The sequence below is a fragment of the Lithobates pipiens genome, unplaced genomic scaffold (genome assembly GCF_037356315.1).
Source record: "Lithobates pipiens isolate NorthernLeopardFrog02 unplaced genomic scaffold, aLitPip1_a1.2 Scaffold_18, whole genome shotgun sequence".
Taxonomy (NCBI): Eukaryota; Metazoa; Chordata; class Amphibia; order Anura; family Ranidae; genus Lithobates; species Lithobates pipiens.
Genome location: NW_027507758.1, coordinates 373,837,759 through 373,981,937, shown reverse-complemented (window position 1 = coordinate 373,981,937; position 144,179 = coordinate 373,837,759). Strand labels below are relative to the sequence as shown.

The following is a 144,179-nucleotide window of genomic DNA, read 5'->3' as shown; positions in this document are numbered from 1 at the left end:
TCCTTAAGGGGTTAAGGATGGTCAGTGCTCAATTTTGAGTGTCATGGCAAAGGCTATGTAAATGGGATTTTTATTTATTAAAGAAAATTTGCAAAGATTTCAAAACAAACTTATTTTGCATTTTCATTACCGGGTATTGTTTGTAGAATTTTGAGGAAAATAAATTTAATCCATTTGGAATAAGGCTATAACAGCAAAATGTGGAAAAAAGTGAAACGCTGTCAAAACATTCTGAACGCACTGTAAATCCATGACTAAAAAATAAAAACACACTTCAGTTTACATAAAAGGGAGACTCAGACAGTATTACCAACTTCTACAGTTGTTAGTATGACCAGATCGTGTGATTTTTTTTTTAGTCAGTACAGTTGTCATCCGAAAATACAATACAAATACATAAAAAATTACATCACTTCCTTTTTTTTCTTTTTTTTTCTGTCATATGAGAATTTGTGAGTTTAATTACCTAGTCAATTTCTACTTGCAAATATTAAGCAAAAAAAGTTGTACGATATTCAGATCGTGTGTAAGGGCCACGAGTCTAGCTGCAATCATTCTAACTGGGCAGCTAAAGCTACTGGACAGAGAGACAGAGAGACAGAGAGACAGAGAGACAGAGAGACAGAGAGACAGAGAGACAGAGAGACAGAGAGACAGAGAGACAGAGAGACAGAGAGACAGAGAGACAGAGAGACAGAGAGACAGAGAGACAAAAAAAAAAACACCACACACACACACAGAAGATTTAATAGATGGAAAGATGAAAAAAAAAAAAAAAATAAATAAATACACACTTTTAAAAATGATCATCATCCATAAACAATGTTAGAAGTGGATCAGGTTAGCACTGAACAACCTGGCAACATATTAGAGGGATTTATCTTTGCGACAGCAACAGTTGTCAGAAATGTAGTTAACAGGGCAAAACAGTTCTAAAATGTAGCGCACAGTCAAGCTTAAAGTGGTGTTGCCACCAAAAAATGAAAAAAGTGCTTAAAATTCGTAAAAAAAAATTAAAAAAAAATAATTAGCAAAAAAAAAAAATTTTTACTCACCTCTAAATACCGGTTGCTAAGGGGTCCCTCGTAATCTGCCTTCCTCATTGCCCAGGCTGGTGACATCACTTCCCCTCGCGCCACACATTCACCTGGGACCTGTCATGTGTCCCAGGTGACTGTACGGCGTATCACGGCGCCCTGCGCCGCTCGCGCATGCGCAGTGGGTGCCCGGCTGTGAAGCCACAGCCGGGTGCCCACAGTATGCATGACGGCGCCGCGAGCGGAGCGGGGAGCGAGGGGGGGGCTTCGTTCCCCCGCATCGCTGGACCCTGGGGCAGGTAAGTGTCCGATTATTAAAAGCCAGCAGCTGCAGTATTTGTAGCTGCTGACTTTAAATTTTTTTTTTTTTTTTAGGGGGTACCCCACTTTAAGTGGCTGCATAGCAATTTCTAAACTTCACCACTTATCGTAATCATTTAATACCCTTCTATACAAGCAGGGCAGACGTAACGCACTAAGAAAGTGTACTAGAACTATTTTAACCACTTCAATACAGGGCACTTTCACTCCCTTCCTGCCCAGTCCAATTTTCAGCACTGTCACATTTTGAATGACAATTGCACAGTCATGCAACACTGTACCCAAACAACCTTTTTTTTTTATTCCCCCTCCCATAAATAGCTTTATTTGGTGGCATTTGATCACTGCTGGGGTTTTTAATTTTTGCAGACCAAATAAATAATAAAAATAAATAAATAAAAAAACACACAGGAAGGCTTTTCTTCGTTTCTGTTACAAAACTTAGTAAATTTGCTCCTTCACTGCTGAGCACTGATGAGGCTGCACGGATGGGTGGCACTGATAGGCATCACTGATTGGCATAGAGTGCCATCCCCTGTGATCTCCAGTGGGTCTGCACCAATAATCAATGCACTGATTATCAGCACAGACCCGTCAGGAGAGCAGCTGATTGGCTAATCGGCCGATAAATGGGTTTTACTGGTTACCATGTGATCAGCTGTGATTGAACACAGCTGATCACATAGTAAAGAACCTACGTCATAGGCTCTTTACCAGGATTGGAGATGCGATGTGTAAGATTAACACCACCGATCGCTGCACTGTGTAACCCAGAGGACACGCGCTAGAGGCTCAACCTGCTGGACGTCATATGACGTCCAGTCAGGATAATTAAACCACTTTCTGGTTGTCATTCTGCTATATGGCAGGTGGGAAGTGGTTAAAAACAGTAAACGAATGCAAACATTTATTAGAAAAAATAAAGTAAATATTAGGTGTACATCTTTATTTTATTTTTATTTATTTTTTTTTTTACACTTACATCATGCCTGAAATTTAGAGACAAACCATGCACTTTTTCTGCCCACCCCTCAATTACTACCAGTTCTATGTCAGCATGTCCACCAAAGCTCAAATTAACGGCTTCAGCTCTAGAAGATTTTACCCCCTTCATGACCAGGCCATTTTATTGTAATTTGACACTGCGTTACTTTAACTGTCGATTGTACAGTCATGCAACACTGTGAAAACAATTACAGTTTTTCACACAAACAGCTGTGGTGGTATTTGATCACCACTGAGTTTACTTATTTTTTTAAATAAAAGATTTTTTACTTTCCACAAAAAAAAAAAAAAAAAAAAAAAAAAGTCATCATCAATTTTGGCCAAAAGTTATTCTTTGACATGTTTTTGATAAAAAAAAAAAAAAAAAAAAAAAAAGTTACCAATAAGCATATATTGATTGACTGGCGTGAAAATGTATTTTATACATACCAATCATTTTTTTTTTTTTTTTTACTATACCACTAATGGCGGCAATCACTTCTAATGGGACAGCAATAGCGCGGCAGACAATCTGACACTTGGGGAGGGGGGGGGGGGGACTAACTGACTGCCAGTGACATTAATAGTTACCAGTGCTAATACTATATACACTGTCACTGTACTAGTGACACTGGCTGTAAAGGGGTTAAATATGTGCCTGTGTACAGTGCTGCTTTTACCAACTGATCGATCCTCCTTTTGTACAGGGCTTGGTGTTTACCAACACAAGAGCTCTAAGCTGTGACTGCACACAGCCGATCAGCAGGTCCCAGCCATGAATTATTGGTCAGGACTTGCTGACAAGCTCCTGCTATATACAACAAACTCAGAATTAGGCAGGGATATACATCACTTTGCCTACAGTAGCTGCTTGCCCACAGTCCACAAGTTGTCAAAGAAAAATTATAAAAATGGCCTCTAAGAAAGCCATACAGGTAAAATTTCTATAAAAAAAAAAAAAAAAAAGAAGAAGATTGATAAAGGATAACAAAGAAATGTTATAATGCAAACAATATTTGACTCTAAAAATTAAAGTGCATATCAAGTAATTGGATCGCTTCACGCCTAAAACATGTATTTAGAACTACCTGCAGCTCTGGACATGCTCCAAGAACTCATTTCTCTGAGGAATTATACACTGAAGGACAAACTCCTGCTTTTGAACTTCACTACAAATCCAAATCAGTGAAGGCATGTTGCAAGAAATCTAATCTTGTACCTGGCAAAAAATTTGTAATGGGGAGGAGGGAGTCGACATATGAAGATCATACTTAAAGCAAACTTATGCTGGAATGTAGGAAATCTGATCCAAATAGCAGTTAATTGTAACATAAAACTTATACTATAGCTCTGAGTTTCAAACCTGCTCCGATTTGCTTAGTAGTTATAAGAAAAAAAAAAATCCAAGTAATTGTTAGCAATGAAGGTTAGAATTTGCTTTAATATTCTACTGAACATATTTTGCCCCTGTATTTCAGAGCCTCCATAAAGAATCAGCTGAACATAAAAAGAATAAAAATAATTTGAGAAAGAATTTCCTTTTAGGCAGTATGCCTCTAATAATGAGCAGCTGTGCAGACAGCATAGGTTGCTGCAGCAGCGTTTACCACTGTTTACATTTGGCAGGAAAACTTGAGTTACTCTTTTTTCCAAACTCTTCCTGGGTGTCTTTCACATCAATGCTGCCTTCCATAGTTTTGCTCGCTCTCCGTCAGACAAAGGGCCTGGGCAGAGCTTCAAGGAGCGCTTCATGATGAGAGCGTTGCCATTGTATTCAACCCCATCAAGCAACCGATGCAGGGTTCACACCACTCTCCATCTCTAACAAATGACATCACTGAAGTTACAGAACGACTGCACAAAACCTATAGCATTTTGTTCAGTTGAGTAATCTGAAAGGTGTCTACAGTTTTAGAATAGTAGCAGGGTTATCTAATCCCAGAGAACAATGAACTCATGTCCCTTAGGAAAAATGTACTATTTCCCCTTGAGTCATTTGTCAGCACATTGCTACAGCAATGTTACAATTTGTACATAAAACAGTGGGCATTACCCATTTTACAGCTCCTGCACATGGCTACATAAACTTTTTTTTTTTTAAGGAAATGGAAATTGATATACCTAAATGCAAGCACTGCACAGACCAAGTTACTTTTTTTTTATGCAGAATCCTGACTAGAGAATCAGTAGTTTCATTACAACTATGTGCATGTATCCTTAGTCTAGGCTTAATCTATAGCTTAATCTAGGCTTACTTGTAGGTCAAAATTGGTTGTTAGGGTTTACAACCACTTTAAGTCTACAGTCTAGAAAATAAAATTACGACATATAAAAATAATAAAATCGGTGGATTTACATAGACATCCACTACAAACACAAATCATGCGCGAATGTTCAAAAAAGAAAAACAACCTGAAGAACCTTCACATTGTTAGATCTAACAAGCGAGGCCCTCCTTTAATGAATTCTAATATAACTAATACAGTATCAACTTTTTTGTAATCTGTTGCCATTATATAAATCCTGTATAGAAATAACTTACCTACACTGAAGTTAGAAAAGCCAGGGGGAGCACTTAAGAAATCCTTGACAAACCTCCTGATGTTGACTGACATTCCAAATAGAAGCAGATAATGTCATGGATACAGGATGAACACTGTGGGATTTATTAAGACCGGCACAAGTTCTGGTGCAGCTCTGTATAGAAGCCAATCAGCTTCCAAGTTTTAGCCCCAGGTCAAATTGGAGCGATTTGACATATCAAATCGCGGCCTATTACCGGCAACGGCACTGTCCCAATCTGTGCGACTCCGCACTGATTTCCAAAAACATTCCTGCAATACTATTGGCAGCTTTGGTGCCATTTCAATAGAAATCTGTGCATGAACCAGCATCAATTTTTAATTTTTTTTCAAAATTGGACCCAAACTAGCAATGAAATGCAAGTTTGAAATCACGAGAGTTCAGCTGAACTCGCACGATTTCAAACCCACATTTAGTGTGAACGAGGGATTATTGTCAAAGCTTAACTGAACAAGCTAAAGTTAGAAGTGAATTGGCTACCAATGTACAAGATGTGGCACTCTACAGTTTGAGTAAATCAAACCCTGTGGAGTTCATATGCCCATAACATGTGTATAGTGAATGATCAAAGATTGAAAAAAACAAAATGCCTTGGGCCTTGCACATCAGCACTATGCAGGATACAGCACCAATACAAGATGACAAAGGCTACATAGGAACAAAAGGATGCAATATTTACAATTACTGCCAATAGCCAGGCAATGTTTAGTAATGAAGAGAGGACATATCAGTGTGTGTGTGTGTGTGTGTGTGTGCACACATCACTCACTTACCCGAAGTCATCGTCCATAGACTTGAAGAAGAACTTGTAGTTAGGTTTGTTGAGTACCCCTTTGAAGTCTGCCAGGGTCACCCTCTCGGAGGGCACAGGCAGCTTGACCAGATAGGGCGTCTCCTGCTCATCCAGGTGGTAGATAACCTTGGTCTCCCCCATGGTGATCCAGCTGGGGTGAGGGGAGCACGCAGGGGCCTCAGTCTGCTTTATCCAGGTGTGGGAAGGGGCCCAGCCCCAGTGGCTGTCATTCACGGCAGGCCATGGAAAGAAAAGGGAGACAGGCTGTGGCCGGGTGACACACTCAGTCTATAATAGAAGAGGAGGAGGAGGATGGGAATGGTGCGGAGGGCAGTGAGCCGGCCAGATAACACAGTGTGTGTATGTGAGGAGAAGGGTGTGGGGGCTGGTGGGGGATACAGTCTGTGTGGAGGGGTGAGAGGAGGGCACTAATAAACACTTTACTGTGTGTGGCCTGTCAGCCCTTGCCCCGCACCGAACCTTCCACACAGTCTGACCAGCCACTAACAAGCGTCCGTAACTCCGGGACTCCGCACAGCTACACACAAGCCTGCCTATAACCGTTCAACTCGTCTTCCCGGCCGGTTACTCGGTGCGTTTCTGTCAGTCGGTTCCCGTCGCTTCAGAGCAGCGCATGCGCACGACTGGTAAATCCCAGCTGCTGTCTGCGCATGATTAGATGAACCGAGCCGCAAACAATCTTCACGCCTCTTCTTATCACGTGGTTCTCTGCATACCCGGATATCCGCCCCTGTGTGAGCCGCTGCCACTTCTCAGAGACTAGTATGGCGGTATCCTCAGGATGAAAAGTTATCTATAATATGTCTGAATCAGACTGCTACCAAGTTTGAGGCAATAAGTTCGTGTTTAGACGGGTTTAGGATGTAAAAGAGTCATTATGAAAACTGGAACAGCTATGTATTCCAATCAGATTCTATTTTCAATTTGTTCGGTTAAAGTGGAGTTTAAAGTGGTTGTAAACCCTTAAAAACCACTTTGACCTACAGGTAAGCCTAGATTAAGGATTACCTGTAGGTCCAAGAAATATCTCCTAAACCTATACGGTTTAGGAGATATTTACCTGAAGACAGCGGCGCACTGGGTAAGCCGCAGATCGCGGCGATATGCTGTGAGTGTTGGCTCCCGTGCGCATGCGCGGTAGTGACATCATCAGTGGCACACAGGGTTGCCACCTCATTCCTTTAAATCCGAACACATATTAATTACACAGGTTCTGTGGCTATTTAAGGTGGTAATTAAACTCACTTAGTGCCTTACCTAGCTTCAATTAGCCACAGAACCTGTGTAATTAATGTGTGTTCGGGTTTAAAGGGGTGAGGTGACAACTCTAGTGGTGAAGGCCTGGCAGATGCTGCAGGATCTTGCTACAAAGACTCACGTAATCGCAGCTCTGGCCACTCACAGTGCCAGAGCCACAAACCCGGAAGAAACACAGAGGGAACATGTCAGCCTCGGCGTGGATCGGGATCAGATGGCGAGGCCTCCTTCTAAGGTGAGTATTTCACAATGTGCTGCATACTAGCTCATTATGTTTTTGCCTTACAGGGTTTTTTTTTTTTTTTTTTTAAATAAATGAAAGATTTCTGTGCTGGTATACAACTGCTTTAAAGCAGAGGTCAACTTATTTACCTCCTCCCCCCTTTTGTTGTCACATTTGGCACCTGGTTTTGGGGGTGGGTACCTAGTTTTGACAGGTGCCCGCTTCCAGCTAACCTCACCACGTTGACCTCACCCAGAAGTTCAGCCCCCCTCCAGGCTATTTGCGCAGTAGGGAACCGGCAATAGCACCTGAGACCCGATTGAAAAATCACCTCGGGTAAAGACACAGCTTTATTCATAGACAGGTAAGTGTACTAATATTAAAAGTCAGCGGCTACAGTATTTGTAGTTGTTGACTTTCATTTTTTTTTCTGAAGGAGCGTGGGGCTCCTCTTTAAAGGCTAAGTTCACCTTTTCCAAAAAATAGTCAATGCAGTCAAGGGGCCCCAGACCACTTGCCACAAAATCACTCACCAGTCACTTTATTAGTCACACCATGCTAGCACCAGGTTGGACCACCTTTTGCCTTCAGAACTGCCTCAATTCTTTGTGGCATAGAATTAACAAGGTGTTGCAAACATTCCTCAGAGATTTTGGTCCATATTGATATGATGGTATTGCTTCAGATTTGTCGGCTGCACATCCATGATGCAAATCTCCCATTCCACCACATCCTAAAGGTGCTCTATTGGATAGAGATCATGGAATAGGCCATGGAATTTAACCACTTGCTTACTGGGCACTTATACCCCCCCCCCCCCCCCCCTCCTGTCCAGACCAATTTTCAGCGCCATCGCATTTTGAATGACAATGGCACGGTCATGCAACACTGTACCCAAATGAAATTTTTATCATTTTTTTTTCCCACAGATAGAGCTTTCTTTTGGTGGTATTTGATCACCTCTGCGATTTTTATTTTTTGTTCAAAACATTGATAGAGCCTGAATAAAAAAAAAAAATTGTTTATTTTTTGTTATAAAATTTTGCAAACAGGTAATATTTCTTCTTCATTGATGGACACTGAATGCTTACACTGATAGGCAGCACTACTAGGTGGCACTGATTGGCACCACTGGTGGACATTGATAGGTGGCACTAATGGGCATTGATAGGTGGCACTGTGGGCACTGGCAGGGGGTACTGAATGGCACAGAGGAGATCCTATGACGGCCTCCTGGAAATTGAGATCCGCTCTGTAGCCTTCATTCGGCTATGGCCCAGACCTCAAGTGTTTAAACAATGCTCAATTGGTATTAAGGGGCCCTAAGTGTGCCAAGAAAATATACATGACACCACCAGCCTGAACCTTGATACAAAGCAGGATGGATCCATGCTTTCATGCAATTTACACCAAATCCTGACGCTACCATCTGAATGTCGCAGCTGCAATCAAGACTCATCAGACCAGGCAACTTTTTCCAATCTTCTATTGTCCAATTTTGGTAAGCCTGTGATTGTAGCCTCAATTTCCTGTTCTTAGCTGACAGAAGTGGAACCCAGGGTGGTCTTCTGCTGCTGTAGCCCATCTGCTTCAAGATTCAATGTGTTGTGTTTTCAGAGACAGTATTCTGCATATACAAACAAGGCTAAGAAAAAAAAAAACAAGCTTAACTTACCGACCAGGTCGCAGACAACCAAATAACCTATCTAACAGTATGTGTTAAAAGCAGGGGTTTAGTCTGCACACATTTGCAAATGTATTACTAAAGGCACAGAGCCTCGTCAAGGCACCCTGGTATCTGTGGTACCTAACACTAACTTATAAGTGTCCCCACAGTGGAGGCACATGCCTTCTGATGGATAGGTGAGAGCAGGTGGATCGAAGGGGAGCCACCCCTTCTTAAAGGTACAGGAGCACACTGAACACCTAGTATATAGCACAATGGCTGCAAAGGCTGAATTGGAAGACTAACAACAGGTACAAACAAGGCCAAGGATAAATCCAAGGGAAAAACCAAGCTTAACTTACCAACCAGCCTGCAGACAGCCAAATAACCTAACAGTATGCGTTACAAGTATAGGTTTATTCTGCACACATTTGCAAATGCATGTGTAAGCCACAGAGCCTCGTCAAGGCAGCCTGGTATCTGTGGTACCTAACACTAACTTATAAGTGTTCCCACAGTGGAGGCATTCTGATGGATTCATACCATATTCTGCATACCATGGTTGTAACAAGTGTTTTTTTGTTACTCTTGCCTTTCTATCATCTTGAACCAATCTGCCCATTCTGACCTCTGACATCTCGTATAACAGTGTAAATATGATGTCCCCTCAAAATAACTCAACACACAGCCATTAATGTCTAAACTGCTGGCAACAAAAGTAAGTACACACCTTAGTGAAAATGTCCAAATTGGGCCCAATTAGCCATTTTTGCTCCCCATGTGTGAATGGTCAGCAGATGTGTTAAATTTTGCATTATTGCAACTCATGGCAAAGAATTCCGAAAATCTAAAAAAAAGAATTGTTGCTCTACATAAAGATGGCCTAGGCCAATGATGGTGAAGAACCTCGGCACCCCAGATGTTTTGGAACTACATTTCCCATGATGCTCAACTACACTGTAGAGTGCATGAGCATCATGGGAAATGTAGTTCCAAAACTACTGGGGTGCCAAGGTTCACCATCACTGGCCTAGGCTATAGGAAGATTGCCAAGACCCTGAAACTGAGCAGAAGCGCAGTGGCCAAGACCATACAGAGTTTTAATAGGACAGGTTCCACTCAGGACAGGCCTCGCCATGGTTGAACAATGAAGTTGAGTGCACGTGCTCAGCGTCATAGCCAGAGGTTGTCTTTGGGAGATAAACATATGATTGCTGCAGAGGTTGAAGGGGGGGGGGGGGGTCAGCCTATCAGTGCTCAGACCATACGCTGCACGCTGCATCAAATTGGTCTGCAGGGTTGTCATCCCAGAAGGAAGTATACCATAGTCGTACCTTGGTATTTTGACATAACTGCCATAATGTCAGTATCCTCTTCAACAACAGATGGTCCTCTTTCAGATAATAGTGGTCTCTGCGGCAGATTCGCCGTAAGATCTCTTTTATCAGGGGTGGGCTTTAGTCGTCTCCGCTGCTTACCAGAGCTGTCATTAGCAACAGAGATGATTGTGTCCTTTCCCCTGTGAGGCTGGATGCCGAGTGAGGGAAAAATGACCCCCGCTCGCCTCCATAAAATTGGATAACGAGAGCGACGTCAAACGTCACTTCCGCCCAAAGGTCTTAAAGGGTTATTTATTTATTGCATTTAAGTGTAAATGTGAGATCTGAGTTTTTTTGACCCCCAGATCTCACATTTAAGAGATCCTCTGTCTTTGTTATAGAAATAAAAGTGACACAATTTTTTTTTTTTTTTAAAGGACAGAGTCAAAAAAAAGAAATTAAAAAGTAAAATATATATTGCAACCGGGCGACATTTTTACTTGTAATCAAATCTCCCACTTACTTTCGACACTTCCCGACCCATCCACCGTTTTACCGTGCAGGGTCTTTCTTTACTTCAACAACCCTACCACATCTATTAAGGGAATCTCGTTAATGTATAGCCTTCTACAGCAGAAAACAACATTTATTAAAACCCCTTCCATGCGGTCTTGGGAGTTGGACTTGTCCAAGTCTTACACCGACGATCAATGGCATATTGCCATATCTTCTACCTACAAGACCACCAGAAGCGCCAACTTGTGGGAACTTTACCAGAAGTTGCTGTTGGGGTGGTACCTCACACCCTCGAGGATAGCCTGCTATACCCCACAAGCCTCGCCATTGTGCTGGAGGAACTGCGGCTATAGAGGCACACTCATTCATATCTTTTGGGAATGGCCAGTGATAAAACCTCTATGGACTGACGTATTTAACACAATATCCATACTTTCAAGCATCCCTGTGCACCCATGCCCAGGTCTAGCTATTCTATCTCTAGGCATAGAAAAATTACCTCCTCGTTTAAGGAAAATTATAACCCATATTTTCCTGAGTGTACGACTGCAGTTAGCCAGAGGGTGGAGGGCGGTGGTGGCACCTTCGCTCTCGGTAATTCTACAGACAACGCACTTACATATTTCTTATGAACTGATGTTTGCCTCTTCTCTAGGCAAATATAGGCAGGCTTGCAAAGAATGGGAACCGTGGCTGAACTGGTATAAGGGAAAGAAAGTATAACTGCATATTCCTATTATGTAGCTAAATAGTCATTGTGCACCGCTAGTTACCCGAGAGTGGAGAAATCCATGGCCCGTAGCATGGGGAGGTGCGGTCCACTGACTCGGATGCAGTTAGATCCCAGAAGGGGCGCCCGGGTCAGAGAGTCGCAAGCTCCCTATCTAACTGTTTCACCTCTACTCTCTGAAGACTACCCAGTGGTTATTCTATACACACATCTCTAGATCGGTGATGCTCCCCTCTTGATCTATTATTTTATACCACCCAGTGTATAGCACATGTATTTGCTTTGGCAGGTCTCGGGTCTCCATTAGCGTTATATTGGCTTTGGCAGGTCTCTGGTCTCCATTAGAGTAATGTTGAACCTTAAGTACTTATTGTTTCATGTGCTGAATTTATATTGCTTATGACTATACTCTGTATTACAGTTTGAACATATGTATGCTGTTAAATATCCTTTGCTGCTATTCTTGTGGAAATTTTCAATAAAAATCTATTGATATAAAAAAAAAGTAAAATATATAAAGAGAAAAAATAAATAATTTAAAGCGCCTCGTCCCACCGAGCTTGCACGCATGAGCGAACGCATACGCAATTCGCGCCCCCACATGAAAACAGTGTTCAAACCAGTCATGTGAGGTATTGCTGCAATCATTAGAGCGAGAGAAATAATTCTAGCACTAGACCCCCTCTGTTATTCAAACCTGGTAAATGGCAGAATTTTTTAAACATTGCCTATGGAGATATTTATGGGTAAAAGTTTGTCACTATTCCACGAGCGGGCGCAATTTTGATGCGTGACATGTTGGCTATCATTTTACTCGGCTTAACATTCTTTCACAATATAAAAATAAATAAATTGGGATAACTTTAACTGTGTACTTTTTCCCAAAATATAGTGCTGGTAAGACATTACACCTGCTCCCTAGATCAGTGATTCTCAACTTTAGCTGGACGGAAAATTATTTGAAAACCTTCCATGCCCTAATGTGGCTGAAACTATACGAAGATCTCAAACAGCCTGTTGCTGGCCTCATCATAAACCTTCTCTACTCTACCTTTAAGAAAAAAAAAAAAAATGGGCTATAACTACACTTTAAATTCATAATTTATTCTCCTAGGAAACTACAGGGTTCATACATTAAAACTAAACAAATTAAAAATAGCTTTATAGATTTAACAAAATATTGATGATTTAGCCATTGCAGTCAAATACTAATTCTAATATTTTTTTCCTGACGCCTTCATGGCAGCACACACTGGGTTGTGACTCTGCCCCCACAACCTGACAGGATTGGATTAACTATAAATTTGAAGGGGAAACCCCCTGCTGCATTCTCTTTTTTATTCTCACCTGACAGTTTGGAAGGACGGGGTTTTTCCTGTTACAGATGAATAAGCCTCTACCGCATTCACCCCAGCAGGTTCAAGCCTCTCCTGTTTGGAAGTCCCTCCTGTACAGTCTCTAAAGGAGCTTCTATGGAGGTAACCCCCATTCTGGTGGTCTCAGGGGGCTACTGGATTTCTGGCATTACCAAAGCTTTAAAGAAGCTTTTTTACCTTTGCAGTGGACTCCCCTTCTTCTTTTGCCTATTAATTCCTCTTATTTAAATATTAATATCCATCTTTTATTTCTAGAGAAAGTGGTGGTTTATATTCCCTTTTTTTTTCTCTACCTGGGATTTCTGTCTCTTGTAGTCCCCCGTCATGGCCGCCGTTTGTTTCTCCTTCAGTGGTGTTTTCTCTATGCTGTAATTCCAGCCTAGATGGCGCCGTTCGGCCGCTCTGAGCGAGTGCAGTGCCAGTTTTTTTTTCCTCTATGTTTTTAATGTGTGTTCCCTTATCCAAAATGGCGCCGTAACACTCGGGACGCTTCTGCGAATGCGCAGAGCGTCAATTAGCCGCCGGAATGGCGCTATTTTCAAATACAGAGCTGCATTTCTCTGTGATTCTGCTGTGCACTCTGCAAGACTTAAGGAAGATTGCTGCCTCTGCATGTAGATCACTCTGCAGTCTCAAGGTAAGTCCCTGTGGGACTCCTATATTATTATTATTATATTGTTTCTGGCAGATAAACTTTGTTATGAATAATAAAAAATTTAATAAATAATATATAAATAAATAATATATGTGTATGTATATATATATGTACACATTATTTCTCTCTATTTCTCAGACTGTCCTTCCCCCCCTTTTTTTCTATGGAGTCCACTGTCCACGCAGACCACCATCAGCAAGTTAGGTAAGAATACTTACCTTGCCCGGTAAAGCCTTAAGGGGAGAAAAAAAAGTGCCAGACGTTTAATGCTGCATTTTTTTGGCAGCCCGTCTAGATCAAGAGCCACAAGTTCCAGGCATGGGAGAAGATCTAGCCATACGTCAAGCAGGAGGTCCCGCAGGAGCCGCTTAAGATCTCCTTCACGGCACCGGAGACACAGCCACTCACGACATAGCTACTCACGCCACAATCGATCAAGTCGCAGGAGATCTCCTTCCTCACACTGTCAAAGCTGCCACACCTGACCTGCAGCAAACGCTTGCTGGGTATGCGGCGCTCCGGTACTGCCAGATAAACTTGCCTATCGCTCTTGCTTCAATGAAGCTACTAAGAGAAAGAGGCAGACGCAAGAATTGCTACAGACCTCAAAAGAGAATCAGTGCGGGAGTCCATACTGGAAACAACAACACCAGCAGTACGTCTTCAGCAGACCCCATCTCACTCAGGCATCAAAATCTTCCTCTGAAGATGAGGGTCAGGAGATGTCAGTGGGCTTTGATTTTTCTCTGGTGGAACCCTTTGCAAAGGCCATTAATAAAGCAATCGGCTGGCAAGATGATGCGGCGGAACCTCAGAAAATATGGAAATATTTTCCAAACCTAAAAAGAGATCCGCTATCCTTCCCATTTATAGAGGAGCTGGAGGATCTCATTAAAGACGAGTGGGGGAGGTCTGACAAAAGATCTAGTCTTACAAACAGATTAGCCAAGATGTACCATTTAAAAGAGTCAAAAGTGAAGCCTTTGATTAATGCTCCCATAGTCGATTCCTCATTAATGCGTCTCGCCCGCCAGGTCACACTACCAATTGAGGATGCGGTTTCCTTTCGGGATGTGCTCGACTGAAGATGGACCTAGAATTGAAGAAGGCATATTCCATGGCTGGGGGAGCATGTAGACGAGCAATTACCACAGCAGCAGTGGCCAGAGCCATCTCAGGATGGGCATCTAAAATAGAAAAAGACCTACAGGACGGAATTGAAATGGGAAAGATCATTTCCTCTCTGCAAGAAGTCAAGCTAGCAGGGGACTTTGTAGCAGAGGCATCAGTAGATCTTCAGCCAAGGCTATGCTGGCCTCCGTAACAGCGAGAACAGCCTTATGGCTCAAACCGTGGATGGCCGATACAGCATCCAAAATAAATTGGTGCAGAATTCAATATGATGGTGCAAATCTGTTCGGTGCCAAGTTAGACTCTGCCATATCCAAGGTAACAGGAGGGAAGTCAGGCCTGATCCCCTCCGATAGGAGACCCAAGACGCAGAAGGGACCGGTTTACAGACGTAATCTTCCAGACAAATATAGAGAGTCCAGGTCCTACTGTCCTGGTAGGGAATTTAGAAGGGACTGGAAAAATACAAAACCTTCTTTTCTAAGGATACAGAAATCTAAGGCCACCCCGGCAGGGGAACAGAAGGAACTTCACCAAGATCTGGTCAGATAATATAAAGGATTTATGGACATTGTCCACAATCCGATGTTTATAGAACTTATTTTGTTTCTTCTCTCTCTTTTTATTTCATACAAGGTTTTCTTAACAAAAATAGCACACAATTGCAGTTGTATCACACAGTAGCCAATCAATTTGTTTAAAAATAGTATTGAACGCATCTCCATTTTTCTAGATTTATTATTTCAAAAGGTCCTATTGACATGACATTTTCAGCATGTCAATAACAACCCATACAATCCATACATACAAAGGAACCAAAACGAATAAGTAAAAAAATTAAGTTATGTGTGATAAAATGGAATGACACAGGCAAAAAGTACTGAACACATAAAGAAAGGTAGGTACAAAAAGGCATGGAAAGCCAAGATACCAGCTGAAATCTGTCAGTTATTAGAAAGCAATCTTGCCCCTTGTCTGTGCAAATTAATATTAGCTGGTTTAGTCTTAACTGATGGCCTATGAAAAGGTGTCAAACAAGAAACAGCTCATGAGCTATCTGAAGACCTTCACAATCATATTGTTGCAAAACATACTGATGGCATTGGTCACAGAAGGATTTCCAAACTTCTGAATGTTCCAGTGAGCACTGTTGGGGCCATAATCCGGAAGTGGAAAGAATACCATTTCACTATAAACCGGCCACCAGCTGTTGCTCCTTGCAAGATTTCCAAAAGAGGAGTGAAAATTATTATCAGAAGAGTTCTCCAAGAGCCAAGGACCACTTGTGGAGAGCTTGACATGGAATTAGCAGGTACAATTGGTTTAAAGAAAATAATAAGTAATGTACTCAACCACCATGGCCTGTATGCATGCTCACCACGCAAGACTCCATTGCTGATGGAAAAGCATGTTGAAGCTTGTTAAAAGTTTGCTGCACAACATTTAAACAATCCTGTGAAATACTGGGAGACTTTTGGATAAAAAAAAAAAGTTCTGGGAGAATATAGTCTGGTCAGATGAGGCCAACATTTTAACTCTTTGGATGCCATAATACACACCATGTATGGAGGTCAAATGGCACTTCAAATCACTCCAAAAACACCGTACAAACAGTGAAGTTTGGAGCTGGGAACATCATGGTGTGGGGCTGTATTTCAGCATACGGTACTGGCAAACTTCATATCATGGAAGGATGAATGGAAAGATGTACCCTCTTGATAACAATCTGCTGCCATCTACTAGGATGATGAAGATGATACAAGGGTGGACATTTCAGCAAGACCAGGATCACAAAGTCAAGGAAACACTCAATTTTAAAGAATGGCCCAGCCAATCGCCTGACTTGAATCCAATAGAAAATCTATGGAAAGAACTAAAGATCAGAGTTGACAGAAGTTGCCCACAGAACCTTCAAGATTTGAAGACTATGTGGAACAATGGGCCAAAATTACACCTGAGCAATGCTTGTGACTAGTTTCTCTATACAGGTGTCTTGAAGCTAACATTACCAACAAAGGATTTTGTAATAAGTATAGTAATAACTTGGTTTGCGAGTAACATGGTATACAAGCGTTTTACAAGACGAGAACTTTTTTTATATATTTTTTTCCATTTTGACTTGAAATATGAGCAGTAGTTTTAATGTAAAAAAAGAAAAAGAATAACACTCACAATGTTAAGGAGTCTGGTGTTAATCCACGTAAAGCCGCTGGTGTACAGTACTGTATGTGGCAAGAGATCAGAGGGCGCTAGTGGCTCCCAGCGCCTTAACACTGTGAGAGTAATTCTTTTTTCTCTTATATTCACCGACCGACACAGCTCCTCTCTGTAACTAAATGGGTTGTATAGCCTGCCATTAGGAGAAACTAGGCAAAATTGTTACACAATACACAGAACTTTAATCCAGACCCCGTGATATCAACCCTCCTCCTGCTCCCAGCAGCTTCAGTTTTTATTTTGCCTAGCAAGGAGAATGACCTACCAAATCCTGTGGGCCTCTCAGTCCATATTTTTGATACAGGTTTGCTGCTTTTTGCACAAGATCCTGAGATCTTCTATCAACTGCCGGCTGGGTGACAGGCTGGTTAATGATATCCTTGTAGTCTCCCCAGTCCAGCCATCGAGCGTGAGCAGGCCGCAGCTAAGGCTCGGCAGGTCACGACATGCCTCAGCTCCAGAGGTGGTCGGTGAGCTTCAATGCTCCGGAGTATACATATGACCGGGCTACTAATGTCTGGATCACAGTATACCGAGGCCAACAGCTACCCTGTAACTGCGCAGGAGTAGGTCTGTGATGGAATGTCTCCCAGCTCTTCAGGACTGGTAAGTACGGCTCTCCCTGCTTAAGTCGGGTGAGCAGCTGGGGGTCGATTCGGGGGCCACCTCACCTCCTTATCTTCTCTCCCAAGTCCCTATCACCCCTCCGAGGGGGGTGTCTGCATGCGCTGCGGGTCGGTGTGTGTGTGGGTCGCTGTTTCTCAACTGTGGGGGTGTCACAATCAGGGGTCAGGCTCGAAGACCAATTGCTATAGCAGTTGCAGGACTACCACTAACCAGCAGGATAGGAACACAGGCAGTCACCCTGGCAGATGACACAGGCTCACCTGAGGTGCGGAGTCTAAGTACTAACCGGTTTTCACCAGAGCTCCAGATGGTAGAGATGGATTTAGCTGCGTGTTAGTACCAGGTCGCGGTCCTCAGGATCGCTCCACCAGGAGGTGAGCAAGCCGGGGGTTCAGTAGCGGATGAGCAGGTAAGGATCAAACAGAAGCGTGGTCAGTAAGCAAGCCAAAAGGTCGGTAATGAGTTGTTGCAGATTGGGATCAGGCAGAAGCGTAGTCGTGGAACAAGCCAAGGGTCAATAACGAGCAGTAGCAAATATAAGCGGCAGCAGAGAAGACGGGAGTGAGATACAGGCTGGAGATAGCACAATATTCTGGCAAGGAGGAAGTGCAGAGACATGGCTTATATCAGGAAGTTAATGGGAGGAGCAAAGAGTTCAAGGTTCAGCTGAAATCAAGGTACAAGGCAGGGTTGTCAAAAGGATCTGACAAGGAACTGTCCAGCATCTCAGATAGCTCAGAGAGAAGATTTATTGCCAGACACAGCTGAGGTCCCAGGTTCAAGTCCAGGTCCTGACAGGGGGCTCTGTGCAGCTGGCGTTGGTCCTGGTCCAGGTCTGGGGGTCCGAAAAACAAAGTTTATGGAGGTTGTTCTGACTGTTAACAGGCAGCACGTTTTTTTTTTTTTGCTCTGTCACCGCATGGCATGGCACCGTTCAAGCGGCCATCTTGGATTTGGGAAAGCTATAAATTCCCCTGGTGAGCTTCAGCAGCCATTTTCCTTAGGATTCCTATTGATTACATTGGCGCCCATTTTCTTAAAGCCTGAGCGCTTTTTTCACCGCTGTCCTCTTGTGGCAGCATTACATGTGCTTTCACTTGCTGCTTCCTGTGTTCACTGTGTGTGCATGACACCGGATGGCTCTTTGCTGAACACTGAAGCTCCTGTGCGGAACGTTGCACCGCTGGGTGGAGCTGCAACTGCTGACACAGTTTTTCTCCTCTCTGCTACTGGGAACCTCCTAGGGACTAGAGGCACTGCTGTGGCTATCACAGAATGCCCCAGGGTGGTGAGTCTAGCGCTAAGTAACCCCCCACGCAGCGGCAGCAAGAGGGTTGGACCTTCACTGTCCTAAGTCCTCTTGCAGGTGGCAGAAAGGCTAGGGTCAGCATAGCTTCAGAAACTGGTGTTTTTTCCCCCGAAATTCAGGCTATAGCAACCGGGTCACCTGCAGTTAGCGCGGTGCGCATGGACACTGACGGCGGTCCTTGACTCCTATGTTGCTAAGATAGAGGCGGCACATGGCAGGAAAGGTGCACGTAAGAGGCCCCTGCCCCCCATCCTCTGGGGAGAGCTCTGATGCAGATTTGGGCCCTGCTGCGGCTGGAGACCCCTGATCAGACTGTCATGGTTATGCAGTAATCTTCCTCTGTTTGCTTACCTCTCCTCATGTGTTCAGACTAAGAGGCCAGCCACTTCTACCTGGTGGTTTTTATAACCTCTACTCTAAGCATGGCTCCACCCCAGGCCCTATCAGGGAACCCTATATTAACCTGTGTACTGCAAGCCAGCGGTGCTGATCAACCATTGTGTATCCATTTTGTGTTTGGCTTCCTGTTTCCTGTTTGCTGTGTGCTCTATGTTTGTCTCTGTTACCGATCTTGGCGTGTTCTCAACGATTCCTGTACAATCCGCAGCAGTCAGTCCTAAGGTCCACTACCTAGCGGTGCCCTTCCGACTCCTACGGAGTGCATCTGTCACTTGGTCACAGACGGGGCTGACCAGGACCATTCGGACAGTGAGGATGATTCCCCGTCCGGGTTCGGGCGCGACAAGGCACTTGTTGGAGCACTTATCACAGCTGTGCGTGATACCCTGAAGATTCAGGAGCCAGCGGATTCCTCTGCTGATGTTCCAGTCCCTTTTGGGTCCCGAAAGCCAGCATGTTCACCTAAGGTGTTCCCGTATTTGACTTATTTTGACAAATTCATATACAGGGAATGGGGTGGCCCGCAACGGACCTTTGCGGTCCCCAAAAATTTGGCGGTGCATTACCCCTTTGGGGAAAGCCTTCTCAAAAAGTGGTCAGCTCCTCCGGTAGTGGACCCCCCAGTATCTAGGTTAACCCTTTCATGACTAAGCCTATTTTTGGAATTTGGTGTTTACAAGTTAAAATCCATATTTTTTGCTAGAAAATTACTTGGAACCCCCAAACATTATATATATTTTTTTAGCAGAGGCTCTAGAGAATAAAACGGCGATTGTTGCAATATTTTATGTCACACGGTATTTGCGCAGTGGTGTTTTAAACGCAACTTTTTGGGAAAAGGGACACTTTCATGAATAAAAAAAAAACAAAACAGTAAAATTAGCCCAATTTTTTTGCGAAATGTGAAAGATAATGTTACGCCGAGTAAATAGATACCAAACATGTCACACTTTATAATTGCGCGCACTTGTAGATTGACGACAAAGTACGGTACCTAAAAATCTCAATAGGCGACGCTTTAAAAATTTTTTACGGTTACCAGGTTAGCGTTACAGAGGAGGTCTACTGCTAGAATTATTGCTCTCGCTCTGACGATCGCGGCGATACCTCACATGTGTGATTTGAACACCGTTTACATACGCGGGCGCGACTTCCGTATGCGTTTTCTTTGCTTCGCGAGCTCGCGGGGACGGCGGGCGCTTTGAAATTTTTTTTTTTATTTTTTTTTTTTTTTTATTTATTTTTAAATGACTAAATTGTTTAAAAAATAAAATAAAAAATTTGATCACTTTTATTGCTGTCACAAGGAATGTAAACATCCCTTGTGACAGTAATAGGTGGTGACAGGTACTCTTTATGGAGGGATCGGGGGTCTAAAAGACCCCCCACCCCTCCTTTACACTTCAATGTATTCAGATCGCCGAAAACGGCGATTCTGAATACCGGATATTTTTTTAAAACCGGCGCCATTGGCAGCCGAGTAAACGGGAAGTGACGTCATGACGTCGCTTCCGTGTTTACGATGAGGAGACTGGAACGAAGCCGATTACGGCTTCGTTCCAGTTCCTCCCCAGCAGCCAGAGCCGACGGATCGCAAATCGGTGCTCCCGATCGAGCGGGAGCACCGGTAACAGCGGCGAGAGGCGGCGGGAGGGGGGGACGTCCCCTCCCGCTCCTCCGGCATAACAGCCGAGCGGCTTTTAGCCGCATCGGTTGTTATGCCTGGATAGCCAATCGCCTGCTGTAAAAAACGGTACCGGGATGATGCCTGCAGGTGCGGGCATCATCCCGGTATAACCCTCGGAAGCCGAGTACGCAGATGTGCGTACGCTCGGCGGGAAAGGGTTAAATAAAGTAACCACGATCCTGCATTCAAGGATCCCACAGTCAGGAAGGCCGAGGCAGTGACTCGTTCCTTGTTTACGGTTGTGGGGTTGGCCGTGTGACCTGTACTGGCATCCGCACTGGTGTCGCAGACACTGACTGAGAGGGCAAAACTTTTGCACCGCGAATTGGGAGAGCAGAATGCCTCCCCGGTCTGCGTAGAGCTAGCAGACCAACTAGTGCATGGCCTTAAGTACATTTGTGACGCGGCCCTGGATACTCTCGCCCTGTTATCCAGGGCTTCAGTCTCAGCCATGGTGCCGTGGTGCTGAGGTGCCTCATTTGGCTGAAATGCTGGTCTGCTGACCAGGCATCCAAGAAAGCCCTGACGGATCTTCCCTTCCTTGGCGACTGGCTCTTTGGAGCCTCATTGGATGACATTATTAAGAATACCATGGGTGGTAAGAGTACTCTACTCCCACAGGCCAGGAAGACTAAAGAGCCACGCCGTAGGCAAGGGCCCTCTTTTTCCGCTCACAATCGGCTTTTTCGTCTGCCCGGTGCTTCGGCAAAATGCCCCCAGCCCGACGGGACGCCCACGGACGGTCAGAAGCGTCCCTGGACCTGCAAGCCTAACAAGCCTGCAAACAAAATTGCTACCGCATGAAGGTTTGCCCCCACCCATGTCCTGGGTGGGGGGTCGTCTTCGGGAGTTTGCATCCTGGTGGACCTCCCAGTTATCTGACCAATGGGTCTGCGATCTGATTTCCACGGGCTACAAGATAGAGTTTCTCTCTTGGCCCACCAAACAGATTCTTCCCCTTCAGCATACCTATGTCCCCGGTTAGCCGGGAGGCCCTGTTAGGGGCAGTGAGGGACTTGCTGAATCAGGGGGTGATTGTACCAGTTCCTGAATCGTAACGCTTCCAGGGGTTCTACTCAAATCTGTTTGTAGTTCCCAGGAAGGAAGGGGTACGTCCAATCTTGGACTTGAAGGCCCTCAATCACTTTGTGTAAGTGCAGAGGTTCAGAATGGAATCAGTTCGCTCAGTAGTCACTGCACTCAATCAAGGGGACTTCCTGGTGTCCTTGGGTTATCTAGACGATCTCCTCCTGAGAGCTTCTTCCGCCTCAGAATTAGTGGAGGATGTGGAGATCACCTTGCAGACCCTGCAAGAATTTGGGTGGCTGTTGAACCTAAAGAAGTCGGTGGTGGTGCCGACTCAGCGTCTGGAGTACCTGAGGTTGCTGTTGGACTCCAGGGAAGCAAGGCTTTTTCTCCCCTCAAATTGAGGACTCTCAGGTCGGCGGCCAATCTACTGATGAGCCACAAGTGGTCATCGCTCCGCTTTTGCATGCGAGTGCTGGGGCTCATGGTTGCCTCCTTCGAGGCGGTACCTTATGCCCAGTTCCACACAAGGGTCCTGCAGAAGGAGATTCTGACGGAGTGGGACAGATCTCCATTGTCCCTGGATCGACAGGTCCAGGTGAGTCAACCAGTCAGGGACTCCCTGATCTGTTGGTCGAGGTCCCCGGCGGTTCAGTCCGGGAAGTCGTTCCTTCCTCTGACATGGACGGTGATCACTACGGACACCAGTCTGTCCAGCTGGGGTGGAGTGATGGGGATTCAGTTGGCTCAGGGCCTCTGGTTGATGGGGGAATCCAAGTTGCCAATCAAGCTGTGCCTCCACGTGGTCGATGACCCTCTAAGGGCGTCCGATCAGAATACAGTCAAACAACGCCACGGCTGTGGCGTACATAAGTCACCAAGGAGGAACAAGATGCTCAGCCGCTGCTCAGGAGGTCGCTCACATACTTCGGTGGGCAGAGCGACATGTGCTGGCCCTGTCGGCCATTTACATCCCAGGGGTGGAAAAATGGCAGGCGGACTATCTGAGTCGACAGATGCTGGACCCAGGAAAATGGGCTTTGCATCTGGAGGTGTTCAGTCTGCTGTGCCTGGGGTGGGGCACACCAGAGGTGGATCTACTGGGCTCCCGTCTCAATCAGAAGGTACAGAGATTCGTGTCCAGGACCAGAGATCCGTGGGCAGATGCGCTGGTGGCTCCATGGGATCAGTACCAGCTGATCTACGCCTTTCCTCTGCTGAAACTGTTGCCATGTCTGCTTCGCAGAGTGGAAGCCGAGGGGATTCCAGTAATCCTGATTGCCCCAGATTGGCCTCAGCGGGCCTGGTACGCAGACCTGGTGCGCCTGGTGGCAGACGCTCCCTGGCGACTGCCGTTGCGAGAGGACCTCCTATCTCAAGGTCCAATCTTTCACCCTATTTTACCATCGCTGGCTTTAATGGCCTGGCTGTTGAAAGCCAAGTATTGAGGAACCGGGGTCTGTCGGACTCAGTGATTCCAACTATGCTGAGGGCGCGGAAATCTTCTTCCAGGAAGATATACCATCGTACTTGGAAGGCCTATATCTCCATGTGTGAGGAGAAGGGGTGGCATCCGTGCTCCTTCTCTATATCCAGGATCCTGCTGTTTCTTCAGCAAGGTGTAGACCTGAGGTTGGCGTTGAGCACCATCAAGGGGCAAATTTCAGCTCTGGCTGTCTTTTTCCAGTGACCCCTGGCATTTCACTCATTAGTGAGTACCTTTTTTTAGGGGGTGCGACATGTAGTCCCTCCGTTACCTCCGTGGGATTTGAACCTGGTGTTGTCGGCGCTTCAGAAGCCGCCGTTTGAGAATATCAGGGAGATTCCTCTGTTGACCCTTTCACAGAAGGTGGTCTTTCTAGTGGCCATCACATCGGCCAGGAGGGTTTCGGAACTGACCGCCTTGTCCTACAAGTCGCCTTATCTGGTCATCCACAGGGATAAGGTGGTGTTGCGTCCGCAACCGTCCTTTCTACCGAAGGTGGTCTCAGCCTTTCATATCAATGAGAACATTGTTTTGCCATCATTGTGTCCTAAGCCGAAGCACCCCAAAGAGGTGGTCCTTCACGCTCTCGATGTGGTTAGGGCTCTGAAGGTGTACTTGTCTGCCACAGCTTCCTTTCAGAAGTCAGGCTCACTGTTTGTTTCGGTGGCTGGTCCTAAGAAGGGCATGGCGGTCTCGTCGGCCACCATTTCCAGTTGGATCAGACAGATTGTAGTCCAAGCCTATGCCTTGAAGGGGCAGGTGCCTCCCTTTCCAGTCACGGCCCACTCTACAAGAGCAATCGGAATGTCTTGGGCCTTCCGGCACCAAGCGTCTGTCGCCCAGGTGTGTAAGGCTCGACCTGCTCGTCTGTCCATACGTTTACCAAGTTCTACAAGGTAGATGTCAGTGCATCGGCTGATGCCGTTTTCGGCCGCAAAGTTTTGCAAGCGGCCGTGTAGTTGCAGTTGAGTTTTTTCCTGGTTTTTCGATAAAAACGCAGTACTGTTTTGTTAAGGCTCTGTTGCATTACCTCCACACTGTTGCGGTCTTGGGGTTCGCTCCAGTTGAGTATACCCGGTTGTATGGTGGAGTTTTTCCACATACTGCTGTTTTTGTGTGGGTTTAGTTTCACTAGTTCCCATTTGCCATGGTGGTTGAAGTTTTTATGCAGTTTTTTTCCCACCCCTCGTTTGGCACTGCTTGGGGACGTCTCATTTAGTTACAGAGAGGAGCTGTGTCGGTCGGTGAATATAAGAGAAAATGGGATTTTTTGTACTCACCGTAAAATCATTTTCTCTGTAATTCACCGACCGACACAGCACCCACCCCTCCTTTTTTCTACGTTATACTGCTTGTTGGCGTACTGAAGCTGCTGGGAGCAGGAGGAGGGTTGATAGTACAGGGTCTGCCCCCCTGGGGCGGGATTAAAGTTCTGTGTATTGTGTAACAATTTTGCCTAGTTTCTCCTAATGGCAGGCTATACAACCCATTTAGTTACAGAGAGGAGCTGTGTCGGTCGTTGAATTACAGAGAAAAGGATTTTACAGTGCGTACAAAAAAGTCCTATTTTTTTTTACATTAAAACTCTGTACAGTATTCCGACCATTGGTATGAGCTACAGTACTGTATTTTTAAGTGCAGGTTAATTTTGATATTTTTAGAATACACTTTATATTGTATTTTGTTTTGCCATAATAATTTTTTTTATGAATAAATGGTTGTGGAATGAATCATCTGAATTTACATTATTTCTTATGGGGAAATTTGTTTTGAGATACGAGTGCTGGGCATTACAAGCACGCGTCTAGAATGAATTATGCTCGTAAACCAAGGTATTGTATTAGATAAATTTCAGTTAGCGTTCACTTTTTCAAAGTGCCATTCCATTTTATTACACATAACCTCATTTCTGAGCATGTTTGTTTTGGTTTCTTTGTATGTATGGATTACATGGGTTGTTGTTACTGACATGTGCTGAAAATTGAATGCCAATAGCACTGTTAGAAGTATTTTTACCTAGAAAAATGGTGATGTGTTCAATACGCATTGAACCTGCTGTGTATGTGTGTGTGTATATATATATTATATAATTTTTTGTTTTATATTTTAGGCAGAGACCCAATAGAAAAATGATGGTACTGGCAATTTTCTAAGCCAAATTGCAATTTTTTGTAAAACTCACACTTTAATGAATTTTCTTGCACACAAAACACTATAATACCCAGTATTTTGGTAAAATGTAAAAGAGTTTGTTACACCGAATAAATAGATTTCACACTCTAAAATTTCGTAAGCCCATGGAATGGCCCCAAACTCTGGTACTTAAAATTCTCCATATGTGACGCTTTAACATTTTTTACAGGTTAATAATTTAGTGTTACAGTGGAAGTCTGGCACTATAATTACTGCTGTTGCTCTGACGTTTCTGATTATACCTCACATGTGTAGTGCAATCACCATTTACATTTGCGTGTGGGACTTAACTATGCGTGCATAAAGCATGGCGGCACTTTTATATATATTTTTTTTATTTATTTGATCTAAAACAATTTTTCACACCGGAAGTAACTAAATCCAGGTTGCTCAAGGTTTCCGAGGTCGCAGAGAGGGAGGAACTGTTTAGTTCCTTTCTCTGTTATGTGCAGCTGTTGGCGCCGGGTACCCCCTTCCGCAGCCCACAGAAGTGATCCAGTGGCTGTTTACACACAAATTATATCTGCCTAAAACAAAAATCGCTGAAAATTCTGATACCAGGGAAGATGATGTCTGTAGCTGTAGGCATCATTTCGGTATACCCACTACAAGCCGAGGACGTCATTTGATTTCCTACAGTCGGCAAGTGGCTCTTTCTCATTTTAAATGTCAGGTTATATCCCTGGATCGAACATTTGTGCACAGTTACTCGCCACATGAATGCACACAGCGATCAAAATGGATATACAAACTCACAAGAAGCAAGCTAGGCAGACAGCAGAGAAAGGTGTTCAGAATGAGGGTAGAGTTCAGCTCCAGCAATAGATAAGCCCAAGAGGAGAATGAGAAAGTGACTGCATATCCCAATCTGGCCACCACCCAGAGCCACACACACACACATATGCACACACTATCCAAGCAGCAGATTGCGTGCTTCCCTGCCAAGCTACCATGTGTGCTGCAGTTCAACTGAACCTGGTGGCCACAAGAGGTTTCTTTATAGTTTTGGCACAAAGTTCTGTGCTAATCAGCAAGCTCCTCAGCTCATTCCTCCTGCCTGCAAACGGAGCTCTACTTCAGTCTCACAGTCTCAGGCTTGTACAGACAGGCATCAGACAGGCATCAGCAGCATATACTCTGAGATCCCCCATAAAACTGAGATCCATGCTGTCCTGCATGCCCACTGGCCTCCGGGAATGAGGACAAAGTTACAAGGCTCCCTTCTGTCAGCTCTGGCTACTGCTCTGTACTAGCAGGGAAGTTGGAGCCCAGTGTGAAATATTTTACTGGGACTGCCAGGACACCATTTCAGGAGTCGGTGGGAGTGCAGAACATAGCACTCTTCACAAGACACTTGCCCCAACTGCTTCTAAAGCTAAATTCTAGCTGTTAGAACAAACAGGCCCTTCAGACCCCGTGGTTGAGAACCACTGCTCTAGACAGTGTAATTAAACCCAGACTATGAAAAACTCTCATGACCAGTTATATAACAAAATGTGCATCCTCACTAAAGCAATTGTTTTGTGTAGATTGATAACTACCTGGTTGGTCCTGCCTTCAGCTGTGTCTCCCATCTTCTCTGTTTCACCATTGCAGGCTGAGATTGTGTAGACAAGCTTATGTTCGCTGTTGACCATGCTCATATTTTAATTTTCTCCTAAGCTCTTTATTTCTTCCTTATTCTAATTGAAAGAGGAACTGCAGTCTGCTCACATAATTTGTAATAAAAACATCTTTGCCATTCTGAAGCTTCCCTCCAACCACTTTGCATATTAATTTATATATACTGCAATTCTGTACTTGCCTGTACTATGCTGCAGAAATCCCCTTCCACTGAGTCTGGCTGCATCTATTTTAACAGTGGTCAGCTTCAGCTGCTGTCTGTTCACTTCCTGGACTTACACAGACACACCTCTAGCTCTGCCGCTTTCATTGGCCCTCTTATGACTCACCCCCCCCCCCCTTTCTTCCTGACAAACTCTCACGAGATGAGAGAGCGCTGTGCATTATGTCATAAGCCTAGGCTTTTTACCAGACAAGAAACAGGAAGTGGGCCGTATAAGATATTTACTGGCAGAATAAAAATGTTTTACTATCCAATGTTAAAACAGCTAGGGCAGAAGATTTAATAGATGGAAAGTTGAAAAAATTACTGAAGTTCTGCTTTAAGTAGCCCAAATGAGTAGAGAGTCACAAATCTGGGCATATACAAAGTGGTAATTGACACTCCTCTCCCTCCTCCTCCCTGTGGTCCTATTGCTAAACAGTACAGGGGCGATATATAGTATGGTGATTTATTACATTCACTAAGAGACTCACAAAAGTTTGGTATTAATTTAAATTATTAAATATATCAAATGTATGGAGGCTATATGGAAGCCCAGGTTACTTTGATAGTGGCTTCCAGCTTTGCATTGTTGGGTCTGGTGTATCATCTTCCTCTTGAAAATACCCCACAGATTCCCTAAAGCAGGGGTCTCAAACTGGCGGCCCTCCAGCTGTTGCAAAACTACAAGTCCCATCATGCCTCTGCCTGTGGGAGTCATGCTTGTAACTGTCAGCCTTGCAATGCCTCATGGGACTTGTAGTTTTGCAACAGCTGGAGGGCCGCCTGTTTGAGACCCCTGCCCTAAAGGGTTCAGGTCAGGCGAGTTTGCTGGCCAATCAAGCATGATACCATGATCATTAAAACCAGGTATTGTTACTTTTGGCAGTGTAGGCAGGTGCCAATTCCCGCTGCAAAATTAAATCAGCATCTCCATAAAGCTGGTCAGCAGAGGGAAGCATGACATGCTCTAGAATTTCCTGCTAGCGGGCTATGCTGACTTTGTACTTGATAAAAAATCAGTGGATCAACACCAGCAGATTACATGGCTCCCCAACTCATTACGGACTGTGCTTCCTGCTATTTGCAGACTCACAGGTGTTGTGGCTGGTAGCAGCCAAACACTCCTTATTTGCATAAAGTGCCAGAAGCATAGGAAGCCCACTGGCACAAGTACTCGTGCAAATGCTTAATATGGAGATCAGCGCAATGCTACTTTAAACTTATTTAAAGTGGAAGAAGCACTAAGAGTGAAGGAGAGATGGTCAACTGATATAGGCAGTTCCATCCAAAAACAAAATTTATGCACAACAGCAGACATCCTCTTGTGAACTATTCTTCCCACTAATATTTTCATAGCTGGCCACTATTGTGTTCTCTGTAAATAATACAGCAAAATAAATGTGATTCTGCTACCATCAGAGTACCATCAGTGGGTTGGGATTAAAATCAAAGTCTGCTGCGCTTAAGCTGGTCATACTGTACATGGATAGAGGATCTGTCGAACAACTGTGCATTAACACCATCATTGTATCAAATTGTTTTCCCCATATTGATCGTTAACGACATAAAAAGGTAAATTTATTGTTGATTAATGCACATGGGCTGTACATTTTTTTGAACTACAGCCCTGGCAAAAACTTTTGAGAATTACACAAATATACATTTTCACAAAGTCTGCTATTTGAGTGTTTTTAGCTCTTTTTGACAGATATTACTATGATATACTTTAGTATAATTACAAGCATTTCATTAGTGTCAAAGGCTTTTATTGACAATTACATAAACCACTTGCCAGTGTTTTGAAAATCCTGACTGGACATCATATGACGTCCTTCAGGATGCACCGCTATTAGGCGCCCCTGGGGGCATGCACCACGGGGATCAGAGATGATGCTTGTCCCTCGGACACAGCACTTCCCCAATCAGGGTAAACAGCCATTGAAGTTGCTCAAGTGGAGGAGCTAAAAGAGATACAAGTTATTAATGTCCCTCCCAACCTGGCCTGTGTATCGGTGATTGCTTAAAAAAAAAAAAAAAAAAAAAAGGATTTTTAAAACAGCTTACCTGTAAAATCCCTTTCTTTGATGTACATCAGGGGACACAGTGCCATAGTAGTTACTATGTGGGTTTATATGGGCCACTGATAGGTGATGGACACTGGCACGCCCCTAAGGCAAGATGTGTACTCCCCTATATAACCCCTACCACTACTGGGAGTTCTCAGTTTTGCGGCCAAGCAATACAAGTGTATACCAAGAAGGGAGGAACCTCTGTGTTCCCTGATGTACATCAAAGAAAAGGATTTTACAGGTAAGCTGTTTTAAAAATCCTATTTTCTTTTCTTACTTCAGGGGACACAGAGCCATAGTAGTTGCTATGTAGGCTATCCCATAGCAACGGCAACTGAAGGGAGGTAGACACAACAAAAAAACAAGGCCAGAAGACCAGTCTGCATTACACTGCACCTGAATGCAATATCCTCATGACCTTTAACATCAATTTGATAAAATCTGGTAAACATAGACCAAGTTATGGCCTTACAGATCTGAGCCAGAGAGGCCTGATGATGCACCGGCCAAGAGGCACTAATTGAACTGGTTGAGTGTGCTTTAACCACTTAAAGACAACCGCATGGCAATGTACGTCGGCGCAATGGCACCGACAGGCACAAGCACGTACATGTACGTGCTCGCCTTCCAGCGGGTGGGGGGTCCGATCGGACCCCCTCCCGCTGGATGTGGTGGTCCGTTTCGCTGCAGGAGCGATCCGGGATGAGGGGATGGCCGTTGGTTTCTGGCCATCCCCTCTCGATCGCTCCTGGCGAATGCGAATGAGAAACTTCCCCCGCTGTGTATACTAAACACAGGCAGGGAGGAAGTGATGTCATTCTCCTTGGGGCGGTCTTTTTGACCGGACTGCGAGGAGAACAGAGAAAGAAAGTGTGCACCAACACTACACTGACATGTAGGTACACATAGGCACACAAACCCCCCCCCCCCCCCAGTCACAGTGTCACTGATTGCAGTGATCATTTATTTACTGATCACTGCATTTAGTGTCAGTTGTGACAGTAAAAATTGTCAGGGCAGTTAGTGTTAGGTCCAGGGTAGCCCCCTACCCCCAATAAAGGTTTAACCCCCTGATTGCCCCTAGAGTTAACCCTTTCACCCCCTTTTGCCAGTGTCACTAAGCGATCGTTTTTCTGATCGCTGCATTAGTGTCACTGGTGCCGCTAAGTAGCTAGTTATTTTTTTAGGTTCACCGCCAGGTTTTTATAGCGCTAGGTACCCCGATATACTACCCAATAATGGTTTTAACCCCCTGATTGCCCTTAGTTATCCCTTTCACCCACTTTTGCCAGTGTCACTAAGCGATCATTTTTCTGATCGCTGCATTAGTGTCACTGGTGCCGCTAGGTAGCTAGTTATTTTTTTAGGTTCACCGCCAGGTTTTTATAGCGCTAGGTACCCCCATATACTACCCAATAACGGTTTTAACCCCCTGATTGCCCCTAGTTAACCCTTTCACCCCCTTTTGCCAGTGTCACTAAGCGATCGTTTTTCTGATCGCTGCATTAGTGTCACTAGTGCCGCTAGGTAGCTAGTTATTTTTTTAGGTTCACCGCCAGGTTTTTATAGCGGTAGGTACCCCCATATATTACCCAATAATGGTTTAAACCCCCCGATTGCCCCTAGTTAACCCTTTCACCAGCGATCACCATATAAGTGCCACTGGTGACGCTGGTTAGCCAGTTAGTTATTTAGGTTCCCGTCAGGTTTTTATATAGTGCCAGGGAGCCCCATATACTACCTAATAAAGATTTTAACCCCCTGATTTCACCAGTGATCACCGTATAAGTGTTACGGGTGACTCTGGTTAGTTAGTTTGCTTTTTATAGCATCAGGGCACCCACCATTTATTACCCAATAAAGGTTTAACCCCCTGATCACCCGGCGGGTGATATCAATTAGGTTTTAGGGTCAGGGTCTGCGTCGCCGCAGGCAGCGCTAGGTTTGTGCCAGTACCGCTAACACCCACGCGCAAAGCATAAACCTCCCGTAGTGGTATAGAATCTGAACAGATCAATATCTGATCTGATCAGATCCTTACTAGTGTCCCCAGCAGTTTAGGGTTCCAAAAAAACGCATTGTTAGTGGGATCAGCCCAGATACCTGCTGGCACCTGCATTTTGCCCCTCCGCCCAGCCCACCCAAGTGCAGTAACGATCGATGACTGTCACTTACAAAACACTAAACACATAACTGCAGCGTTCGCAGAGTCAGGCCTGATCCCTGGGATCGCTAACAGTGTTTTTTGGTAGCGTTTAGATTTAAATCCGGAAGGCAGTACTTGGTTTTCGGGGTCCCGTACGTGGCTAGGCTCCCAAAAAGTCCCCCACATGTGGTATCCCCGTACTCGGGAGAAGCAGCAGAATTTATTTTGGGGTGTAATTTCACTTATGCCCATAGCATGTGTGAGCAATATATCATTTAGTGACAACTTTGTGCAAAAAAAAATTTTTTTTTTTAATATTCCTGCAACTTGTGGCAAAATATAAAATATTTCATGGACTCAACATGCCTCTCAGTAAATAGCTTGGGGTGTCTACTTTCCAAAATGGGGTCATTTGGGAGGGGGGGGTTTGTATTATTTTGGCATTTTATGGCCTTCAAAACTGTGATAGGTAGTGGGGAGTGAAATTTGCACCCTTAGAAATCCTGAAGGCAGTGATTGGTTTTCGGGGTGCCGTGCGCGGCTAGACTCCCAAAACATCCCACATATGTGGTATCCCCGTACTCAGGAGAAGCAGCAGAATATATTTTGGGGTGCAATTCCACATATAACTATGGCATGTGTGAGAAATATATCATTTAGTGGCAACTTTTTGTAAACATTTTTTTTTTTGTGTCATTATTCGATCACTTGGGACAAAAAAAAAAATATTCAATGGGCTCAACATGCCCCTCAGCAATTTCCTTGGGGTGTCTACTTTCCAAAATGGGGTCATTTGGGGGGGGGGGGGGTTTGTACTGCCCTGCCATTTTAGCACCTCAAGAAATGAGATAGGCAGTCATAAATTAAAAGCTGTGTAAATTCCAGAAAATGTACTCTAGTTTGTAGACGCTATAACTTTTGCGCAAACCAATAAATATACGCTTATTGACATTTTTTTTACTAAAGACATGTGGCTGAATACATTTTGTCCTAAATGTATGACTAAAATTGAGTTTATTCGATTTTTCTTATAACAAAAAGTAGAAAATATATTTTTTTCTCAAAATTTTCGGTCTTTTTCCATTTATATCGCAAAACATAAAAATCGCAGAGGCAATCAGATACCATCAAAAGAAAGCTCTATTTGTGGGAAGAAAGGGATGCAAATTTCGTTTGGGTACAACATTGCATGACCGCGCAATTACCAGTTAAAGCAGTCCTTAGGCTGACAATTGGTCTGGGGCTGAAGAGGTTAACATGAAAAGGAGGAATTTTCTTCTTTAACCCATAAGCCTGAATAATGACTTGACAAATCCACTTGGAAATAGAGGATTTTGACGCTGCCTGTCCTCTTTTTGGACCTGGCAGTACGAATAAAACATCTGTTTTACGAACCTGACCGCTCTCACTACATCAAGGTAATGTAGTGCGTTCTCTTCCCTAGATTGAGGCTCTGGGAAGAAAGAAGAATAATATCTTGGTTTAACCACTTAAGGACCGCCTCCTGCACATATACGTCGGCAGAATGGCACGGCTAGGCACAAGCACGTACCTGTACGTTGCTTTTTAAGTGCCCAGCTGTGGGTCGGGAGCGCACCCCTGATCTCCGTGACAGTGGCTGCGGGACCAGCGGACCCGATCACCGCTGGTGCCGCACGATCGGGTCACAGAGCTGAAGAACGAGGAGAGCTCTGTGTAAACAAACCTCTCCCCATGCTTCCTACTATGGCTGTCACCGATCATCTGTTCCCTTTTATAGGGAAAGCCGATCAGTGATGTCACATGCCAGGCCACGTCCCCTACAATAATAAAAACACATAACGTCATACATAACACCTACACTACTGGTTAACTCCTTCACTGCCAGTGTCATTTACACAGGAATCAGTGCATTTAAATAGCACTGATTGCTGTATAAAGGACAACGGTCCCAAAAATGTCTGATGTGTCCGCCATAATGTCACAGTCACAATAAAAATCGCTGATAGCCGCCATTACTAGTAAAAAAAATATTAATAAAAATGCTATAAAACTATCCCATTTTGTAAACGCTATAACTTTTGCGCAAACCAAATAATCGCTAATTGTGATTTTTTTTCACCAAAAATATGTAGAAGAATACGTATTGGCCTAAACTGAAGGAAAATTTTTTTTTTATATATTTGTTGGGGATATTTATTATAGCAAAAATTCAAAAATATTGCATTTTTTTCTAAATTATCGCTCTATTTTTGTTTATAGCGCAAAAAATAAAAAATGCAAAGGTGATCAAATACCACCAAAAGAAAGCTCTATTTGTGGGGAAAAAAAGGACACCAATTTTGTTTGGGAGCCACGTCACACGACCGCGCATTTGTCAGTTAAAGCGAAGCAGTGCCGAATTGCAAAAAGGGGCTTGGTCCTTTGGCTGCAAATTGGTACGGGGCTTAAGTGTATAAGTGAAAACTTGTCACCACCTTTGGTAGGAATTCAGGATGAGGATGTAACACCACATTATCCTCATGCATGATCAAATATGGCTCCTTACAAGACAGAGCCGCTAGTTCTGATACTCTTCTAGCAGAAGAAATGGCAACCAGAAAGACTATTTTTCTAGTCAAAAGAACCAAGGGAATTTCACGTGAAGGTTGAAAAGGCTGTTTCTGCAAAGCCGATAAGACCAAGTTTAAATACCAAGGATTTAGAGGTGCCTTGATAGGGGGATTGATCCGTGTTAGCCCCTGCACAAATCTACGCACTAAAGAGTGAGAAGCCAGAGGCCGTTGAAAAAATATTGACAAGGCCGAGATCTGGCACTTGATAGTACTCAAGGCCAGCTTCATTTCCATTTGCAGGAAATAAAGGATCCTACCTATGATATATTTTCTTAAACCCCTGGATCCACACCAGGAAACATATGCCTTCCTGACTCTATAGTAGATGATTCTGGAAGCCGGATTCCTGGCATTAATCAAGGTAGACACTACCGAAGGAGACAACCCACGATCCTAGAATGTGGGTCTCAATAGCCAAACCGTTAAATTTAGCCTATGTAAGGTAGGATGGAATACCGGACCTTGTGCGAGGTCTGGACATAATGGAAGAGTCCAAGGGATCTTACTGCCTACTGACCCCTACTGCCATCTTTATGATCTCAGCATACCAAGATCTTCTGGGGCCACTAGAATCACCTCCTTTTGTTCCTGCTTGATCCTGCGAAGATGCGGAAGTAGCAGAACTGGAGGAAATGCATAGATCAGAGAAAACTGATCCCATGGGAAGACTAATGCATCTGTTCCGCAAGCTAGCGGATCCCTTGTTCGCGACACAAAGTTGTCGACCTTGTTGTTGAATCTGGACGCGAACAGGTCCAAGTCCGGAGTACCCCACCTCTGAAATATTGCTAGGAAGTTGGCGACTCAAGTAGTCCACCTGCCAATTTTCTATTCCCGGAATGAATATTGCCAATATTGCCGATAGGCAAGGGACGTTGTGTTCTACCCAAGTCAGAACATGCTTCACTTCTTTTTGGGCTACAGGACTCCTCGTGCCCCCCTGGTGATTGAAGTAAGTCACAGCCATGGCATTGTCGGACTGAATCCTGACAGCATAGTCCCTCAGTCTGACCGTCCAGGACTTTAGAGTCAGACAAACTGCCCGAATCTCCAAAATGTTGATAGGCAAGGTCCTTTCCAAGTTAGACCATCTCCCCTGGACAGAATCCTCTTCCAGGACTGCTCCCCAGCCTAGAAGGCTGGCATCCTTTGTCACCACTTTCCAGGAGACTGGTAGAAATGATTTCCCCTTTTGGAGGTTGCTGGATACAACCACCAATTTAGGCTCTGACGTACGTTGGGAGCCAGGCGTATTGGAAAATCTAAGGCCTGAACCTTTTTGTTCCAGGCCGACAGAATTGTGTTTTGTAGCAATCTTGAATGAAACTGCGCTTAAGGGGCGGCCTCGAAGGAGGCCACCATTTTTCCCCAACAATCTCATGCACAACCAAATGGAAGGCTTTTTCTTTGATGAGTTGAATTAGCTCTAAAATTAAACGGATTCTTGTCTGGGGTAGGAATACCTTTTTCTGTATGGTATCTATATGACCAGACCCAAGTGCTGTAATCTCCTTGATGGTTTTAAGGAGGATTTTTCTAGGTTGAGAATCCAGCCTAGAGATTCCAGGTAGTTTACAGTTGTGACCAGACTGTGGTTTAGACCTGAAACTGAATGATCTATTAAAAGAAGATCGTCAATGTAAGCTAGGACCATTATGCCTTGAGCCCTTAATCTGGCTAGAGGAGGTGCCAGAATTTTTGATGACACCCGTGGTGCAGTGGCTAGACCAAATGGCAGGGCCACAAACTGAAAATGATGATTTTCTATTTTGAAGCGCAGAAATTTCTGGTGAGCGGAAATATTGGCAGGTGGAGATATGCACCTTTGATATGGATAGAAGCAAAAACTCCCCTCCTTGGAGGATGGAAACAACCGACCGCATTGACTCTATGCGAAAAGGATCGGATGTTCAAGTGCCGATTCAGATCTTTGAGATCTAGAATAGGTCTTATGTCTCCGTTTCGTTTTGGAACCGTAAAAAGGTTTGAATAAAAAAACTGTGCCCTGTTCCTCTAAGGCAGGCATGTCCAAAGTCCGGCCCGCGGTCTGGTTTTGAACGGCCCGCCTGGTTATTTAAACATATACATCTTTTGTGGCCCCCGGCGATCTCCCAGCGCCGGGGTCACAAAAGATATATAGTCCAGCTGCCTTGGAGGGAGGAGGCAGGACGAGTGCCGTGCACACAGGCTGAGAATTTCCTGTGTACATGGCAGCTGTAATAGGAAGTCCCATCTCTGCCATTGGACGACTGTTCTGTCCATCAGAGGAGGCGGGACTTTCTCTTAAAGGGGCCGTTGTGTAAACAGGAAATTCTCCTGTAGGATGTCTTTGGCGCTCGTCCTGCCCTCCATGGCTGCACTGATGGTAATGGTGGCTGCATTCCTGGCAATTGCAATTGTGGGGCTGCATTCCTGGCAATGGTGAGTGAATTCCTGGCAATGGTGGCTGCATTCCTGGCAATGGTGGGTGAATTCCTGGCAATGGTGGCTGCATTCCTAGCAATTGGGGGTGAATTCCTGGCAATGGTGGCTGCATTCCTGGCAATGGTGAGTGAATTCATAGCAATGGTGGCTGCATTCCTGGCAATGGTGGCTGCAATGGTGGCTGCATTCCTGGCAATGGTGGGGCTGCTTTCCCGGCAATAGTGGGTGCATTCCCGGCAATGGTGGGGCTGCATTCCTGGCAATAGTGGGTGCATTCCCGGCAATGGTGGGGCTGCATTCCTGGCAATGGTGGGGCTGCATTCCCGGAAATGGTGGGTGCATTCCCGGCAATGGTGGGGCTGCATTCCCGGCAATGGTGGGTGCATTTCCGGCAATGGTGGGGCTGCATTCCTGGCAATAGTGGGTGCATTCCCGGCAATGGTGGGGCTGCATTCCCGGCAATGGTGGGGCTGCATTCCCGGCAATGGTGGGGCTGCATTCCGTGCAATGGTGGGGCTGCATTCCATGCAATGGTGGGGCTGCATTCCTGGCAATGGGGGGGCTGCATTCCTGGCAATGGTGAGTGAATTTCTAGCAGTGGTGGGTGCATTCCTGGCAATGGTGAGTGAATTTCTAGCAATGGTGGGGCTGCATTCCTGGCAATGGTGGGTACATTCCTGGCAATGGTGGGCACTGCATTCCTAGCAATGGTGGGCGCTGCATTCCTAGCAATGGTGGGCGCTGCATTCCTAGCAATGGTGGGCGCTGCATTCCTAGCAATGGTGGGGCTGCATTCCTGGCAATGGTGAGTGAATTTCTAGCAATGGTGGGGCTGCATTCGTGGCAATGGTGGGTACATTCCTGGCAATGGTGGGCACTGCAATTCTAGCAATGGTGGGCGCTGCATTTCTAGCAATGGTGGGCGCTGCATTCCTGGCAATGGTGGGCGCTGCGTTCCTGGCAATGGTGGGCGCTTCGTTCCTGGCAATTGTGGGTCTGCAGATGGGCACTGACCCTTATTTTGCTTCAGTTCTTTATTTAAAATTACATTTTTTTTTTCCTGAAGCTTCCCTCTTAAAGTGAAGGTGCGTGTTATACCCCAAAAAATACGGTGTGTCCAAATAATACACTTGAGTTCATCTCTTCACCACACACAGCCACAAAGGCATGAGAATTCTTGTTGGGTAGTGTATTAGTGCTCGGCCGAACACACTTAGACCGAATTTTAATGGTTCAAAGAATGTCAGGCAAAATGGTCAGCCCTCGAGCATGTTCATCAAATCTGGCCCTCTTTGAAAAAAGTTTGGACACCCCTGCTCTAAGGGAACCTCTGATATCACCAACTGGGATAATAGATGATCCAGCGCTAGGAGAGCCTTCTTTTTCTCTGGGTCCTTGGTAACATTTGACCTTAGAAACCGAGGAGATGCCCCTGGCACAGGAGAGCAAGCACGCTTAAAAGGAGAAAGGTTTGAATTTCTTCTTTACTGGTAAAAGAGAGCTTTTGCCATTAGAGATCTTTTGTAGGTATTTATCCAAATCATCCCCAAATAGCCGTTCACCATGAAAAGGGAAACTGGCTAAGAGCTTTTTATACGGTGCTTCGGCTGACCAACTTTTCAGCCATAGAACTCTATGAGAATGCATTAGTCCAAGCATAAGCCGTGAGATTTGAATGATAGAATCTCTCATAGCATCTACTGTGAAACACAGTGCGTCTGATAAACCAGCGCATTATTGGGCCTGTTCATCATGCAGAACTTTAAGCATCTCCTCAAACTGTTGCCAATTGCGTTAAGAATCGGCTGCACTACTGAACTTGCTAAAGCCATAAGGCTTTTAGAAAGAAGCTCCAACTTTTTATCTGTTGAATCCTTTAACGTTAGCGCATTATCCACCGGAGATTCTTATTCACTGAGGCAATCGCAGAATCAATCGCTGGAACCCCCCCATTTTTTATAGAAGTCCTCTTCCATAGGATAAAGTGTGGAGAATCTCTAAGACGGTCAGAGATTTCCACAACCAAATCCGTCGGATTTTGCCCGTCGGATTTTGTCCGAAACTGTTGCATACACACGGTCGGACAAAGTTGGCGAAAAAATCCGATCTTTCAGAACGTGATGACGTAATTTCGTTACGATGGGACTACATTCAGGCTAGTAGCCAATAGCTTTGATGTAGGAATTTGATCTGAGCATGCGTGGCACTTGGTCTGATCAAAATTCTCTACACATGATCGGAGTATGTCCGATCAGCCCAGTTGGTCGGGAAATATTTCCAACATGTTGGAAAATTGGGTCCGACGGATATTCCGACGGAATCAGTCCGATGCATACCACACAAAGTCGGATTATCCGACGACACAGGCTTAGGGCTTAGGATAATATTGTTTATCTGGATGTTCCCATTCAGCATACATAAGCTTCCTTAGCCATGCATGAATAGGAAAGGCATACCCAGATGGAGGAGGTTTTAATGATCCCACCTTAGAGGTGGGATCATCAAGAGCCTGCGCTAAAGGCAGCAAAAAAGTTGAACGAACCAACTTAGTAATAGAGTGCACAAGCAGCCTGTCTTGTGATGTTACTCCTATATTAGGATCCTCAGAAGAGGATAAAACAGTATCTTCTAAATCTTTGGGAAGATCTACCTGATCCCCAGCCTCCTGAACCTCCAAAAGAGGGTCTTGAGCACTAGATGGGGATCTACTACGTTTGACCCCACTATGGAGGATTAAAATAACATCAATTTTCTTTTCCAAACCAGCAATGGTAGAAGACAAAACCTCTCGTGTGACATACTCAGGGGCTGAAATGTCTTCTGTGACTGCAACTACAGATTCCCCTGATGGCTCAAAATGACCAGCCGCATCACTCTCAGAGGAGGATGACATTCTTTTGGAAATGGTTTTAGTTTGTTGTGTAACCACTGACCCTTTAGAACCCTTAGAGGAGTTCCTGGTCCCTTTGCCACTCATAGCTTTAAGCACAAAGCAGAGGCACTACCAGCAAAAGAATGTACACTGCTAGGCTTTACTACAGCACAATAGCTGCTATTAATTATAGCCTGTAACAGTACAGTGTATCAAAGGGAAATGCCTGTGTCACCAAACCTGATCCAGCAAACCTCTTGCTCTGTCCCTCCACAGCCAGGCAGCAGCTACACACAGTGCTTAAATCACTTCCTGCACGTGTGGCCGTAAGCCACGCTCCAGTGCAAAATACAGCCCCCTTTTCCTTTTCAAAGGAAAGTGCTTTCCCGCACGAGCGGCGCCTACAGACATGGCGGGGGGGATAAATCCTCCACTGAGCGTCCGCGGTCTGTCCCTTTTTAAAAAAAAAAGGAAACTGCTTTGGCATCCTATCCCCCAAAGGGGAAAAAAAACAATATTGGGGGCACAGGAGGAGACCAGACCCCACCTTCTTACCAGAGGATCTGTTGTGGCTGGAGGAGAGGAGAATGAAGGCTTCTGTGCTGTTTCCAGCGTCAGGTCGGTAAGTGCTCAATACAGCCCCCCGTGGTGACACATAGGCATGACAACATAATACATAGAAGGAGAAATTTCAGAGTAAATCTCCCTTACCCTTTCCTAGCAGCAGGGTTTATCAGAGATAAAAGACCCAATCTTCACCCTTCACAGTGGGCTCCGAGACCTTTTAGGAAACCTTCAGGAACCAGGGAACCTCAGGACCTGCGACAGCACCCTGCCAGTAAAAAAATTACTGGATCCCAGGGCCCAGCTCTCTAAAGAGAAGCATTCGCAAGCAAAACCTTGTTTCTTCGGACACGAGGCCCAGGTACCATTCATTTAGCCCATAAAAAGACATCAGAACGGATCCGATCAGCATGGTTGGACCCAGCAAGGATTGCTTCAAGTGGAGCTCAGCACAGCACATCTTTACTCATGACCAACACCTTGGACACTGGCAAAAAAACTGAGAACTCCCAGTAGTGGGAGGGGTTATATAGGGGAGTACACGTCTTGCCTTACGGGCGTGCCAGTGTCCCATATAAACCCACATAGTAACTACTATGGCTCTGTGTCCCCTGATGTAAGAAAAGAAAATATCCATCAGATATTAGTTCCCCTTATTAGTAACAGACTGCCATTTCCCCATTTCAATTGCCTGTGTGCATCATTTGCCTGCCACCATGTTTCTACATTCCATATTAACTGACCCTGGCCTGTTTAACGACAATATCCTTGCCTGCAGTTTTAACCATGTTTCTGACTTCCACGTGCACCGACCTTGGCCTGTTAAATCGACCATGTTTTTGCCTGCCACTTGGATTGATCTTTTTGCTTTCTACTTCAGTACACAGGGATCTCACATATGTGAAGGGCTTCAGAATAGCGTTCTGAGTAGAGAAAATCCTTTTTTTTCCCCCAGAACAGGGTCTGGTTGCCCGGAGGATTCAGAGATGTGGGTTGGAGAAGCCTTACCCCTTGCCCTAAGCTTGATGGCCTTTCCTGCTGCCTGGACCAATAATTTGGCTGTGCTGACCATATTGCTGCCTGTAATGACTCAGGACTTTATGGACTGTTTCTTTCTGCTGCCTGGACCAATACTTTGGCTGTGTTGACCATATCTCGGCCTGCTGCCTCTACGGACTATAGACAGTATTTCTGCCTAGACATCTCTGCCTGCTACCTGGACCAATGCTTTGGCTGTGCTGACAGTATCTCTGCCTGAACCAACTATGGACAGTATTACTGCCTGCTCGATTGCTTTTGCTGACCACATCCCTGCCTGCTGCCTGGACCGATGCTCTCCTCTGTGGACCACTACACTAGTAAAACCACAGGTAATCTTATGTTATTTGGTATGCACGTGTTATGTGTTAGAAATATGAAGGTCCTTCAAAAATGTGATCATAGTCAGGAAATTATATGTGTAATTTTGCTCCTAGAATGCCTGGAGGTTCTACTTAGATGTTAGGCCTCTGTATGTGGCCAGGCTGTGTAAAAGTCTCACACATGTGGCATCGCCATACTCAAGAGAAGTAGCACAATGTATGTTGGTGTGTCATTTTTGCTATGTACATGCTATGTGTTGGAAATATCTTATAAATGCACAACTTTGTGTAAAAAAAAAAAAAAAAAAAAAAGCGGTTTCATTTTTTTCCCAAGTTTTCCCAAAAACGTCTGGAAAAAAAATGAACCATTCAAAAGACTAATTATACGTTGGGGTGTTTGCTTTCCAAAATGGGGTTATTGTATGAGTAATTCCACTGTCCTGGTGCTCCAGGGCCTTCCAAAGTGAGATAGGTCATCATTAAATTATATGTGTAATTTTGCTCCTAGAATGCCTGGAGGTGCTCCCTACATGTTGGGCCTCTGTATGTGGCCAGGCTGTGTACAAATCTCCCACGTGTGGCATCGCCATACTTAGGAGTAGCAGAATGTATTTTTGGGTGTTGTTACAAGTATGTGCATGCTGTGTTCAAGAAATAACCTGTCAATACAATAAGTTTGTGTAAAAAAAAAAAAAAAGTTAAAAATGTCTTAATTTTCCCAAGAATTGTGGGAAAAAATTACAACTTCAAAAAACTCACCATGCCTCTTACTAAATAACTTGGACTGTCTACTTTCCAAAAAGGGGTTATTTGGGGGGTATTTGTACTTTCCTTGATTGTTAGACCCCTTTCACACTGGGGCTTTTTTTCAGGCGATTTAGCGTTAAAAAAAAGCACCTGTAAAGCGCTTGAAAGAAGCCTCATCCGCAGTCCCAATGTGAAAGCCTAAGCGCTTTAAGAGCCTTTTCACAATGTCAGCACCCGAAAAACACTTGTAAAGTGCCGCTTAAACTAGCAGCGCTTTACCAGCGTTTTTCGAGCATTATTGGGTCGCTTTTAACCCCTGCTAGTGGCCAAATAAATGGTTAAAAGCGCCCACAGGCGTTTTACAGGCGCTTCCCATTGATTTCAATGGGAAGGGGCGCTTTAGGAGCGTTGTATTCACCGCTCCAAAAGCGCTGCAAAGAAGCTGCTTGCAGGACTTTTTTTGACGCCCTGCCAGCGCAGCGCCCCGGTGTGAAAGCACTCAGGCTTTTACATTGGGATTGCAGTTGTGGCTTCTTTCAGGCGCTTTTTTTAACCACTTGCTTACTGGGCACTTAAACCCCCCTCAGTCCCAGACCAATTTTCAGCTTTCAGCGCTGATGCACTTTGAGTGACAATTACGCGGTCATACAACACTGTACCCAAATGAAATTTTTATCATTTTTTTCCCACAAATAGAGCTTTCTTTTGGTGGTATTTAGTTACAGCTCGGAGTTTTATTTTTTGCTAAACAAACAAAAAAAGATGCAAAAAAAAAAAAAAAAATCATGTTTTAATAGTTTGTTATAAAATTTTGCAAACGGGTCATTTTTCTCCTTCATTGAAGTGCGCTGATTAGGCGGCACTGATAGGCTGCATTGGTGGGCACTGATGGGCTGCATTGGTGGGCACTGATGGGCTGCATTGGTGGGCACTGATAGGCTGCACTGGTGGGCACTGATAGGCATAGTTAAGGCGGCACTAATAGGCACAGATAAGGCGGCACCGATGGGCACAGATAAGGCGGCACTGATGGGCAAAGATGGGCACAGATAAGATGGCACGGATGGGTGGCACGGATAAGTGGCACAGATGGGTGGCACGGATGGGCACTGATAGGTACCACAGATAGATGGGACTGATGGGCACTGATAGGTGGCACTGATAGGTGGCTCTGATAGGTGGCACTGCTGGGCACTGATGGGCGGCACTGCTGGGCGGCACTGGGGTGCAGCACCTTTGAGGCAGATTTTGGGTGGCACTGTGGGCACTGCTGGGTGGCACTGTGGGCACTGCTGGGTGGCACTGTGGGCACTATGGGCACTGACAGGGGGGCACTTACTTTATTTCAGGATGGCACTGCGGGTGGCAGGTGGGCACTGGCAGGGGGCAGGTGTCCGCTTAAATTGCTGGCCGTGATCGGGACTGATGTCCCTTACACGGCCGCCGGCGATCGGCTTTTTTTTTTTCTCCTTGCGCTGTCAGCGCGAGGAGGAATACTAGCCGATTACCGGCTCCGTTTTATCACATGATCAGCTGTCATTGGCTGACAGCTGATCACGTGATAAGGGGTCGGGATCGACCCCTTACACGGATCGGTGATCAGGCGAGTCTCACGGACTCGCCGATCACAGAGCGCGCCGCGCGCGCCCCTCAGGGGGCGCGCAGGCCGCTCGTATCCGGGACGACGTCAATAGACGTAGTCCCGGAAATGTGGGTCCGCGCTGTTGCCGTCATTTTGCAATAGCGCGGTACCCAAGTGGTTAAAGCTAAAGCACCTGAAAAACGCCCCAGTGTGAAAGGGGTCTCGGTGTTTCAAGAAATTAGATAGGCCTTCAGTACATCAGGTGTTATCAGATGTGATCAATTTTCAGTGATTTGCACCCCAATTTGTAGACTAAATAATATCCACCAATTTGGGTTATTTGTACCAAAGATATGTAGCAGTATACATTTTGGCCTAAATTTATGAAGAAAAATTATTAGCAAAATTTTACAATAGAAGCTAAAAGTATTTTTCAAATTTTTCGCAAAAAATAAAAAAAAAAACAGCGGTGATTAAATACCACCAAAAGAAAGCTCTAAAAACGTTTGTTTGGATACAGTGTAGCATAACAGAATAATTGTCAAAGTATGAGAGTACTGAAAGCTGAAAATTGCTTACGTTTATGCAAAAGAGGCAATATTTGCAGCACTGACCTTTCTTTTTCAAAACCTATGCGATTTGACCGGGCATGCTGTCAATCAACTTCTGGGCCACATCCTAAGGGCAGCCCATTCTTGCATAATCAATGCTTGGAGCTTGTCAGAATTTGTATTTTTTTTTTTTGTTCACCCGCCTCTTGAGGATTGACCACAAGTTTTCAATGGGATTAAGGCCTGGGGAGTTTACTGGCCATGGACCCAAAATTTCAATGTTTTATTCAAAGCCATTTAATTATCACTTTTGTCTTATGGCAAGGTGCTCCACCTTGCTGGAAAAGTCATTGTTGGTCACCAAACTGTTATTGGATGGTTGGGAGAAGTTGCTCTTGGAGTATGTTTTTTTTGTACCATTCTTTATTCATGGCTGTGTTCTAGGCCAAAATTGTGAGTGAGCCCACTCTTGGCTGAGAAGCAACCCCAAACATGAATGGTCTAAGGATGCTTTTTTTTTTTTTTTTTTGGAAACAAACTATTTGCATAAAAAAAAAATCATGCAAAAGACATACAGGCTTAGAGCATAGATAGATCTAATAATAAAAAAAGTATCAATTTACAAACGTGTATAATTTTCTCCTTTAGATTTTCCTTTTTTACTTATTTAATGTGGTCTAAGGATGCATGACCCAGGACTGATGTTAGCGCTCATCCTTTCTTCTCTGGACAAGGTTTTTTTCTAGATGACCCGAACAATCAAAAAGGGGATTCATCAGAAAAAAAATGTACTTTACCCCAGCCCTCAGCAGTACAATCCTGTACCTTTTGCAGAATATCAGTCTGTCTCTGATGTTTTTCCTGCAGAGAAGTGGCTTATTTACTGCCCTTCTTGACACCAGGCCATCCTCCAGGTGTCTTAGTGCATCTGCACACACAGTGAGACTAACACCTGCCTGCTGCCCCTTCTGAGCAATCTGTGCAATGGTGGTGCCCCAATCCCACAGCTGAATGAATTGTAGGAGATGGTCCTGGGGCTTGCTGGACTTTCTTGGGCTCCCTGAAGCCTTCTTCAAAACAATTAAACCACTCTCCTTGAAGTTCTTGATGATCTGATAAATGGCTGATTTTGGTGCAATCTTAGTAGCAGCAATATCTTTGCCTGCGAATTCCTTTTTGTGCAAAGCGATGATGACTGCAATGTTTCCTTGCAGGTAACCATGGCTAACAAAGGAAGAACAATGATTTTAAGCACCCTCCTGAAATGGATAAGAACTACAAACTAGTTCGAGGTTATCTGCTGCAATTTCCAATTAAAAAGTATAAATGTGCATGCACATTAGAAGTAAACACTCTCTGAGATACGTTCAGCTCAGGCTACTTCTAACTTCTGATTTATTCGTGGGCGGAGTTAATATTTTATACAGAAAGATACGTCATTGTTATGTCAGTCTAATAGGTACATCTTATTGGTTATAATACAAGAGAAATGAAGAAACTTGATGCTTGAAGTTTGGTTGAAGCTGGTTTTCTTATCTCAAATGCATTCTTCTAACGCGTGGGATTTAGGGTATAGACGCCATCTTAACTCCGAACGGAGAGTCAATCTGTATACTACATAATAAGTAAGGAGCATAGGAACATGTATACACATAAGCAAATAGACATTTTCTGATTATCATTATGTACATTAGATTCCTTAACAGCCCCCCCTAAAATGGCTATTTTCTTCTGTCCCTCATCTAAAGGTCCTACTCACCTGTCCCATTCTCCTCAGCAACTCTTTTTAAGCTGTATATAGAGTTAGGCAGCAACTAGTTCACTACCCCCCTCGATACAGCTGGAGAAGGGCAATCAGGTGCTATCTATCCCTATAACCCTAGAGGATTGTGAGATTTTGGACAGGGAGTGACTGTAGAGGAGTAAAGGGTTTGTCATCCTCCATCAAAAGAGGATCCTCTTCTTGGTGGAGAAATGTAGGTGTGCTGTTGTCTACAGCCTTGTTCATTAACTTCTTTACGAAAGGTAGAATACAGCATACAATCGGGGCTAAAAGAACCAGAATTATTAGTACCGTTACCCATATCTGGGCGAGCACCTGCTGCCATCCACTCATCCAGCTAAAATATTGATCCCATGGGTCTGTAATACCGGAGTTCTTCTTCTACTCCAATGACAAAATCTTCTAATTTCTTTATAGCTAAAGTTACTTTACCATTTGGGCCGGTATTATCAGGAATGTAGGTGCAACAGGTTCCCGTTTTTTCTATCATTTTACAGACACCTCCTTTCTCAGCTAACACCATGTCTAAGGCCATCCGGTTCTGGAATGTCATGTAAGAAGTGGGGCTAACTGGTCAGCAATTCCCTGGAGGGCATCTTTAGTGTAATTCACAAATCTTTGTTGGTTGTAGTTTATGTAATTGATCCAATCGACATTCTTGTTTACAGTTATGGGAATCAAAGACTCAAAACCAACTTTTACCTGATCCCTGGATTTGAGTTCATCAGGGACCCCCCCTTGGAGCTCCTATAGCATCTATGTACACATGAGGGTCAAAGCTTCCGGAGAGAACTGTTCGCTTCCTCCTCTGACTGTGTGCTGGGTAGGGATGAGCCGAACACCCCCCAGTTCGGTTCGCACCAGAACTTTCGAACGGACCCCGCGTTCGTTACGAACGTTAGAACCCCATTTAAGTCTATGGGACTCGCACGTTCGAAATGGAAAGTGCTAATTTTAACGGCTAATATGCAAGGTATTGTCCTAAAAAGGGTTTGGGGACCTGACTCCTGCCTCAGGGGACATGGGTCAATGCAAAAAAAAAAAGTTTTAAAAATGGCCGTTTTGGCAGGAACACTGATTTTAATGACGATTAAAGTGAAAAAAAAAAAGTGAAATATTCCTTTAAATATGGTGCCTGGGGGGGGGGTGTCTGTAGTATGCCTGTGAAGTGCCACGTGTTTCCCGTGTTTAGAACAGTCCCTGCACAAAATGACATTAAACGGAAATAACACCATTTAAAACTGCTTGCGGTTTTAATGTTATATCTGGTTCCTGCAATATGGTTGAAAATCATTCAGAAAAATGGCATGGGTAGCCCTCCCTGCCCATTACCAGCCTATTTGGGTCTTGTACGCATATTAAGGGGAACCCCGTACCCATATTAAAAAAAGGAAATGCGTGTGGCCCCCAGGCCCTATATACTCAGAACAGCAGTATACAGGCGGTGCAAACAAGACAGGGACTGTGTAGGTTTGTTGTGTTAAGTTGAATCTGTTTGTAATTTTCAACTGGTACATTTTTAAAGTGTAGTTCCAGTCAAAAAAACTATTTTAAAGCTTTTTGGAAAACATAGGGAAGGGTTATCACCCCTGTATAATTTATTTTGTCGTCCATCTTTTTTCATCTCACTTGCTGTTGTCTCCTTCCATTTGCAAGTAGGAGATGTTTGTAAATTGGATGTTTGAAAGTAGGGGCCTGCCCTATATGCTCTGCAGAAATGGCGGAACAAGGTGTTGGTTTTGCCACAACATTGTAAGCCCTCAAAGTGACTCTTGGTGGGCGCTGGAGCGCCCTGCTGTGAACGATTATATCAAGAATTGTAATTACATGCCATTGTTGAACAGTGGTAGAAAAATTGACCTTTGGTGGTTGTGGTGCTGGTGCCACAACACTATAAGTCCTTACCGTTAGTCTGGGTGGGCACAGGAAGGGGCCCTCCTGTGAAATATTATATCAAGAATTGTAATTACATGTCTCTGTTAAACAGGGGCAGAAAAATTGGGCCTTAGGCACTGGTGCTGGTGCCACCACACTCCAACCTCTGCCATATACTCTAGTTTTATTGCAGGAATTAGCCCTGCTGCAAAGCATTGCATCAAAAATTGTACTTAAATGCCCCTGTTAAACAGGGGCAGAAAAATTGGGCTGCTGGCATCACCCAGAACCAAAAATGTTCTTCCAACATATCAGCGGAGGAGGAAGAGGATAGACAATCAACATAACAGGACAGTCACTCAGCATCAGCATAGGCAGTCTTGAAGGGATGTGGTATTTCAAAAAAAATTATTCGGTTACATCAGCTTCAGGTGCTTGGTAGCTGTGGGTGATCCAAGACTGATTCATCTTGATGAAGGTCAGTCGATCAACTGATTCGGTGGACAGGCGCACCCTGTGATCGGTAACAAAGCCACCAGCAGCACTGAAGGTGCGTTCCGAAAGAACGCTGGATGCAGGACAGGCCAGTAGCTCAATTGCATACTGTGCAAGCTCTGGCCAGTGATCCATCCTCAAGACCCAGTAAGCCAGAGGATTTTCGGTGGGAAAGGTGTCCATGTCTGACCTTGCCCCTAGGTATTCCTGCACCATGTAAATTAGACGCTGGCGATGGGTGCTGGAACCAATCATACCTTGAGGCTGCGGACTAAAAAATTGTCTGAAAGCATCAGTCAGACGGCCACCTTCTCCACCGCTCCTTCTGACCGATGCCTCAGCAACACGTTGTCCAGGACCAGGAGTTTGTAACCTCCCAGTCTCTGGGAACGCGTTGCACAGAGCTTTCTGCAAGGCCTCCCGGAGATGTCTCATCCTCTGCTCCCTCTGCGATGGCAAGATAAGGTCGGCAACCTTACCCTTGTACCGTGGATCAAGGAGAGTGGCCAGCCAATAATGGTCCCTCTCCTTGATCCGAAGAATACGAGGATCCTTCCGCAGGCTTTGCAGGATCAGGGAGGCCATGCAGCGTAGGTTAGCTGAGGCATTCGGTCCGGAGTCCTCTGGGTCACTAAGGACAACATGATCCGCAGCTACCTCCTCCCAGCCACGTACAAGTCCACGTGTTTCTTGGGACTGTAAATCATCCCTATAAGACTGCTGCTGCTGATGCTGAGTGCCAGCCTCCACCTCCATGCTGACACAATCATCCTCCTCTTCCTCCTCCTCACCCTCTTCCTGTGTGATGGGTGGCACAGCAGGAACACTGTCTGGATAAAGGGGGCCTTGAGAGGCAAGGAAGTCCTCCTCTTCCTGCCTCTGTTCTGCCTCAAGTGCCCTGTCCATTATTCCACGCAGCGTATGCTCCAAGAGGTACAGTGTCACTGATGCATGCACTGTCACTGCTCACCATCCTTGTGGCCTCCTCAAACGGTGACAGGACAGTGCATGCATCCCTGATCATGCCCCACTGGCATGGTGAGAAAAAACCAAGCTCCCCTGACCCTGTCCTGGTGCCGTAGTCGCACAGGTACTCATTGATGGCCCTCTGCTGCGTGTGCAGCCGCTGCAGCATGGCCAATGTTGAGTTCCATCTAGTGGGCATGTCACATATAAGGCAGTTCTTGGGCAGGTTCAACTCCTTTTGGAGCTCAGCCAGCCGAGCACAGGCATTAAATGATCGGCGGAAATGCACACAGACTTTCCTGGCCTGCTTCAGGACATCCTGTAAACCGGGGTACCTGCCCAAGAACCGCTGCACCACCAGGTTAAGGACGTGAGCTACACAGAGCACATGGGTCAGTTGTCCCTGTCGGAGGGCGGAGAGGAGGTTGGTGCCATTGTCGCAAACCACCATTCCTGGCTTAAGCTGGCGTGGCGTCAACCACCTCTCGGCCTGCCCCTGCAGAGCTGACAAAACATCCGCCCCAGTGTGGCTCCTGTCCCCCAAACAAACCAGCGCAAGCACGGCATGGCATGGCATCGTTTTGCCTGCGTACTTGCGTAGCCCCTGCAATGCCTACGGAGCACCGCTGGTTCTGAGGACAGAGCACTGGAAGAGGCCATGGAGGAAGAAGAAGAGGAGGGGGTGGAGGAGAGAGGTGTGTCACAACCAATAGTAGCATTTTGGAGGCGTGGTGGCGGAACAACCTCCAACACTACTGCACCTTGTCCTGCATCCTTCCCAGCAGCCAGAAGAGTGACCCAATGGGCCGTGAAAGACAGGTAACGTCCCTGTCCATGCCTGCTGGACCATGAGTCAGCGGTAATATGCACCTTACCGCTGACCGCCCTGTCCAGCGAGGCAAGGACATTGCCTTCCACATGCCGGTAGAGAGCCGGAATCGCCTTCCGTGAGAAAAAGTGGCGTTTGGGGACCTGCCACTGAGGAACCGCACATTGTACAAACTCACGGAAGGGGGCCGAGTCTACCAACTGAAAAGGCAGCAGTTGAAGTGCTAGCAATTTAGCCAAGCTAGCATTCAACCGCTGGGCATGTGGATGGCTGGGAGTAAACTTCTTCCGCCGGTCCAGCAGCTGGGGCAGGGACATTTGCCTGCTATAATCGGACGTGGATGTACCACTAGCAGAGTTCCCGGAAGCACTTGGCTGTGACACACCTAATTCTACACCTTCATTCCTCTCAGAGCAGGTTTCAGAGAGGACTGAAGGTCTAGTGGGGTTGGAGATGCCAGCTGATGAGGAGCAAGGAGAGGTCCGCTTTGTTCTTTGGTGTGGGTCTCTGAGGAACGCTTGCCAACGAGCTGCATGGCAGGTCAACATATGTCTGGTCAAGCATGTGGTGCCCAAGCGGCTGATGTTTTGGCCACGTGAGACATATGTTGCAAATAGCAGCGGTGCGATCTGATGCACTCGTCTCAAAAAAGGCCCACACCAAAGAACTTTTAGAATAACGCGCAGAGGAAGCGCTCTGCGCAGGCGGAGCTCTGCGGTGTGCTGCCCCTAAGCTGGCCCCCGGAGGGCATCCTGCCTCATTGGACATGTGCCTCCTCCTCCTCCCTCCTTCCAGGCACCCACGTGGAGTCAGTGCCCTCATCATCCCCTCCCTCTTCATCGCTGTAGCAAACCTGGCAGTATGCTGCAGCTTGTGGAACATGACTGCCAGATTGCTGTCCTTCTTGAGCATCCCCTCTCTCTGCGCTCACGCTACTGCCTTCCTCTAGCTGAGTGTCATCATCAGAGCACACCAAACACTCGGCATCCTCCTGGAGCATGTACCCAACACTGTGCTCAAAGAGTTCAGGAGACTCCTCAGGAGGACGTGGTGGGTCTAGGGAAGGAGTCACTGATGATGACATTGAGAGGAGGGAAGACGATGCGTTGGCAGCTGCTTTGCTACTACCCTGAGACTGGGTGAGAGAGGATGAGGAGGATGAAGAGGGCTTGGTCATCCACTCTACCAAGTCGTTGGCATGTTGCGGTTCAACATGTCCAGCTGCAGAAAAGAAGGACAAGCATGTCCCATGGCCACGTGCTGATGACAATGCACCGCGTCCACGACCAGCACTGTTGTCTCTAGACACAGAGCCTGCTTGCCCTCTTTTATCGGCTCGCGCCTGTCTGCCTCTCCTTGCTGGCCTTCCAGACATGGTAATGGCCTGAAGGGAGTTGGGTAAAACAGTAGTTGGGTAGTTTATATTGAGCTGGAGGCACACAACACCCACTAACTCCTGCAGATGCCTTTTTTATAGAACAGCAGAGTTAAAGGGGTATATACAGATGTATACTGTGCTGTGCTGGAAGCACACACAACTTCCAATAACTCCTGCAGATGACAATTGGGCCCAAATAGAGAACAGCTATGTAGGTGGATTATAGCGGTATGTACTGGGTACAGAGCACGCACTATCTCCTGACACTACTGACTGCAAGCTCTATTGTTAAAGATGGACCACTAGTTATATAGGTGAGGTGAATATCACGGTGTATACTGCGGTCAGGGCACGCAGACAATAACCAGAAAACAGCAGAGTTAAAGGGGTATATACAGATGTATACTGTGCTGTGCTGAAAGCACACACAACTTCCAATAACTCCTGCAGATGACAATTGGGCCCAAATAGAGAACAGCTATGTAGGTGGATTATAGCGGTATGTACTGGGTACAGAGCACGCAGACAGCACGCACTATCTCCTGACACTACTGACTGCAAGCTCTATTGTTAAAGATGGACCACTAGTTATATAGGTGAGGTGAATATCACGGTGTATACTGCGGTCAGGGCACGCAGACAATAACCAGAAAACAGCAGAGTTAAAGGGGTATATACAGATGTATACTGTGCTGTGCTGGAAGCACACACAACTTCCAATAACTCCTGCAGATGACAATTGGGCTCAAATAGAGAACAGCTATGTAGGTGGATTATAGCGGTATGTCCTGGGTACAGAGCACGCAGACAGCACGCACTATCTCCTAACACTACTGACTGCAAGCTCTATTGTTAAAGCTAGATCACTAGCTATATAGGTGAGGTGAATATAGTGGTGTATACTGCGGTCAGGGCACAGACAATAACCACTACACAAGAGCAAGATAGGAAATCAGCCAAAAACGATTGGTGTGTAACTGTGTTGAAGGTACACAGAACAACCACTGCTTCAGATGCCAACACACTACACGAGGCCGCCTAAAAGGCGGCCTTATATAGTGTGGGGCGTGCACTACACAGCCTGAGCTATGATTGGCCACAGGCATCCTGCCTGTGGCCAATCATGGCTCTCCTCGCTGCTGGCGCTGCGATTGGCCAAGCATGCGGGGTCACAGTGCATGCTTGGCCAATCATGAGTCAGCAATGCACTGCGCCACCGCAGTGCATTGTGGTCCGCGCGCGCCACACGAATTTTGACGCGAACGGACCAAGAGTTTGGATTTCGCCGAACGGACAAACAGCCAATGTTCGAGTCGAACATGCGTTCGACTCGAACACGAAGCTCATCCCTAGTGCTGGGTCAGTGTATGTATCAGGAGTATCTTCTGCTAGGATATGGAGGGGCATAATGACCTTTTCAAGGGCACATTCACCGGTCCTGATTCCCTCTAATCTGGTCCTATGTTCCAACCCACTGTCCCTCCCAGGAACCACAATTCTGTCCCCAGTAATTGTCTGTAAAACACACATATATATCCTTACCATCAGTGATGTCTCTGTACCAATGGCATTGCCATGAAAGAGTCAAACGGACAAGGTACTATGTCACAGTAATCAAAAGGTAAAGGTGGTCACATGTGTACCTGAAGAGTTATACCAAAATGTAATTATGTTATTTTTTGTGATGGCCACCTCCTGGGCCTCCCCCTAGACCAAACAGAAAAAGGATATGCAGCATGGTCGTCAAGAAGTGGGCGGGTTCTTGTCCTCAGGGGTTGGAGCTTTCTTGCAGTGGGAGGCGTGTATTCAGGTATTCTTCCCGGCCAATTCGACTGAGGTGGCTGTGGTCAGCAAGACTTGGAATGGACCATCATATCTCTGGTTTCAAGAGAATGTTTTCTCACAAATGTATTTACCAGCCCCCAATCTCCAGGCAGTAGTTGGTGTGTTCCTGTATCTAATTCAGGATCTGGAATGGAAGAAAACACCTGGACATGCATTTGGGTTAATTCTCGTGATAATGTGGTTACATAATTAGTCAACACATCAGATTGCAACTGTAACTGTTGGGGGAAAGTGACAGCCAAGACTGGGGGCTGAACCAAACAAAATTTTATAAGGGGATAGGGCATGTTTGCCCCCGGGGTGTGTGTCTGACACTGAACAGGGCAATGGGCAAACTGTCTGGCCGACTCACGTTAGTCTTTTTGGCCGTATTTAACATCCTGTTTTTCTAGTGTCCCTTTCATTCTCTTTCTACCTTCCCGCTACTTTGAGGGTGGTAAGGGGTGTGTAGAGCCAAAAGAACCCCCAGTGCTACCCTAATGTTTTTTTAAGGGTTACTGTGAAGGCTGGGCCTGATCGCTCTCTATAACCTCTGGGACCTCAAATCTACATACTATCTCACTCAGTAGTTGCTTAGCTGTGGTCCCGGCCGTCATGTCCACCTCCACTAGGGCGTACTCGAATCTGTCACTCCTTTGGCATTTGGGAGTGATCAATTTGTATCCCCTGGAAGGGGGTATAGGGCTTTTGCCAGGTACTTCTTCTGTATGTTCTGGATTACATTTGCCGCAGATAGTGCATGATCTGCAGAAGTTGTTGGTCAATGGAGTAACTCATAAGTTCATTAGAATCTTTATCAAGTGGGCAGCTCCATTTGCCCATTGCACCATGGCTGGGTACATACTCCTGGTTAGACAAGGCTTCTTGTTGCACTCGAATAATCCATCTCTGAGATTTCCTCCTCTCTGTTTCCAGCTTTCCTTCTCATCCGGACTTGCTGCTTCCTGTAATTCTTTCAAATAAACTCTGTCCACTGGGAGAGTCCGTAGGGTAAGCACGGAGTGGTCTTCTTCCTACCACCCTGCTGTCCACTTCCCGTGGACCACTGGCTGTCTGTTTGGCAGCTGAATCGGATAGATTGCCTCGAGCTTCCTTCGAGTTGAGTTTGTTGTGTGCTTTACTTTTAGAATAGTCACTTGGGTTGAGAGAAGCAGGGCGTCCATCAAGTCCTTGATGGCTGAGCTATGTTTCACAGGTGTTCCTGCAGCCGTCAGGAACCCTCTGTCCATCCAGGTAACACCAAAATCATGGGCAACGCTGAAAGCATATCTTGAGTCCGTATGAATATGGGCTCTTTTTCCCTCTGCCAATTTACATGCTGTAGTAAGTGCTTGCAGCTCTGCCACCTGTGCAGACATCACCGGTGGTAAGGATTCAGTTTGCAGAACCGAGTTTTCAGTGGTGACCTGGATCCTGCAGGGGTATTTCACTCACGGTGGGGAGATGCGTGGTTTCCAGCCACATTAGTTTGATGCAGTCATGGGGTGACAAGACTCGACTCCTCCTCCTTTCCCCCCTCGAGAAGTGGAAGAAGGGTGGTAGGTTTCAGTGTTTGACAACGTAATAGAGTAATGCTGTCTAGAAGGTAGGAACACAGGAGTCTCAAGTGTCTGGCAGTGGATGGATGTTTCGGCTGGATCTTGGTTGAGTATGGGAGCAATGTCATGGGGAGCAAGCAGAACGAGGCAGAGTCCGAGGACCAAGCCCGAAGTTTTGTCAAACAAGGCTTGTGCAGCAAAGACAGCCGCAGACACGATGGGCCTCCTCTGGCTATCGCATCCAGCCGACAGGATTAATGTCCTATAGGGCGTAGGCAGATGCCGTGTGATTGGATGAGTACACCTGCAGCATGTCCCAGATGTTCGGATACAAAGGGCTTGAACGTTTTGCCGTAGTCTGGGAGCCCTAGCGCCAGAGATGGTGTGCTTGAAGGCCTCAAAGTTGGATATTGCTTCAGGAGACATCTGGAAGGGGTCTGCTTTTCTGGGCATCATACAAAGCTTCCATCAGTAAGGAGCCTTCTGGAATCCATGCTCTGCAATAGGAAATTAGTCCAAGGAAGGAATGAAGGGGCTTCTGGCCTTGTGGCAGTGGGATGTCGGAGATTGTTTTCACCCTGTCTTCAGTGAGGTGTCTTGTCCCATGGGACAAGACAGTGTCCAAGAAAAAATTACAGATGTTGAGCACCACTGCAATTTGGGCTTTGAGGCTTTGCAACCCTGTTTGGCAAGATGGCACAACTGGCTTTCTGAGGTGACTTCAACAGTGGGTAAGTCAGCTGCACAGCGGAGAAGGTCATCAACATATTGGAGGAGAATCACTTCCAGGTGATCCTCTTGTCATGTGTCAAGGATGATAGCCATAGCATTTGCAAACTAGCTTGGAGAGTTATGTGCCCCTTTTGGCATAACTGTCTAGATATTGTGGTTTCCGGGGCAATGATGCGCCCTCTTTGAACTTGACTGAAACTGGTGGCACCTGTAAGTGACAGTTGTCTTCCGGTCCTGTGGATCATAGGCACGCAGGGATTCTGTCAAGTACTTCCTGCGGTATTGAACTTGGAGTTATTGCTTCATGTAGTGTCATCAGGCAAAGAATACAAAGCAGATGAGTCTTCCAAGGATAGGGGAGTATGTAACTTCACCCCCCCCCCCCAGGTGTGAAAATGATTGACGCCTGTAGTCTGGACAGCACATCAGCTCCTTGTAGATTCAAGGGACATGTAGAGGACACCACAAATCTGGCAAGCAAATCAGGAAATGTCCCCACTTGGAAAGGCTGGAGCGGGGTACCCCATCCACTCCCACGCAGGAAACATCAATAGTGGAAAGAAAAGAATTATCAGGCAGGTCCTCAGCTCTCAGCACACTCCTGGCTGCACCCGTGTCAATGAGAAAAGTGGTAGGTTTTCCTTGTATAGGTAACATGACCTTTGCTAGGGGTTCCCCAGTCTCATTTGAGGACACTGCCATAAGGGGTGACACGGGTTTGCCCATTTCCTAGCGTGAGTTGGGGCATGGTGGTGGAGGTTCATGTCCACGTTGCCCTTCGCGGGGATCCCTGTCTTGTCTTGGGGCTCTGCATACTCTTCTGACGTGACCCCGCTTCCCACAGTTGTAACAGATGATCTTTTCCCAGGTATTGGGCAGCGGTGGTGGACGTGTAGGAGGGATCTTCGTCTTGTGTTACCATGAGGGGCGTTGTTTTTTTTCCCCTTTTGGTTTTCTATCCCTCTGGCCACCAACAGTAAATCGGACATTTTCATTGAGCGATATTTAGGGCGGGCCACCATCAGGCTTTTTCTGATATCCTCTCTGAGTCCTGACACAAAAGCAGATAACATGTGTGTGTGTGTGTGTTTTTTCATAGAGGGAGAAGCCCAGATCATCAAAGGCCTGTATGAATCTAGCATGATACTTCTCCACAGACTCCCCTTTATCTTGGGCAATATCTTGGATTGCGGTGGTCTGATCTGCCAATTTCTCCTTTGCCCAGTCGCGGAGTTGTGCACAGAACTCCAAACCTGAGGTGTAAGAAATGGCACTTGCCAGGCAGGCATCATTGAAGGCTGTCTGCATGACCGGCCAAAAGACATGACCTGCTTTAATTTGGCATAGGCTGATCAAGTCTCTCCAGGCAGCTGAGTAAGTTTCTTGTATCTGCACTATCCTGCGGTAGAAGGGCATTGGCTATTTCTCTGGGACAGGCAGACTTGTCACTAAGGTTGCTGCTTGTGATGGGGTAAAAGCGACATACATCACCGGTGCCCCTTCTGGTAAGCGAGACTGGTGTTGGGGCAGGGAAGGGGCACTGTTCCTTACGGTTGTCAGCATACGTTTGAGATCCTCCCGGAACTGTGAGTCTGGAGCCGGATTAGGGGTTAAATCAGCAGGTGGCCTTGCTGCCTGTTGGTCTTCCCACTCGGATGCTTCTTCATCATTAACATATCCAGGCTGTGAAGGTAGTGATTCCATATTAGGGAAGACAGGTGTGTGGTAGGAACCATCCTCGTTTAAAAACGGGAAGAACTGGGTATAGGCCATGGCTGGGCCTATTGGGTGTACCAAGATGGCCGCCGGCAGAAAGTGCACTGGGCTGTGCCTGAAGTGAGGGCTTGGGTGTAACCAGATGGCCGCCACTGGGAGTGGTCACAGTGGGTTGTGTTGGTGAGAAGGGAGTGGAAGTTAGGCGGATGGCAGGGTTGTCCCTCTCCTCCTTTGTTCCAGTTTTTTGTATATGGGGGCGGTACAGCCACATTATCAACTCTGTGATACACATACATAGTACAATTCGCATCTTTCTTGATTTCCTCTTCTATCCAACCCTCTTTGTGCAATGCCCTTGCCGTCCTGTACCATGCTTCTTCCACATCCAATAAGCCGTTATCACACAGAGCGCCCCTTTGTTCTCTTATCAGCACACGCCATTCCTCTGCTTGTAGTCTAGCAGCAGTTTTTCAAATCACAAACCTTCGCTATCTTGGACAACCTTTTAACTGCTTCACTGCCCTCTCTCCTCTTCACAATATCACAAGCTAGCATTCCTTTCTCCGGCTTAGTGTTCTTGTGCCCCATCTCCCCCTCCTCTCTTTGGGCCTCTCAACACGTAACCACTGTTTTTTACTCTGTTCTGCTCTTCTACAGCAGGCTCGGCCGACGATTTGAGGGGGGAGTGAGGACAACTGATAGCTTGATAACCCTCCTGCGTGGCTCTCTGTTCTATCTCTTTGAGGGTCTGCCCAAACCCCCCTTTCACCGGGTAATGTACGTTTAATCTCAAAACTAGCACGTCAGAGGTGGTGGGGAGCAGTGTCTTATGGCCCAACTGATCCTTCAGGTAGCCACCTTCTCGCACCTTCACCAATCCCCAACCCTCCTCGTGTATGGCAAACAGTAATCCACAAATACACTCAGGACAGGACATTACACCTGACACTCTTTGAACTGCAAAGATAGCTCTCGGGAGAAGCTCACCGGAGTTACAAGACTGCCAAATTCAAGCTAGCCTTCGTTCAGTCTGCCCAATCTGCAGCTGAGATTAACCCTCAGGAAAAGCTCACCCGAGAAGAACGTTTATAGACGTTTGCAAGACTGCCACTTCCGCAAGCCTTCTTTCAAACTGTCCTAACTCGTAGCTTGAGATTAACCCTAAGATGTCCTCTAACCTCGAGTAACCTGTCTATAAACGCCTGCAGAATTCCACCCCACCACTAGAGGTAGAATCTAGGGGTGAGGATGGACACACGCCTGCAGCTGCACTTTCAGTCTGCTAAATCCGCAGTCCTTCAGAATGACAGACACTGAACAGATAATAGTCAGCAGAAAACCATTAGCAGGTTTGTTAAAACAGCTCCAGGTGAGAAATAAGTTACCTGCCTCTTTGAACAATCGAAAGGAGCCAACAAGACAAAATCAACCGGCCCAATCAGAGAAGTCGTACAATGGTAAGGATAAATATGCTTACCGTACTGTTAGGGCTGCGCGCTTAATCCCCTTCTCTGATCTGGCCAGCTGTTCAGTCCTGGAATGCGGTCTCCCTTCGATTGAAGCCTGAAAGCCCCACGTTGGGCGCCAAATGAAATGGATAAGAACTACAAACTAGTTTGAGGTTATCTGCTGCTATTTCCAATTAAAAAGTATAAAATGTGCATGCACATTAGAAGTAAACACTCTCTGAGATACGTTCAGCTCAGGCTACTTCTAACTTCTGATTTATTCGTGGGCGGGGTTAATAATTTATACAGAAAGATACGTCATTGTTATGTCAGTCTAATAGGTACATCTTATTGGTTACAATACAAGAGAAATGAAGATGCTTGAAGTTTGGTTGAAGCTGGTTTTCTTATCTCAAATGCATTCTTCTAACGCGTGGGATGTAGGGTATAGACGCCATCTTAACTCCGAACGGAGAGTCAATCTGTATACTACATAATAAGTAAGGAGCATAGGAACATGTATACACATAAGCAAATAGACATTTTCTGATTATCATTATGTACATTAGATTTAACACTCCTTTTAAAGCTTCCAGTCTGTTATTCTAACTCAATCATCATTAGAGAGCGATTTCCAGCTTTGTCCTCTTCAACACTGACACCTGTGTTAACAAGAAAATCACGGACATGTCGTCAGCTGGTCCTTTTGTGACAGGGCTGAAATGCAGTGGAAATGTTTTTTTATGGGATTATATTAATTTTCATGGCAAAGAGGGACTTTGCAATTAATTGTAATTCATCTGATCACTCTTCATTACATTCTGAAGTATATGCAAATTGCCATCATAAAAACTGAGGCAGCAGACTTTGTGAAAATTAATATTTGTGTCATTCTTAAAACTTTTGTCCAGGGCTGTATTTAGGATCAATTTACCTACTAATGTTTAGAAAACTGTTAAATTACGCAGCAAAATTCCAACATGGCAGAAAACTTTGCATTTCGAGAATCAAAATGCACCCACTAACGCTTCTAAAGTCGGAACGATTGGGCTTATCTAACACTTTTTCAAACAACTTTCTATCCATGAATAGCCAGCTGTACACATAAGCACACGTGAACCTTAGGCTCGGTTCACACAGGGGCGACTTGTCCAGGCGACTTAGCCGCCTGACAAGTCGCGCTCCGTTCTGTACAATGGAACCGTTCTAATAGGAGCGACTCAAGTCGCTCCGACTTAGAAAAAAGGTTCCTGTACTACTTCAGGCGACTTGCATTGACTTCTATACATAAGTCATTTTGAAAGTCGCCGCTGATCGTGTACAGGTCGCGGCGCTGCAAGTAATGCCGCCCGTGTGAACCGAGCCTTATGGTGCACTGGGAAGAGACCACAATATGGGATAACAATGAAACAAGGAAAGCGGCTCCAGGTGAGTGAGTGAGTCTCTGATTAATTCCCACACACTAGTCAGGTGTAGCTCAGCTGGCATGCTGTCTAACAAATATAAGGAAATCATTCCGAATGGCTGCACTTCCAAAAATGCTTTTATTGAAGCTGTATATGACAAGCGGTTAATAGATGGAGCAGAGGACAAAGATAGGACGCGCTTTGCGCAAATGTTAGCGCTTAGTCATTACCTATTGGAACTAGTAATCACAATCACCTATATACTGCTCTAATGTGTTATCATTAGGTTACAGGTGAACTAAACAACTCAAATTAGTACTCAGCTGGTGTTACAAAGAAAACCTGGCTAGAATACACAGTACTTACACTCAAATCTGATGTAAAGAGTTCAATCTAAATGCACTGCCAGAAAAAAAAAATCTGATACACCAATTGAACGTGGCGCAAACTCTATACATCAGTCAAAATCATTGTATAGTTACAACATACACAAAACGTATATATGCATACATATACAATGAAGTTGATTTTGAGAACAAGAGAGAGAGAGAGAGAAAGAGAGAAAGAGAGAAAGAAAGAGAAAGAGAGAAAGAGAGAGAGAGAGAGAAAGAGAAAGAGAAAGAGAAAGAATAGGTGCTAATCATAAAATTATACTATACAAGATGCCAAATAGCCCAAAAGTATGAGTGCAGTCCAATACACCAGTGAAATAGGGTTAGAGTCATGTAGAAATTCTTAAAACCACACTTCAAAAGATCTCCTCCTCCTGATGCAGACAACTTAACCTTGTGTGCACACCACCACCATCCAGTATTCCATCAAACTCACAATGCCTGTCATATTATTGATAGGCAATAGCACATTTGGAATGTAAAAAAAACTCCACAGTCACACTTACAATGCTCTAGGTATCCGATCTTCTTGTCTTTAAAGCGGAGGGCTGTTTAAAAAAAAAAAAAAAGTCAGCAGCTGCAAACACTGCAGCTGCTGACTTAATCAGCCCACTTACCTTACCTGGCTCAACCGACCCATTTGTCCGTCACTTACAGTTGCCATGCGGTCCAACCCTTAACGCATTTCCTCTACAGACTTCATCAAAGGGGAAGGCAGAAGTCAGAGGAATGAGTCGGATGAGACACTGAACACTTACTGGTGAGGTTACATCTGGCTATACCTGACTGATTGCATTTTAACCCCATATCACTGGTGGAGTGAACTGCACATATACTTTTGGATTGTTTGATTGGCACCTTTTTTTGTATGAATATTATTTTTGTCATTCACACAGCTGCTTCAGTTTATGATACTTTTTGTGTCCGATATGATTGTTTGAAACTTTTAAGTCAATAAGTCAACGCGCAGACAAAATCCAGATAGACTTTATTTGTTCCCTGAAATAAATATTTGCACTCAAACATGCAAGCTTTTCATTCTTTTATGTGGGTAACAGCATATATGGTCATATAGCAAACTGTGGGCAGGTTGCCATGGATCCTTGGTCATTTATTAATTGTTAAAGGCAACTGACCACCTTTATTAAACATTCTGCTACATAAGTGGGAAATATATGGTATGTAATAAATGTTGTCTGTAAAAAAATGTTTTAAAACCAACAATGCCCGTTGCATCAGTACAAATAAAAGTACAATATTTTACATACCACTTCATATATTTCCCATCCATGAAGATTTACACACAAGAAATTTGGTGGCTTGCATTTGCCAAATAACCACAAGATGATGTACACATCTGGTGAGGGCAAAGTGTAAATATTTTATGGCACCAAAAATAAGTAATTCTTTCAATGCTATTTCGACTCTGAACATAAAGTCAATAAAGCCACCCTGGGAACATATGCTTGTGTGCTGGAACTGAAGCAGAAGATCCACAGGTATCATCTGGCATAGGATTCTGTAGTCAGGCAATAAAACTGTCCTGATCACTCATCTGACGATTCCTCCTCAGCTTCTTCCAACCACTGTATAAACTTCTGCAGCTATATGAATACATAGGAATAGTTTATGGCTAAAAAAACCAACACACGCAAAAACAGGTAAGAAAGCAAGAGAGAAATGCATAACACTTACCGCTTGCTTTTTACGCAGTTGTCGTCCCTTATCTGTTATGTCTGTTTGTGAAAACCATCGGAGAATCATCTCTTCTGCTAGTACATCCTGCTGGTAAAATCCCATTAGAACCTACAGTGGAAAAATAAATACATATGATTAAAATGCAAAGAGTTCAATACTAGAGAGAATCCAGTATTAGCACCAAAAATATACACAGGTGGAAAGAAAACATTCTTATACTGCAGGGAGACAAAAACTGATTTAACAGTTAAGACAAACACTTCATGGGACAGTGATACTACTAGCATATCAAATAACTGTTATTTTCAATCTGAGTATTTTCAGTCTGCCAGGTCTCTTGGATGGGGAGAATCAGCTTCATCAATCCAGCAAAATACAGAGTTGTTTCACAGTTCAGAGCTGGAACACATTTTCTGAGATCGAGGCTGTCTGTGTCAATGGAGGCAGCAGCGGTACTCTGGAGTGAGCATGTACGGGTGCCACTTTCCCTGGGGCCACCCTATGAAGAGGAGGGACGCAAAAAGAAAAAGGATCGGGCTGCTCCGTGCAAAACAATTGTACAGAGCAGGCAAGTATGGGCAGATTTGTTATTTTTACGTAAAAAACAAAACAAAAAAACTGTATAACCACTTTAACCCCTTCCCTCCCATGATATATCCAAATAATGACTGCAGCACAGGCTTACTTGGCTGGGAGGGCATCTATTGACATCCTCCCATGATCACGCTTCCCGCACGACCACTGAGGCGCACTCTATGATCACCAAGTCCATCGGACTGACAGAGGCTGTGTCCAATGACAGCTGATCATGGATGTCAACACAAGCCATATATCAGTTTTCTTTACTCACGCTGAGAGCGTGAGGAGAGAAGTAGAGAGCCGATAACTGGCTTTTAAGGGCCATCAACACTGATATTCAGGGCACTTATTTTAGTCCAGTCCCAACAGTGCCCGCCATTGCTTCCAATCATTGCCCATCAGTAGCTCATTAGTGTTACCCAGCAGTGCTGCCTCATCAATGCCCACCAATAAAAGAGAAAAATTACCTGTTTGCAAATTTTATAATAAAACTATGTTTCTGTCTTTTTTTCGTTTGTTGAGCAAAAAATAAAAAACCCAGTGGTGATTAAATACCACCAAAAGAAAGCTCCAAAAAAGAAAATATAAAGAAAAATTTAATTTGGGTACAGGGTTGCATGACAGTGCAATTGTTATTCAAAATGTGACAGCGGTGAATGATAAAAATTGGCTTGGGCAAGAAGGGGGTTATTATATCCTCTGTGTTGTGAGAGACACAACACTGGAACAACGGATGTTTATTTCAGTACTCACTGTACACTGCAACATGCATCTCAGGACAGTACATTTTATTATGCTCATTACATGTGCTCTAAGATGGCTACTATGCCCCTTGACCCTTGTCATCACTCCTGGGTGGAGCCAGCCTTAAAGTGACAGTACATGTGGAACCCTTCAGGTATAACAGAGGTAAAAGTGCCTGATAGGCAAGTGGTTAAAGCTGTCAGCTGATCAGCCTCTAGTTGTTCTGATTTTAGGCACAGTGCCAATAAAAGAGCAACTGAAATGTGCAGAACAGGGTAAGACAGAGCATTATTATCCTATCCTTTTCAGCCAAGGAAGTTGTCATCTTAGCCTCTGTTTGATCTGCAACTGCAATGGTGTTGCACATGTGATCAGTTATGACACCAGCAATTTGATGATTGTTTGACAGTTTGTTTGAAAGCACAAGCGATTGTGACAATTGGCATTCCCAGCACTGTGTTTTAAACCACTAATATCGATGGCTTTAGATCTGCTTTAAGCAGTATAGACACTTATTTTCACACCCTGTTCACATCCAGCGATCAGGGATTACAAATCACACGGCAATTTTGGCAAAACGCAGCATGATTGTTCAGGTGCCATTCATTTTCAGAGACAACTAAATGCAGCACAAATTTGGCATGATAAATCGTGCTTGAATTGTGGAAAACTGCACTGCGTGAAGCTTAAAGCCCAAAAAGGATAAAGAGCTTCTTTTGGGTGGCAAGTTTCATGCAATACAATTGCATTGAAAATAAATGGCACCTGAACAAGCATGCTGCTTTTTGCCAGCATTGCAGTGCTATTTGAAATCCTGGCGATTCTGTCAGCGATCCCAAATTGCTAGATGTGAACGGGCCCTTAATTTTATACATAGCTATATCTGCAAAAGAGGCAAGCCTGAAAATTGATCTATCAGGACTAAATCTTCTGAATAAACTTATTTTTTTTAAATGGAATTAATCCCATTGATGGTTTTCTAAAACAGTTACATTCAAGGCATGCCATGAATGAGAACTGTCACAGTTACTTATGGTGTTGACCAAACTGTCAAACCATCAAATGGATGGTGGCACATCCAATTACGCACACAGCACTATGGCAACTGCAAATCAAACAGAGGCTAAAATGGCAGCTTGTACTAACAAAGTAGCTTGTACTATACCAGTTTTGATCAAATTGTCATTTGACTATTATCATATATACATTATATGGATTAAATCCCCAAATTAAAAAATTTGATGCAGGTCGTACAAAAATCTATCAATTTCTTTCCTGTATTGCACTACCCAGCACAGCCAGAGCTCCCCCCTTTTCACCAACTGGGTATAGGGTTCATTGAGCCAAGCAGCAGTTCTGCAGAGAGCATAACCACGTGGCCGTTTTGTTGAATACAATGTAAAGCATCTAAGAATAAAAATGTCCAATTAAAGTGGTAGTATACCTACAAGCCTATACAAAGACTTACCTGTAGGTACAGTAAATATCTCCTAAACTGTCACAGTTTAGGAGATATCTACTTTAAACAGTGCCTGGCGATTGCATCAGCGCATGTGCTCTCTCTCAATGGACAGCGTGCCACCCATAGAGAGCAGTGCAGCAGACATGAAACAGCAGTTAAACAGCGGCTGCCCGCAAATCCAGAAAGAAGACTGGGTGGTGAGGGGAGCCTTGTCTGCGGTGACAGCGCACCACTGTAGGGCTTAGTTTTCAAGCAAGTGTTTCATAATGCGCTATAATGCGACGCATACTACCCATATTATGAATTATTTTTAGATTTACAACTTTATTTGAATAGGATTTCAATATGAATAGGCTCATCGAGCTGAATATTTTACCAGCAGACCTAGATAAGGCTTACATGTTTAACCACTTAAAGGACCACCCCACGTACATATACTTCAGCTGGGGGGACCCCTTAAGTGCAAAATCATGCATCTGTACGTGTTTTTTTTCTTCGGCTCCGGAGCCCACTCCTGCTGTGATTGGACACAGCGTAAGCCAATCAGAGGGTCCGGCGAACGCAATGCACGCCGGCCACCCGCAATCATTCTGAGAGGCAGAGAGACCGATCGCCGTTCTGCCAGGGGGAAAATGGAGATCTTGTTCTCAGATTTTCTTTAGTGAAAAGCCCATCCCCCAATGGTAGAAAGCACTCATAGGGAACACACTCGATTGCCTCTGATGTAAACCTATTCCCTGCCAGTGTCATTAATACAGTAACCGTGCATAATTTTTTTAAGCCCTGGTCACTGTAATAATGCCACTGGTCCCCAAAAAGTGTCCGCTACAATGTCGCAGTTGTGCTAAAAATTGCTGATCGCCACCATTAATGGTAAACAAAAATAAAAAATATTCCACAAAAATATCCCATAGTTTATAGACGCAATAACTTTTGCGCAAACCAATCAATAGACGTTTATTAGGATTTTTTTTTCCAAAAATATTGCATTTTCTTTAAATTGTTGGTCTTGTTTATTGCGCAAAAAATAAAAGCCAGAGGTAATCAAATACCATCAAAAGAAAGCTCTATTTGTGGGGGGGGGGGGGGGGGGGGGGGAAGAAATCTATTTTATTGGGTACAGTATCAAACGACCACGCAATTGTCAGTTGAAGCAATGCAGTGTCGTATCGCAAAAATGGCCTGGTCAGGAAGGGGGTAAAACCTTCTGGAGCTGAAGTGGTTAAATCTATCACTCTTGGGGTCATCCTGTTACTTCACCTTTGCAATTGCTGCCCAAAGGGACTCGTGGTCCAGGAAGAATTCTTCCATAGCTACAAGACAACACAAGTGATCTGAAGCACGCTTTAGATAGTTCTTGAAAAGTGGAGTCCATCTCTTCAGGAGCTAGTAAACCAGAAAAGAGGAGATCATTTTATATATTTTAAACCATAAACACTAGAAACAAATGTAAAAAGAAAGCATTCTGGTTTCTTTACTACTGCCTAGATCAAAGAGCATTCAACATTTTACAACCCATTTTCTTCTGTTATATGCTTTTACCGTTATATTAAATAGCAACCTTCTACAGTCAGAATTTTTTTTTTTTTTTCCACTGAATGACTGACTGGATTTCACAGAGAACAGAAATTTAAAAACGCTTCCCTTTTGTAAATCCTTTAAATAACAAAGTCAAGAGCATAACCTATGTACAATCTCTACGTGTTCAGAAAGGTTAACCCTGACCTCTTTATCTTCACCAACCTCACAGACCAGAGAAGCTAAAAAGTATTATTTCAGGCAAAATCAGATTGGATAGTTTCTATAATCTGAAAACAAATTGGCTTCAGAATAAGACAAGAACACTTACAGGTAGCAGAGTGCTGCAGTAAGGGTTGACATCAAGCACTCCATTCAACTGCTGCAAAGGGAACTCTAATACCACCTTACATAAAACTTGCATGACTTCCACAAGAGAGATATTGTAGGCATGTCTGTGTGGATAAAAAAAAAGAAAAGTTGAATCTGCATTCCTGAAGTATCTACATTTAGGGCTGAAACAACTAATCGATTATTCAAAAACTGATTGATTATGAAAATTAGTTGTCAACTATTTTCATAATCGATCAATAAGCCTGCCGATTAGTTGGCCTGCATACAGAATGCATTATTTGTTTAGATATCAGGAAATACAGTGCAGCACACTTGAAGCTCAGTACACCGTTCATACATGTCAATAAGTGCCTGAGAGCTTGTGAATGTGTGAGGAGCAATGCCTCATGGGGCATGTAGTCCTCAGCAGGAAGTGAGTGGTTCTAAAGGCAGAAGGTTTTTTTTTTTTTTTAACTTGCTATAGGGGCGCTCTATACAGCAGCTTGCTATTGGGGCACTCTGAAGGCAGGAGACAGAAGCATCGGTGGAGGGACCCCAGAAGAGGAGAATCAGGGCTGCTCTGTGCAAAACCATTACACGGAGCAAGGGCCAGTACTAGTATAATATTTTTTTAAAATAAATAAACCCTTAAAAGATTGTGTGCAGAGAAGATCCGCATCTGAACCTAGAAATGGTGGAGGCCGATATACTGGAGGTAATATAGTGAATTACAATTACTAGTATTGTTCATTATATTTAAAATTATATTGATGGAAAAAAAAAAAAAAAAGTCTCAGCTTTTTAACTACTTTAATATCCACTTCTCACCCAAGGCACGTCATATGACGTCCTTGACTTAATCGGGTATATATATGAATGAAGCCTGCAGCTACAGACTTAATTCAGATCGGCTTTTTTAGCCGGCGATTCCCTGCACCATAAGAATGATTATAGCGGCTGTTCCGCCGATTGAGGGGACACCCCCCCACGTGCTTCTACCGACTCAACGCTTCCATCGGTGAGTCGGACACAGGATCTGCCAGCCCCGGATGGTGACAATAGAGATTTTTGGCAGACCAGATGGTCGCCGGAGTCTCTATGATCGTTCGGAGGTCAGGCGCAATGTTATGACGTCACACCCAGTCTCTATATTCAAATGAATGGTGCCACCTCAGCTGGGAAGCCTAGATCCCTTTTTTTATTTTTTTTATTTCAGGCTTCCCAGCCTAGAGGCAAGATGTGGAGTCTTATTGACCCCATATCTCACTGTTAAGAGGACCGATCGTGCCATATTCCTATTACAGGGGATGTTTACATTACTTGTAATAGGAATAAAAGTGATCATTATTTTAATTTTTTTTAAAGAAAAATTACCAATAAAAAAAAAAAACATTTTTAAAGTGCCCCTGTCACCGTGCGTTCTCACACAGAAGCTAACGCATTCGCAAGTGAGGTATCGCCATGAACGTTAGAGCGAGAGCAATAATTCTAGCCCTAGACCGAAGTTTGGTGCCATTCCAACGGTGTGTGCAATTTTGAAGAGTGACATGTTAGGTATCTATTTACTCGGCAAAACTTTATCTTTCACATTATACAAAAAAACTGGGCCTTTAATTTTATTTTTTTTCTTTAAGTGTGAGATTTAAACACTTCTAGACGCAAATGCGGCTAAACGCTGCATGTAAACACGGCAAAACAGACGTTTCAAACATGGGTTACTATCTGTCAAGTTAAATCATTCAGGAGAGGTCGTAAAAATGTCCCACGTACATTAAGCCATAGGAAAGATCTCAGCACTGCAGGAGGAAAATTTACAATACTGATTTACAGCAGAACACAGTCTGTAGAATATATAATTATGGGATGTGTCCACAGTTCAGCAATGATTAAACAAAGCATGTAAGGCAATATGTTTAACTCCTGTTGTGGCTGGAAGGGGAGAGATTGCAACCACTGCCAGTAACAGAAAACCTAGTAGTGTGGCTGGAAAACGAGGTGTAATGTTTGTTTAAGCAGGCGAGTTCAAATTTAACATGTACAAGCCTAGTATACCCACCCACATTCACTGCAATTCCCAAAGGTTCATGGGAAATGTAGTTCTTTTTCCTGTAAAGCGAGACAAGAGGATATTACGTAATCCCTACTGTACCACCTCCTCCTTAGCAGAGAAGATGCAATGTTTTCAATTACAAAAGGCGACATCCTGAAAATTCAGATTGCAACCAGTCAAATCAGCAGGATGCAGAAAGGGTGAGCACGGGGCACAAAGAATGTAAAGGTTAAAAAGGTATATTAACCATTATCCCACTATAATATACAGCAGGTAAAGTACGTATTGAACACATCACCAATTTTCGAGGTAAATATATTTATTACTACTATAACATAGTTCTCTTTTGGGCCACAGGAGTACAATTATTAAATCAACTCCTGTGGGAGTCAACTGATAGCAGGCTATCAGCGGACATGGCAAGGCTGCACCACGTTTGGGAAAGATTCTGACAATATTGCTGGGATCCATCAGGCTACCTTCTCAGCCAACTGTGCCTTCCACGCGCAGATGAAAGCAGGAACCAGCCACACCTGCTCCCTTTCCACCTTTTCGCTCCAGGGTGTGCTAGAGGAGCAGTCTAAGGGACAGATTGCGAGTTTATGGACTAGCGGATGAGTGCTCTGTCGGCTCTTAAAGCTAGCATGGGAAAGCTGCAGTGTCATGGATGTCAGTAAAGATGTATTTTTTCTACTAAACTCCTATTTCTCCTTGTAGAAAATTTTACAACTTACTTGAGAGAGTTGATTTCTAGGAGAAGATTTTCACATGAAATGTTCTCCTCTACGCCCCTCTGTAGTGTTCCCAAAACCTCATTCTGAAAAACTAAATTGAAAAAATGCATATGAAATAGGAAATAAGAGGAGGGAAGCCATTTCGTTAAATTGTTTTTGTGAACAGAATTTTTTTCTTCCAATGTACAGTATTTCAGGTATATTAGTAATTACTCAAACAGACAGCAATTCATAAACATTGAACATGTTCTTTATACTTAGTTACAAGTCATCACCTTTAATATCATCAAGAAGAGGTGAGACTGGCCGACTGTTTATTTGATGTGAAGGTGTGCTCGTTCCGCTATCACTATCACTGTCCTCTTCACTGGTAGTGGTAAGGCCTAGGGTTAGAAAGAAGACAGTGCTATACCATGAGGAAATTAAAAATGCGCTTTGGTACAATGTACTTGAAGTGTTGGTGCTCTTTTTCTTGCATCCATCCTGGTGCAGAGCTGAAGGTCTAACAATTTAAGTTAAGATTAGGAAATGAGCATCCCAACTAAGCATAATTTTATGCCTAGAATGCAATTAAAGAAAGAAAGAAAGAAAGAAAGAAAGAAAGAAAGAAAGAAAGAAAGAAAGAAAGAAAGAAAGAAAGAAAGAAAGAAAGAAAGAAAGAAAGAAAGAAAGAAAGAAAGAAAGAAAGAAAGAAAGAAAGAAAGAAAAGAAAAGAAATGAAAAGAAAGAAAAGAAAGCTCTCTGATCACCCTCCACTGGAGCTCATAATCCAGGTAACTAGACCTAATGGTGGCCAGGTTTGGTAGACGAGACCTTACTGGATCGTGGAGCCATTGGTTCTATATACCTGTACAGATGCCATTTTCAGTTACTGGTTGAAGAATGCCTGGGGAATGTCAGAAATAATTACTTGGTATGCTTTTAAGGCAGTTTTAAGGGGGGCTTATATGAAAGGAGTCTCAGACCTTAAGAAAGCCAATAGGGAACGGGAGGCTACTTTAGCTGCCAAGTTAAAAGGGTCACTATGTAGAGGATCCTTCCCTTGAAGGATGCACAAAGCTTATGAGATGGCCCTAGTGGCAAAAACTCAGAAACATCTATTGTATCAACACCAGAAGACAATTTGACAGTCGGGACAAAAAAAAAAATTAAAACTGGTTGCCTTCTTAGCTAGGCCTATACCCGACCCCATCGCTACATCTAGTATCTGAAAGTTCAGCCACTCTCCATTCTACACACGATAAAATTATGGATCCCTTTTACAGTTTTATTTAATCCTTTATAAATCCCAAGCCCATTATACTCCCCCGGAGATTTATGAATACGTAGACTATAACATTCCCTACATTATCAAATCAACAACAATTATGCCTGGAAGCACCCATCTCCATAGAGAATATAGATCATGCCCTTAAAAACTTTGCTAAACATAAAACTTCTGAACCGGACAGGTTCCCCATTGAATGGTATATGACGCATCAGGATTGTCTTGGTCCCATTATACACGCTTTACTCCACTATCTTTCAACAAAAAAAAAAAACGCCTCCGTCTATGTGAGAGGCCTTAATTGTATTGATTCCTAAACCTAATAAAGACCCCTTTACTGTGAATCCTATAGACCAATTTACTCGATAAATACGGATCTCAAGATTTTCAAAATCCTAGCCTCCCACATGAACTTGGTAATTACAACACTAATAAACCCAGATCAAACTGGTTTTATTCCTAGACGATCTATATATATCAATATAGAAAGATAATTTACTAACCTTTAGTTAGGAGCTATTCAAAGATAAGGAGACAAGGGGAAATGGAGCCAGAACAGTGGAAAATATGAGCCATTTATAGACCAGGACGTGCAGAAGGGAGAGCTTAACATGGATCAGAGTAGAAATTGGTCATGGCCTGGTTCAGAAAGCATAGCATGATGTGTGGCTTAATAAAAAACAAACTCTAGCATCTTTAGGTAATGTCCCCTTGGCTTGGCGCAACTTTTCCTAGTCGGGGCATTGAGACTTTTTAATGTACTGTAAATGGCGGCACAGAAAACATTGCATAGTGGCAAATGGAGAACACAAAATGCTAGAAACATTGTAGCACCTTGTCTTCACAATAAAGCATTATACAAAACTACAAGGTTTGCAAAAGGTGCAGCACTGAATGGAGCAGATTTTATGGTAGAGAGGAATTGGTCGAGGTTGAAAGCACTGCGACCAAGTTCAGAAATAGGGAGGCTACACTGTAGATGAAAAGTGAAGACTTGCAAAAAAGGCTACTGAAAACAATATAGGGAGAGTTGCAGCAGCATTTTAGTGCAGACATAGGAGCCGTAACAAGCATTAATGTGGTACCATGCGTTAATGCAGATACTTAGACACTGTATTTTTTCACATATTTGAGGACGACCATAAGGAGATCATAGCCTGCATGGTAGGCATTTGGAACACTCGGGAAGAAAGTCTACAGGAGATATGGATATTCCAGAGGAAACAATGTGTGTGCTGAAGACAAATAGCAATCCAAAACTGCAAAAAGGGTTGTATCTGACAAGTGGCACAGACTCTGCTGCTACATTCACCCCTGGTGGTAGTGAAACCAGAAATTGCCATTTTGATTTATTCTACATACTGTACAAAGGAAGGACTAAGTCATATTGGCTATGCAGCTGGTCAGGGATAAAGCAAACAATAGAATTGGGACTCCATAAAATAGAGCTCAAGAAAAGAAAAGCCGACTACCTCTGTTCTGTCAATAAGGACAAGCAGCAATGGAGGAGGCAGCTTTCGGGAAAAGTCATTAAAAGCATGATCTACTCATTTATAATACAAATTTCACACAGCGCCACATTTACAGTGTGGGGTATTCTTCTTCAATATTTTCCCCATTGCCATTTCATACTCACCCCACATAATACTCTGCAATGCATTGTCGTCGTCGTCCTCTTTGTTATCTTGAATGTCTGAAATTTTCCATACATAACCTTCTCCTTTCAATCCAACTTCATCCTTGTTGTAAACTGTGAAAAAAAAAAACAACATACTAAAATGCTAGAAAAGCCTGCCAGAGATAGATAAATGATTTTTATTATTTCATTAACCCCTTCATGCCAACCATACGCAAAAATGCGGCCCCACTCGACTTTTGCCACAGTCTCGCATATTTGAGTATGCCCCTTTGTGCTGGGAGTGCGCTGCATGGCGTGCTCCATGCACAGAGACCGGGTTGTCACCGAGAGACCCTGGACCCATTCTAACCATCCGATACGTCCGATTCCGGGTCACATGATCGCTGTGATAGCCTCCGATTGGCCATCTCAGTGATCAGTCGCTGTAAAGCCTATCCGTGTTTTCTGTCTATGTGAATGGACAAGAGAGATGCATTGCATCACTCACTATATATATATATATTTTTTTTTTAACAAAATCACCTAGATCAAGGATTGATATAGGTCAGTACCAGGTTTAGTGTTTGGGTCAAGTTTAGCGTCAAAGGTCTGAGTGAGTATTTTTTGGACGTGATTTTATCTTTTTTTAAATTATTATCAGTGTTGGTGTATTTTAGGTATGATTTAAAAAAAAAAAATCATAAAAAAAAATGTTTTTTTACTATTTTGGGCCAGTTTTCCTTGGATAAAAATAAAAAAATAAAATCAGGCAATATCCATTAACATTTACCACCAAATGAAAGCCCAATTTGGCCTTAAAAAAACAAGGTACAGGTATAATCCACCTGGATGCACAGAGTAGATGTGATGATAGTAAAACTGTACCTAACACATAGAAATTGCAAAATTGGACTTAGGCATTTCAATTAGTATTAACCTTAGAAGCGAAGGGGTTAATCATAACCTACATATTTAAGCCCTTATTACCTTTGACTTTTAACGTATCCTTTTCTTTACCACTGGATGAATCATCGCTAAATTCATCATCATCGTCTTCATCCTCATCTGGATGATGTAGTGAAATAACAGTGTTCTTTGGCAGATTTATATTAGGGCCAACAATTACCTATAGATGGACATAGTAATATAAAAGGACAAAGTAGCACTTTAAGGTAAATTCACTTTAAAAGATTACAAATGCTGTGATCTTCTTAACAGAAACTTGTTAAAATGAGATTTGCCCTTCTATCACACAAGCATAGAATGAACTTGTGCTTCAAATGATATCAAAACGTACCATTAATATTTTCAGGCTGCACAATTATTTCAATTGGCTCTCCTTCATGCCCGGGAAAATTTTTCCTATGTGGGTGAACCTGGAGGTTACGCAACATCACCATCTCAGACTCTTTTTGGCTCCCCATTGTAGCCCCACCTGTCAGAAAACAGCAGCACAGCAGGAGCGAACCCCGCATCAACATAGCTTGTGTTGATGGGGGGGATCTGTCAATTTTCTTATCGTACATCACGGGACACAGAGCCATAGTAGTTACTATGTGGGTTAAAGGTCACCATTAGATGATGGACACTGGCATGCCCCAAGACAAAAAGTGCCCTGCCTATATGATCCCTCCCACTACTGGGAGTACCTCAGTTTTTTCGCTAGTGTCTAAGGTGTTGGTCACGAGTAAAGATGTGCTGTGCTCCTCTGGAGCAATCCTTGCTGGGGCTGGCCATGCAGACCAGATACATTCAAACTGTCTCTTTATGGCCAAACTGAATGGTACCTGGGCCTCGTAGCTGAAGAAACAAGTTTTTGCCTGTAAATGCTTCTCTTTTTATAGAGCTGGACCCCGGAGTCCAGTATTTTTTGGTATTAAGACCATAAAGTTTTACTGGCAGAGGTGCCGTTACAAGTCCAGGATAGTGGGTTTCCTGAGGATCCCCAGCGCCTGAAGTTTTAACGGAACCCATTGTGAAGGGTGAAGATTGGGTCTGTTGGTTTATCACAGAAAACCATGCGGCGGGAATGATAAGTGGAGATTTCTAAGAAACTTTTTGAATTTTCTTATGAATTTCTCCTTTAAGATCAGTAAATGTTGTCATGCCTATGTGTCCTTGCTGGGGGCTGTATTGAGCACTCACCACCTCACGTTGAGAGAACACGCTGTGTCAGGAAGCTGAGACGCTTCTTCCTCCAGGCAGACAGCAGGACCTCTGTAAGCTTCGAGTTGGGGGGGGGGTTCTTCTTCCCACCTATCGCCCCTCTGTGCTGACAGTCTCCCCCTCTTCATGGGGGTAAGAAGCACTGTAAGTTTTTCTTTTAAAAAACAAAACAAAAAACTAGCGCAATCAGCGCGCCGGCTTACAGACCCCACCTCGTCATGCTGCTTCTTCCCATAGGTCCCACAGGACCTGTAGTCCACTGCTCGTGCGGGAAAAAGTTTTATTTAAAAAAAAAGGGAAGCGGTCTCTTTCCATCCAGAGACATTAAAAGCTATGATAGTGATGATTCCAAAAGAAGGTGAGAATCCAAAGCAATGTGGAAGTTATAGGCCAATATCCCTATTGAATGCAGATTTAAAAATATTGAGTAAGATTATAGCCTGAAGACTACAACAGAAACTACCCTTCCTGATCCATCAAGATCAGGCAGGCTTTGTTCCAACAAGAGAAGCAAGGGATAATACAATCAAAACCCTGAATCTGATGCATATATCAAACTCAACTAAGACTCCGTGTGTGTTCCTAAGAACAGATAGGGTGGGGGTTAATGTTTGCAGTCCGTCGTCACATAAAACTAGGAGGGAAAATGATTAGATGGATCGCAGGCACGTATAAAGAACCCACAGCCCAAGTTTAGCTAACTGGAGTAGTCTCCCCCCCATTTGCGATAAAGAACAGGACAAGGCAGGGATGCCCATTGTCCCCTTTATTGTTTGCACTGATATTGGTACCTCTGTTATGTAGAATTCAGCTCAATAAAGGATATTTGGGGAATAACTGTAGGGGGAATTCAACATAAAGTCGCAGCATATACAGATGATATGCTCTTTCCAATGACCAATCCCATAATCACGCTCCCGAACATATTTAGAGAAATTGAGACATATAGTACACTATCTTATTTCAAGATAAATTTCTCTAAATCAGAGGCATTGGCGGTAGCTGTCCTGAAAGAAATTATGTCAATAAAAACAAAATTATAAAATTGAAATGGGCAGATCAATTCCTTAAGTATTTAGGGACTTGTATAGCAGTGGATCCTTATAAAACATATGAGCTTAACGTCCTGTGGGCGCTAAATCAGGTGCAAAGTTTATTGGAGAGATGGCATAAGGGATTACACTCCTGGTTTGGAAGAAGCAATATAATCACGATGAAGAGGACCCGGGGTAGGAAACCCATTAAGCAAAATACTAAAGCCTCCTTATGAAAGGGTGTCACCACTCGTGCGAGTGGGGGGGTTCTACACTTTTCAAAGATCTGACAGGAACAATGACAAGACAGATGGGTGGCTTCCTCAATTTCTCTAGGTTACAAACTAGAATTCAGAGAAATCCCATCTCCCCGTTTTCTAAGATCAAACATTCCCAGAGACCCAGGGAAAATCAAGTCTCTCTTTCTGGCTCTGGATCATCTCTCGTCTCAAAAAGTGATATCAGAGGTTCCCACAGAAGAGCAGAGATCGGGGTTTTATTCACCTCTTCACAGTGCCAAAACCTAACGGGGGGGTAAGACCCATTTTCGATCTCAAGGATCTAAACCGGCACTTGAATACAAGTTCTTTTCGCATGGAGTCAATCCGATCAGTAGTCTCCATCCTACAAGGAGGAGAATTTTTGGCATCGATCGACATCAAGGATGCCTATCACCATGTGCCAATTTTCCTCACTCATCAGAAATTTCCGCGCTTCGAGGTAGAAAATCGCCATTTTCAATTTGTAGTGGAGCTGCACGATTCTGGCTAAAATGAGAATCACGATTTTTTTGCTTAGAAGATCATGATTCTTGCGGCATAACAATCTTTCACATTAAAACAAAAAAAAAAATTAGGCTTACTTTCTAACTTTACTGTTTTTTTGTTTGTTTTGTTTTTGTTTTATTCATTGAAGTATATTTTTTCCCAAAAAAATGCGTTTGAAAGACCACTGGGCAAATACAGTGTGACATAAAATATTACAGCAATTGACATTTTATTCCCTAGGCCTATTGTCTTCCACTAAAATATATACAATGTTTGGGGGTTCCAAGTAATTTTCAAGCAAAAAAATTGTGATTTTAACTTAAGAAACAAAGTGTCAGAAAAAGATTTAGACTTTAAGTGGTTAAACTTCCTGCATTTACAAGTTGTTTAAACACTTGGCAGATTTTCTTTACACACAGAAGTTTCCCCTTGATCTAAGAAGGACATTAGTTACAATGTTTAATTTTAAAAACTTGGTAGACTGATGCTTTCTTTTGATAGCCGAGTGAGCAGATAAGCCTCTCCACTTGTTATATGAAAGAATCTGCAAACTCTGCAACAGATCTCAGAGGGGTTGAATCGAGATCACGATTTTTTAACTTTTAAATGTGCAGCTCTAGTTTGTAGCTCTGCCTTTCAGTCTAGCTACTGCACCTCGAGTGTTAAAGATCCTGGCCCCTCCTTTAGCCAGGTTAAGGGCTCACGGTATAACAATTCTCGTCTACTCAGACGATCTGCTCTTTGTAGATCAGTCAGTTACCTGCCTAAACCAAAGTTTAGACTCAGCCTTGAGTTATCTAGAATTCCTAGGCTGGATTCTCAACCTAGAGAAATCCTCCTTAAAACCATCAAGGAGAATGCAGTACTTAGGGCTGATCGTAGATACAGTTCAGAAGAGGGTATTCTTACACCCAGGAAAGGATCAATTCCATAAAGGGAACGGATTCGGCTTGTCAAAACAAAGAAAAATACTTCTAGTCGGCTTTGCATGAAGTTGTTAGGAAAGATGGTGGCTTCCTTTGAGGCCGTTCCTTATGTGCAATTTCATTCTAGACTGCTGCAAAACAGTATTCTGTCAACTTGGAACAAGAAGATCCAGGCTTTGGACTTTCCAAATCTTGGTTTGCTGAGATCATAAAGCTAGCGGTAGGGGACCATTGGACCCTGCCACTGTGGCCAGACCTTCTCTTTCAAAGTCCTGTATTCCATCCTACCTTACAAACGCTAAGTTAAACGGTTTGGCTATTGAGACCCACATTCTAAAGGACCCGTGGGCTGTCACCTTCAGTAGTTTCTACTTTGGTTAATGCTAGGAAGCCAGCCTCCAGAGTTATATACTATAGAGTCTGGAAGGCATGTCTCCTGGTGTGAAGAAAGAGGTTGGCATCCCAGAAAATATGTCATAGGTAGGATCCTTGAATTCCTACAGATGGGATTAGAAATTAAGCTGGCCTGAAGTACTATCAAGGGCCAAGTGTCGGCCTTATCAGTATTTTTTCAACAGCCTCTTGTTTCTCACTCTCTGGTTCGTAACTTAATTCAGGGGGTAACATGGATTAATCCTCCAGTCATGACACCCCTGAACCCTTGGGATTTTAATTTAGTCCTGTCGGCTTTACAAAAACAGCCTTTTGAGCCTATACGGGATATTCCCTTAGTCCTCTTGACGAGGAAAATAATTTTTTTGGTTGCCATATCCTCTGCCAGAAGAGTATCAGAGTTGGCGGCTCTCTCTTGTAAAGAGCCATATATGATTATTCATGAGGATAAGGTGGTATTGCGGCCTGATCCTACATTCCTACCAAAGGTAGTGACAGGTTTTCATTTAAACTAGGATATTGTCCTACCTTCCTTTTTCCTAGAACCTCGGTCTGTGGAAGAGAGGTCACTACATTCTCTTGATATATGTGAGAGCGGTCAAAGTCTATTTAAAAGGTGACCGCTCAGATTTGCAAAACAGATGTTTTGTTTGTATTGCCAGATGGTCCTAAAAGAGGACAGGCAGCATCAAAATCTACTATTCCCAAATGGATTTGTCAAGTGATTGTTCAAGCTTACGGTCTAAAAACAGGAAAATTCCTCCTTTTCATGTTAAAGCATACTCCAACGGGGCTGTTAGCTCTTCTTGGGTGGTGCATCACCAGTCCTACATGGCTCAGATCTCCAAGACCGCAACTTGGTCTTCAGTCCATACATTTACCATATTCTATCAAATTTATGTAAAAGGTCATAAGGATATCTATCGCCTTTGGGCGCAGTGTACTGCAGGCTGCAGTATGACTCCTCTTGTATCTTAATGCCCTACTTTTTGTTGCATCTCCCTCCCTTCAGTTGCCATTGCAATAGGACATCCCACATAGTAACTACTATGACTCTGTGTCCCATGATGAACGATAAGAAAATAGGAGTTTTATAACAGCTTACCTGTAAAATCCTTTTCTTTGAAGTACATCACGGGACACAGAGGTCCCTCCCTTCTTTGGTATATACATGTATTGCTTGGCTACAAAACTGAGGTACTCCTAGTAGTGGGAGGGGTTATATAGAGAGGGCACTTTTTGTCTTAGGGCGTGCCAGTGTCTATCGCCTGAAGGTAGCCTATAACCCACATAGTAACTACTATAGCTCTGTGTCCCATGACGTACTTCAAAGAAAAGTATTTTACATGTAAGCCGTTGTAAAAATCATATATTTTTCATTCAACCCACTGTGTGTATACCCAACTTATGTTCTTGTAGCTAGGCTTAAGTACAGACAGAAATTTACCTTGCTGAACAAGGTTGCCTCAACCCCCGGCACAGAGTTCATTCTGTCTCCTCTATGCGATTACCTTAACTTTGAGCCTGAGACGCAGTAACTTTGGAGCAGTTATGCCTAGTAAAAACTTGGTAGATGATGTGCAGCTCTAAAACCGCAGCAGTCTGTAGTGGGAACATTGATTAGGGTAATATCATATCCCCAGACAAAAATGTATCATATCCACTTTCTCTAACCCTCCTCTATTAGGTTCAGTTTCTGACAGTCCTCTTAGGCTGGGTTCACACTAGCTGTGGCTGTGGGACACAACAGGAGGTCCGATGCACCCCTGTTCTCTGTTTCAGGTCTGAATTTTTGCCTGATTTTGGACCTGAAATGGAGCCAACGATGCAAAGTAACCTTTCTCAGTGTGCTCTGCGGGTGCCCCAAGGCGGTGTCAACCAGATCCATTGAACATTACATGAAGCCCTTTAGTGATGTCAAGGGCAGCATTGGAGAACCCCTTTGGCTCGAAAGTTGACAACCTGATCTTACTACAGAAAAAAGGAAAACACTGCGCTACTAAAATACAAGCAGCTAACATTCAAACAAACAAAGTTACAATAAATGTGAAACAAACAATGTAGCGCTAGGGAAACAAAAAATATAAATATACAAACAATCTGAAAATAATTTGTACAAGAAGTGTAAGCAACCTGTGTTGAACCACAGGAACGTCTCACACTTATCTGTGTAAACAACAATATGTGTAATGTGCAATCACAATGGAATACACATGCAACTTGTATGTGAGAAAAAAAAAAAAAAAAAGACGTGATTCAATAAGGTCATATAACAAAAATTACAGATAATTAATGATGTATAAATCTGTACGAGAGTCCTCATATACTATTTAAGCAGTCAACCAATTCTCTCTTGGGGACCCAGGATTAAGGCTCCAGGAAAACCGACAGATCTGCTTGTCTGTAGTAATGTCTGAAGACACAGCAATCAATAGAGATACGTTGAATACCCTTACTGGAACTGTTGGACCCACCTGTTATACAACAGTGGGTCAAAAGTGCGTGTTATCCCAAAAGGGATTGTGTTCCAGCTCTTAATGGAAAACGATCCCGACCAACAATCCTCCCATAGACGTCCTCTATCTCAGACGAAGGTAAGTAGTCCAGGCGATCACCGGTCAAAGTTTTCCGTAGCCCAGAGAGTGGATGTCTCCACGGTGGGGAGTAGCAAAGCTTTATTTTTAAATGAGAGTTCCAGGGAGTATCACATAAACCGAAAACAGAAAAAAAAGGGGGCTCCGGATAGTGTAGGTCAAAAATAAACCAGTTGGTTTTATTAAAATATACGCATTTGACAAAAATATAAAAGTGATCACTGAAAATAAAATTGATTTCAAAAGAGCAATGTGGGGTGCGAGTAATGCTGCAAGACGCGTTTCGACACAAGCAGTCATCAGATTGATACATTATTGTCTGTAATTTCTGCTATATGACCTTATTGAATCACGTTTTTTTTCCTCACATACAAGTTGCATGTGTATTCCATTGTGATTGCACATTACACATATTGTTGTTTACACAGATAAGTGTGAGACGTTCCTGTGGTTCAACACAGGTTGCTTACACTGATTGTACAAATTATTTTCAGATTGTTTCTATATTTATACATTTTTTTCCCTAGTGCTACATTGTTTGATCTTACTACAGACCCATTTCCTATCCAGTTGTGTAAATACATCATTCTGTGCAGTTGGTCACTGATTTACTCAACATTTTGTCTACACTCTATTTTGTTCTAGGACTACAAAACTACAGGTGCATCTCAAAAAATTAGATCAAAACTGTAATTTATTTAAAAAAATAAAACGCATATTTTATGTAGGCGTGTTATATTTCAAGTGTTTGTTTTTTGATTATGGCTTACAGCTAATGAAAACCCAAAATTCAGTATCTCAGAAAATTAGATTATTGCATGAGACCAAAAGAAAAAAATTATATATATATATATATATATATATATTTTTTTTTTTAATTCAGAAGTGTTGGTTTACTGAAAAGTAGGTCTATGTACATAGTATGCACTATACCAATACTTGTTCGGGGCAACTTTTGCATTAATTACTGCGTGGCACGGATGTGATCAGCCTGTCGCACTGCTGAGGCATTATGAAAGCACAGGTTTCTTTGATAGCAGCCTTCAGCTCGTCTGCATTGTTGGGTCTGGTGTCTCATCTACCTCTGGATAATATCCCACAGATTCTTTATAGGGTTTAGGTCAGGCGAGTTTGCTGGCAATTCAAGCTCACATACCATCATTAAACCAGGTATTGGTACTTTTTAGGCAGTGTGGGCAGGTGCCAAGTCCTGCTGGAAAATGAAAACAGCATCTCCATGAAGCTGATCAGCAGAGGGAAGCATGACATGCTCTACAATTTCCTGGTAGAGGGCTGTGCTGACTTTGGACTTGTTAAAACACAGTAGATCAACACCAGCACATGACATGGCTTCCCAAATAATCACCAAGTATGGACATGTTGCGTTTCATTTGGAAATCAAGGTCCCAGAATCTGGAGGAAGAGTGGAAAGGCACAAAGTCCATGAGGTCCAGTGTGAAATTTCCACAACCAGCAAACTCGCCGGACCTAAACGACAGAGAATCCATGGGGTATTGTCAAGAGTTATGCTGACCACACAAAAACACACACACACACACACAAAAATCGGGCGAACCCAATTTCGAAAAACGAACATTCGGCCACGAGTGCAAATGATGGTGCCATCATGTAATGACCTATACATCATTCAGTGGACATAAATATATACATTTTATGTTCTTTTTTTTCATATACCTAGTGCAGACAGGTCGGACGGGAAACACATTAAAGTGGTTGTAAACCCTTACAAACCACTTTGACCTACAGGTAAGCCTAGATTAAGGCTTACCTGTAGGTCCAAGCAATATCTCCTAATCCTATATGGTTTAGGAGATATTTGCCCGAAAACGGGCACCGCTGTCTACGGCGCATGCGCCGTGCAGGCGCACTGAGCGCAGCATTTCCAAGAATGGAGCTGCCGCGCGCGTCGACTCCCGTGCGCATGCGCGGGAGTGACGTCATCGCGGCTTCGCCGAATGACAGCGGCGGAGCTGCGAGACGCCACCAGCCAGATGGATGCGGCGGACTACAGGGGACAGCGGTGACTTCGCTGGCTCCTGTGTCAGGTAAGTGACACATAATGGGCTACTATGCGATGCATAGTAGTCCATTATGCTTTGCCTTTGTAGGGAATGAAAGAGGAAGTAAACCCATCAGGGTTTACTTCCTCTTTAACCTTTCAATTTATCGTTCGTTCCGCAGAAAATTTCCAAACTTGTCCTTCGTTTTTTTGGCTTATAAACGTCCAAACGACTATCAATTTTGTGCCCTTTAACTGGCCTTAAAAACGAACGAACGGTCTAATGACCGAATTTTGTCAGATTTTTCGTATAGTGTATGGCCAGCATAAGCTAAGATACACAAGACCCAACAATGCAAATGAGCTGAAAGCCACTATGAAAGAAACCTGAACTTCCATAACACCTCAGCAGTGCCACGGGCTGATCACCTCCATGCCACGCCGCATTGATGCAGTAATTCACGCAAAAGAGGCCCCAACCAAGTATTGAGTGCATGCTATACTGTACATGGACATACTTTTCAGTAAGCCAACATTTCTGTATTAAATGTTTTTTCTTTCTTTTTTTTTTATCGGTCTCATGCAATAATCTAATATTCTGAGATACTGGATTTTCACTAGCTGTAAGCCATAATCAAAACATATTCTAATTTTTTGAGATGGACCTGTATATTGGTAAAATTTGATATTTCAATAAAAATGTATTAAAATAAAAATATGTCATTGTGAAACCATGAACAGACTCAAACAAAACTATGCTGAGGGAAAATTAGTTTTATCAGTTAAGCATGTAATATGTACACTGTTCTCAGAGCTAGACTTAGGCATGGCATAGAGTGGTCGGACTGTCAATATCGCACCTAGCTGCCTACATTCTGTTGCTCAAGGTCAGTAATACATTTGGATATCATAAGAGATTTCAAATTACTCTCCTGGCTGCCACCATCATCTGAGCCTATCATCATTATTGCTTCACAGTACAGTCTGAATTTCCATTAGTGAAGCATTGACTATTCACTTATAGTTTATAAGCTAAATGTCGGTACTAAATCGCTATTGAGTTGATCATTTCTAGGTGTGGCAATGCAGAATCAGCACACTGTCTTTCAGCCTCTTCATCTCCACCTTTCACATGTCATTGTGGCTACGGCACCTGATCTTGTTATTGTACGGGCAAGGATATCTAGATGAATGGGGTAGAAGGACGGTGACACAAATATAGCTGGCCACCTGGAATAGAACATATAAACTCACGCCCTGGATTGGTGTTCAATTTAGAATATCATTAAAATCACCATTTGCTTCTGTGATCATTACTTATGATTACCTTTGAAGTCAAAACACACTGTGGATTAATCTGCACGCTTTTCTTCACAACAACATTATTGCAAATAATAGACCTTTTCACTGTGACATCATCTTCAATGTGAACATCATCCCAAATGCACACATTTTCAAGAATGACTCTATCACCTGGTATAAGAAAAGGGAGACTGTAAAAGTTTGAGAGTTCATGTACCAGACCGTCAGTACATTTTATAATGTTTTACATTTAAAAACAGTGAGATTACACGTCCCTTAGTATAATTAGCTTTTAGCTCATCGATTATGATTCTGTTAGCAATTATTTTAGTCCAGAATTGACACGATTGGATCACCCATATGTTTAACTAGAGGCAGCATAAGCTATTGCAGCCTCTGGCACATATTTTGCCTTAGTTTAGAAATAAATGGCAAAAATTATTTTTATGCAGTCATGGGGCATATACCACATGCGCATGCATTAGTCTTAATTTCACACAAAAATTTACACACAGAAACCTGCAATGTGTGTAGTCAGCCAACACACGGTTAGCAAAAGCAAACAAGGACAAGAAATTGGAAAGTGACGCAATTATAGTAGACATGCTACAGTATAAGTGATAAAGCCACCTTAGCACAAACTGATCCTGCTTGCTCCTTTCTTCCAGGATGTAGCATGCAAACGCACATACATCTGAGATTAAAGTGATTGTAAAAGAAATGTATCCTTTTTAAAACAAAAATGTCATACTTTTTCTGTTTAATAGTTTTGCAAAAAGTAGCCCCAACCCTTCTTTTCTTGGGTCCCCAAGCCAGTGCTCCTGTGCCGCCCCCCAGCCCCCCCCCCCCCCCCGCTGAGTGCCCATATAGCAAGCTACTTGGTGTGGGGGCACTTGGGCGTGCTAGCTTCTGAGCCAGCTGATTGTGTGTCACACACACACAGTGGTAAAGCCAAAAAGGCATTGTTCTCTAATCCAAAAAGCAGTGAGCAGGACTAGGTGTGGTCATGTGCTGACTAGATGCTTATGAATTAGCAGCGATTATGCCATCTACCCTGCAACATCTTCTCATCACTGTAGAGCAAGCAGGCACAGCCTACATGAGAGGGGGAACTCCGATCTGAATTATGTAGATGTGCCAGAATCATTGCTACACCATCACAGCTACATTACATTATAAGCTACATTAGGTGGACTCTACTGAAAGGCTCAACAGTTATTGGTGGGACTACAATTTAAACTGCAATGCTTGCAAAATACAAATAAAACTGACATTGCAGGAAAGAACAATGTATGAACAATGACAGAGGTTTCATGTGGTTGTAAACCCTGTACAACCACTTTTACCTACAGGTAAGCCTATAAGGTTTACCTGAATGTACTGTGAATTTGTCCTACACTTGCATAGTTTAGGAGATATTTACTGTATCCACATGTGCTGACGTCATCGGCACACGCGCACTGAAGAATCGGCTCGCTCGTGCCATTTTTCAGCTGCTGTGCCGTTACTGGGAGTGATGCCATCGGGGCTCCAGCCAATCACAGAGCCAGAGCCCGCAAACCCGGAAGCAACTCTGGGACAACATGTCGCCGGTAACAGTGGTGTGCTGGGACCGCTGCAACAGCATAGTTTTAAGGCAAGCATTTCATAATGAGCTTCACTTTAATAAAAATAAAACCTAGGCCTGGGTGGTCCTCCTCCGTTTTACATATGCATGTTTTTTGCCATTATATGTTTAACCACTTGAGATCCGCGCTATAGTCAAATAACGGCTATAGCGCGGATCTCAATTTCCGGGACTACGTCTATTGACGTCGTCCCCTTTAAGAGCTCCCCGCGCGCTCCCGGGAGAGCGCATCGGGGAAAATCTGTGTTGGCCGTGTCCCCTGGACACAGCCAATCACAGATCGCTGTAAACGGCCAATCACAGCGGCCGTTTACAGCGCGATCGCCACCTCCAATGGGTGATGATCTCAAATGTAAACAAATGAGATCACCACCCATTGCCGAATCTGTCTCCTCACACAGCGATAGCGTGTGAGGAGAGAGATAGCGTGAGTGACTGTTTTGTACCAATATAAACCGTGCCAGTGCCAATATAAACCCCACCTGTGCCCAGATCTACCCCACCTGTGCACCGCCAGTACCAATCGGTGCCCATCTGTGCCGCCTCAGCAGTGCCCATCTGTGCCGCCTCAGCAGTGCCCATCCGTGCCGCCTCAGCAGTGCCCATCCGTGCCGCCTCAGCAGTGCCCATCCGTGCCGCCTCAGCAGTGCCCATCCGTGCCGCCTCAGCAGTGCCCATCCGTGCCGCCTCAGCAGTGCCCATCCGTGCAATAAATCAGTGCCCATCTGTGCCGCCCCAACAGTGCCCATCTGTGCCGCCCCAACAGTGCCCATCTGTGCCGACCCAACAGTGCCCATCTGTGCCGACCCAACAGTGCCCATCTGTGCCGACCCAACAGTGCCCATCTGTGCCGACCCAACAGTGCCCATCTGTGCCGACCCAACAGTGCCCATCTGTGCCGACCCAACAGTGCCCATCTGTGCCGACCCAACAGTGCCCATCTGTGCCGACCCAACAGTGCCCATCTGTGCCGCCCCAACAGTGCCCATCTGTGCCGCCCCAACAGTGCCCATCTGTGCCGCCCCAACAGTGCCCATCTGTGCCGCCCCAACAGTGCCCATCTGTGCCGCCCCAACAGTGCCCATCTGTGCCGCCCCAACAGTGCCCATCTGTGCCGCCCCAGCAGTGCCCATCTGTGCCGCCTCAGCAGTGCCCATCTGTGCCGCCTCAGCAGTGCCCATCTGTGCCGCCTCAGCAGTGCCCATCTGTGCCGCCTCAGCAGTGCCCATCTGTGCCGCCTCAGCAGTGCCCATCTGTGCCGCCTCAGCAGTGCCCATCTGTGCCGCCTCAGCAGTGCACATCCGTGCAATAAATCAGTGCCCATCTGTGCCGCCTCAGCAGTGCACATCCGTGCAATAAATCAGTGCCCATCTGTGCCGACCCATCAGTGCCCATCTGTGCCGACCCATCAGTGCCCATCTGTGCCGCCTCAACAGTGCCCATCTGTGCCGCCTCAACAGTGCCCATCTGTGCCGCCTCAACAGTGCCCATCTGTGCCGCCTCAACAGTGCCCATCTGTGCCGCCTCAACAGTGCCCATCTGTGCCGCCTCAACAGTGCCCATCTGTGCCGCCTCAACAGTGCCCATCTGTGCCGCCTCAACAGTGCCCATCTGTGCCGCCTCAACAGTGCCCATCTGTGCCGCCTCAACAGTGCCCATCTGTGCCGCCTCAACAGTGCCCATCTGCGCCGCCTCAACAGTGCCCATCTGCGCCGCCTCAACAGTGCCCATCTGTGCCGCCTCAACAGTGCCCATCTGTGCCGCCTCAACAGTGCCCATCTGTGCCGCCTCAACAGTGCACATCCGTGCAATAAATCTGCACATCCGTGCAATAAATCAGTGCACATCTGTGCAATAAATCAGTGCACATCTGTGCAATAAATCAGTGCACATCTGTGCAATAAATCAGTGCACATCTGTGCAATAAATCAGTGCACATCTGTGCAATAAATCAGTGCACATCTGTGCAATAAATCTGTGCACATCTGTGCAATAAATCAGTGCACATCTGTGCCGACCCATCAGTGCCCATTTGTGCCACCTCAAAAGTGCCCATCTGTGCCACCTCAAAAGCGCCCATCTGTGCCACCTCATCAGTGCCCATCAGTGCTACCATGGCTAAACGTGTCTTTTCCGCTGAGGAGGCGTACCAAATTATTTCCACGGCCGACGAGAGCAACGGGGAGCTCTCCTCTTCAGATTCCTTTTCGGATTCTGAAGCCGACGTAAATTATGAGCCAGTTCTCAGCAGTGAAACACTGACTGAATCCGAGGAGGAAGATATCCAGCCCATCAAGCGAAGGCGTTCTAGTGAGGCAGTGCCGTCCACCAGCGCCGCAGTGCCGTCCACCAGCGCCGCAGTGCCATCCACCAGCGCCGCAGTGCCATCCACCAGCGCCGCAGTGCCATCCACCAGCGCCGCAGTGCCATCCACCAGCGCCGCAGTGCCATCCACCAGCGCCGCAGTGCCATCCACCAGCGCCGCAGTGCCCCGGCAAGAAAGGCCAAGTACCAGTGGGGTGTCATCTCAGCCCCAAAGGGTTAGGAGCCATGCTGGCCTTCCCTATGCCCTTCAGAACCCCTTGTGGCTTCCTCCTAATTCAGGAGAGGCCAATGTTCCCCCTTTCACCGCCCAGCCAGGAGTCCAGGTGGACACGGAGAATTTTAGCCCTATAGATTTTTTTAATTTAATTTTTACGGAGGACATGTTGGCGTCAATTGTGGCCCAGTGCAACCTGTATGCACAAAAATTTATTTTTCAAAATCCGACCTCTTATTATGCCCGTCCCTACGAATGGAGAGACCTAACGGTGGAGGAGTTCAAGGTTTTTTTAGGCCTCACATTTAATATGGGACTCAACAAAAAAAATCAATTACGTAACTACTGGTCAACCCACCCCCTCCACCACTCACCGCTCTTCTCCGCGGTAATGCCCAGAACCAGGTATCAGATCATCCTGAGGTTCTTACATTTCAGTGACAATTCCCAGTGCCTTCCACGAAATGATCCAAATTATGACCGGCTTTACAAAATTTCGACCAATACTAAATTATTTTTCAGAAATATTCCCCAAATTGTTTACCCCGGACCAACACATGTGTGTGGATGAGTCCCTTATTAAATTTAGTGGCAGGCTTAGAATGAAGCAATTTATGCCCAGCAAAAGGGCCCGCTATGGGGTGAAGGTCTACAAATTATGCGACCGAGCCACAGGGTACACATATTCATTCAAGGTGTACGAAGGGAAGGACACCCAGCTACAGCCCCCCAATTGTCCGGACTACTTGGGATCCAGCGGAAAAATTGTTTGGGACCTCATATACCCCCTACTGGATAAAGGCTACCACCTCTATGTAGATAACTTCTACACATCTCTGCCCCTGTTCCACAACCTTCACCGGAAGAAGACGCCAGCATGTGGCACTGTAAAAAAGAATCGGAAGGGCTTTCCTCAAAGTCTGGTGAACAAGAAGCTGCGAAAAGGAGAAACCGCAAGTCTGAGAAACAAGGAGGTTCTGGCAGTGAAGTGGAGGAACAGAAGGGATGTATTCTTGTTATCTTCTATCCACAACGATACCTTCGTGGAAATCCCCAGAAGGAATGGCCCCGTAAAGAAACCCAAATGCATTTCCGAATATAATTTGTTCATGGGAGGAGTCGACTTCAATGACCAAATGATGGAACCATATCTTGTCACAAGACGGACATACCATTGGTACAAAAAAGTAGCAATTAATTTTTTTCAATTGGCCATTTATAATTCCTATGTCATTTACCGCAACGCCACCCAAAACCCCAAACGTTTCTTTGGCTACCAGGAGGAAGTTTTCACTGCCCTTATTTTCCCAAACTGCCCACCAGAAAATATCAGATCAGACGTTGTTAGTCGACTCTCCGAGCGCCACTTTCCTGATTAAAATTCCCCCCAAACCAACAGGCAAAAGACGCCAAAAAGATGTAAGGTGTGTACCAGAGCAGGAGTCAGAAGAGACACATCTTATTATTGTGCACAATGTCCTTCCCAACCAGGCCTCTGTATAGGCGACTGTTTTCGGCGTTACCATACTTCAATACATTTTTAGTGAAGTATGGTAAACATAATCCTCAGTTCCTGCCTTCATACACCTTCACACCCCCTATGCCACTGCCTGCTCTGTAACTGACCCTGGCTTGTTATTTGACCACTCTTATGCCTGCCGATTCTGTACATACCGCTGCCTGATCTGGAACTGACCCTGGACTGTTATTCGACCATGCTTCTGTCTAACGATTCTGTACATATCTCTGCCTGATCTGGAACTGACCTTGGACTGTTTGACCACGATATTTGCCTGCCTCTTGGACTGATCTTGTATTCTGCAACTGGACTAGTGGGATTCAACACGGGGTCTCACATATGTGAGGGGCTCCAGTATAGTTTTTCTGGAAGAAGAAAACAATTTTCTTTGTTTTCTTATTCCTAGATTAGGGTCTGGAGACTCGGAGGCTTCAAAGAGATTTGGGAGGGAGAAGCCTCTACCCCTATCCCCATTCTGTCCTGAACGAGGCTCTACTTCTGTCTGCTGCCTGTAGGACTTACTGCCATCATGCCGCACTGACCACACCACAAGGACCTATATTTTTGGCACTGCTGACATCTCTGCACTGACCCTGGACTGTAATATGGACAGTATCCCTGCCTGCTGCCTAAAAAACTGTGTTCGCTGTTGCTGACCAAGTCCCTGCCTGCTGCCTGGACCAGTGATATCCTCCTGTGGAGGACTGCGCTTCTAAAACCACAGGTAATCTTTTCTTTACCCTTTGCTCAGCATAATGTATTTGGGGGTGTAATTCTTGGTATGTGCAGGCTATGTGTCCCTGGAACGCCGATGGTGTTTCTTGCATGTTGCGCCTCTGTATGTGGTCAGGCTGTGTAAAAGTCTCACACATGTGGTATCGTTATACTCAGGAGGAGTAGGAGAATGTATTTTGGGGTGTTATTTGTGGTATGCACATTCCATGTGGGAGAAATAAGCTATTACAATGAAAATTTTGTGGAAAAAAAAAAAAAAAATCTTAATTTTGCAAAGAATTGTGGGAAAAAAATTACAACTTAAAATAACTCACCATGCCTCTTACTAAATACATTGGAATGTCTACTTTCCAAAAAGGGGTCATTTGGGGGGCATTTGTACTTTCCTGGCTTGTTAGGGTCTCAAGAATGGAGATAGGCCTTAATACATCAGATGTGATCTTTTTTTGCAAATCTTTATGATTTGCACCATAGCTTGTAGACTCTATAAATTTCACACAGATCATATAATATGCAAAAATTTGGGTTATTTTTACCAAAGATGTGTAGTAGTATAAATTGTGGCCAAAATTTATGAAGAAAAATTGCTTATTTGCTAAATTTTGTCACAGAAACGAAGAAAAATTCATTTTTTTTTCAAAATTTTCGGTTTTTTCATTTATAGCGCAGAAAATAAAAAACCGAGAGGTGATCAAATACCACCAAAAGAAAGCTCTATTGGTATGAAGAAAAGGACAAAAAAATCATTTGGTTACAGTGTTGCATGACTGAGTAATTGCCATTCAAAATGTGAGAGCACTGAAAGCTGAAAATTGGTCTGGGACTGAGGGGGGTTTAAGTGCCCAGTAAGCAAGTGGTTAATATTGCCTTTATTAAATGGGAGCCATCTCTGGTTTTCATTTGGTTCTGTACTATTGTAAGGAGCCATCTCTGGTTTTCATTTGGTTCTGTACTATTGTAATCAGTCCAACAAACTTGCATATGTTTTGGATTTCATGCTGCTATGTTGTTGTACTGCAAGCCTACTTATTGGTGGTCTATGGTTGAACTCTGTGCCATGGAGTATTTTAACTTTTATATTGTTTTCTCAAAGTATTGGATGCCACCTTTTCGATAAAAAATTAGTAAGAAAAAATAAAACAAAATATAACCTAAATAATAACAATAATAACAACTCATGTTTTATACTATATATATATATATATATATATATATATATATATATATATATATATATATATATATATATATATATATATATATATATATAGTTATGATACTTTCTGTCAAGTAGAAGCAAAAGGAAAAATCTCTGCAAGGACAAAAAGGAATCCTCTCTTCCTACGGTAGTGGTCACCAAACCAAGCATTCACATTAGAAAGTATCCCATATAATTTACGTTACAGTTTGACAGGGACACATTCACAAGGACAAATAGAGAGGGTGAATCTCCAAGAAAACAGCGGAAGCACAAACAAGCAAAAACCACCACAACACAAGTCAAAGATTTTAGGCTTCAAATATACCTTAAAGCGGAGTTCCACCCAAACATGGAATTTCCACTTTAGGCGACGGTGACCCCCTCACATGCCCCATTTGGGGGGGATGGCGTCATCTTTGCCCCCCCCCTTTTTTTTTTGAGGCATCCAGCTCTTACTTCCTCCCGGGGCTACGCGGCGCCGGAAGGAAGTTCGTCTCTACCCCCTCCCTTCTTGCAAACGTCACAGGTCGCAGAATATTGCTCGGCCATTCACAGCACGCATCGCGTACCCAGTGTGTGAAGCCAGAGTCGGGCGCCCACAGTAGTGATGCCAGCACCACTTAGAGGAGTGGGAGAAGAGCGGGGTGCCAGCACAGCAGAGAGGAGTGGGAGAAGAGCGAGGTGCCAGCACCGCAGAGAGGAGACGGAGAAGAGCGGGGATTTGTTGGCACGCCTTGCCGGACCAAGGGACAGGTGAGTGTCTGATTATTAAAAGTCAGCAGCTACAATTTATAGCTGTTGACTTCTAAATGGGTGGAACTCCGCTTTAATTTCCATACCATTTTTTCAACCACACATTTCTCCCTATAACTTACCGATTCTGCAATTTCTTCCAATGCTGGCATTGCTGATGTTGCACATGGCCCCAATTGTAGTACTACTGCCGATCAAAACATTCTCATGCAGAATGCTGCCATGGCCACGACTGACTTCTGACCCTCTGTAAATATTGTGACGGGAGTGAGTATAATTCTGTGGGTCTTGGTCAGTGAAATTCATTTCAGGAGTTATAGGGTGCAGCCAGCGACAAAGAATATCCGAAGTTACAGCATCATACATGGAAAGGTTGGAGACACGAGCACCATACTCTTCCCGAGTCACGTGAAGGTGGATTTGATTTCCCAGGATCTGCATGTGTGCAAAAATATGGGTAAATAATCTGAAATCAAACAGACAAGACAAACATTCACAAAATATGGAGGAATTTTTTTTTTTTTCCCCAGACAGAAACCATTGTTTGTTGATGCTACGAAACGTAGTAAAAAGTTTTTGTAGCTTGTAAAGCAACTTTGACCATTTAAGGCGTTACTAAATCCACAACAGTAAAATCAGCCTGTATGTGCAGTAAAGCATGCTTGTTATACTTATTGTAGAACCTAAGGGGTTAATCCTCTGTATTGTGTAAAAATAGGATTTTTTGTACTCGCCATAAAATCGTTTTCTCTGTAATTCACTGACTGACACAGCTCCTCTCTTAGCCATTGGGTTGTTATGCCTTATTACTAGGAGATACTAGGCATTAGTTGTAATACACTCAGAACTCTTAGTTCTGCCCAGGGGGCAGTCCCTTGGGCAACAACCCTCCACCCTGCCATGCAGTCATCAGTACGTCAACAAGCAGTATAACATAAAGATAAAAAAGGAGGGGCGGGTGCTGTGTCGGTCAGTGAATTACAGAGAAAAGGATTTTATGGGTACAAAAAAATCCTATTTTCTCTTATACTGACCGACCGACACAGCTCCTCTCTTAGCCATTGGTAAGTCCCCAAGCAGTGCCAAACAAGGGGTGGGAAAACAGCATAAAAACGTCATCCATTGTGGCAAGTGGGAACTAGTGAAACTTTAAACACAAACACCACACAACAGTGCGTGGAGAAATCCACCATCAAACCAGGGTACCCTCAACAGGAGTGACTACCCAAAACCACACAAAAAACTGCGGAATGTAACACAACAGCGCATTAACTTAACGGTGTTTTTAACGAAAAAAAAAAAAATGGAAAAAAAGGGAACATATTGCCTTTTCAATTGCAACTATACGGCCGCCAGCAAAACTTTGCGGCCAAAACTGGCATCAGCCAATGCACTGATGTCTATCTTCTAGAACTTAGTAAACGTGTGGACAGATGACCAGACGCTTGGTGTCGGAAGGCCCAAGACATTACGATTGCCCTTGTGGAGTGGGCCGTGACCGGAAAAGGGTGGCACCTGCCCCTTTAAAGGCGTAGGCTTGTACTACAAGCCTGTCTGATCCACCTGGAAATGGTGGCCAACGAAACCGACATGCCTTTCTTGGGACCAGCCACCGAAACCAACAGTGAGTCTGTCTGCCACTGCTCTCTTTTGGAAGTCAAATACACCTTCAGAACCCAAACCACGTCCAGAGCGTGAAGGGCCACCTCCTTATGGTGTTTCGGCTTAGGACAGAGAGATGGTAATACAATGTCCTCATTAATATGAAAAGCCGATACCACGAAAGACGGTTGCGGACGCACCACCTTATCCTTGTGAATAATCAGATAGGGTGACTTGCAAGACAAGGCCGCCAGTTCTGAAACCCTCCTGGCCGATGTGATGGGCACTAGAAAGACCACTTTCTGGGAAAGAGTCAACAGGGGAATCTCCCTGATATATTTTCAAACGGCGGTTTTTGAAGCGCCGATAACACCAGGTTCAAATCCCATGGGGGTAATGGTGGACGCACTGAATGCCCAGCTGCTCAGCCCCGCCGAAGCAGGGAGAGCTGTACTTACCAGGCCTGAAGAGTTAGGCCGCGTACACACGGGCGGATTGTCTGCCCAACTAAGTTCGGCAGACAATCCGACAGACAGTCCGTTCAAAATTAGCATGAACGGACTTGACCACACACGATGAGCAGACAGTCCGCTGAAAGCGTGCGTGATGACGTGTACAGCACGTACGACGGGACTAGAAAAACGACGTCCTATACACTGCAATGCAACCTTCGGCCGTGTAAACCCTTTCTGAGCATGCGCCATACTTAGTCCGTCCGACTTGCCTACACACGAGCGGACTGTCCGCTGAAACCAAGTTTGGACGGACAAAACCAAGTTTGAACGGACTGTCTTACGGAAATTCCGTAAGACTTTGTTCGTCAGACTGTCCGCTGAAGCCCACACACGAGCGGATTGTCCGCTGAAACACTGTTCAGCGGACTAAGTTGGGCAGACAGTCCGCCCGTGTGTACGCGGCCTTAGGAGACATTCCATCACAGACCCACTCACTGATCAGTACAGGGTGGCTGCTGGCCCTGCATACTGTGACACAGACCTCAGTAGCCCAGTCATATGTATGCCCCGGAGCATAAAAGCTCATGAACATCTTTGGAGCTGAGGTTTCGTCGTGGCTTGCCGAACGCTTAGCTGCGGCCTGCACACACTCGATGGCCGGACTGGGGAGAGACTACAAGGTTAAGGGTATCCAGCCTGTCATCCAGCCAGCTGTTGATAGTAGATCACAGGATCATTCATCTTGTGCAAAAAGTCACGCTTCTGCATAAAAACAGCACAGACCGATGGGCCCACAGGGTTCCTAGGTCCTTCTCATTCACTAGGCAAAATAAAACGGATGACTGCATGGCAGGGTGGAGGGTTGTTGCCCAAGGGAACGCCCCCTGGGCGGAACTAAGCCATTGTACACACGGTCGGAGATTCCATCAGAATCTTTCCTTTCCGTTTTGTCGGATATTCCGACTGTGTGTGGTCTGCATCGGACTGTTTCCGTCGGAATATCCGACGGACCAACTTTTCCAACTTGCCGGTAAAATTTTAAGACAAAATGCTCCAATCGGACATACTCCGACGGAAAAAGTGCCACGCATGCTCAGATCAAATTCCTAGACCAAAGCTATTGGCTACTAGCCTGAACGTAGTCCTGTTGTAACGAAATAAGGTCATCACGTTATGTACAATCGGATTTTCCGACAACTTGGTCCGACCGTGTGTATGCAACATCACTTCCGGACCTCTTCCGGAATTAATCCGTCGGAATAACGCCGACGGATTTTTTTGTCGGAATCTCCGATCGTGTCTACAAGGGCTTAGAGTTCTGAGTGTTGTATTGCAACTAATGCCTAGTATCTCCTAGTAATAGGGCATAACAACCCAATGGCTAAGAGGAGCTGTGTCGGTCGGTGAACATAAGAGAAAAGGCTGCTTGATCATGTCTCCTCTGATCTTCACCTGCTTCCAATGTCTCCAACTTCTCTCCAAATATTATAAATGGAAGGAGTCAGACTGCACATGCTCAGTTTGGTGTGTATTACTAAAGAGTTTTTTTTTGTTCTTGTGAGAGTGCATGTGATCAGCACAGGGTCAATCAGCACTGTCCAGACAGAGTATTAGGGGTCCTGAAGTTTTATAGGACAGCGAGAGCAGAATGAAAACTCCTCCCACAAGCTTTACCACACACTGATAGAAGTCACAAGAGACTACTATATGCTGCGGATGAGAAAAGGTATTTAGCAGTTTATATTTACTAAAATAATTGAATTTCCATGTTGTGTGTACTGTGGGAGATCAGATATAGTGAATGCAGAGTCCTGTTTTAGAAACAATTTAAATCTATCCAGCTTTTTAGACTTCAGACATCTTACCTCTTCATTAATAAGGATACCGCGAACAAAGTCATCCCTTGTTTGATAGTCAAAGTTGTCTGTAAATAGCTCTGCTACCTACAAGATTAAAAAGGGTAGAGAAAAGCATATAAAAAAATAAAAAATAAAATTGCATTAAAAAAATGTTGCAATACAGCTGTAGATCACAGACATGTGGAACATAAACAACCCGTACCTGAGGGGAACAGATACTTATGTGACAGTCCAACAAATCATGCCGCAGCTCTATTTCATCAGTTTTGGTCTGGAAGATGCTCTAAAAATACAAAGACAAAAAAATCAAATCTCAAAGCTTTTCCAGCGATTACTCAAACTACAGTTTTCAGGGACATTTTACAAGAATTTCTTGTAACCTACCAATCTGTCTAATTTGTAGCCATACAACGCTGCATATATGCACGTAGCAACTTTGTAGTAGCATTTTCTTATGTATTTTCTTATTGTAGTAGCATTGCCCTTATGTTGTAAAGCACAGCATTAACTGTAGGCGCTATATAAATCCTGAACATTAATAATAATAATTTTCTGTTTGTCTACAAATGTGGGTTGAGAATTGTAAACCCATGATACTGATGAAGGAAGTTATAGTCACCGATAAATATCAAAGAAATTCATAAGTATGTCTTGTAGTTAGTACCCAAAAGGCAATTTATGCAAAGTAGGGACGCACCAAAACCATTTTTTAAGACAAAATACCGATATGTTTTCTCAAGTACTCGCTGATGCCAATTACCGATACCTATTTTTAGTGTCATGTGACATATTAAAAAATGCCAATATATTAATCGAATACTATATTTTATGTTGTTCTGTTTATTTTATTAAATTATAAAATTGCATTTTGAATCACATCAGATTAACATGATGTGAACCAAACCATCTTTCTATGGAGCCGGTTTACATAAGATCGGGCCAGCCACACACGATTTTAAAGAGTCAGGTAAGATTTTCAGTCTGGTTCAGGCATCATTTCCAGTATCACTTTAAAAATTTGTACCTGAATTTAATCTCACCGTAACCAGCCCTACACATGTGAACCCAGACTTAAAAGGTATTGGTTTTAGTATGGGAGCATTTGCATGAGTACAAGTACTCATGCAAATGCTTTGTATGGGCACCAATACCAGTATTGGTACAAAGCTAATGTAAACCATTAAGTTAATTTGTCTTTCTAGTTCATTGCACTGGGCTTGGAAGAATGATCATTCATTTACTGTTGGAAAGTGGTATCGCTTCCGCTTCAAGTCCTGGCTTTTTTGGTAAAGTAGAACACGTTTCGTTTTGCTATCCATAGCAATGATAACATCATCCTCCTGACACCTTGTGCGGTGACCAGGTGAGGACTCTTTTAGGATCATGGTCATTACTGAAATATTTTTCTCCAATTTCCGACGTGTCCTGAAAGAAAAAGTTAATTAGTTAAGCAGGACAATCAAGAATGCTTAAATTAAATTAGCCACAAGAAATGTGGAATTTCTTACCTGTGCTCCTCCAAAGCTGCTTCAATGTTTATATTAGAAACTACATCCCCAGTAACCAAGATAAAGTCTGATCGAACTAAAGATTTAGCATCCACATCTCTGAGGACATCCCCAAGCGAGCGATAAAGTTCAGAGGTCACTACATGCACCACATTGGAGTGCGTAGGTCGACACCATTTGGAATTCCTGTCCAGGCAAACATACATTGTTAGATAACAGCTGCACTTATACTTCCATTTACTTTAATCTGATCAAAAAAATCTTTAATGAAAAATATATTAAAAGTCAACAAAGAACAATGAATTCATCCACCATGTCAACAGCATAATTATAGAACGCATCCATGACGGATGAAGTGCACATTAATATTAGGTAAGAAATATAAAACATACAGTTTTACGTATACAAGACAAAAACAAAAGCTCTTCTGTAATTGAATGGCAAGTCAGTAAGATTACAGACGCCAAAATGTCGATGTTATTTTGGTTTTTAGTTTTCAGAAGCCTAGTTGTGGGGTAAAAGGAAAAACGTTATTCAGAGATTATTTTTACTGTAAAAAAAAAAAAAAAAAAAAGTCTTTAAAGAAAATATTATGGAAAAAAGTATTCTTGTCAGTATTTTTATATAAATGAAAAAGTATCTCTGAATAAAGCCCATGAAAGCAGTTTTCCTGTTACCCCACACCTTAGCTTCTCAAAACGAAAAACTGACAAGACAGTTGGCATCGGTAATGTTATTGACTTACCATTCCATTACAGAAGAGCTTTTTCCTGTTTTTTATACGTAAAACTTTATGTTTGTCTTTCTCCTACCTAATGCTAATGTGCACTTCAAATGGCATGAACGCATTCCATAATTATACTGTTGACATTGTGGATGAATTCATTGTTCTTTGCTGATATTTATTATGTTTCATTTTTCAAAAAGCTTTTAGAAAGAAGTAACCAAAACAAATACTTAAAATAAAAACATTCGTAATGACAATAATGCTGTATTAGAAACATAATAATATTGCCTCTCTCTTGATCAAACAACAATAATAAGAGCCGGTTCACACAGGGGCGACTCAGATCAGACTTCAGGTCGCCCCTAGTCGCCTCAGGTCGGACAACATTTAAAAATCAATGTAAGTGGATGAGAGGCGTCTTAATGCACACTACTCAAGTCACTCCGACTTCAGAAGAGGTTCCTGTACTACTTCAATCCGACTTGTAGGCGACTGGTACCCATTGATTTCAATGGAGGTCGCCTCCAAGTCGGATGTCTGTCTATACGGAGGCGACTGACAGAATTATTAGCTCTGCAGGGGGAACTCCACGCCAAATTTATGAAAAAAATTTGGTGTGGGTTCCCCCTCCGAGGGCATACCAGGCCCTTAGGTCTGGTATGGATTCTAAGGGGAACCCCCTATGCCGAAAAAAAACACGTGGGGGTCCCCCCAGATCCATACCAGACCCTTATCTGAGCACGCTACCTGGCCAGCCAAGAAAGGGGGTGGGGACGAGCGAGCACCCCCCCTCCTGAGCCGTACCAGGCCACGTGCCCTCAACATGGGGGGGTGCCTTGGGGAAGGGGGGCGTGCGGCCCCCCCCACCCCAAAGCACCTTGTCCCCATGTTGATGAGGACAAGGGCCTCTTCCCGACAACCCTGACCGTTAGTTGCGGGGTATGCGGGCAGGGGGCTTATCGGAATCCGGGAGCCCCCTTTAATAAGGGGGCCCCCGGATACCGGCACCCCACCCTATGTGAATGAGTATGGGGTACAATGTACCCCTACCCATTCACCTGTGAAAAAAAAAACAAAAAAACACAGGGTTAAAATTGTTTATTGCACAGCTCCGGGAGTCTTTCGTCTTCGGAGGTCTTCTCGCCGGACTCCTCCGCTATCTTCTGCTAACTCTTTTACTAGCGGAGGAGCCCTGCTTTCTTCTTCGCCGCCCTCTTCTTCTGACTTCGGGGGTCTTGTCCCCCCTTCGGTTCTTCTTGCCGGGCCACCGCTTCTTCTTCCAGCTCTTTTACTAGCGGTGGCCTGGTCTTCTGTCGCCGTCGCTGCCGCCTTCCGTTCTTCTTCTGGAGATGTGGACTCGACGCTCTCTCCGGCCTCAATGCCAGGGACGCGGTGCGTGGAGACTTATATAGGGACAAGGGGCGGGGTCACCGGTTGATGTCACATTGTGACCCCGCCCCCTTATGATGTCACATTCCCAGCATCCTCCGGGACTGTGACATCGTAGGAGTGGGGTCACCATGTGACATCAGTGACCCGCCCCTTGTCCCTATATAAGTCGCTGCGCACCGCGTCCCTGGCATTGAGACCGGAGAGAGCGTCGAGTCAACATCTCCAGAAGAAGAACGGAAGGCGGCGGCGACAGAAGACCGGGCCACCGCTAGTAAAAGAGCTGGAAGAAGAAGCGGTGGCCTGGCAAGAAGAACCGAAGATGGGGACAAGACCCCCAAAGTCGGAAGAAGAGGGCGGCAAAGAAGAAAGCCGGGCTCCTATAAAAGAGCTAGCAGAAGGTAGCGGATGAGTCCGGCGAGAAGACCCCCTGAGCTGTGCAATAAACAATTTTAACCCTGTGTTGTGTTTTTTTTTTACTTTTTTTCACAGGTGAATGGGTAGGGGTACATTGTACCCCATACTCATTCACATAGGGTGGGGGGCCGGCGTCCAGGGCCCCCTTATTAAAGGGGGCTCCCGGATTCCGATAAGCCCCCCGCCCGCAGACCCCGACAACCAACAGCCAGGGTTGTCGGGAAGAGGCCCTTGTCCTCATCAACATGGGGACAAGGTGCTTTGGGGTGGGGGGGGGCCTGGTACGGCTCAGGAGGGGGGGGGAGGGGGCGCTCGCTCGTCCCCACCCCCTTTCCTGGCCGGCCGGGTAGCGTGCTCGGATAAGGGTCTGGTATGGATCTGGGGGGGGGCCCCCACGCCGTTTTTTCAGCGTAGGGGTTCCCCTTAGAATCCATACCAGACCTAAGGGACTAGTATGCCCTCGGAGGGGGAACCCACGCCAAATTTATGAAAAAAATTTGGCGTGGAGTTCCCCCTTCAGAGCTCATTCTCTGATTGGCCACGGCAAAAGTCGCCTGTCCTGGGGCGACTTAAAGTCGTGTTTTAAGTCGCCCCAGGTCGTGTCTAAGTCGTGTTCAAGTCGTCTCCAAGTTGCCTCACAAAGTCGTCCTGAAGTCGCGTCGCCCCTGTGTGAACCGACTCTAAGCATTCAGTGAAGCAAATTATAAAAACAAAACAAAAAAAAAAAAACAAACACCCTAGTATTTCAAAGCAATTCTCAAGCTGAAAAGCTGCTATGAGCAACATTAGGTTGGGCACTAAGGCTCAAGCTGGGCAGTTTATTTTTTCTCAACTGGCGGCACACCCGAGAAACGATCCGACAGTGCGGCCAGTTGGTCACAAAGGTAAACAAACAGAGACCAGATAGCCTCCAATAGCATCTATGGCCTTGCAAAGTCCATAGATCCCAAATCTTTCCTTTCCCTTTTTAAAAGCAGAAGATAAAATAAAAAAAAAAAATTTTTTTTTGTAAAAGCAAAAGATTTTTTTTTTTTTTTGTAAAAGCAAAAAAGTGTTTGCTTCCTTCCTAGACTAGAAGGAATCAAGCAAACACTTAGCAAAGCAAAATATATATATTTTTTTATCTTCTGCTTTTAAAAAGGTAAAGGAAAGATTTGAGATCTTTTTGACTGCAGATCTCTCCATAAAGGAGACCTGTCTTCCTTATTTCTATTACAAGGGATGTTTGCATTCCCTTGTAATAGCAGTAAAAGAAAATAAATATACAAATAAACTTAGAGCGCTCCCATCCCTTCGTGCTCCCGAGCAGAAGTGAAAACATACATAAGTGACACACGCATATGTAAATGGCACACCACACATGAGGTATCGCCACTAACATTAGACAGGGCAAAAATTCTACCCCTAGACCTCCTTTATAAAACTTTAAAGAGGTAACCTGTAAGAATGTTTAAGGCGTCACACTGGAGATTAAGTACCATCATTTGTTGTCATTACACAAGAGTGCGCAATTTTAATCGCTTGCTGACCGCCTAACACCAATATACGTCGGCAGAAGGGCTTATACAGGCAAAATCACTACCTGTACGATGTCCTTTAAGAGGCGGCCAGCGGCACGCAGCCGGCTCTGCGAGTTGGGTCGCAAGTCCCCGCGGACTCAATCACTGTGGGGATAACCGCGATCGCCTCACGTGGAGGAAAAACTAATGTAAACAACCATCTCCCCGTACTGCCTAGTGACAGCTCTGCTCCATGAGATCGGAGCAGAGATCAGTGACGTGTCATACACAGCCATCCCAGTTAGAAACACGCCCCAGGACACACTTAACCTCTACACTGCCACCTAGTGGTTAATCCCTTCACTGCCAGTGTCATTTACACAGGAATCAGTGCATTTGTATAGCACTAATAGCTTTATAAATGACAATGGTCACAAAAAATGTGTCAAAAATGTCCGATGCGTCCGCCATAATGACGAGGTCATGGGGGAAAAAAATAAAATAAAATATCTCTGATCGCTGCCATTTAAAAAAACAAACAAAAATGTATTAATAAAAATGCCATACAACTATCCCCTATTTTGTAAACGCTGTAACTTTTGCGCAAACCAAGCAATAATCACTTATTGCGATTTTTTTAACCAAATATGTAGAAGAATACATATCGGCCTAAACTGATGGAAAAACTTGTGTATATATATATATATATATATATATATATATATATATATATATATATATATATATATATATATATATATATATTTTTTTTTTTTTTTTTTTTTGGGGGGGATAGTTATTGTAGCAAAAAGTTAAAAAGAATGCGTTTTTTTCAAAATTGGCACTCTTTTTTTTTTTTCCCCATATAATTTTATTAAACCGAATAATACAGAACGATGTGTACAAACAGAGCATAATATTACATCCGTCTGAATGTAGTCGTCATATCACCTTACACATATATCAAGCGTGGATTCCAAGGAGTGAACACATATCTGGCGTCGACCATTTAGTTAATGAAATACAATCAACAACATCATTCCATAGAAGAAAAAGTAAGTAAGGACTAGGTAAAAATGATCTCTTCCTTGAGGAGGACGACCTATGGGACAACTCAGTGTCAATTTATTGAATAGGGTTATCTGCGCATGTGGGATAGTCAGTCGCTCCCTTCTCGACCTCTGCACCCCGACTGGGGACTTGCTGTGCAGAGGGAGCTGGAAGACAACCGTCTTGATGGGAGAATTGGCGCTCTTTTTTTGTTTAAAGCAAAAAATATATAAAAACCGCAGGGGTGATCAAATACCACCAAAAGAAAGCTTTATTTGTGGAAAAAATAAAAAAGAAAAAGAAAAAAAAGAAGGACATCAATTTTGTTAGGGAGACACATCGCACGACCGCGCAAATATCAGTTAAAGTAATGCAGTGTGGAATCACAAAAAGGGCTCTGGTCAGGAAGGGGGTAAATTCTTCCGGGGCTGAAGTGATTAAAGCACGATATTTAGGTATCTATTTACGTAGTGTAACATCAGCTTTCATATTTTACAAAAAATGGGGTACATATTGCGTTTATTTTTTTAACCACTTCAATACAAGGCATTTATACACATTCCTTACCAGACCAATTTTTAGCTTTCAGCGCTCTCACAATTTGAATGCCAGTTAGTCATGCAACACTGTACCAAAACAAAATTTTTATCATTTTTTTTCATACAAATAGAGCTTTCTTTTGGTGGTATTTAATCACCACTGAGTTTTTTATTTTTTGCAACATAAGTGAAAAAAGAGCGAAAATTTTGAAAAAAAATAAATAAAAAAAAAAAACACTTTTTTTCAATTTCTATGATAAAATTTTGCAAATAAGTCATTTTTGTTCATAAATTTGGGCCAAAATATATACGGCTACATCTCTTTGGTAAAAATAAACCAAATTAGTGGATATTATTTTAGTCTCTTTGAAAGTTATAGAGTCTACAAGCTATGGTGCAAATCATTGAAAATTGATCACATCTGATCACACCTGATGTACTGACGGCCTATCTCATTTCTTGAGGCTCTGAAATATCCAGAAAGTAAAAATACCCCCCAAATTACCCCTTTTTGAAAAGTAGACAGTAAAAGGTATTTAGTAAGGGGCATGGTGAGTTTTTTGAAGTTGTAATTTTTTCCCACAATTCTTGGGAAAAAGAAGAATGTTTTTATTTTGTTTTTTACAAAATTGTCATAAGTTATTTCTCATATACAGCATATGCATACTTCCAATTACACACCAAAATACATTCTGCAACTCTTCCCGAGTATGGCGATACCACGTGTGGGACTTTTACACAGGCTGGCCACATACAGAGGCCCAACATGCAGGGAGCGCCGTCAAGTGTTCGAGGAGCATAAATGACACCTCTAATTTCCTAACGACCTATTACATTTGTGAAGGCTCTGGAGCACCAGGACAGTATAATTACCCACAAATTACCCCATTTTGGAAAACAAACACCCCAAGGTATATTCTATGAAGCATTATGAGTCTGTTGAACAGTTAATTTTTTTTACACAAGTCTTCAGAAAACGTGGAAAGAAAATTAATTTTTTTTTTTTACACAAAGTTGTCCATTTATAAAGATATTTCTAACACATAGCATGTATATAGCAAAAATGACACCCCAAAACACATTCTGCTACTCCTGAGTATTGTGATACCACGTGTGAGACTTTTACACAGCTTGGACATATACAGAGGTCCAACTTGGAAGTAGTACCTTCAGGCGTTCTAGGAGCATGAATGACACATCTCATTTAGTTTCTACCTATCACACTTTTGAAGGTCCTGGAGCACCAGGACAGTGAAATTACCCACAAAATGACCCCATTTTGGAAAGCAAACATCCCACTGTGTATTCTATGAGGCATGGGCTGCAAATAGGTACTCGGATACTCCGACGGGCTGGTGACAGGTACTCGGGTACTCAGACGTGCTGGTGACAGGTGCCCTGGGACTCAGAGTACCTGAGCACTTGTCAACCCATCTGAGTACCTGAGTCCCTGAGCACCTGTCAGCCCATCTGAGTACCTGATACTCAGATGGGCTTACAGGTACTCTGATGGGCCGTGGACAGGTCCTCGGATACTCCGATGGGCCGTGGACAGGTCCTCGGGTACTCCGATGGGCCGTGGACAGGTCCTCGGGTACTCCGATGGGCCGTGGACAGGTCCTCGGGTACTCCGATGGGCCGTGGACAGGTCCTCGGGTACTCCGATGGGCCGTGGACAGGTCCTCGGGTACTCCGATGGGCCATGGACAGGCACTCGGGTACTCCGATGGGCCGTGATGGGTGATGACAGGTACTTTGATGGGTGGTGACAGGTCCTCTTTATTGGGGGGGGGGGGGGTAATCGGTGTGGTTGGTGTGTACACTAGGCCGTAACAAGATGTTACCGCAATCTCCTCCTCACACACGATCAGTGTGTGAGGAGGAGAACCCAGTAACATCTAGTTACCGCGGTTTGTTTACATTCTGTGACCGGCTGCGATTGGACACAGCAGGTCACGTAGTAAAGAGCCAATTTCATTGGCTCTTTACTGCGAACGGGGTTGGGCTGTGTCAGGGTGACATGCCGCATCCCTGATCACCGCTCTGCACGCGCCCTCTAACGGCACAATACATGTGACCGGCTGTGATTGGACACAGCCGGTCACATGTATCGGGGCGGGGGGGTGGGTGAGGAGAAAAATCCCACAGATCGGGGATGGGCTGTGTCTGAGGGACACACCTCATCCACGATTGCCGCGCTGCGGGCCCCCGGGGGCCCGCAGGAGCGGCGAAATACCGAGGCCGTCATATGACATCCACCCAGGATGGGAGATCCCATCTATGGCTGTCATATGACTATGGCCCGGTATTGAAGTGGTTAAATACACTTTTTTAATGATTAACTACTTCCCACCCGGCCAATGTATATATACGGCCCAGTGGGAGCTCTCAACCTCTAACTGGACAATCCTGAACGTCCTTCAGAAGTAGGGGGATCCCGAGCAAGCAGCGCGACCCCAATGCGCTCGTGTCACCCGGACACAGCGCATCTCGGATCGGCAGGAGGGCTGTGTGTCCCTCCTGATCACATGACGGTCGTGTCCAATCACAGCCATCATGTGATCTAAACAGCTGGTTGCTAGGCAAACGTCTCTCCTCTCCTCACACGGAAGTCGTCGCTGAGGAGAGGAGAGCGGATCGCTGCAGCCGGCTGGTGATCAGAGAGTATGAGCCGTTTTTACTCACCGATCACCAACCTAGTGTAAAACACAGTATAACGTCCCCACACATGTCCCCAAATAATAAAAACATGTCCCAACAAAAACACACGTCCCCATATATGCCACACTAAAATCACATGTCCCAATGGATTATCTGCACACATCTGTACACAAACCAATTATTATACACTTAACGGAATTTTTTTTTTTTTACCAAAGACATGTAGCAGAATACATTTTGTCTTAAATTTATGACAAAATTCGATTTTATTGGATTTCTTTTAAAACAGAAAGAAGAAAATATTTGTGCTTACAAAATGAAAAAAATTTAATTTGAGTACAGCATAGCATGACCGCGCAATTGTCATTGAAAGTGCGAGAGGGTTGAAAGCTGAAATTTGGGCTAGGAAGGAAGGGGGCGAAAGTGCCCTGTATTGTAGTGGTTAAAAAAAAAAAAAAAATGAAAAACCACTGCGCCAATACTGTGTGATATAATAAATTGGAATGATCGCCATTGTATTCCCCATCGTCTATGCAAAAATGGATTTATAAATAAAACGTTGAAGGATTCCAAGTAATTTTTGAGCAAAAAAAACCCAAACAAACAAAAACAAACAAAAAAAAATTTCTTCGTCTTACTTACCAGTAAAATCCTTTTCTTGCCGTACATCACAGGACACAGCACGACCATCATAATGACAATATGGGTTATACGCCACCTACTAGTGGATGAACACTGGCAGATAGTGTGGTGGAGATTTTGAAATATAATATTTATAGCAAGGAGCTCCAAGGGAGCCATTGTGAGGACTTTCTAATTAACTTACCATGCCCTGTTTTGGGTGGATAGAGAGAGAGAGATATATATATATATATATATATATATATATATCAATCATGTATACTAGGATAGGGGTCTATTTACTGTTCTTGGTATCTCAAACACACCAACATGTTGGTCTGCTGTCTGCATAGTAACCAAGTTACCCTATTGTTCATAGGGATGGCCATTTCAGATATAGTGCCTCTTCCTGTGTTACAAGTTCTTGAAATGCTAATTTATGTTGTATCAAAGAGGGCTGACGGTTGTAAATCAAGAGATAATTAAACAGGTCTAATGTCGGAACTGGCAGGATTGGGGATCAAAGGCAGTTGCTCAACATATATAGACAGAAAGGCACCGGAAGTTTGATGCTTAACTGGGCTTGAAATTATAACCAATCAGAATTGGAGGCAACTTTGAACAAATGAGGTGACCACGAGTTCCTATTGGTAGGCGTGAGGTATTCTAACCACATAAAACCAATATCCCTAGAGATGCTAAATCTCTCTCTCTCTTAAAGAGGAAGTAAACCCTGATGAGTTTACTTCCTCTTTCATTCCCTGCAAAGGCAAAGCATAATGGACTACTGTGCATCGCATAGTAGCCCATTATGTGTCACTTACCTGACACAGGAGCCAGCGATGTCACCGCTGTCCCCTGTAGTCCGGCGCATCCATCTTCTCGGTGGGGTCTCGCTGCTCCGCCGCTGTCATTCGGCATGCGCCATAGACAGCAGTGCCTGCCTTTCGGCAAATATCTCCTAAACCGTGTAGGTTTAGGAGATATTTCTTGGACCTACAGGTAAGCCTTAATCTAGGCTTACCTGTAGGGCAAAGTGTGTTTTAAGGGTTTACAACCACTTTAAGTGCTCATGGACTGGACATGTAAGATTCCTGTGGAATTTATTTCCTTATCACTCTTCATCCTGGTGTGCCCCTCCCTTTGCAGAAATGGTAACTTAGAAGTCTAGATAATTATTATGTCTCTTTTTTTTCTGTAACCCTTTGGACTAAGGACTTTGCCTTAGTACAGGGGTGCCCAATCTTTTGAAGAGCAAGGGCCACTTAAGCGACTTGGTAACAGGTCACGGGCCACAATGAGCAGAAAGGGCAGATGACAGGTCTGTGTACACTCCACATATGCAAAGCGGGACACAGACACAGCCCACTCTACTCTACTACTCTATGTGCCCTCCGATCCACCTAGATCAGGCATGTCCAAAGTCCGGCCCGCGGTCCGGTTTTGAACGGCCCGCCTGGTTATTTAAACATATACAGCTTTTGTGGCCCCCTGGCGATCTCCCAGCGCCGGGGTCACAAAAGATATATAGTCCAGCTGCCTTGGAGGGAGGAGGCAGGACGAGTACCGTGCACACAGGCTGAGAATTTCCTGTGTACATGGCAGCTGTAATAGGAAGTCCCATCTCTGCCATTGGACGACTGTTCTGTCCATCAGAGGAGGCGGGACTTTCTCTTAAAGGGGCCGTTGTGTAAACAGGAAATTCTCCTGTAGGATGTCTTTGGCGCTCGTCCTGCCCTCCATGGCTGCACTGATGGTAATGGTGGCTGCGTTCCTGGCAATTGCAATTGTGGGGCTGCATTCCTGGCAATGGTGGCTGCATTCCTGGCAATGGTGGGGCTGCATTCCCGGCAATGGTGGGCGCTGCATTCCCGGCAATGGTGGGCGCTGCATTCCCGGCAATGGTGGGCGCTGCATTCCCGGCAATGGTGGGCGCTGCATTCCCGGCAATGGTGGGCGCTGCATTCCCGGCAATGGTGGGCGCTGCATTCCCGGCAATGGTGGGCGCTGCGTTCCCGGCAATGGTGGGCGCTGCGTTCCCGGCAATGGTGGGCGCTGCGTTCCCGGCAATGGTGGGCGCTGCGTTCCCGGCAATGGTGGGCGTTGCGTTCCCGGCAATGGTGGGCGCTGCGTTCCCGGCAATGGTGGGCGCTGCGTTCCCGGCAATGGTGGGCGCTGCGTTCCCGGCAATGGTGGGCGCTGCGTTCCCGGCAATGGTGGGCGCTGCGTTCCCGGCAATGGTGGGCGCTGCGTTCCCGGCAATGGTGGGCGCTGCGTTCCCGGCAATGGTGGGCGCTGCGTTCCCGGCAATGGTGGGCGCTGCGTTCGTGGCAATGGTGGGTACATTCCTGGCAATGGTGGGCACTGCAATTCTAGCAATGGTGGGCGCTGCGTTCCTGGCAATGGTGGGCGCTGCGTTCCTGGCAATGGTGGGCGCTGCGTTCCTGGCAATGGTGGGCGCAGATGGGCACTGACCCTTATTTTGCTTCAGTTATTTATTTAAAATTAATTTTTTTTTTTTCCTGAAGCTTCCCTCTTAAAGTGAAGGTGCGTGTTATACCCCAAAAAATACGGTGTATCCAAATAATACACTTGAGTTCATCTCTTCACCACACACAGCCACAAAGGCATGAGAATTCTTGTTGGGTAGTGTATTAGTGCTCGGCCGAACACACTTAGACCGAATTTTAATGGTTCAAAGAATGTCAGGCAAAATGGTCGGCCCTCGAGCATGTTCAGTTCAACAAATCTGGCCCTCTTTGAAAAAAGTTTGGACACCCCTGACCTAGATGGAAGGGGACAGATCCCCTTCAGTTTTTTTTTCTTTTAGCAGATCGGATTGAAGGTATGCAGGTGTAAACAGACACAAGTCTCTTTACATTTGCCGCTCCATAGAGGTGAATGGAAGGTCTGATTGGATCAGACCGATCGTGTGAAAGGGGCATAAGGCTGTTTTCACACTGATGTGCTGTGGTTTACCCAGAGCAGTGCACCGCTGACTTTTGTATGGGTTAGCTGCACTTTCTATTTCCTGCAGGCGTGCTGCACTTTCTGAAAGTGCACCAAACCCGTAGGTAATAACAGAGGTCTATGGCTCAGTGCAGGTAACCCATAGGTGCAGTGCATCTGCCGATTAGTTTGAAAGCAGCCCGGTAACCACTGCAGAACAGATATGCCCATATATACACTGCGATTATAGTATTAAAATATACCTTTGATAACAGTCTTCAATTTGGGTCTCGCCAGCTGTTGCTTTTCCAGGCAGATTGCACTTGGTATCACACTGCCTGTGACAGGAGGTGACACTATACAGGAAACATCATCTTGTGTCTCTGCTATGCAGCCGCTTGCTTCCTCTACCACTGGCTTCATTCACAACACTAATGCTCTGGGATGCCGGGTCAGGAACCCTAAATCTGGGCTTGCTAACCAGCCATCCCAGAGCAGGAGGTCGCGGGCCACATCAGAGGGCTCCGCGGGCCCCATGTGGCCCCCTGGGCCACTTGTTGGGCACCCCTGCCTTAGTATAATATTAATCTTTTGAAAGGATATGTATGACCATTCTAGCAATATTTGGTAACATCGTTGTTTTTAAGGTTGTATCCTGCACATTATATGGGGTAATCTCTAACGTTTCTTTTCTGTACTATAGTAAGTTTAAATAAATTAGATTGTTATCCTTTTCGCACATGTATCATTCGTTCTTAATTTCATGGTTTGATTCATATAGATAAAAGGTTTTTAATGACTTATTTTATGTATAGGTAAGTATACAAGTGAGATAGGCAAATTAGCCTTAACAATAGTCAAACAGGAAGTCCTCCCCAATATAACCCCTCCTACACAAGAAGGACCTCAGTTTTGTAGCAAAGCAATGAATATCCCAAAAAAGATGGGAGGGACCTCTGTGTCCCGTGATGTACTCCAAGAAAAAAAAAAAATGATTTTACAGGTAAATCTGACGAAAAAAATCCTATTTTCTTTATCGTACATCACGGGACACAAAACCACCATAACAACAAGGACTATATGGGATGCCCTAAAGCAATGCACTGGATGGGAGGGAGACACAATCACAAACTGCCACCGAGAAGATTTCCTTCTGCTGCCCAAAACATACTGGAGGCCAAAGCAGTAGCCTTCTGTGAATTCTGCGAGTGTATGAACAAAAGACCATGTAATGGCCATAAAATGCTGAGCCACCGACGCCTGATGCCCCAAGATGCCACCACGCACCTAGAAGCTAGCGCTTTTACGAAAAAAATTAAAAAAAGTTAACTTGGATGCCTTCTGCCCATCCTGGGCTCTACTGGCAGCACAAACCAGAATACCTGACCTGTACTGATACATCAAGTAATTCTGACTGCCCAAACTATCTACAGAGAATGCAGTAACCTAACTCCTGCCAACTAAGGATCAGAAAAGAAGACAAGACATTTTACTATTCTTTTTTTTTTTTTATTAGTAATGGTGCCATCTGTGATTTTTATGACTACAACATTGCGTGGACAGATCGGACACTTTTGACAATAATTTGGGACCATTGGCATTTATACAGCAATCAGTGCTATAAAAATGCACTGATTCCTGGGTAAATATCCCAGGTAGGGAAGGGGTTAAACACTAGGTGATCAAAGGGTTAAGTGTGTTCCCTAGGACGATCACTGGGGAGCAATAGATCCCTGTCATGTTGCTAGGCAGAACAGGGAAATGCATTGTTTACATAGACATCTCCCCGATCTGCCTCTCCGTGTCACGATAACGGGCCACCGGCAGACAGAGTCCCAGGGACACGTGCCACGCACACCCGGTAAGCTGCCGATGATGGAGTATATCGGCCCAAGCCGGTCGGCAAGTGGTTAAGCAATATGCATTTATGGAAGCATGTAGCTATGTGCTTCTGCAAATATATAAACATATATACAATAGACAAAACACAAAAGATCATGTCCATGCAAACACGCACTTACACAATACGTGCCCTTGGAGACATGCATTTATGGAATAAGCAAGCATGCATTAATGAAACGTGTTTATGCAACATGTTACGCAACACGTATCTATGCATCATATGTTTATGCAAATATGCATGTACACAACATGCATAAACTTATGCCCACAGGTCTATAGAAACACATGCTTAGAAAAACCTGCATCTACGCAACACGTTTCCACACAAACGCACCGTTGCGGCCAGCCTTGGAAGGCTGCATGATGGGCGGAAGGTCGCCATCCACTTGTCGGGTGTGGGGGCCACATCCAAGTAAGCAAGCATTATGAAACATGTATACTATGCTAATATAATACTATGCTATGCTGAACCTGCTCAACTGCACCTGGTCCACACCAGTTATAGTCAGGATTAGTGAAGTACACAGGCAACCAATGCAGCCTCTATGCTGCTTCAACAGCTTAAGGCCTCTTTCACACCTGTGTGACCCTTCCTGCGACTTGGTTCTGCAAGGTCGCCTGAAAAGTCGTACCCCATGATTTCCAAAGAATACCCTTCACATCTGTGAATCTTCAAGTCGCAGCGACTTCAAAGCAGCCCCTGCATTAACTCGGTCCGACCTTGACACGATTTGTGGTCCATTGACCTCCAGATTTACACAGGCACCATTTTATGTTGCTGAAAAATCGCATCAAAGTCACGGCAAAAGAGCCCAAACAAACTCCTGCAGATCCAATGCATGCTATTCTGGAGACACAACTCCTTCAAGTACACTGATGCCCATGTTCTTTCAAACATGTGCTTATGCCACATGTATGTATGCAACATCTATACAAAACAGGTTTATTCAAACAAGCATTTAGGCAACAAGCATGTATACTATTGCTGCACCTGCCCAACTGCACTAGGCCCCATACTAGTTTTTACTAGTTTAGCACATATGCATGTCATGCAGCCTTTTTACGCTTCAGATCAGCCTAAAACTAAGCTCCTGCAGACCAAATGCACATTATTATGAAGTTTGCAAGTATGTGTAGGAGGGGTTATATAGGGGAGGACTTCCTGTTTGACTATCTGCCAGTGCCCATCCACCAGTAGGTGGCATATAACCCATATAGTCATTATTATGGTTGCTCTGTGCCCCGTGATGTACGATAAAGAAAAGGAATTTTGTTCACTAGATGGTGCTTCAATCATACAAGACAGTTGCATAATAAAGAGTATTGCATGTTTTGCTGGTGCTATGCTAAAATCAGTGGTAATGGAAAAATGGTTATGTACACCTTAAGCCAGGGGTTAACAAATTTGCTTGGAATCTAGGAGCCAGCTAAAAAAGTTAGGAGCCAGGTCCGTGACGGCGATCTGGACCTGTCCCTGGCCTGACATGGAGACGAGTGAGGGGAAGATAGCCCCCCACCTGGCTCCAAGTCATTGCCCATAGCTCTTAGAGGGACATTTTATTTTTTTATTTTTTTCAAATGACAAATTTTTTTAAAATTGCATTTTAGTGTAAATATGAGATGTGAGGTCTCTCTGATCCCAGATCTCATATACAAAAGAGGACCTGTCATGCTTTTTTCTATTACAAGGGATTTTTACATTCCTTGTAATAGGAATAAAAGTGACACACATTTTTTTTTTAAAAGAACAGTGAAAAAGATAAAAATAAAAGTTAAAATAAGAAAAAAAAAAAATTATTTTAAACGCGTCCATGTCCCGCCAAGCTTGCGTGCAGAAGCGAACGCATATATGAAAGCGGTGTTCAAACCACACATGTGAGGTATCGCTGCGATCGGTAGAGTGAGAGCAATAAATCTAGCCCCAGACCTATGGAGATTTTAAAGGGTAAAAGTTTGTCGCCATTCCATGAGCGGGCGCAATTTTGAAGCATGACATGTTGGTTATCGATTTACTCGATGTAACATTATCTTTCACAATATAAAAAAAAAATTGGGCTAACTTTACTGTTGTCTTATTTTTTTTTTTTATTAAATACATTTTCCCCAAAAAAGTGTGCTTGTAAGTCCGCTGTGCAAATACGGTGTGACAGACAGTATTGCAACGACCACCATTTTATTCTCTAGGGTGTTAGAATAAAATATATAAATAATGTTTAGGGGTTCTGAGTAAAGGGAAGGAGATAAGCTGGCAAGCAGGGGAATTAGCATTGTATCCATTAGCATTGCTGGTTGTAATTCCAACGGCCACCACAAGAGGGCGCCAGATTCCAGAAGGAACCATAGGATCGTAGAAGGCCTCAAAGCCGGGGGCTCAATTACCGGCCGCCGCCGGCGCGGCCCGAGGCGATCACGCCGGGGGGGTCCGCGGAGACAGGATACCCCCAGCTGTGCTGCCCCAGGCGCCAGGTCGCTAATTCTAGTCGCATATGCGACCTGGCGCCCGGGTTTTGTCGAGCCCTGCCTTAAGCCACCAAGAGTATTTGATGCCATTTGTGGAGGAATGAACCTACGCACAATAAAAATAATAAATATTACCATTAAAACATTGCCAAATAATGCCACTTAACATTTTTGCTACCTGAAAATATATCCACATATCCATTGCTGTTTCTAAGCCTTGGTTGTACTGCCACCTGCTATATCCATCATTATAAAGAACAACTCTCTCTAGAGAACCTTTAGAACACTTATCTAGAACCTAGGCCAGGAAATCTCAAACAGCCATCCTCCAGAGGTTGCAATGGGTTCCCTGAGCTGTGATCACTGACCTCCCATCTGACGGTGTCTGCATAGTTCCAGGTCCAGTGCCACTTGGCAGAGCCAGCAGCATGACTGCAAGGGTGGCATTCTGACCATTTCTGTAAGGAGGTTATCTCCCCACTGATCACTAATGGACTAATCGGACCGGGGTTCCGGGGTAAAAAGGTTAAGAAAGGCCGGTCTAGATAAAAGTAATTTCTACCAGCTATCCATCCTACAGAATTTTCAGTCTTACCTCAGATGTTCTTTTATCTCATTTGCCATCCAGCAGCAAAAAACAAATGTTTCTTTAACCCCAGTGGCAGTAAGAAATTCCAGGGTATAATCTATTAAAGCCACATTTGCCAGTGGTAGAAGAGCCTGAAATACAAAGAAAAAACATGCTGAATAATTTCTTTACAGATTTCATCAAGAGATTAGTACTGGGGAACATATTGAAAGAGGGAAAAATATTATACAAATGCTATAAGCAACTAATCTGATCTATTTGTTCCGACACCCCTAACCTAAACTGTTCTGACTGCTCTGAACTAAGACTCATAAGATATGTTGATACTTGTAATATTAACAAACAGCTTTGCATTAGCATATTTAACCACTAAACTACTTCCCGACCGCCGGCCGTCAAATGACGGCCAGGTGGCGCACCTATTGTGGCGGGAGGGCGTCATATGACGTCCTCCCGTTTAAACAGGGAATAAGCGCGATCGTGCGCGCGCATCCCTGTTTCTTCGGTGGCGGCGTCACGGAGACACCGCTCGCCACCGAAGGGGGTGAACAGCCATTGGGTATGGCTGTTTACCACGTGATCGGCCGTGATGAAGTCACGGCCGATCACAGATGGTCACACCTCCACCGTGCACGGCGCGCGCTCGTCACCGACACTAGTAAACAGTCATTGGTTGGCTGTTTACCCACGTGATCGGCTGTGATCGTTTCACAGCCGATAACTAAAATGTTAACAAACCGCGGTAACTAGATGTTCTCTAGTTACCGCTTACAGTGTACATCAATCACACTGATTGCCCCCCCCCCAATAAAGAGGACCTGTCACTCACAGTCCATCAGAGTACCTGTCACGGCCCATCCAATACCCCAGTACCCGTCACCAGGCCATCAGAGTACCCGTCACCAGGCCATCAGAGTACCCGAGTACCTATTTGCAGCCCATGCCTCATAGAATATATGTTGGGGTGTTTGCTTTCCAAAATGGGGTCATTTTGTGGGTAATTCCATTGTCCTGGTGCTCCAGGACCTTCAAAAGTGTGATGGGTAGGAATGAAATGAGATGTGTCCTTTATGCTCCTAGAACGCCTGAAGGTACTACTTCAATGTTTGGCCTATGTGACCAGGCTGTGTAAAAAGTACTACACATGCTATCGCCATACTCGGGAGGAGTAGCAGAATGTGTTTTGGGATGTAATTTTTGCCATATATACATGCTATGTGTTAGAAATATCTTATAAATTGACATCTTTGTGTATAAAAAAAAAAAAAAAAAAAAAAGCAGTTTCATTTTTTTCCACATTTTCCAAAAACTTCTGGAAAAAAATGAATCATTCAAAAGACTCATTATGCCTCACACATTATACATTGGGATGTTTGCTTTCTAAAATGGGGTTATTTTATGGGAAATTCCATTGTTCTGGTACTCCAGGGCCTTCAAAAGTGTAATAGGTGGTTGAGAAATGAGATGCGTAATTTTTGCTCGTAGAACGTCTCAAGGTACTACTTCAATGTTGGTGCTCTGTATGTGGCCAGGCTGTGTAAAAGTCTCACACATGTGGTAATCGCCATACTCGGAAAGAGTAGCAGATAGGGATGCACCGAAATTTCAGCCACCGAAACATATCGGCCGAAAATGGCCCTTTTGGCAAAAAGCCGAAAGAGAATTTCTGCCAATACTGGTGCCGAAAATGGGGCGGGGCTTTGCCCCGCCCATCATGGGGGTGTCATTCTGTCTTTAGCTCTCCTCCTACCCTCCCTCCTCCCTTATGCTGCAGTCAGCCTGTGGGGTCTCGCTCTAAAGTCCCCCTCTCCACAGCGGTGGCTGCATATGTCTCCTCAGCCGATGTGTCAATCGGCTGTGCAGGAGCTGGGCACGATGTTTACTGTGAAAGTGAAACCAAAGGAGAGGTGTCTAGCAGTGTGTGCTGTGCTCTCTGCCTCCCCCTAGAGTGCAGTACCCAGCATGGAGATTAAAAGGGGTTGTAAAGGTTAGTTTTTTATTTTCTACATAGGTTCCTCTAAGCTAGTGCATTGTTGGTTCACTTACCTTTTCCTTCGATTTCCCTTCGAAATGTTTTTTTTCTTTGTCTGCATATCTCACTTCCCGTTTCTCCTCAGTAAACTTCTCACCATCATCCGAGCTGGTGGTTAGTCAGCCAGAACAGCTTACTGAACAGCTTACTGAGGAGGAACAGGAAGTGAGAAATTCAGACAAAGAAAACAAAGAAAAAAAAAGAAAAAAAAAAAAACATTTATAAAGGGAAATCGAAGGAAAAGGAAAGTGAACCAACAATGCACTAGCTTATAGGAACCTATTTAGAAAATAAAAAACGAACCTTTAGGCCCCTTTCACACATGCGGATGATATGTCCGTATTTCATCCATCCGTTTGTGGATGAAATACGGGCATACATTCATCCCTATGGGATAGCGGGTGTCTGCGGATGAACATCCGCAGACACCCGATTTCCTCCGTAACAGTCCGATTCTGCAGACGGAGGAAAAACCTATTTTTCTATCCGTCTGCAGAGCGGATCGGATGAACACTGACACACGGTCCGTGCTCATCCGATCCCCATAGAGGAGAGCAGACAGGGCGGTCCCCGCAGTGTGCGGAGACCGCCCTGTCCGCAGCCGGCTCAGCGGCGACAACGGAGCGATCCCCGCTGAGCGAGCGGATCATCACGGGGCGGATCATTACTGATCCGCCCCATGTGAAAGAGGCCTTACAACCCCTTTAATGTACAGAGCTGCAGCTGACAATTAAAAAAAAAGACTGTCTATATATATGTGTTATATGTGTGTTGTATGTTTATGTGTGTTGTATGTTTATGTGTGTTGTATGTTTATGTGTGTTGTATGTTTATGTGTGTTGTATGTTTATGTGTGTTGTATGTTTATGTGTTTATGTGCGTGTATGTTTATGTGCGTGTATGTTTATGTGCGTGTATGTTTATGTGCGTGTATGTTTATGTGCGTGTGTGCGCGCGCGCATGTATGTTTTATATGTGTGTATTGTAACATTGGGGTGTTTAGCTCAATTGGTAGATGCATTTTTTAGTTCACATCAGGCAGGCGTTTATGGTTAAGGGCCTGGTAGCCCACGTTTATTATAAGAAAACAAAATATTAGTCCATCCAGAAATCCCACGCAGGGGTCCAAGCTTACATTAAATACACAAAAAATCCAAATGAAAATGCTAGCCCACCTGGCTACTCTTCAGCAGTAGTGCTGCTATAGGTACTTGCTCCGTCCACCAAACTGCTTGGACACACAGTCTTAGGCTCCTTGGACGCACACAGCTTCAACCCTTCAACGCACACAGCTTTGGGCTCTTTGGACATGCACACAGCTTCAAGCTACTCCACTCTACCATCCCTTACACTCTACTCCCAACATCCTTTCATTATATGGCCTGTCTGCAGCTGGGCACACACCCTGCTCGTTATCATCCAGACCTGGACACAGGGTTGGAGATCCCTCTTTCCTCCAATTTCACAGGGACAGAGCCTTCGCTCTGTCACAGTATGTTTATGTGTGTGTGTGCGCGTTTTTTATAAGTGTATGTTGATATGCACTGGTGAGGCACAGGCAGGCTACATGGCAGGCACTGGTAGGCTGCTGTGCACAGTGAGGCTGCATTGATCTCCTGTAGCATGCCCCCAGTCTCTGGCCATCTCCTGTAGCATGCCCCCAGTCTCTGGCCATCTCCTGTAGCATGCCCCCAGTCTCTGGCCATCTCCTGTAGCATGCCCCCAGTCTCTGGCCATCTCCTGTAGCATGCCCCCAGTCTCTGGCCATCTCCTGTAGCATGCCCCCAGTCTCTGGCCATCTCCTGTAGCATGCCCCCAGTCTCTGGCCATCTCCTGTAGCATGTCCCCAGTCTCTGGCCATCTCCTGTAGCATGTCCCCAGTCTCTGGCCATCTCCTGTAGCATGTCCCCAGTCTCTGACCATCTCCTGTAGCATGTCCCCAGTCTCTGACCATCTTCTGTATAAAAATATTTTTAAAAAATCGTCAATTTCGGTATCGGTTTTCGGGATCAAGGAAGATTTATTTTCGGTATTGGTTTCGGCACCAAAAAACCCATTCAGTGCATCCCTAGTAGCAGAATGTATTTTGGGGTGTTATTTGTTGTATGCATATGCTGTGCATGAGAAATAACCTGCTAATATGTCAATTTAGTAAAAAAAAAAAAAAAAATATCTTCATTTTGCAAAGAATTGTGGGAAAAAAATTACAACTTAAAAAAACTCAACATGCTATTTACTTAATAACTTGGAATGTCTACTTTCTAAAAAGGGGTCATTTGGGGGGTATTTGTACATTCCTGACTTGTTAGTGTCAAGAAATGAGATACACCTGATGTACTGAAGGCCTGATCAGATGTGATCAATTTTCAGTGATTGGCACCATAGTTTGTAGACTCTATAACCTTCACAAAGACCAAATACTATACACTAATGTGGGTTATTTTACCAAAGATATGTAGCACTATAAATCTTGGCCAAAATTTATGAAGAAAAATTACTAAATTAGCAAAAATTTATGACAGAAACAAAGAAAAAGGCATTTTTTTTCAATTTACGTTTTATTTTATTTATAGCACAAAAAATAAAAAACCCACTAGTGATTAAATACCACTAAAAGAAAGCTCTATTTGTGTGGAAAAAAAGGACGCAAGCTTCATATGGGTACAGTGTTACATGACTGAGTAATTGTCATTCAAACTGAGAGCGCTGAAAGCTGAAAATTGCTCTGGTCAGGAAGGGGGTCTAAGTGCACTGTATTGAGGTGGTTAAAGTCCAGGCATTTTCTCTCTCTTTTTGTGTAATCTCTTTTGGTGAAAAATTACTACGAACATCAAACATTCTATAATTTTGTAATGCAGAGGCCCTGGAGAACAAACTGGTGGGTTTTGCATTTTATGTCACATGGTATTTGCGCAGTGGTTTTTCAAACGCAATTTTAAAAGGGAAAAAAAATACACTTTTTAAAATTTGAATGTAAAAAAAACAAAATGCATAACCCATTTTTTTGTAAAATATAAAAAATATGATGTCACACCGAGTAAATAGATACCAAACTTGTCACGCTTTAAAATAGCGCATGGACGCACAGCAGGAAAGAACAAAGTATAATGTAATGTAATATATATATATATATATATATATATATATATATATATATATATATATATATATATATATATATATATATATTTTTTTTTTTTTTTTTTTTTTTTTTAACCTTCTTTATTTATACCACATAATTCTTATCGTCCCCTACTATAGGTCCAAATATATCTTAAGCCTCCCATCCGTTTTATCTTTTTATACCCATTAACCCAACTCATAATTTAAATCTAAAAAAGGGAACCCTCACCCCCATATGGGAGGAAGGTTCTTCCCAAAACTATTCCCAGAGCCCTTCAGGGGGCTCAGTATTTTCTGAAAATTCATAGTAATTCAAGCACATTCAAAGATGTGCGGACTCATGCCTCCACTATGTTCCCCAACAGATTCTTCCCTTCCTCTGAGTACACAAATGAGTTTCATGTTGTCCAGGTTTTATCATATTGATCCTTTCTATCTCGGGCTGAGAGAACTAAGCCCTCTATAGCACCAACATTTCTCACTCTATTAAACCACATTGCAATTGAAGATGGCCTAGGGTCTTTCCATCTGAGTGCGATTCCTGCCTTAACTAAATGGCATAAGACCATTTTCCTGGATATCTGTAAGGGTATTTGTGTACACTGAAGGAGAAAAAAAGGCAGGATCATCTGGTATCTGAAATGTTGTACATTTTTGAGAGATCCTTAGTATCTCTAGCCAATATTGTCCAATCTTGGGGCATAGCCAAAATATATGCATCAGGGTCCCCCGTTCCTTATTACACCGCCAACAACGGTCGGAAACCTCTAGAAAAAACGTACAAAGTTTTGACGGGGTATAATACCACTGCATCAATATCTTATTATTGGACTCCTGGGTCCGCGAGCAGATCGATGAGTTCAATGGCAGATATATTATTTTTTGCCGTTGTGTGGGTGTAAAGGTCTTACCTAGATCTCTCTCCCACTTCTCAATTCCAGGCATCTTAAAAATCATCTAAGGGGGCACTCAGAATGGCATATATCTTCGAGATCATCAGAGAGGGGTTACTTCTCCTCACAATATGTTTCGAACTTAGTCAGTTGTCTTTGGTAAATTGTCGCCGGTCCTAATTATTTAAAAAAAGTGGCGCAACTGTAATGTCTGCCAAAAATCTTTTTCATACCAGCCTCCTCTTTGCATCAGTATGGCGACCGTGGGCCAGGTCTCTGATTGTAAAAAGTGGGATACCTGAATACAACCTTTCTCTTTAACCACTTCAGATCCGCGCTATTGCCAAATGACGGCATTAGCGCGGACCTACATTTTCAGGACTACGTCTATTGACGTCGTCCTGGTTACGAGCGGCCTGCGCGCCCCCTGAGGGGCGCGCGCGGCGCGCTCTGTGATCGGCGAGTCCGTGAGACTCGCCTGATCACCGATCCGTGTAAGGGGTCGATCCCGACCCCTTATCACGTGATCAGCTGTCAGCCAATGACAGCTGATCATGTGATAGAACGGAGCCGGTAATCGGCTATTATTCCTCCTCGCGCTGACAGCGCGAGGAGAGAAAAAAAAAGCCGATCACCGGCGGCCGTGATCGGGACATCAGTCCCGATCACGGCCATCAATACATGTGCCCACCTGCCACCTGCCTGTGCCCACCTGCCTCCCGCAGTGCCATCCTGAAGTAAAATAAAAGAAAAAGTGCCCCCCGTCAGTGCCCCCTGTCAGTGCCCACAGTGCCACCCACAGTGCCACCCCACAGTGCCACCCCACAGTGCCACCCACAGTGCCACCCCACAGTGCCACCCACAGTGCCACCCAATCTGCCTCAAAGGTGCTGCACCCCAGTGCCGCCCATCAGTGCCCAGCAGTGCCGCCCATCAGTGCCCAGCAGTGCCGACCATCAGTGCCCAGCAGTGCCACCTATCAGAGCCACCTATCAGTGCCACCTATCAGTGCCCATCAGTCCCATCTATCTGTGGTGCCCATCCGTGCCACCCATCCGTGCCACTTATCCGTGCCACCCATCCGTGCCATCTTATCTGTGCCCATCTTTGCCCATCAGTGCCGCCTTATCTGTGCCCATCGGTGCCGCCTTATCTGTGCCTATTAGTGCCGCCTTAACTATGCCTATCAGTGCCCACCAGTGCAGCCCATCAGTGCCCACCAATGCAGCCCATCAGTGCCCACCAATGCAGCCCATCAGTGCCCACCAATGCAGCCCATCAGTGCCCACCAATGCAGCCCATCAGTGCCCACCAATGCAGCCCATCAGTGCCCACCAATGCAGCCTATCAGTGCCGCCTAATCAGCGCACTTCAATGAAGGAGAAAAATGACCCGTTTGCAAAATTTTATAACAAACTATTAAAACATGATTTTTTTTTTTATTTTTTTTGCATCTTTTTTTGTTTGTTTAGCAAAAAATAAAACTCCGAGCTGTAACTAAATACCACCAAAAGAAAGCTCTATTTGTGGGAAAAAAATGATAAAAATTTCATTTGGGTACAGTGTTGTATGCCCGCGCAATTGTCACTCAAAGTGCATCAGCGCTGAAAGCTGAAAATTGGTCTGGGACTGAGGGGGGTTTAAGTGCCCAGTAAGCAAGTGGTTAAGTTCCTGAAATGCACCTGGTTCCATTCCAGGTATAAAGCCAGGGTTTTCCAAAATGGGAAATAATGGTGAATTTGTTGTAGAGAATTGAGGATTTTGACTAATCTTAACACCTATCCACAATGTTGGACCTATAAGTGGGTGTCTTAAGAGATTCTGGTAATGTTGTATAACACCAAATCGGTCTACGTAGGGGTACCGGACTGCATTTTTGTTCCACTTCTGTCCATAATTTAAATTCTGTGTGTCTACACCAGTCTATCATTCTGCCAATATGCACTGCCTTTTAATATTTAATCATATCTGGTACTGTCAGGGCGCAAAAACGCTTAGGGATTCTCACGATGCTTCTACTGATCCCTGGTCATTTATTAGCCCATATAAATTTAGTAAAGAGAGTATCTATCTAGCGGAAAAAAAAAAAACTGTTGGAATATCTATAGGCACGGCCTGAAATAGATATAAAAATGTTGGCAGAATGTTCATTTTTATAATAATGCATCGGGCAAACCACGAGTGAAGTCCCTGTTGACATTTATCTCATAGAGCCCGGACTTCCTTCAATAACAGGGGGAAGTTTACTATGGAGGTCTTCTCAAGCCTTGATGGAACATATGTGCCCAAGTATTTAACCACTTCAGCCCCGGACCAATTAACATCCTAAGGACCAGAGGTCTTTTTACAATTTCGCACTGCACTGCTTTAACTGGTAATTGCGCGGTCATGCAATGTTGTACCCAAACTAAATTTGCGTCCTTTTCTTCCCACAAATAGAGCTTTCTTTTGATGGTATTTGATTGCCTCTGCGATTTTTATTTTTTGCGATATAAATGGAAAAAGACCGAAAATTTTGAGAAAAAATGATATTTTATACTTTTTGTTATAAGAAAAATCGAATAAACTCAATTTTAGTCATACATTTAGGGCAAAATTTATTCAGCCACGTCTTAAGTTAAAAAAAATGTCAATAAGCGTATATTTATTGGTTTGCGCAAAAGTTATAGCGTCTACAAACTAGAGTACATTTTCTGGAATTTACACAGCTTTTAATTTACGACTGCCTATCTCATTTCTTGAGGTGCTAAAATGGCAGGGCAGTACAAACCCCCCCCCCAAATGACCCCATTTTGGAAAGTAGACAACCCAAGGAAGTTGTGGAGAGGCATGTTGAGCCCATTGAATATTTTTTTTTGTCCCAAGTGATTGAATAATGACACAAAAAAAAAAAAAAGTTTACAAAAAGTTGTCACTAAATGATATATTGCTCACACATGCCATAGTTATATGTGGAATTGCACCCCAAAATATATTCTGCTGCTTCTCCTGAGCACGGGGATACCACATATGTGGGACTTTTTGGGAGTCTAGCCGCGTACGGCACCCCGAAAACCAATCACTGCCTTCAGGATTTCTAAGGGTGCAAATTTTTGATTTCACTCCTCACTACCTATCACAGTTTCGAAGGCCATAAAATGCCAAAATAACACAAAACCCCCCAAATGACCCCATTTTGGAAAGTAAAACACCCCAAGCTATTTACTGAGAGGCATGTTGAGTCCATGAAATATTTTATATTTTGCCACAAGTTGCAGGAATTTTACAATTTTTTTTTTTTTTGCACAAAGTTGTCACTAAATGATATATTGCTCAAACATGCTATGTGCATAAGTCAAATTACACCCCAAAATAAATTATACTGCTTCTCCCGAGTACGGGGATACCACATGTGGGGGGACTTTTTGGGAGCCTAGCCACGTACGGGACCCCAAAAACCCAGCACTGCCTTCCGGATTTAAATATAAAATGCTACCAAAAAAAACTGTTAGCGATCGCAGGGATCAGGCCTGACTCTGCGATCGCTGCAGTTATGCGTTTAGTGTTTTGTAAGTGACAGTGATCGATCGATACTGCACTTGGGTGGGCTGGGCAGAGGGGCAAAACGCAGGTGCCAGCAGGTATCTGGGCTGATCCCGCTAACAATGCGTTTTTTTTGGGAACCCTAAACTGCTGGGGATGCTAGTATAGATCTGATCAGATCAGATATTGATCTGTTCAGATTCTATACCACTACGGGAGGTGTATGCTTTGCGCGTGGGTGTTAGCGGTACTGGCACTAACCTAGCGCTGCCTGGGGCGACGCAGACCCTGACCCTAAAACCTAATTGATATCACCCGCCGGGTGATCAGGGGGTTAAACCTTTATTGGGTAATAAATGGTGGGTGCCCTGATGCTATAAAAAGCAAACTAACCAGAGTCACCCGTAACACTTATACCGTGATCACTGGTTTAAGGGTTAACTAGGGGCAATCAGGGGGTTAAAAATTTTATTAGGTAGTATATGGGGGTCCCTGGCGCTATATAAAAACCTGACAGGGAACCTAAATAACTAACTGGCTAACCAGCATCACCAGCGACACTTATACTGTGATCGCTGGTGAAAGGGTTAACTAGGGGCAATCAGGGGGTTAAAACCATTATTGGGTAGTATATGGGGGTACCTAGCGCTATAAAAACCTGGCGGTGAACCTAAAAAAATAACTAGCTACCTAGCGACACTAGCGACACTAATGCAGCGATCAGAAAAATGATCGCTTAGTGACACTGGCAAAAGGGGGTGAAAGGGTTAACTCTAGGGGCAATCAGGGGGTTAAACCTTTATTGGGGGGTGGTAGGGGGCTACCCTGGACCTAACACTAACTGCCCTGACAGTTTTTACTTTTACAACTGACACTGAATGCATTGATCAGTAAATAAATGATCACTGCAATCAGTGACACTGTGACTGGGGGGGGGTTTGTGTACCTATGTGTTAGTGTAGTGTTTTGGTGCACTTACTTTTAGTCTTCTCCTCGTAGTCCGGTCTAAAAGACCGCCCCGAGGAGAATGACATCACTTCCTCCCTGCCTGTGTATACAATACACAGTGGGCGGAAGCTTGTCATTGGCCAGGAGCGATCGAGAGGGGATGGTCCTCATCCTGGATCGCTCCTGCAGCGAAACGGACCGCCGTTTCCAGCGGGAGGGGGTCCGATCGGACCCCCCACCCGCTGGAAGGCAGGCACGTACATGTACGTGCTTGTGCCTGCCGGTGCCATTATAATGACGTACATTGGCAATACGGCGGTCCTTAAGTGGTTAAGCACTACAGTCATCAATTTAAAGCCAAAATTAGGTTGTATGGTTTGTTGCATCATTGAAGGCAGTGCGACACCCATTGCTTCTGATTTTGTTTAATTTATTTTTAGGATTTGATATCTCCCCGTATCCTGCAATTTCTTCCAAGAGGCTTGGCAGGGAGATATGTGGCCTAGACAGAGAGAACAGAAGGTCATCCGCGTACGCCGATATTTTATAATTGTGATCCCCTAGAGAAGCCCCAAAAAAATAAATAAAAAAAACCCCCAGTGCCCCAAGAGAGATACCCACTTCTAAATAGAGGTGCAACGGATCAAAAAAAAAAAAAAAAAGGCTTACGGATCGGATCGTTCCTCGGATCAGAGTCACGGATCGGATAATTTTTCGGATCAGCAATTAATAATTGAATTTGTAAAAACCTGTGGAAATTCCACCACCATATAGTCCCCACTGTAATATTGTCCGAGTATGTCTGGGTACAGCTGGGTAACGCCGAGTACGACGGTATTACAGGGTATTGCAGAGTATTGCATTGCAGAGTATTGGCAAGGTATTGCAGACTAATGGCCGAGTATTGCAGAGTATTGGCAAGGTATTGCAGGATGGCTGTGACTGCACTTGCCACAGAGCAGCGCTGTGGACACTACATATGCAGCCCACAGCGCTGCTTCCATCTGATCTCTCCCCTTCACTGTACAGATCTGTACACAGGGGAGAGAGGAACTGGCATCATCATGATGCCGGTTTGTTTACAAGTAATCACTCTGTCATTTGACGTAGTGATCACATTGTAAACACCGATGGGTGCACCAAGATGGCCGCCGATTCTGAGGTAGGCCGAAGCGTGGCCTTTCCTAAGGCCGAAACCGCAAAGCGCTCTGCGGATCGCGGCGTGTGCTGATCCGAACAGAGTGACCCGTTCGGATTGGTGAGGATCCGTTGCACCCCTACTTTTAAGCCTCCAAAACGTATGGCTCAGGTGGGTGTAGACCTAATTAGAGGTTTGGTCTGGATTTGGCAGATATACTTACATGACTTCCTTTCCCTTCCCCTCCTCCCATTTCACCCTCCTCCCCCCTACCTCCCGGGGGACCATACTAATCTTTGTCCAGTTTCTTCCTTCTTAGCCCACCTCCGCCTCTACTCTTCTCTTACCACCCTTTAATAAAATAAAATCTATCTTCATTTCCCAGGCTTTTCCTTCCTCTAGGCTACCAGTCTGGAAGAGTTCAGCACCTTCCCCCCCCTCTCCACCTTTTATTTAAATCCTCCCTCCAAGGTCTTCTATATATTCTCAGTCTTCCTACAGGGGCTCTCTTTTCAAAATAATCCCCCTGGGCGTTACTTAAGTGAGTGTCAATCTAATTGGTGGCAACAAATTATAGAGTGATACAATAATAAAATCCTAATTTGATAATATAATTACAGTAGAAACTAAAATACAATTTCTCTTGTGTGTCCTTTTACAAATACCTTACCCCTGAGAGAAGAAAAAAAATTATTCCCCTTAACTTTCTCCCTTCTTCCTCCCTTCCTATATATAATCATCATCTACCCCCCCCCCCCCCCCACACCCATCTAACAACATCTAAATTTTTACACTGTTGCTTTAATTTGTCACTTTTATTGCTGTCACAACAAGGGATGTAAACATCCTTGTGACAGCAATAGGCACGTGACAGGTACTCTTTATGGAGAGATCTGGGGTCAATAAGACCCCAAATCCCTTGTTTACATTTGAAAGCATTCAAAACGCCAAGATGAGAGTTTTTAAATACTTTTGATTTTCAAAAATGTCGCAGATGACGGCCAAGTAAATGGGAATTGGAGGTCATGTCATCGCTTCCGGGTTACCCCATCGGAGACTTGACCAAAGCCGATTATGGCTTTGTATGGGTCTTCAGCAAGCCAGTGGACATGCCAGCTGGTAGCTTGGGTCTCCTGGTAGGAGGGAGGAGGGACATGACCTCTTGCTGCTTGTAATAGCTAGTTAGCCGCTTTGGTTGCTATTACAAGAAAGCTTGCCGTCTGCTTTAAAAAAAAAAAAACGGTACTGGGGTGATGCCTGCAAGTTCAGGCATCATCCCGGTACAGCCACTTGAAGTCAAATGACGTACCAGGTACGTGAATTTGGTGGCAAGTGGTTAAAAGAGAAGTGTGGGAAACTAAAATAATAAACACACACACACACGGCTTAATCCGCCGCCTCTATACTGAGATCTGAGCAATAAAGCCAACTGATCGCTCAGTTCTTACGTCCACTCTGAGTACAGAGAGATTGCTGTACGCCACCACTCTGTGTTCTGCCCCTCCAGTGCTCACTGTAGCACTGGGCTGTGATGGGGGCTGTAGCAGTGGGCTCAAGAGCTTAGTAGCATGCCGGTAGGGCACCTGGGCAAATGCCAGCATTCTTGTTGGGATCCCTGCATAGCCCGGACGGTCTCTGTGACATCAGCCGAGAGCGGACTTTAGCCTGCTGTCAGCTAAATCTGGGTCACAGTGGAGAACTAAGTGTACGTCTGTGACCTACAGAAGTATGGCCAAAAGAGCTTCAAATACAGCCCATTGAGAATCCACAGTCATTTTGGCAAGGTTTTTGTCTCCTCTATCTAGATGACATTGGTTTTAACCAACCATCCTAAAGGATTAGCAGCATGGCAAAGCACCCCTAATGTTGAGAGCATGTGGCCTGCCCTGGTATGGTTTTTGTTCGCCATCGCCCACCCTTTCCTGACCTGCCAGGCTGCATGCTCAGATAAGGGTCTGGTATAAATTTAACACTGTCTTTTTTTTTTTCACAATTTTTTTTTACTACTAGCAGTTGTTTTTGTTACATTCAGCTATCTGAGGAGAACCCCTGCTGACAGCTAAGTCATTCGTTGTTAAGGCTTGCCGACCCGCTTCTTAATAACCAACTATTGACTGGTTTCTAAGAATGCCGGCAGCCTCTACTTAAGTAAAAATCTAAGTAAAATACAAAAGAAAAAAAGAAAACCGGGCACCAGCGTTTAGCGGAGTTTGGGGCAGCGGTCAGCATTTTTTTTGCCAAAACTTTGCTGCTGCGGAAAACACAGGCAGTGGGTTTTTTTTTTTCTGCCACAAAACGCTGCGATAAACCTATGTGCGCATGAAAACATAACATGCAAGGGAGTTTAGAGGCAGTTAAATACATCTGACTTCCAAATCAGCAGCAGTAAAATGTCCAGTGTGCATGAGGCCTTAAAGATCAATCTAGACCGAGCATTTAAGATGGCATCTCCAAATTAAGGAAGCTGTAAGCTTACAGGTCTTTGCTATGCTTATACCAATCAATATGAAATGTTACCTTGGCCCCTGGCTTCCGGCAGACATAAGTGACGTAGTCATGCCTTACCATGAACAAAGCTAGGTGATTTAAATATCACAAGAATGGGCTTCAACCCATTGCAGTAGTGAATTTTTGCAAAAGAAGCACCAAGGCATCATCCTATGCTCCTGGGGGCTGAATAATGTTATCAACTTTTTTGACATGCTGTTTTACGCTGACGGCATTGGGAGGGTCAGGGAATGTCAGTAAACCAGACTCTCCATTTTCAAGTACACTGTACAGCGGGGCACGAACCAGCTGGTCGCCATTGTGCAGATTCTCACAGCATTGCACTTTTACACTCGCTGCTACTGAACGGACATGTGATTGAGGTCATTGACGTGCACTTAAGCCTTAACTTCTGATAATCAACTTTATTTAGAATATAAAATCCACCCCCCCACCCAAACTATACATTTACTGAGCAAGAAAACATAATACAGCTGGAACTTAGAAAAAAGTACACCCCTCACATTTTTGTAAATATTTTATTATATCTTTTCTTGTGACAAAACTGAAGAAATGACACCTTGCTACAGTGTAAAAGCAGTGAAGTGTACAAATTGTATAACAGTGTAAATTTGTTGTCCCCTCAAAATAACTCAACACGCAGCCATTAATGTCTAAAACACTGGCAAAAAAGTACATCCCTAAGTGAAAAGTCCAAATTTGGCCCAATTGGCCATTTCCCCATTCCCGGCGTCATGTGACTCATTAGCGTTACAAGATCTCAGGTGTAAACGGGGAGCAGGTTTATTAAATTTGGTGTTATCGCTCTCACACTGGTCACTGAAAGTTCAACATAAAACCTCAAGGCAAAGAACTCTGAGGATCTGAAAAAAAGAAATGTTGCTCTACATATAAATGACCTAGGCTATAAGAAGATTGCCAAGACCCTGAAACTGAGATACAGAACAGTGGCCAAGACCTACAGCGGTTTAACAGGACAGGTTCCACTCAGAACAGGCCTCACCATGGTTAACCCAAGAAGTGGATTGCACGTGCTCAGCATCATACCCAGAGGTTGTCTATGGGAAATAGACGTATGAGTGCTGCCAGCATTGCTGCAGAAGTTGAAGGGGTGGGGGGGCAGCCTGTCAGTGCTCAGACCATACGCCGCACATTGCCTCCAATTGGCTGTCATCCCAGAAGGAAGCCTCTTCTAAAGATAATGCACAAGAAAGCTCTCAAACAGCTGCTGAAGAAAAGCAGACTAAGGACATAGATTACTGGAACTATGTCCTGTATTCTCATGAGACCAAGATAAACTTATTTGGCTCAGATGGTGTCAAGCGTGTGTGGCGGCAACCAGGTGAGGAGTACAAAGACAAGTGTGTTTTGCCTACAGTAAAGCATGGTGGTGGGAGTGTCATGGTCTGGGGCTGAATGAGTGCTGCCAGCACTGGGGAGCTACAGTTTGAGGGAAAACCATTGAGGGAAACTTGAATGCCAACATGTACCGTGACATACTGAAGCAGAGCATGATCCCCTCCCTTAGGAGACTGGACCGCAGGGCAATATTCCAACATGATAACGACCCCAAACACACCTCCAAGATGACCACTGATTTGCCAAAGAAGCTGAGGGAAAAAGGGGATAGACAGGCCAAGCATGTCTCCAGACCTAAACCTATTGATAATCTGTGGGGCACCTGCAAATAGAAGGTGGAGAAGTGCAAGGTCTTCAACATCCACCAGCTCCATGATGTAGTCATGGAGCAGTGGAAGAGGACTGGTGAACTCCATACTCAAGAGGGTTAAGGCAGTGCTAGAGAATAATGGTGGCTACACAAAATATTGACAATTTGGGGCCAATTTGGACATTTTCACTTAGGGTGTACTCACTTTTGCTGGCAGCGTTTTAGACATTAATGGCTGTGTGTTGAGTTATTTTGAGGGGACAGCAAATTTACACTGTTATGCAAGCTGTACACTCACTACTTTACATTGTAGCAAATTGTAAGGCAGCAGGTTTTCTACTGCTTTTAAAATTTAACATCTTAACAGTCAGTCCGATTTACAAATACTGTATTTAAGCATATAAGCTCAGTTTTGTGATGAAAATAACAGTGAAATCTAAGACTCCGGTGGGTATAACAAGACTTGTCATTTTTTTTTTGCTGATCAGAAAAATGATCCGATCTGTGACTCTGATCCGAGGAACAATCTGATCCATGAGTTTTTTGGTGTTATGGCTGGAGCTATCACCCTGGTATCTTTTTTCAGCTAGCGGCTGGCCTTCTCATGAAAGTGACCCGAGTGGCTCATTAGTCACTGGATTGCTTTCTGTAGCGGCGGGACTTTCCTTTTCCACCAGTTCACCCAGGAAACGATCAGAAGGTGCAGGCGGCTGGTCACAGAGGCAGTGAGGGACTAGATCGTATCTGATTGCCTCTATGGCCTTGGAGGACCGGAGCTATGCCATGACATCAGGTCAGGTCTAGAGCAGAACAAAAAAAAAAAAAAAAGTAAAAGATGCAATTTTTTTTTAAATATATCTTTTGCGTTCAAAGGTAAAAGATTTAGGGTCTTTTTGACCCAGATCTCTCCATAAAGAGGACCTGTCATTCTTATTTTGATTACAAGGGATGTTTACATTCCTTGCAATAGAAGTAAATGTGATATAAAAAATAAATAAATAAAAAAATGAAAAAAGGGACAGTGAAAAAAATAAAAATGTAAGCGCCCTCATCCCTCCATGCTCACATGCAGAAGCGAACGCATACGCAAGTCATGCACGCATCAGTAAACGGTGTTTGCACCACACATGTGAGGTATTGCCATGAACGATAGAGCGAGAGCAATAATTCTAGTGCTAGACCTCCTCTGTAATTCTAAACAGGTAACCTATAAAGGAATTTAAAGCATCGTCTATGGAGATTTTTAAGTAATGTTTGTCGACATTCCATGAGCGTGTGCAATTTTAATGTATGACACATTGGGTATCTACTTACTCAGCGTAACATCTTTCATATTACACAAGCAAATTGGGTACCGGTATATATTACATTTTGTTTTTAATTCATTAAATTGTAATTTTTCCCCAAAAAAATTGCGTTTGAAAAACCGATGTACAAATAAGGTGTGACATTAAAAAAAAAAATGTCAACGATCGCCATTTTATTCCCTAGGGCAGTGATGGCGAACCTTGGCACTCCAGATGTTTTTGGATCTAAATTTCCCAAGATGCTGAACTACACTGCAGAGTGCATGAGCATCATGGGAATGTAGTTCCAAAACATCTGGGGTGCCAACGTTCGCCACCACTGCCCTAGGGTCTCTGCTAAAAGAAAAAAAAAAAACATATGTTTGGGGGCTGTAAGTAACTTTCTTGCAAAAAATACAGATTTAAATTTTTAAACAAAAATTGCCAGAAAAGACCTGGTCTTTAGAACCCTTTCACACCACACCGCCCATAGCGTGGGCGGTAAAATGCCACTATTTTTAGCCGCGTTTTACCGCTGGATTTGCGGCGCATTTTGGCCGCTGGCGGGGCGCTTTTATCCCCGCTAGCGGCCGAGAAAGGGTTAAAACCACCGGCAATACGCAGCAATAGCGGCGTTTTGCCAGTGGTATTACAGTGCTGCCCCATTGATTTCAATGGGGAGGAGCGGTAAACACACCGCTCCTTCACAGCTCCAAAGAAGCTGCTGGGAGGACTTTTTCCTGACGTTGCCAGAGCTCCGCTGTAGTGCGAAAGCCCTCAGGCTTTCACACTACAAACAATGGTGCAGCTTTTTTAGGGCGGACTGCAGGCGCTATTTCTAACGCTATAGCGCCTGCATAACGCCCTGGTGTGAAAAGGGTCTTAAGTGACTAAACAGCACTTCAGAAACAGCCCTTGGTCAGCCAGTGCCCCTGCTAGGGATGAAGGTCGTGCCTTCCCAACTTGTATAGCTTGGATCACAGAGCTGATCTGCATGGCTCTGTACCATGTGATCACGGTCATAAACAATCACCATGATCACAAAATCGACACCACACTACTGATTACATCTAATGACAGGCCCCTCCATCTTACCCCCTCCTCCACGGAATAGACAAATGACAGCAGGCGAGATCCTCTCGTTCTGGGACAACGTCATATGACATTGCCCCAGTCTCACTGCGCTTGTGGGTCCGTGCTTTGTCCCCTGGACATAGTGCAATCCCTACATCAGTAAAGAGCCTATGATGCAGTTATTTACCCATGTGATCCGCTGTGTCCAATCATAGCCTATCACATGTAAACATGGAAGTGCCGTTTATCTCCTCATACTGAAAAAGTGTGAGGAGAGCAGATAAGCAGCATCTCCGCACAGGGGAGACCTGTAGAGATAAACAGTGCAGCCCCAACAATATCCAGTGATGCCAATCTGTGCCCATCAGTAGGCCAGTCAGTGCCTACTCATCAGTGCACATCAAAAATTACATATTTACAAAATTTTCTGACAGAAACAAAGGAAAAATATTTATAGATTTTTTTTTAACCCCTTCCCGCCGAGAATATGCAGTTGTGCGGCCTCGACTTCGGGGGGTTATACCGGGATGATGCCCACAGTTGCAGGCATCATCCCGGTACTGTTTTTTAGAGCCGGCGATCGGCTTTCCAGCCATAATAACCGATGCAGCTCAAAGACGCTCTGCTGTTATGCCGGAGGAGCGGGAGGGGACGTCCCCGCCTCCCAATGCTCTTACCAGGGCTCCCGTTCAATCATGAGCCTTCTGGTGGCTAGGTACAGACTGGAATGAAGCCGTAAGCTGCTTCATTCCAGCCTCCTAATCGTAAACATGACATCACTTCCTGTCCCGTTTACTCAGCTGCCAATGGCGCCAGATTTAAAAAAATAAAAATAAATACAGTATTCAGAATCGCCGAAAACGGCGATCTGAATACTTTGAAGTGCAAATGGGGATTGGAGGTCTTTTAGACCCACGATCCCACCATAAAGAGTACCTGTCACCACCTATTATTGTCACAAGGGATGTTTACGGTCCTTGTGAAAGCAATAAAAAAGCTATCAAAATTTTTTTTTATATTTTTTTTACAATTTATTAATTTTAAAATAAATAAAATAAGAATTTTTTTTTTTAAAGCGCCCCTGTCGCCGCTTGCAGCAAAGAAAACGCATATAGAAGTCACGCCCGCATATGTAAACAGTGTTCAAATCACACGTGAGGTATCACCACGATTGTCAGAGCGAGAGCAATAATTTTTACACTAGACCTCCTCTAACTCTAACCTGGTAAGCGGGGAAAAAAAATGTAAGCGTCGCCTATTGAGATTTTTAGGTACCGTAGTTTGTCGTCATTCCACGAGCGCGTGCAATTATAAAGCGTGACATGTTTGGTATCTATTTACTCGGCGTAACATCATCTTTCACATAATAAAAAAAATTGGGCTAATTAATTTTACTGCTTTGTTTTTTTTAATTCATTAAAGTGTCCCTTTCCCCAAAAAGTTGCATTTAAAATAACGCTGCACAAATACCATGTGATAATATGAGAATATTGCAACAATCGCCATTTTATTCTCTGCTAATAAATTATATATATATATATATATATATATATATATATATATATATATATATATATATATATATATATATATATATATATATATAATGTTTGGGGGTTCCAAGTAACTTTCTAGCAAAAAATACGGATTTTAACTTGTAAACACCAAATGTCAAAAATAGGCTTAGTCATGAAAGGGTTAAACAACAACAACAAAAAATCCCAGCGGTGATTAAAATACCACGAAAAGAAAGCTCTATGTGTGTGAAAAACAATTATAAAAAATTTATTTGGGTACAGTGTTGCATGACCGTGCAATTGTGCTTCAAAACGCGACTGCGCTCAACGCTAAAAATTGGCCTTGGCAGGAAGGGGGTAAAAAAGTTCCTGTTATTGAAGTGGTTAAAGAGCGACAGTCTCGTCTACCCCCAAAACATTAATAGTCAGCAGCTACAAATTCTGTAGCTGCTGACTTTTAATATAGGGACACTTACCTGTCCAGGGATCCAGTGGTGTTCTCAACAGAGCAGATTCATTGATAGGCTTTGGGTGCAGACGCCAGCATCTTAGACAAGGGAAGCCAGCCGCGTTGCACTTTCTGAATGGTCCCGCAGACTTCTGGTACCTGTGATGTGTCCTGGTTGAGGGGAGAAAAAGGAGGGGCCAAACTTCCACACAGATCGCCGCCGCCATCTGACCAAAAGTGGAAGCAGGTAACTGTCAAAACAAGGGATGAGCTCCGGCGTGTTCGCACACTCCACGTGCAGAGCCCGCCAGGAAGTCGGCATGGCGGTGCGCTAATCACAGGCAGCGAGGCATTTCCCTGATGCGCAGCTGTAGAGATCGGGCAAGGTCTCACTGCCTGTGATTAGCGCAGCACTGCGCCGACTTCCCGGCGGGCTCTGCACGTGGAGAGTGCGAACATGCCGGAGCTCATCCCAGGTCAAAACCAGGTGTAGACTCCCGCCACTCACCCACCAAAAAAATCCAAATGTTACAGTGGAGGAGAGAGGATGCAAACAAGTGGAACATTTGCTTTGAAGTTCTGCTTTAAAAATCAAAAGTAAAACTAAACTAAACTAAAATGACATAAAACTAATCTGGGTACGGTGCTAAATAACAGAGTAATTGTAAGTCAAAATATCACAGTTCTGCAAACCGAACAATGGGCGATACAGGAAGGGGGCGCAACATGTTGGAAGCAATATGGTTAATAATCCCCCACCCATAATATACATTTACTGAGGAAGAAAGGTCATACAGCTGGAACTTAGAAGTAATGATAACGCATTAAATATAAAACAAAGACAAGTGCCCGTATGTTACCATGAATCATGTCTATAAATCAGCTCAGAAGCCTCATGTTTGTATAAACAGAGGATCAGTGACATGATGAGGCAATGACACATGGCTGTCAGCACTCCATTCTTTCAGCTCTCTTACCCGAGGTCGGTCCTTGGTGATCGGATAAAACCTCCTATTAAAGCTGTCTGCTATAAGCACGGCATACAGCGGAGGCTGCTCCTCATCTCCCCCTCCACCTCGCTTCCCAGCCCGGGCAGCCATAACTCTCACGCTTCTTCACTAAGCCTTCCCGGCCACCGTACTCTCTGTCACCCGGTGTTTCATCAGACTTGGCGACTCGTCGGACTTTGTAACGGAAGTGACATCCTGGCGCCGCCATCTTGCTATACCTTGCTATACCATTGCTATACCACTTTCCCATAGAACGGATACACTGAGAAGGGGGAGAGCGGACATCTTGTTACACCCACTACAGTTTTGCATTTTACACTTATTTTTAACAGTAAAGTGAGTTTATATAGTGAAATACAGTACTTAAAGAGGAAGTAAACCCTGATGGGTTTACTTCCTCTTTGATTCCCTGCAAAGGTAAAGCATAATGGACTACTATGCATCCCATAGTAGTCCATTATGTGTCACTTACCTGACACAGGAGCCAACGAAGTCACCGCTGTCCCCTGTAGTCCGGAGCCTCCATGTTCTTGGTGGGTCTCGCTGTTCCGGCGCTGTCATTCGTTGGAGCCGCAATGACGGCACTCCCGCGCATGTGCACGGGAGCCGCCATTCGCGGCATATTGCCGTTAACTGTGGCACGCTCAGTACGCCTGCGCGCCGCTGTCTGCGGTGCATGCGTCGTAGACAGCGGTGTCTGTCTTTCGGCAAATATCTCCTAAACTGTGTAAGTTTAGGAGATATTTCTTGGACCTACAGGTAAGCCTTAATCTAGGCTTACCTGTAGGTCAAAGTGGTTTGTAAGAGTTTACAACCACTTTAAAACTAGGGCTACAATTAACAATTATTTTCATAATTTTTTCGATTAATCGGATAAAATCATAAAAATTATGGGGCGCAATTCCTCCTGGGGACACCAATGAAGGGGCGCTATTCCTCCTGGGAACACCAATGATGGCGTGCTATTCCTCCCGCGAACACCAATGATGGGGTGCTATTCCTCCCGTGAACAGCAATGATGGGGTGCTATTCTTCCCGGGGACACCAATGACGGGGCGCTATTCCTCCCGGGAACACCAATGATGAGGCGCTATTCCTCCCGGGGACACAAATGATGGGGTGCTATTCCTCCCACGAACACCAATGATGGGGCGCTATTCTTCCCGGGGACACCAATGACGGGGCAATATTCCTCCCGGGGACACCAATGACGGGGCGCTATTCTTCCCGGGGACACCAATGATGGGGCGCTATTCCTCCCGGGTACACCAATGATAGGGCAATATTCCTCGCGGGGACACCAATGACGGGGCGCTATTCCTCCCAGGGACACCAATAACGGGGCGCTATTCCACCCGGGGACACCAATGATGGGGCGCTATTCCTCCCGGGGACACCAATGATGGGGTGCTATTCCTCCCGGGTACACCAATGATGGGGCAATATTCCTCCCGGGGACACCAATAACGTGGTGCTATTCCGCCCGGGGACACCAATGATGGGGCGCTATTCCTCCCGGGGACACCAATGATGGGGCGCTATTCCTCCCGGGTACACCAATGATGGGGCAATATTCCTCTCGGGGACACCAATGACGGGGCGCTATTCCTCCCAGGGACACCAATAACGGGGCGCTATTCCGCCCGGGGACACCAATGATGGGGCGCTATTCCTCCCGGGGACACCAATGATGGGGCACTATTCCTCCCGGGAACACCAATGATGGGGCGCTATTCCTCCCAGTTACACCAATGATGGGGCGCTATTCCTCCAAGGGACACCAATGACGGGGCACTATTCCTCTCGGGAACACCAATGATGGGGCGCTATTCCTCCCGGGAACACCAATGATGGGGCACTATTCCTCCAGGGAACACCAATGATGGGGCGCTATTCTTCCAGGGAACACCAATGATGGGGCGCTATTCCTCCCAGGAACACCAATGATGGGGCACTATTCCCTGCCTCCCCCAGGAACACCAATGGGGCACTATTCCCCCCTCCCTCCCAGGAAAACCAATGATGGGGCACTACTATTCCAGCCACCCCCCGGATCACCAGTGATGAGGCACTTCCCCCATCACCCCCCCCCCCCAGGAATACTGTTAGGATGGGGCAGTGGTCATAAAAATGAATGCTGTATTGTGTAACTATATTTATACTGTTATATATTAGCTGCTACCTTTCACAATGTGCAGCTCGCCAGCTTGGCTCTCCTCATGGCTTCTCGCCCTCGCCTCTCGGTTCCCTCAAGGCAGCAGTGGGCGGGGCCGAGAAGATCAGTGGGGATGCTGTCAGCGAGGAGGAGGAGAGGCGCGCCATGGTCGTGCGGCAGTGCAGACGTGCCTAGTCACAGAGGGCAGTTCCGAGGACACAGGAGGGAGGATTTATTTAACGGACGGACAAGAGGAAGGTGCGGACCAACTAATCGATAATGAAAATCGCTGGCAATGATTTTCATTATCAATTATTATCGTTTCAGCCCTACTTAAAACTCTGTCTCACTGGTTAGATGTTGAATTTTAAAAGCAGCGGCAAACCTGCTCATCTCATAGGTTTGCTAATCTGACAGAAGTTCGCTGCTTTTAAAATTAAACATCTAAACATTCAGATGGAGTTCTAAGTGCTGTATTTCACTGTATAAACTCACTTTATTGTTAAAAATATGTGTAAAATGCAAAATTCCGGTGGGTGTAACAAGATGTCTGCTTTCCCCTTCTCAGTGTATTCTTATTATGGAGTAGTGTGGGGTGTAGCAAGATGAAGGCGACGGAACGTTACTTCCATTACGCACCTTATACGGTGTCCTAGAGAAGTCAAACCAACATGGATTTCAGTTGTTCTGTCTAGAAATGCAGCCACTTGTGCCCAGTATATGCAGCCACTTGTGCCAATCAAATGCTGCCACTTGTGCCCATCAAATGTAGCCACTTGTGCCCATCATATGCAGGCATTTGTGCCCGTCAAATGCAGCCACTTGTGCCCGTCAAATGCAGCCACTTGTGCCCATCATATGCAGCCACTGTGCTCATCATATGCAGCGGCTGCATATGATGGGCACAAGAGAACCCGATGGGGGCGATCTAAACATGCAACTCTTACAGAGCGAACTGAGGTGGATATTTTGCCTTAACGCAATTGTATCTCCAGGCCTCAATGAAGCAAATTTTGTCCATTATGACCTGCTGGAGCCCTGATCTGCTGTGGTACTATTTGCATTATTGCTATTATGCATCATCAATTTGATGTCTGTATTTATTATGTTTTGATCATTATTTCCTTGACTGTTTAAACAAATTTAAATCATGTGTTTTCTTACAGAACTTGGGTTGTATGCACCTCCAATCCTTCCACCACTGGCCACTAGTGATGGACGAACTTCCGATGGGACGTTTCGCGAACGCGGACCGCGAACGCGGCCGATAGTTTGTGAACCGTAACGTTTGCGGCGGGCCCCATTGACTTCAATGGGAGGAGAACTTTGCAAACCTACAGGTCAAATTTGCAGCCACAAAATAATTACTAGCTGTGCAAACATAGTCCCACCACATGGCCAATGACATAACACATGTATGAGGTGAATCTGGGATCGAAAACTACAAGCATTCTTTTTTTATATGTGAAATTGTTGTGACAATTCAGGACTGTGGAGCGCATGAAGGCAATGGAGGAGAGGGAAGGTCAGGGTAGGCAAAGAAGAGGGTGCAGGAGATGATCACCAGCAGCGTGACATACAGCAATGACACCTGCACCATGATAGAGTGATCTGACACCAGCACCATGATAGAGAGCACTGACATCAGCAGCGTGACATAAAGCACTGACACCAGCACCGTGATATACAGCACTGACACCAGCACCGTGATAGAGAGCACTGACATCAGCAGTGTGACATACAGCAATGACACCTGCACCGTGATAGAGTGATCTGACACCAGCACCATGATAGAGAGCACTGACATCAGCAGCGTGACATAAAGCACTGACACCAGCACCGTGATATACAGCACTGACAGCAGCACCGTGATAGAGAGCACTGACATCAGCAGCGTGACATACAGCAATGATACCTGCACCGTGATAGAGTGATCTGACACCAGCACCGTGATAGAGAGCACTGACATCAGCAGCGTGACATAAAGCACTGACACCAGCACCGTGATATACAGCACTGACACCAGCACCGTGATAGAGAGCACTGACATCAGCAGCGTGACATAAAGCACTCACACCAGCACTGTGATATACAGCACTGACACCTGCAACGTAAGCATCCCCAGGAGGAAGTCAGCATAGCACAGGGATGGTGGGAGCCCCTCATAATGAGCATAGCACAGGGATGGAGGGAGCCCCTCATAATATGCACAGCAGAGTTACAGCCCCAGGAGGAAGTTAGCACAGCACAGGGATGGTGGGAGACCCTCATAATAAGCAGCCCCAGGAGGATGTCAGCATAGCACAGGGATGGTGGGAGCCCCTCATAATAAGCAGCCCCAGGAGGAAGTCAGCACAGCACAGGGATGGTGGGAGCCTCTCATAATGAGCATAGCACAGGGATGGTGGGAGCCCCTCATAATATGCACAGCAGAGGTACAGCCCCAGGAGGAAGTCAGCACAGCACAGGGATGGTGGGAGCCCCTCATAATAAGCAGCCCCAGTAGAAATATGACATGCTCAACCTCTTCAAACAGGAGTGTACGGGCATATAGTACGGTGTGCTTTTTTTGGACAAGGAAGTGAGCCAAATGAAGAAAGAAGGTCTGTGTGCTCGATTTAAAAAATCATTTATAGACATATACATGGTCTACTAATCACATGTGTTGAATTCCTCCGAGATCCATGCCTCATTCGTTTTTAGAAATGTGAGGTAGTTAACACTGTCGTGAGCTAGGCGAGTGCGCTTATCGGTCACGATCCCCCCTGCTGCGCTGAACGTCCTTTCGGACAGGACACTGGATAAGGGGCAAGCCAACAGTTCGATTGAAAATTGGGCAAGCTCTGGCCAGAGGTCAAGCCTGCCCACCCAGTAGTCCAGGGGTTCATCACTCCTCAGAGCATCCACATCAGCCGTTAACCCGATGTAGTCGGACACCTGACGGTCTAGGCGTTCCCTGATGCTGGATCCAGATGACACCTGTCGATGGGTCGGCTGAAAGAATGACCTCATATCCGAAGTCACCAACACATCTTTAAACCGGCCTCTTCTTGCAGGCGCTGTTGGATTGGTACCCGCAACTCCTTCTCTGGGAGTGGGAATTGCTCCTCTGCCAGCGCACGCAAAAGCAGAATGCAGCATTTCTCGAAGCAAGGCCTGGAAGTGCTCCATTCTGACAGCCCTCTGTGACGGCGGTAACATTTCCGCCATTTTGTGTTTGTACCGGGCGTCTAAGTACGTTGCCACCCAGTACTGGTCCGTGACCCTTATGCTTTTTATACGGGGTCCCTATTAAAACACTGGAGCATGAAGGCCCCCATTTGCACTAAACTGGAAGCGGTGTGATGGCCTGGCTCCTGCTCATCATCCAAGATAATGTCGTCCTCTTCATTCTCCTCTCCCCATCCACGCACAACAACAGGGATCCCAGAAAGGTTTAAAGCATGCTCTTCTTGCTCCTCCTCATCCGCCCCGGCACCATCCTCCTCTGACTCCTCTTCAGACTCCTGTTGTTCACTTTTCTCAGATAGAGTAGCCCCCCCCTGGGAATTCATCCAGCATTGCAACTTCCTCATCTTCCCGCTCCTGCTCCTCCACAGCTTGATCAATGACACGATGCAATGCACGATCCATAAAGAAGGCATAAGGTACCATGTCACTGATGGCGCCATGGCTGCGACTGACCAGTTTGGTGATCTCCTCAAATGGCCGCAGAAGTCTGCATGCGTCGCGCATGAGCAGCCACTGGCACGGTGAAAAAAAAACCCAGCTCCCCAGAACCTGTTCTGCCGCAGAGTTCATACAGGTAGACGTTAACTGCACATTTCTGCTGAAGCAGCCTATCAAGCAAATAGAAGGTTGAGTTCCATCGCGTCGGGCAATAGCAAATAAGACGTCTGACCGGCAGATTGTGTTGCCGCTAAATGTCAGCAAAGCGAGCCATGGCCGTGTAAGATCTTCTGAAATGGGCCGAGATTTTCCTTGCCTGCCACAAGATGTCCTGGACCTCAGGGTATTTGACAACGAATCGCTGCACAACCAAGTTTAAGACGTGTGCCATGCACGGCACGTGCGTAATTTTGCCCTGTTTCAATGCGCTAAGCAGATTGGCACCGTTGTCACACACCACTTTACCAACTGTCAAATTGAGCGGTGTTAGCCACTGATCTGCCTGTGAACGCAAAAGAGTCAGCTGAGGAGGAGAGGGAGGAGGATGGAGTAGGAGGAGGAGGAGAAGAAGAGCCAGGCCTGCATGCAATCCGTGGCGGTAAAACCAAATCTACACGGGTGCCACGGGTTACATGCTTGACGGCTGTCAGAAGGTTCACCCAGTGGGCAGTAAAAGTGATATACCTTCTCTGCCCATGTTTGCTAGACCACGTGTCTGTGGTCAGATGTATCTTGGCACCAACACTGTGTGCCAGAGATACATTCAGTTGCCGCTGAACATGGCCATATAGCTCTGGGATGCCCTTCTCTGAGAAATACTTCCTTCCTGGGACCTTCCATTGTGGTGTTCCAATGGCCACAAATTTTCGTAAGGCCTCCGATTCCACCAGTTTATATGGCAGTAGTTGGCGGGCTATCAGTTCTGACAAGCCAGCCGTCAACCGTTGGGCAAGAGGGTTATCCGGCGTCATCATTTTTTTACGCTCGAACATTAGGCCCACGGAAGCCTGCCTTTTTGCAGAAAAATATGAGCTTGGTGTGATGGAAGGTGGAGTGGAGGACAATTGTGAGGAGAGAGGAGAAGGAGAAGTAGAAGACGAGGCTGGACGGTGAGAGCCTGGAGTGTGGCTTTGTGTGTCTTGTTGCTCCCACTGGGCTCGGTAATGGCTGCTCATGTGCCTTCTTAAGGCGGTCGTCCCTAGGTGAGTGTTGGGCTTACAGCGACTAATGCGTTGACTGCAAAGATTGCAGATGGCAACGCTATTGTCAGCAGCGGACACGTTAAAAAAAGCCCACACTGCGCAGCCATGTGCCGGCGTCCTGGGAGCGCCAGATGTGACCGTACATGGTCGATGACTTGCTCCTGACACATTAGCAGTCTGCTTTGTCCCTCCTGTGCAATGTAAGTTATTCCTGCTTCTCCTCCCTATCTGCTGGTCCATATCTCCTCTCTTGTGGGCACCCACGTGACATCACTAGACACGTCATCATCGCCGTCACCTTCCCCACCGCTATAAGTAGAGATCTCGGAGTAGGCAGCAACACCGGGGACCAACCTCCTCCTTGGGCTGATCTGGGTACTGGCGTCAGACTGCTGAGTGGCGGTTGTTGCTACCTCCTCTTCCTGATCCAATGCCAAGAGTGGCTGCGCATCAGAAATGTCTTGATATGGATCGGAAAATAATTCCTGTGACTCAAGCGGAAGGTATGTGGTGGTGGTGGTGTTGTTGGTGGTAGTGTCTTTGGGGGTGCACATAGCAGAGAGTGAAGAAGAGGGTGCAGATCGAGAGGATGAGGAGGGTGCAGAAGAGTAAGGCTGAGTGAGCCACTCAACCAAGTCTGGTGCGTCCTTTAAAGTAATTGAATGCACCTTCTGCAACTTCCCACTTTGGCTCAAGCCTGCTGCTCCTGCCCTGCCCCTACCACCCCTGCGGAAGGGCCTGCCTCTTCCTCTGCCTGTCATTTTTTAAATGACCCTGTGACGAAACTCTCAGTCCCTATACTGATAAAGGACTGCTGCAGTATAGGGCAGCAGTCAGGAGTAGTGCACCTCAACCCTATATATTGTGGACCTATACCAGTCCTTAAGGAATAGCAGACTGTACCTCATTCAACCCTATGCACTGTAGTACCCTTTACCTTACCAGTCCTTATAAGGACCTTTGTGGAACTAGTAGGTTGTGAATGATTAGCAGACTGTACCTCAGTCCCTATACTCATAAAAGACTACTGCAGCAGAAGGGCAGCAGTCAGCAGTAGTGCACCTCAACCCTATATATTGTGGACCTATACCAGTCCTTAAGGAATAGCAGACTGTACCTCACTCAACCCTATGTACTGTAATACCCTATACCTTACCAGTCCTTATAAGGACCTTTGTGGAACTAGTAGGTTGTGAATGATTAGCAGACTGTACCTCAGTCCCTATACTGATAAAGGACTGCTGCAGTATAGGGCAGCAGTCAGCAGTAGTGCACCTCAACCCTATATATTGTGGACCTATACCAGTCCTTAAGGAATAGCAGACTGTACCTCACTCAACCCTATGTACTGTAGTATCCTATACCTTACCAGTCCTTATAAGGACCTTTGTGGAACTAGTAGGTTGTGAATGATTAGCAGACTGTACCTCAGTCCCTATACTGATAAAGGACTGCTGCAGTATAGGGCAGCAGTCAACAGTA

At 44.7% G+C, this 144,179-nt stretch overlaps 2 protein-coding genes across 2 annotated transcripts in view; both read right to left on the bottom strand.

The window, feature by feature from the left end:
* Nucleotides 1-6,386, bottom strand: part of DVL3 (dishevelled segment polarity protein 3) — a gene marked incomplete in the record, with an annotated part of 225,661 nt that extends 219,275 nt beyond the window's left edge. Inside the window, 1 exon segment of the mRNA XM_077487709.1 lies at nt 5,699-6,386. Coding sequence (XP_077343835.1) covers nt 5,699-5,859 — 161 coding nt within the window.
* A 55,282-nt stretch (nt 6,387-61,668) lies between these two features.
* Nucleotides 61,669-135,824, bottom strand: EIF2B5 (eukaryotic translation initiation factor 2B subunit epsilon). The gene is made up of 16 exons (XM_077487707.1): nt 135,639-135,824; nt 114,510-114,634; nt 97,701-97,886; nt 97,434-97,617; nt 96,395-96,475; nt 96,199-96,276; nt 92,399-92,711; nt 83,928-84,073; nt 73,688-73,826; nt 72,719-72,832; nt 70,091-70,198; nt 69,816-69,906; nt 67,030-67,153; nt 66,441-66,566; nt 62,393-62,503; nt 61,669-62,301 (listed from the first exon to the last, which is right to left on the bottom strand). Exons 1-16 carry the CDS (start codon nt 135,759-135,761, stop codon nt 62,245-62,247), a joined length of 2,106 nt encoding a protein of 701 aa, XP_077343833.1. The 5' UTR covers nt 135,762-135,824; the 3' UTR covers nt 61,669-62,244.
* Between the last annotated feature and the right edge of the window lie 8,355 nt (nt 135,825-144,179).

What these genes read in the sequence shown, in the direction of transcription:
- EIF2B5 (XM_077487707.1), bottom strand. Translation starts at nt 135,761, where the DNA reads ATGGCTGCCCGGGCTGGGAAGCGAGGTGGAGGGGGAGATGAGGAGCAG. An exon ending in TGGAAGAAATTGCAGAATCG is followed by an intron (nt 84,074 to 92,398) that starts GTAAGTTATAGG and finishes TTCTTATACCAG; the next exon opens with GTGATAGAGTCATTCTTGAA. An exon ending in CTAGAAATCAACTCTCTCAA is followed by an intron (nt 67,154 to 69,815) that starts GTAAGTTGTAAA and finishes TTATCCACACAG; the next exon opens with ACATGCCTACAATATCTCTC.